At 36.7% G+C, this 121896-nt stretch overlaps 3 protein-coding genes and 1 long non-coding RNA gene across 6 annotated transcripts; 1 reads left to right on the forward strand and 3 right to left on the reverse strand.

The window, feature by feature from the left end:
* Positions 1-24069: 24069 nt before the first annotated feature.
* On the forward strand, positions 24070-31632 carry LOC140142729 (uncharacterized). The gene is made up of 3 exons (XR_011857571.1): positions 24070-24632; positions 26760-26942; positions 28683-31632. It is a non-coding gene; the product is annotated as an uncharacterized lncRNA (long non-coding RNA).
* Positions 31633-49873: 18241 nt separating this feature from the next.
* LOC140142992 (metaxin-2-like) lies at positions 49874-56070 on the reverse strand. The gene is made up of 5 exons (XM_072165020.1): positions 56065-56070; positions 54325-54417; positions 52203-52367; positions 50895-50971; positions 49874-50180 (listed from the first exon to the last, which is right to left on the reverse strand). The coding sequence occupies exons 1-5, from the start codon at positions 56068-56070 to the stop codon at positions 50018-50020; spliced, it is 504 nt and encodes a 167-aa protein (XP_072021121.1). The 3' UTR covers positions 49874-50017.
* A 1857-nt stretch (positions 56071-57927) lies between these two features.
* LOC140142091 (metaxin-2-like) lies at positions 57928-72856 on the reverse strand. Its single transcript, XM_072164049.1, has 8 exons — positions 72718-72856; positions 66562-66618; positions 64863-64982; positions 64270-64346; positions 62377-62469; positions 60255-60419; positions 58953-59029; positions 57928-58234 (listed from the first exon to the last, which is right to left on the reverse strand). The coding sequence occupies exons 1-8, from the start codon at positions 72758-72760 to the stop codon at positions 58072-58074; spliced, it is 795 nt and encodes a 264-aa protein (XP_072020150.1). The 5' UTR covers positions 72761-72856; the 3' UTR covers positions 57928-58071.
* Positions 72857-77874: 5018 nt separating this feature from the next.
* Positions 77875-119038, reverse strand: LOC140142090 (CTD small phosphatase-like protein 2-A). 3 transcript variants are annotated; one of them, XM_072164048.1, is made up of 12 exons: positions 118943-119038; positions 97402-97676; positions 96821-96950; positions 94315-94437; positions 92756-93022; positions 91195-91324; positions 90570-90681; positions 90115-90201; positions 88686-88828; positions 87011-87137; positions 85599-85694; positions 77875-84116 (listed from the first exon to the last, which is right to left on the reverse strand). In XM_072164048.1, the coding sequence occupies exons 2-12, from the start codon at positions 97633-97635 to the stop codon at positions 84051-84053; spliced, it is 1515 nt and encodes a 504-aa protein (XP_072020149.1). In that variant the 5' UTR covers positions 97636-97676; positions 118943-119038; the 3' UTR covers positions 77875-84050. The 3 variants fall into 3 exon arrangements, with proteins under 3 accessions (XP_072020149.1, XP_072020147.1, XP_072020148.1); XM_072164046.1 differs by having other exon boundaries at positions 94315-94440; XM_072164047.1 differs by lacking the exon at positions 118943-119038 and adding an exon at positions 118815-118932 and having other exon boundaries at positions 94315-94440.
* Between the last annotated feature and the right edge of the window lie 2858 nt (positions 119039-121896).

The following is a 121896-nucleotide window of genomic DNA, read 5'->3' on the forward strand; positions in this document are numbered from 1 at the left end:
GCAATAACAATATTGACTGCTATCTACTGCTGATAGCAATAACAACCCTGACTGCTATCTTCTGATGATAGCAATAATAACGCTGACTGCTATCTACTATAGCAATAATAACCCTGACTGCTATCTACTGATGATAGCAATAATAACCCTGACTGCTATCTACTGATGATAGCAATAATAACCCTGACTGCTATCTACTGATGATAGCAATAATAATAATACTGACTGCTATCAACTTCTATCTACTGATGATAGCAATAACAACCCTGACTGCTATCTACTGCTGATAGCAATAATAACCCTGACTGCTATCTACTGATGATAGCAATAATAACCCTGACTGCTATCTACTGATGATAGCAATAATAATAATACTGACTGCTATCAACTTCTATCTACTGATGATAGCAATAACAACCCTGACTGCTATCTACTGCTGATAGCAATAATAACCCTGACTGCTATCTACTGATGATAGCAATAATAACCCTGACTGCTATCTACTGATGATAGCAATAATAATAATACTGACTGCTATCAACTTCTATCTACTGATGATAGCAATAACAACCCTGACTGCTATCTACTGCTGATAGCAATAACAACCCTGACTGCTATCTACTGCTGATAGCAATAATAACCCTGACTGCTATCTACTGATGATAGTAATAATAATACTGACTGCTATCAACTCCTATCTACTGATGATAGCAATAACAACCCTGACTGCTATCTACTGCTGATAGCAATAATAACCCTGACTGCTATCTACTGATGATAGCAATAATAATACTGACTGCTATCTACTGCTGATAGCAATAATAACCCTGACTGCTATCTACTGATGATAGCAATAATAACGCTGACTGCTATCTGCTGCTGATAGCAATAATAAACCTGACTGCTATCTACTGCTGATAGCAATAATAAACCTGACTGCTATCTACTGATGATAGCAATAATAACGCTGACTGCTATCTACTGCTGATAGCAATAATAAATCTGACTGCTATCTACTGATGATAGCAATAATAACCTTGACTGCTATCTACTGATGATAGCAATAATAACGCTGACTGCTATCTACTGCTGATAGCAATAATAAATCTGACTGCTATCTACTGATGATAGCAATAATAACCTTGACTGCTATCTACTGATGATAGTAATAATAATACTGACTGCTATCAACTCCTATCTACTGATGATAGCAATAACAACCCTGACTGCTATCTACTGCTGATAGCAATAATAACCCTGACTGCTATCTACTGATGATAGCAATAATAATACTGACTGCTATCTACTGCTGATAGCAATAATAAACCTGACTGCTATCTACTGCTGATAGCAATAATAAACCTGACTGCTATCTACTGATGATAGCAATAATAACGCTGACTGCTATCTACTGCTGATAGCAATAATAAATCTGACTGCTATCTACTGATGATAGCAATAATAACCTTGACTGCTATCTACTGATGATAGCAATAATAATCCTGACTGCTATCTACTCTTCTTCTTCTTAGCGTGTCCACGTCACAAGATTAAATGTGTTTCAGCCAGTGCTGCACACATTTTTCAGCATTCTCATTGTAAACTGCTAAGTCAGCAGTTGTGCATGTTTGCTCCAGTTGAGGGCAACACAGTAAGTGATCCATTGTTTGTGGTTCTGTTCCACAATCGCAGGTTACATCTGTATTCTTTCGATATCCCCATTTGCTGAGGTTGACTTTACATCTTCCTACACCAGACCTTAACCTATTAAGGCATTTCCATTCAACCCAACTTGCATCTGCACCAGGTGGTAGTTCTTCGCCAACAGGAATATTCAAAATTGGTGGGTGATTTGTAGATCTCTCCTCCCATTTTGCTACTCTTTTACTGTTGGCTGATGTTTCAAGTGGAGCTACACTGTTCAGGAAGCTATCTCTGGACTTCAGACGACTTTCTGGGGGACATGCCCAAACAGGGATGTCTTACATCAGTGGCTTGGCGCTGGCGTTCTTTCATGCTTGCTACGTTACGTCTAACATCTGGTGGCGCTATACCTGCTAGAGTGTACAGGTTCTCAGTTGGTGTTGCTCGAAGACATCCTGTTATCAGGCGACAGCTAGCATTCAGGGCTGGATCCACCTTCTTTGCATGAGGTGATCTCTCCCATACAGAGCATGCATACTCTGCTGTTGAGTAGCATAGAGTCAAGGCCGTTGCCTTCAGAGTGTGAGCACTTGCACCCCAGCTTGTTCCGGTGAGCTTACTCAAGATGTTATTTCTTGCACTGACTTTCATCTTTGTCTTCTCAACATGATTCTTATAGGAGAGACACCTATCCAGAGTAACTCCAAGATAGACAGGGTGTTCACAGTGTTCAAGCGCTGTACCGGACCAGGTGACCTTGAGATGGCGCTTTGCTTCACGGTTGCGTAAATGGATGGCACACACCTGTGTCTTTGATGGGTTGGCTCGCACGTGGTTATCTTCATAGTATGGTGTGAGGTCGTCCAGAGCTTTAGAGAGGCGTTCTTCCACAACTGTGAAATCTGGATCTTGAGCTCCAATACCCAGATCGTCAGCATAGATGAATCGAACAGTGTTCTCACTTCTTGGTTGGTCGTTTGTGTAGATGTTGAAGAGGAGTGGTGCAAGTACACTTCCTGTGGAAGACCATTCTTGAGCCTACGCCATCTGCTCTTCTTGCTACCCAGCTCAACAAAGAATAATCTATCCTTAAGCATGCTTTCTATCAGTTCTGTAAACTGTATATCTTCAGTCAGCTCATGGATCTTGTGGAGGAGGCATCGATGGTTGACTGTATCGTAAGCTGCTGATAGATCGACGAACACAACCCCAGATACCATTCCTTTCTCGTAACCTTCTTCGATGTACTGGGTGAGGTTGAGAACCTGGCTAGTTGTTGACTTGCCAGGGCGGAAGCCGGCTTGCTCAGGGATGAGGCGTTCATCGATGACAGGTGCGACTCTGTTGAGTAATAGGCGTTCAAAGAGCTTATATGTATGACTCAGAAGTGATATTGGGCGATAGTTCTTTGGAATTGATGGATCTTTTCCAGGTTTCAGAAGTGCTGTCACATGAGCTTTCTTCCAGATATTAGGGAGCTTGTGTGTTGCCAGACATTGGTTGAAGAGATGTAGGAGCTACTTCCTTGCTTCATGTCCAAAGTTTTTGATCTGCTCAGTTGAGATATTGTCTAGACCTATCGCTTTTCCTGGTTTTAGAGTGGAGATTCCTGCTTCTAGCTCCTCCATGGTGAAAGGTTTTGTGAAACCATGGTCCTTGTTGTACTTTTTACGGTCGAGCTTGATCTTTTTCTGCTTTTTTCCACTTCTACCATTCAGGAGTAGTTGGTGTGCGACTTGGTTTGCTGTAACTTTGGAGTGTGGCGGAGCTGCTTTGGGATCACCTCTGAGTTTGCGGATAGTCGACCAAGCTTTCTTGCTATTCTTTGACATGTCTGTTGATTCTATCAAGGCATTCCAGGTCTTGCGGCGCTCTTGAGAGATACTTTCCATCACTTTCTTTCCTTTCAAAGTTGTTTCGTCAGAAAAGGGGTCTGTCTCAAACATGGTGACATATTCCTCATAAAGCTCAGAACTTTCCTTTGAGAGTCCAGGGATGTAATTTACTCTGCAACCTCGTGGGATGTATCTTCTAGCAGTCTTCCTAACTAGTTGAGTGAATTGGTCGTAGTTACCTGCTGTTGGCTCAATATGTTTCACCTTCAGATCTAGCTCGTCAGTAAAGCTCTGCCACTTGGCTTTCTTGTAGTTGAAGCGTCGAGTGAAAGGCACTGTTGTTGGTTTGACGACTGCATCTACTTTGATACCAATTGGACGGTGTTGACTTTGTGGGATGGAATCCATTACGAACTTCTGGCACATGCCTGCGATGTTGCTAGTCACTATGGCGAGGTCTGGATTGTATCCACGTTTCCAGCGTGCACTGTGGAATGAAGGAGGGAGCTTGGGGTCATGAATGAGACTGAGTTGGTTTGTGTCCATCCACATTTCTACCGCTTCTCCATCCTTGTTGGTTTCTCTATACCCCACAGGGTGCTGTGGCTATTAAGGTCACCAATGATGATTTGAGGCTTGTTGTGCACATTGGGAACAGGTTGGTGGAACTTGAAGACAACAGGTGGTGGTTTGTACACAGAGGTCACTACAACACTACTCATTTCCACGGTTAAGATCTCAATGTCTTCATCTGCAGAGAAGGACGTAGCTTCTATGATTGAACCAGCCTTGACAAATACAGCACTGCCATGCTGTCGATGAGGACGTTCGATGGCTAAATCCATGCCAGGTATGGTAGGACGGATGTTGTTACTTCCTCGATGTGTCTCTTGCAAACAGAGGACATCACACTGGAGATTGTTGCACATCTCGGCTAATAAGCTTTGCTTAGCAGTTGAGAAACCTTCGACATTGAATGATATGACTGTCAACGCAGGTCCTAGAAAGGGCCCTCGTTGTGGTAGTTGTCGAGGCATCGTTGTGATGTTTCTTCTATGTTACTTGTACGTGGTGGTGATAGGATTAGTTCAGCTGGTTAGAGCTTTATCCAGGGTCGCGTGTACATATGTACGGGCGCTCCTATCTACTGATGATAGCAATAACAACCCTGACTGCTATCTACTGCTGATAGCAATAATAACCCTGACTGCTATCTACTGATGATAGCAATAATAACTCTGACTGCTATCTACTGATGATAGCAATAATAACCCTGACTGCTATCTACTGATGATAGCAATAATAACACCGACTGCTTTCTACTGATGATAGCAATAATAACACTGACTGCTATCTACTGCTGATAGCAATAATAAACCTGACTGCTATCTACTGCTGATAGCAATAATAACCTTGACTGCTATCTACTGATGATAGCAATAATAATCCTGACTGATATCTACTGATGATAGCAATAATAACGCTGACTGCTATCTACTGCTGATATAGCAATAATAACCTTGACTGATATCTACTGATGATAGCAATAATAATCCTGACTGCTATCTACTGCTGATAGCAATAATAAACCTGACTGCTATCTACTGATGATAGCAATGATAACACTGACTGCTATCTACTGATGATAGCAATAATAAACCTGCTGACTGCTATCTACAGCTGATAGCAATAATAACCTTGACTGCTATCTACTGCTGATAGCAATAATAATCCTGACTGCTATCTACTGCTGATAGCAATAATAACTTGACTGATATCTACTGATGATAGCAATAATAACCCTGACTGCTATCTACTGATGATAGCAATAATAACCATGACTGCTATCTACTGATGATAGCAATAATAACCCTGACTGCTATCTACTGATGATAGCAATAATAACCCTGACTGCTATCTACTGATGATAGCAATAATAAACCTGCTGACTGCCATCTACTGATGATAGCAATAATAACGCTGACTGCTATCTACCGATGATAGCAATAATAATACTGACAGCTATCTACTGATGATAGCAATAACACCAGACTGGTGATAGCAATAATAACACTGACTGTCATCTACTGATAACAATAATAACCCTGACTGCTATCTACTAGTTCTACTGATAGCAATAATAATACTGACTGCTATCTACTGATGATAGCAATAAATAACATTGACTGCTATCTACTACTGATAGCAATAATAATCTTAATATTTATGATATTATTGGGCCTAATTGTCACAGCATACGAAAATGCCCTAAAAACGCATGTTTTTGGTCTTTTTTCCAAAAATTGACCAACTATTAAAATTTGATTTTCATTGCCAGTTAGAACTAAGTAAAGGATTAGGATGTGGCTATGTTTCATTTGGCAAAACAGGATAATATTGTTTTCATCCAAAAAATTAGTGCTGAAATACTACGTTTAAATTGTGTTCACACCATTTAAACAAAAAATCTCTCGGGGTTAAATTTCACTGAAATAATAAGACAAATATATAGCATTCTTCTGACACCAAAATTTCAATATTGATGAAGAAAAATGGGGATGGGGTGTGGCTGTCGATTGGGCCAAAGGCTTCAATGTATACCAAACACCAACAGGTCGCTACAGGTCTATAAATGGCCGCTATATCTTAATTTGGGCTTCATTTCCCACACTATTTATCATCGTACATGTACACCACCAAGATCATGTATTTTGTGAATAATGTATAAAGACAATTTCAGCACCCCTGCGTCGAGAAATCTGCCCCTGAACCACACTGTATACTACTTCTTATTATTAATATAGTTCATGCACTTAGCAATAATGACAATACTCTGATACGTCTAATGCACGAGCTCCGAGTTCAAGGCTATTATAATTATACGTTTGATACCATGACTACATAACATGGTCATGACAACATATATTTATAAATATTCCAGTGCCTTGCTTTCTGCAAGGTGTCTTGCCTTAATTAATCATCGCTTTATTGATTAATTGTGCGTAGCTTATATTCAACATGGTTTTACTCTACCCTGTACCTGCTCTACACGTATGGCCATAATACTTAATTAAATTAATTTGGAGCAGAATGAATAAGATCTTATATGTTTCACAGTGCAAATTAAATCATGGGAATAAACAATAAACATAAATGGCTTCTCAATTTCAAAATGTAAGATTGACATGAGAAACTCCGAGGTTTAAGCATCAGATAATGGATATACACATGCAAACTACGGTTGATATGTCTTCGCAATCGGATAACTCGGAGTCGAACAGCACATATCCATGGATGTTATTTGTACGAGAAGAAAGCTTAAAAGATCGAGCCAAAACTGTACATATGCGCAAGAAGTGGGACTCTATTGAAACTGACCTCCGCAAGAGCGAACGGCTATTCCAGCGTTGGAGCACTTGGGACAGTTGTGTAAGAGGCTGTTTTAGGATATTTGTAGCCACATGTCTAATAGCCTCTACGGCAATAGGTGTAGTCGCCGGAGCAACGGTCTCACCAACGCTTACTTTTGTTGCTGCTGGATTTGCCGCGATCGGTGCTCTTCAAGACCCACTGATGAAATTGTTTATTACTGATTTTACAACAAGGAAGCGAAAGAAGTACTATGATCAAAGTCGAATAAGGCGAAAGTATCTGGATCAGATGTTTATTAACTTCCTGGAGGCGGCGGAAGATCACACGATAGGTACGGATGAACTTAAACAATACGTTCAAATGGCCAAGGAGATGGACGAAGAGTTGATGAATTCAACAATGGAACAGCCGGATTTGTTTCAGTCGCAGGTTGCAAAATCTAAACCCATCCGTGTGAAAACGAAGCCGACCTCTGGTAATACTAATACTAGTCATGCTGATGACGAACGTAGGATAAAGCGAAAGCACATGGATCAGAAGTTTATCAAATTTTTGGAGGCGACGGAAGGTCAGATGATAGGTATGGATAAACTAAAACAATACGTAAACATGGCGTATGATATGGATGAGGAACAAATGCAATCAGAGGATGATTTAAGGAAGCCCCATCATGCACTGTAAAAGTGTTATCACTAGAGTTTCAACTGCCACTTTACTTTTCAAATCTCATTGAACTCTGTGCAAAAGATGTTGTTTTAGAATTGCCCGTGTGTCATTATTAGTTGGTCGATTTCAGATCTAAAGTGATGTATGCATGAAGGATAATCCACACCTTCTGTAGATAACATAAAATGTGAAATCGACCAACCTTTAGAAGGTGTTTTTGTTGTAAATATATCTGTCCAAATTCAAATTTAACCATGCACGTGTGTATGCAACGAGCGGGCAGTGGTGTCATGTTTACTCACACAGCTGTGCTAACCGCAAGACTTGCTGGGAAGTGCTTAAATCATCCTCTGAAATGCAATCTACAATGGAGCACCCGGAGCTCCTCACCCACATTCTTCAGTCGCAGTTTGCGAAATCTAAAACCAATGGTGTGAAATCTAGAAGTACCGTTGCAAACTCTGAAACCACCGGTCGGAAATCATCTGAAACCACGGATACGAAGTCTGAAACAACCCATGCGAAATCTAAAACCAGTCGCTCGAAATCTAAAACCACCCGTGCGAAATCCAATCAGGTTTATGGCTATTCTAGTGTGTCTAATGATTCAGACCACAAGCAAGGACCATGGACAGATGATACCGTAGTCGAAATCAGCTGATCACTCCCCTAATTCGACGTCGTAGTGCACGTTAAAATATAGCCGTTGCTAGGTCAACTGGTTCATGCTTTCCTTATTACGAACCACTGATCAAAATGATCACAACACAAAGTCTATGGCATATCAAAATTCGGAACAGGTGTATGAGCCCAGGCTTGAACCAGTAACCAATGGTAACGTGCACTACGACAGCGAATACATCCAGATTCATTATAACTGACAGATATTTCGACTGCTTAGTGCCAAAAGTGGGTAAGTGCAAATAGCTGCCCTGTGAACATCTGGCAATCTACACACGAATAGTGTACTCACTACATAATGTCAGTTACACATGGCAGCTATTTCACTTACCCAACGGTTGTTTGATAGCATGTAAAACTGAGTCATTTTAAAGAAAAGTTGAACAACGATGGCACTATTTATCTAAAATTATATTTGTATCTTTACAAGGGGTAGACACTTGTAAAATGATGTTAGAACATCAGCAAGCAGACGAACAAATGATAAGATAATTTTCAAAATAACTTTTTATCATAAAATGTAAGGTATAACCCATATTAATTGGCTAATTTAATTTTAAAATATATGTAAATAGCGCCCTCAATTTGCACACAAATGTACAATTTATATAATTGAAATTACCACAAAAAACGTTGGTACCGAATATTTTTCTAAGGCTTTTGACCTTATAAATTGACCATCCCAGCAAACAAAAACGTTTTTGACATCATTCGCAAAAGGTTATAAAAGATTGTCAGAAAACGATTAAATGTCGGGCTATAGGCCTATAAAGAGTATATTAAGGGTACAAAACGTTTTCATAACATTAAAAAACATATTTTTGACAGCAGCAAACACAAAATGTTTTACAGAAAACGTTTAAATGTCGAGTTATATAAATGGTATAAAAACGTTTTAATAACATTTCATAAACAGTTTTAAACTTGATACAAAACATTGTAAACAGAATGTTAATTTGGGGTTGAAAAAATATTTTGCCAAACTGTTTGCCCAAAATATTTGCAATAACGTTTAAATAGCGTTTTCTTGACCTTAATATAACTCGATATTTAAATTTTTATTAAAACGTTTTGAAAAAAAAAGAACATTTCTGTGTTTGTTGGGTGTAAATATTTTAACATAATGTTATTTAAGTGTTCACAAAATATTTGGCAAAATATGTTTGCAAAAATAATTTACAATAACATTTTGAAAATATTTTAAAAACATTGTTGTAGTGTGTTTTCAAACAAAACGTTTTAAAACATGACCTTTATATAACCCGACGTTTTTACCTTTTTTTATAACGTTTTTATGTTTGCTGGGATACATTGCGCAGATGGAAGTGTGATGATCAATTTTCTGGATATGCAGTTTGTCCGATATAATGAATCCTCACCTCACCTCACCTCACCAGGCTGTGTTCGACCATTGTTGGACGTAGCCCTCTTCATGATTCTTCCACTGTTCTCTGTCTCTTGCATTTCTTGTCCATGTAGGTCCCATGTAGGCAGTAATGTCATCACGCCACCTCCTCTTCTGTCTTCCTCTTGATCTTTTCCTGTTCTTGGTTGCCATTCTGTAAGCCGTTTAGTCCACCTGTTATCTTCCCTTCGTGCAAGGTGACCTGCCCATCTCCATTTCCTTCTTTGAGTTTCACCATAATGTCTTTGACTTGAGTTTGACGTCTTATTTCAGTGTTCTTAATTTTATCCCTTAAGGTAATGTGAAGCATCTTCCTTTCCATTGCTCTTTGGGCTGTTTGTAATTTCTGTTCCAGGTACTTGGTTGTTGTCCATGTTTCTGCCCCATATGTCATTGTTGGCAATACACACTGGTTGAACATTCTACTTCTCAGATACATTGGTAACTTTTTATCACATATAATGAATCCTGTCTGACCTCAAACATTTAAAATTATAGGAGAGTACCACAAGGTTGTACATTGGGTCCATTAGTATTCAAAGTAATAATAAATGCTGCTTTATCAGATGTAGGGTTAGTGGATTAAAGTACATCAGAAAATGCAACATGTGATTGGGCTGTTCAAGTTGAAATCCATACACCCCCTATGGAAGACATGACCTTAATCTCTCACACAGGGGGTGTAGATTTCAAACGGAGTCACTCTTTCAGGTATTAATCCCATTTGAAATACACACTACCTGTGTGGAAGGTCAAGGTCATGTCTTTCACAGCCCTGTATATGTGAACACTTTTTTTTGGAATGTTTACTGTAACAATTATTATCTCATGCAATTGGTCTAAGGGCCACGATATGAATAAAATACATGTAAATTGAATCGAGAAATGAATCTTTAGTGTCTACTGTTAGCATCAATGGTACATTGACTATCTACTGCTGATAACAAAACTAACTGCTTGTTATCTGCTCAAGTGCTCCGATAGCAATATTTATACACTGACTACTCTTTCATTTTCTAAGATTAAAAAGTTAATCTATTGAGGGACAAATACAAGCTCAGATTAATCTAAAAATATCTAATCGAATAAATAGATTATTAAGCTAATCTCAATGAGATTACCATTTGTAATCTTATAGATTGAAATAAACATCCATTAGATTGAATGTTTAATCTTAATTTGGATTAGTCTTGGATGGATTGCTGTCTGTTTTAATCCAAGATTAATCCAAGCTCAGATTTAAAAAGTCAATATTATAGTTTTGAATATGAACCTATATAAGATTAAGAAATCGAAATAAAATTCAAGATCAGTTAATTTTTAATCTATTAGATTTTTAATCTAAGCTTGGATTTGTCCCCAATCGTAATCTAATAGATTGACTTTTATATCTTAGGAATTTAGAGAGTGTGGAAGGATCGTAACATCAACCTGGAGACCAAGCTGAAGTTCTACAATGCTTGTGTACTTTCCACACTCCTCTATGCTGCTGAGTGCTGGACACTCACAGAGAGGGATGAGGCTAGACTGGATGCTTTTGACTGTCAACGCAAAATCCTTCGAGTGATATGGCCACAACATATACCTAATAGCCATATAAGATTAAGATCTAAGACCAAACAGCCCCAACTCACATCCGGAAATGCCGCCTACAGTTGTTTGGACATCTGCAGTGAATGGATAAAGACCGCATCCCCAAGAATCTCTATCTTTGGAAGCCAACCCATGGGAGACGCAAACCTCGTCGTCCAAAGACATCGTGGAGAGACGTCAGCCACAGAGACATCTCAAGGCTGGACCTAGGGTAGACTGTAATGAAGGCTGAGGTTGCAGCTATAGATCGTGGGACTTGGAAGCATCTCTTGAGCCAGGCAGCAGGTGCAGAAATGCATGACGCTGAATGGTAGGTAGGTAGATAGCTAGGTAGGTATGCTTAACGATAGGCACATCAAAAAAAGAAAGTCCCAATTTTGTTTGAGTCGATAGCAGTTAGTGTGATTTTGCAATCAGCATGAGATAGCACTCAGTGTATATTAAGGTTAGCAACTATCTTTAACTGTTGCGATTTGGTAGCTCACAGCATCTTGCGAATGGTAGTGAGCTTTGGCAAAAATTGCATTGATCATTTCATAGCGCGTGTGTAGAAGAATTCAAATATCACAGATATACTCTTATAGGTCATGTCGTTCTTGAGTTACGTTGTAAAGAGGGCTGAATCAACAACACTTTTGTCAAATCTACATAACTTTTTCACAACAATAACTCAAGCAAGTTTTCAAATATATGATTTGTAGAATGAACAAAACATCGAAGTGTTATTTTTCAATAATATATTGATTTTGATAATTAAAATTGATTCTGTTGGTTGCTCCGACCAAATAATCTACTATCAGAAAAAGTATCGGGCACAGGCCAGCCAGCCAAAAGAAGAACAAGCACCAGTTAGCACCCATACTATGTCAGCTTGACAAAGCAAGATGCTATGCCCATATGGGGATACGCCATCACCGTCAAAAGGGGATCTGTGTATAATATATGTACCCCAGATGACCAAACCAGTCTGTAGTAAGCAGACGTGACCCGGCTCCTCTAATCCTACCATGCAGCTGGAATCACTCCCGGGGGGCACTTCAACTTTGGAGGTGACGCGTATGTAGGGCTGTTAAGACCCCTTTTTCAGCATCGCTGTCACCCAAAGACCCCATATTTTTTACGAACACATGCTCGCTCCGCGCTCTGTCACCCGAAGACCCCCTATTTTTCCATTTGTTCTGTCACCCAAAGACCCTTACCAGTTCAATTTGAACAGCAACTTTCATTTATCACTGATTTTGTTACTTATTTTGAAAAAACAAAGAAATTTGAGGCCATTTAGAACTAAAAATTCAATTTTCGAGGTTTTTGTGCCGCTGTTTTGGTTCTCACCCAAAGATTCCATTTCAAAAAAAGGTCACGTTCTCACCCAATGACCCCATATTTTTTACATTTTGCTCTCACCGAATGCCAAATATCATGCTCTCACCCAATGACCCCATATTTTTTACATTTTGCTCTCACCGAATGCCCCTTAGTGCGAAAGTGCCAGCCCTACACCTATATCCATTTCAAATTGAAGTGCCCCCCCCGGAATCACTTAGTCTAGCTAACTGGAGTTGATATGAAGAAATGATAACAAGTAAAAGATGTGGCTAGCTGACATACTGATCTTGCTGAGGATACTGATCTACTTCTCTGAATATATTTGGATCACACTCACGACGATCCTGATTCTGCTGCCTCTGACGCTGCCCTGCTAACTGAATTTATCTCTTTTCTGTTGAAGCCTAGATCTCGCAACCAAGTTTGGAAAGAGTTTGTAACAAAACCACGGCAGCCGAGTTCGAAGGGGTAGCAAGAAGCCTTCCATTCTCCAACCTTGCATTCTGCTCTCAATTCTGAATACTTGGTCAATTTTCTCTCATGAGCTTCATCAATGTTGTCTCCCCATGGAACAGTCAGCTCTCCAATGATCACTTCCATTCCAGCCTCCGACCATATGACAATATCTGGATGCAATGCAGTGGTCAATATCTCTCCTGGAAATCCTCCTTTGCCATCCAGATCAGCCCTAATGCACCATTCATTTGTTGAAGAAAGGATGCTCGATCTTGAAGAACTGTATGACCTGGACTGAGAGCCCTCCTTCACAAATGATATGTAGCGCTTGATGTTGGTTGGAGCTTGTGAAACATATATTCTGATCAACTTTGCAGCTTTACTGCCTCCGCTATCACTTCAAAGACGTTGTAATGCCTCCAGGTGTACATACCGCTTGCAGGAGCAGGTGTACATACACTCTAAACAGCGTACAGGCTCCAAAAACTTTCGAAGAACTTGGTCTTCTATATTCCAGAAAGCGCGTTTTCAAGGAGTGTTCTGTCTCCCCCATGTAAGCTTCCTTACACTGACCGGATGTAGTTTGGCGTGGGTATGGGATATAGTACACAGAACCAGTAATGTCCTTGCCTGTCCTTTACAGAATGTGTCTAGTCTCAGCGTGCAGGTTGGCTTACAATACACACTAACTCCGTAAGTACCGAAAGTCCTCTTTAGAGCCTCAGAGGTTCCTTGAAGGAAGCATTATGACATTTTGAGGGGCGTGTATCTGTTGCCGAGGGCTGTTTGTGTGTTTTAGGCTGTGTTGCTTTTTCAATAGCCCACTTGGGTTAGCCACATATTTAGCGTCGGTGCTGTTTATGTTGGACTTCTCCGCTTCGAAGTCAAAATCTTCTGTGACTACCGTATCCTCCCTTTGATATAATGTCCGCATCACTACGAGCTTATGATCCACGGGATGATTAGATGCGGAGTTGAGATATTGGTCCGTGTGTGTTCTATTGTGATCGATTTAGACTTTGATGGATCTGTCTGGTTGGATAACTGACAGGGTGTCGAGCAATGAAATCAAGTGATTTTCTTCTACTTCAGTAGTGAATTTAATCCCCTGATCCAAGAAACTCAGATGGATTGTGAACTGGTACGAATAACACTTCTTGAGTATGTAATTAAATGAGTGTCACTTACATAACGATACCACTTTAAAGGGAGGTGGGCGCAGTTGAGATTGCTCGTTGTTCCAGGTGTTGTATGTAAATATTGCACAATATCGACGACAAGGGAAGGCCCATCGCTGTGCCATGCATTTGTTTAGTCTCCATTGTCATTGTACAAAAGATATTGCTTGAGGCAAACTTCACAAAGTCTAACAATCTGGTCAGGAGATAATTCTGATGATAATAAATTTCTTGTGATTTAATCACAAGTTTTAAACTTTAATTATTCAATATACCAACACAGATGAACTTTCATGAACCAAAACAGTTTTATTAATTAAGTATTGTAGTGTTCTGATGGTTACTAAACAAGCTGTGGTATAATGGTTTATTTTATGTTTTACTAAGTCGTGAGAGTTTGTGTAGAAATTGCTACAGTGTTGTAAGGAATTTAATTCCAGTTTCATGCTATAATAAATCCAACCGACCCTGTCTTCTACATAGAGATCGAAGACAACCACACAACTTACTTTTCTACTTACGTTATTTGTAGACACCCTGTACAATGTTAACATTGGTTAACAACAGTATTCCACTGGCTGCTATCTACTGATGATAGCTACACTGTCCTCATTAAAAACTGCTCACAGGCTGATACCAGTACCTTACACACTGACTGTTATCTACTAATGATAAGTATAATGTATTGTTCACACTGCTACGACTGATACAAATTACTGCTACCTTCGTGATCAGCCAAAACCTACTACAAACTTTTATACATTAATTAATTTTACAGTGAAAAGGTGTAACTCAGAATTTTGCTCATTTCAACACCAAATTCGATCGTCTGTATTGCCTCATTTTATGACATACAAATCATGTTTATTTGCATTATTATACGGTTCCCAGTAGGCCTGTATTTTTTATTTTAAGCGTACCATACTTAATTATCTCATTGAAGTGTCGGCAGGTTTCATTTTTTTTCGTCAAAGGAAGCGTATTCAAAAGTTAAAAGAAAGAGGTAATGCACCAAAAATGATAAGTGATTGCAATGGCGCGAAATCCAACTTGTGGGTCACAAATATGCTACCCCTCCTCACGCTTATTGTAAATGAGGTATAATAGTATACAATAGCATACAATTTGGTTTCTTTAACATGTTTAAGCTCTCTATAATAATAGGCCATTTATTATTCACGTAGTTGAAGACTGATACCAACATGATCATGGCAACATTGGCAGCTGATAATGTTTCCGTGGCATGAGCCTTCGGGGAGGTGCCTATTCAACATTATTTCCATTAATTATCGTGCTTGCGATTTGGGTTCGGTTTTCTGTTGATCGATTTTGTTTATAGCAATATTGAAACGTAATTCTATGTGGTTGTCATGAACAACATGATGTTGCCTAGATATAACTATACAGTGCGGTCCAAAAAGAACTTGACCAAATTTCAAAGATTAATTTCTTGGACTTCAGAATCGGTAATTGTAATATTGTCACGGAGGTATAAGTGCGTTAGTGTTATTATAGACCTGACGGGGAAGTCCTCTTTTGGTTAGACTATGCCATAGTCGAATTTTATTAAAAATATGTTATTATTAGTCATCATGAACCCATTTCGTTGAACTCAAAATTATACTGATGTTTATTAAAATTAAAATATTCAATAGTAAAATGGTCATAAAGAGTTTAAAATATCAGATAATTAGTGACAATAAAAGTAACTGAATGCAACATTATCTTGCATAATTATAATGGCTCACTTTAATACTGAACAATTCTGATTTTGGAATATACCAGTTTATTGATAGCGAACCCCGAAAATCCGACTATGGACTATTTTAAGCTGAACTTTACCTGGGACTTTGCTCTCTAAAAACACACAGTCAAGCATACTTGTTTATACCACAAGTATATGGTATAGTACAAGACGCGCTAGATGTTTGATGAGAGATTAACTTTCGCGTCAACACAAAAGCGCCGCAAATACCACAGATAGTTGTGTACGGTGTAGTTAATGGTAATGGCGCGGGCACGGAAGATTTAAACAATAGCGAGATATGGGCGACCAATCACAAGGCAGATCCATTTAAAGATGCATTACATCATGGCCAATTTTAGTTAGGCCAGAAATTGGCCTAACTCTCATAGAGTCCCGTGTTAAAAATCTTAACCGCAAGGCAAAGTCAGTAGTCCACTTGGGAAGCTAACAAACAGAGGGAGTGTGGTGACTGAAAAGATCAGATACAGATGTGAAAATCTATCAGTTGCACACAACTCAATATAAATCAGCGTTTTATGCTTAAATGTAATGGCCAGAGTATGCAAAATGGGCAAGTGGACTACGGAGAAGTCTATCTTTTGGTCTATACACCAGCGCGATCGCCTTTGAATTTAGGGTCTTGAGTTCGAGTCCCGGCAGGACCGGAGGTGGCTCGAGAAGGCGCAGGATACTTCCGTGAGCGGTTTGTGACAGAAATGGTGGCAGCGGTGGTCCTTGGTGGTGTTTCTTAACACCAGGCGGGTCCATCCATCGGAATGGGTTCGGCGTTCATTATAATGGCTGACAGTGAGTCCAGGAATTAAGGCGCGAGGACGGGCCATACGAGGAGAGGAAGCATTGTCACGGAGGTACAAGTGCGTTAGTGTTATTATACCTGACGGGGAAGTCCTCTTTTGGTCTAAACACTAGCGCGCTCGCCTTTGAACCCCAGGGTCTTGCGTTCGAGTCCTGGCAGGACCGGAAGTGGCTCGAGAAGGCGCAGGATACTTCCGTGAGCGGTTTGTGACAATATTGTTCGATATTCTAAATAATGATAATTTCTAAGAATATGTAGTGCAAAAATTAAAGAACTGGTGGTAATCGAAAAATCACATTGTGGACAAAGTGATTTTGGACCCTCCGACTTAAAAAAAAAAAATTCACCTTTGAAATTGGGTCAAGTTCATTTTGGACCACCCTGTAGTTGCTATAATGTTAATGTATTCCGCAAACCATGTAAGCTCGTAATTATGGTAAGGCAACTTGAACTTGACACGACCAAAACTGACGTCTAACTACACAATTTACTGCTCCAAACATAACGGACATCGTAAAAAATGTCGGATGACAATGGCATACATCCGTGGAAACTGATTATTAAAGGAAAACATGGAAGCGATCCAGCAAAAATTGAACATATGATCAAGAATTGGAATAGGATAGAATCCAACCTTAAACAGAGTGAGCGACTGTTCCGTAAGTGGAGTAAGTTGGATAGCTTCGCCAGAGGTTTTTTCCGGGTACTCGTAGCTTTTACTATGATATCTTCTGCGGTGGTAAGCGTAGTCGCTGGATTAAAGCTATTGCCATGGCTTTCCTATGTTTCTGCTGGCTTAGCCGCGCTTGGTGCATTACAAGAACCCTTGATTAAATTTATTGTGACTGATTTCAGCACCATGAAACGTAATAAGTACTCTGACCAGTGTCGAATAAGGCGAAAGTACTTGGATCAGATGTTTATCAAATTTCTGGAAGCGTCGGAAGATCACACAATAGGAACGGACGAACTTAAGGATTACGTTAACATTGCTTACGAGATGGACGAAGAACTGATGAAATCTACAATGGAACATCCGGATCTCATTACCCACAATCTTAAACTTAAAACTAACGAAAACACAGGTTCGAAACCCGGAACCACCCGTACAAAGCCTAACCCTAATGGTGCAAATGGTGGACGCCCCGATGAGAAGCCTAACCCTAATGGTGCAAATGGTGGACGCCCCGATGAGAAGCCTAACCCTAATGGTGCAAATGGTGAACGCCCCGATGAGAAGCCTAACCCTAATGGTGCAAATTCTGGACGCACCGATGAGAAACCGAAACCGACCTTCGGTAATGGACGAAATGACACAGAGCTAGAGCATAGGAGAAATGGGCGGGGATATGGGACCACCGTAGTCGACATTAACTGATAACTACGTATGAATGGGAAGCAGTTGGATGAGTTCATGATACCTAGACCCTGTGGCGTACATTTCTTTTTGACATTAGAGGGAGAAGGTTGGACAAACTGTCTTGAAGTATAGTGAATTTTTTTCTGTCGCCAAAAGTGTTAAAACACTTTTGGCGACAGAATAAGGTTATGGTATGAATCGTGCGCGAAACATTTCAGAAATAGACATATGGTGCAAAAATGGAACAAATTCACGAAAAGAACACATAAATTTGCACTTTTGGGGCTAAAATGGCTAAATATACTAAAATCAACTGATGGCGCCATCACTGCACTAATGTGCTCAATATTAGCATTTTAAGACTGTTGTACAGCGCTTATTATACATTAGCACTTAAAGAGAGACTGTGCTAGATCTTAAGAACGTTTTTAAAAAGGCATGTAAAATTTGATTGATGTGGAGGGCGATCGTTTTACATCCAAAGTTAAACAAGGTAGTTCATAATGATCTCAAAATTGCCAAGGTTTACCCCAATTTCAAGAGTGGGGATACATTCAGAATATAGGGCCATCTCCATTCTTCTGGTTTGTTCAAAGATTTTGGAACAGCTCTTTTATAAATATGTTACTGTTAATAAGATGTTATATATTGCTCAATCTGTTTTCAGAAAACACCACTCTACGTACGTGTACAGCTCTTAATAAAATAATTGGAAATAACAATGGAAATTATGTTGGTACTGTATTCGTTGATCTCAGCAAAGTATTTGACATGCTTCATCATTACGATGGCTTAGAGCCAGAACCATCTATGTCCATTTGCGTTCTCAATTATATGTTACTTAATTCGGCAACAAATGGACGGTTAATTATGCCCTCCATAATAAATGCAAGTGACTTTGGGGCATGGTCCCTTAAACAGCTAGTTAGACGCAAGTGACCATACATATACCCCAGAGTCACTTACATTTTCATATGGAGGGCAGAATTAACCGTCCATTTGTTACCGAATTAAGTAACATATAATTGAAAACGCAAATGGACATGGGTGGTTCTGGCTCTAAGTCCTCGAAATGATTCCTTGTGCACTAATTACACTCACTTCGTATCTCAGGAGTATGAAGTAGCTGGCTTGTTCAGTTCTTATCTTAAAAATCGAACACAGCATATATTGGTCAACGGCAAAATTAAATCCAAATTTAATAAGATCGGGAGTTCCACAAGGATCTATTCTTGGCCCTTTCCCTTTTCCTATTTTTTTAAAATGACATGCCAAATTATTTAAACAAGTTAATTCTTGATATGTAATTTACGTTTGTCATAAAGAAGTCACTACTATTGAAAATAAAATCAACAAGTAATATACCCATGATGATTATGTATGCCACAACAGAAATATCGATTATTTTTGCTGGTTGTATTCAAAATTAAGCAGTGAGCTTGATATTTTGACAGTCGGAGCACAGACTTATAGAAAAAGTAAGTGAAAATGATAAAATCTAAACGGAAATTCTGGCAGAAGTATAATAAATATAGACCGTACCCGTACGAAATACAGTTGGGAATAGTCTTTCATTAGCGAACTACATGTTAGTTTGAAAAGCTAAAAAACGCTCCCGGGCCAAGTTCAGGCCTATCAAAATTGAAACTCTTACACTAAAAGACACAATTACATGCATAGTTTTAACATCAGGGCTTCAAAAAAAGTATATATGCAAGCACCATGGTTTTGCTACAGAAAAAATACAATGTTTTTTTATTTGACCGAGCAGAATGAATTTTAAAGCACTAAAATTGTGTGAATATTTCATTTTATTTATTTGAATATATACGCTTTTATAACAGCCGCACACATCAAACAGACGGTGTGTTCACACTATTCCCCATTCCAGAAAAATACCGGTACAGAACTTTGATTAAAAAATATTATCCTGTTTTGCCAAATGAAACATAGCTAAATCCTAATGCTTTAGTTAGTCCTAACTGGCAATAAAAGTACAATTTTAATATTTTTGCAATTTGAGGGAAAATGGTCCAAAAATATGCCATTTTGCATGTATTGTAGTCACAAAATTGTAAGACTTGGTACAAGTCTAAGCGTTCAAAATCTGAAGTTTAAGGTAAGAGTTAGCTCATAATTTTAATACTTTATGTTATTTTTGCTGAATGGTGATGAAAAAGATTGGAAAATGGGTTTTCCAAAAATTAGAATGCATAACTTGAAATTAGTCTTTGTTCCAGTCTTTGAGCTTGATTATCACAGAATACAAAAAGGTCGAAAAACGCCTTTAAAATACATGTTTTTGGCCCTTATTTACAAAAATTGACCAAAAATTAAAATTTTACTTTCATTGCCAGTTAGGACTAACTAAAGGATTAGGATTTAGCTATGTTTCAGTTGGCAAAACAAGATAATATTTTTAAATCCCAAAAAATATTAGCAAGTAAATGAAAATATTTACACGAAATACCAAGACAATATTGTATACAAATTACAATATAATCATGATAATCAATAACCCCGTTAATAAAACAAGCGTTCTAGTTCACGTTATCGATGTCATGGTAACAATAATCATGATAATACATTGCCATGTTTGTAAACATACTTTTGTTTCTTTCAGCTTCATTACTTCTGCCTATCAACTCAAAATCACCTGCTCCCACAAAATGATTCGCCAGTGCACTGTGGAAGATACAGTCCATTAATTATGACAAAGTTCAATAGAAAACAAAAGATATTGTGGAGGAAATATTGATTTTTGAACACCAAAGCAAGGAGCCAACTTTAAGCAGTATACAGACTTTTTATTGTACGTACAATATTGTATGTACTTTATTTAATCTATTGCCATTCTATTTCCAGTAATGTTTAAGTTCTAACGAATGTTTGATGACGTAAAATCGATAATATATTTCTGCTAGATATTGTATGTAACATATTATCGATTTTTCGTCATCAAACATTCGTTAGAACTTAAACATTACTGGAAATAGAATGGCAATAGGTTAAATAACGTACATATTGTACATACAATATTGTACGTACAATACTCGGAGTCTGAAGCGCGCTTTATGCTCATTTTGTGAGAGCTGGTCATAGTGAGTTACGGCTTTCTGGTTCTGAACCCTCGATATATTGATTATTAAACTCGGCGGCATTGCATACATGGGTGGGGTGCGTATTCAACGCAATTTCTTTATACTGTGGCTAAAAGAAGAAAAGGTAAATCGCCCTTCATCAAAAGATTAAGGTTGATCCATCCATATTTTTCGATGGTTTAAAAAAGTGAAGAGCAAAAAAAAAAAAAAAAAAAAAAATCTACGCGCTAGCGACCTAACCAAATAAGTCATAGTCATGCATTCGTCCGTCCTTTTTTCTTTAAATTCTTTTTGTTGCCCCTTCTTCTTCCGCCGTACCTTTTTTTGTTGCCCCAGCTGTCACCCCGGGGGCTCTCGCCCCCAAAGCCCCCGGGAAAAAAATACTCGCAAGGCCCCGCCACTCCCAAAAATCCATTTTTTTCTGTAAAAAAAAAACGTTGAAAATCTACCGTGGTGAAGGAAAAGCTCACTAAAGTAAGCACATTATTAAGCATTTTTCAAGGAGATTCATAGAGGTCTTAATACTTAATTCCAGAAAAGATTTTGAACCGCGCAGCTCCGGCAAACCCATGAATTTTACCCAAACAAAGCGCTCAAAGACCCTGGATTTGGTATTTCAGCTAGCTTCAGCTCTAAAAGACCTCTAAATTATAAATCGCAAATTCCTTATATTTCTGGTTTAATGCAGGCGATTTCACCCAGAAAGCAAAGAAAACCCCTCGATTTTGACCGATCGCAGCTCCGAAAGACCCCTAAGCCCTCAGCTCCCAAAAACCACCATCTTAAAATAATTCCGAGGAGGGGCCGTACCCACTAAAAGATAATGTACCCCAGCACGGCCAGCAGGGTCCATCTCATAATAGACTATGCCATAGTCGAATTTTATTTAAAATATGTTATTATTAGTCATGATGAACCCATTTCGTTGAACTCAAAATTATACTGATGTTTATTCAAATTAAAGTATTCAATAGTAAAATGGTCATAAAGAGTTAAAAATATCAGACCGTGACAATAAAAGTAATTGAATTCAACATTATCTTGCATAATTATAACGGCTCACTTTTAATACTGAACAATTCTGATTTTGGAATCTACCCGTTTATTGATAGCGAACCCCGAAATATCACTTGGGAAGCTAACAAACAGAGGGGGTAGGGTGACTGATCAGATGTGAAAATCTATCAATTGTGCACACATTAATTAAATCAGAGTTTTAAGTGCGCTTCAGACTCCGTATTGTACGTACAATATTGTATGTACAATATTTTTCGTGACGTCAGAAAGTATTGCACGTACAATAAAAAGTATGTACCGGGAAAATATATATTTTGCCACAATCATTGGTTGCTTAATTGATACGGAGTTGCCAAATTTCTAAGAGTGGTAAATTTAGTGCAGTGTTCGTGCACGGAATGATGAACATCTTTTATGTCTTCTTGTATTCAACTGTACTTGAATTATTATATAATCAATGGGCACCTTTAAAGTTAATAATATTAATACTGATATTAATATAAAAAATATTAAAATTGTAATAATAATATAAATGGCACATTCAGTTCTTATTTATTTATTTATAGGTTCATTTATTAAGGCCTATTTGTTTATTTATTTATTTATTGATTGATTGATTACTGATTGATTAATTGATTTAGAGATTAATTTATATTTAGTCATATATAGATTTAGTCAGTTTCTTAAGTATTATTTATAGGCCTGTAGACCCGGATGCAACGCCTTCTATACTTTTTCATTAATTATAGGCCTATTAATAGTAATGCGTTGAGATTTTAAAAATAATATCCGCCTTATTTCTTTCTTTTTGAAATGATATACTCGTTACAAAACAAATCAGCATGGAAAACATTTTTTTTCGTCAGAGGCAGATATTTGGTCTAATCAGTTAAGCGTCCAAAACACCACAGTTAAGCGTCCAAAATTGTAAGTGGGCTTTCTTTTATTTTACCTCATTATTTCGTTAAAATTACTCGAAAACCCTCCTAAGAGTTGTTACTAATAAACATTTCATAATTTTGGGCAAAGAATAGCCAAATAGTTGACCGAAATCGTATATTTGCATCAATATTTGACTGAAATCGTATATTAGCATTACCGTCCCTTCGTGGCTTTATTGCAAGCCAAAGTGCTGCTAAATGTGAAACGCGATTACTTAAAATATTGAAAGAGTTTCAACTATACGAACATATTTCTGAAATATGTCTCTCTGATTGGTTGATTATCAAGAGGATTACGGCATCCTCAAAGCCTCCGGCTGTAATTCTCTATTCGATATCTATTATAGGACCGATCTTTTGAAATCCATACAACCGTGTCAAATGAAATAGTCTCGAATCATAATTTGTGCACGATACAACGTTGATAGGCCTACCGTACGTCAGATTTCGGAATTTTATTGAAAATAGGCATAAATTACATTGAACAGGTTGAATGCTGGCAAAAGTAGACAAAATAACTATGGGTCGAATTTACATGAATCAGTGTCCTGGGCCTGGGTAACATTTAGGACTCCTTCGCATTCTAAAACAATACTTCACCAAATGTCCTTGCTTTCATTTTCTCATTTAATTTTAATTTTAATTAATTTCTTTATCCACTGGCTCTGTGGTAAATCCGGTATTGCCAAATATTTCTCGTCCGTTATCCGTGTTAATCTATTTATTTATTAAAATGCACCATCTATTAAATTCCTGTAATACAATGTATAGGCCTAGTGTATTTGACAACAAAGTTGTTTTTATTTTTGATTGGAATTTGGGGTTCCAATTTACAAGTGGTCTGTTTTTACACGATTTCATATATAAAATATGTTTGGGCATGGCGGAATTAGTATATGATTAAAAATAGACATACTCTTAGGCCCCCTTTTGAGTTATGTGAGCAAAGGATTTCCTCGATCTGAGACTTGCTTTGAGAGCACTCAAATCGATGAAATGTCCCGTTTGAGAGTCTCTCAAATCCAGGAAAACCCTCATTTGAGAGTACTCACAGATCGAAGAATTGTCCAATATGAGAGCTCTCAAATCCATAAAATAGCTCGTTTGAGAGTACTCTCAGATCGAAGAATTCTGCCAAATGAGAGTGATAGCGCCCTCATCACCATATCCGGTGACAATTCATTATTCCTACGAGCTGCATGTAAACGACGGGACGATTTTCGTATTTTTAAAGTTCAAATTTAAAAAATATTATCATATCAATTTATAAATAATTATACCTCAAGTCGAAGTCAACAGGTAAAATTAAATTGTATCATGATCACGGACGGTGTAGTACGTCAAAAGGGAAGAAAAGGAATGCGGTTTCTTTATCGCAAGTTCCGTGTTTCAACAACCAAAGCAAAGGCGTCGTAAGCTTACTGAATGACATGAATGACTGACTCACGTCACTCTGCCGATGAGAACCAACGACCATGACGACGACGTACAATGTAAGTTCCAATATTTTTATGATCTAATTTATAATTATGCAAAGTGAATCCAAACAGTAAAGATGTTATCCCTTATCGAACAATTAAATATCAACTTCTTTAAATTTTACAAATTTTGTCAACTTCATTCAATTTAACACTTCATGAATCATGATCGATGCCTTTCAATCATTAAGGCCCTTCACAATTGATTCCGAGTTTACTGTTCAAGATTTTAAAAATAGGACGAGGTGACTTTTAATTATTAATTATCTATTATATTATTTTCTTTATACCACAACCAACTATCAAACCAGTTTGACGGGAGTCGGCATTTTATTTAATTATTGTATGTACATGAATGGTTACTTTTACACCTCCGCTTCCGCCTCCTTCTCCACCCTCTCAGGTGCAGTTATACTTTTTGTTTATTCATCATTAGGCCCTTCGCACTTGATTATTAGTTTCCTGTTTACCGCCCGCGCCGCGTCCAAATTGAAAATCTCAAAATAATTAATTATTTTATTTTTATTTCTATTTTCTCCTTTAAAATAACTTTCAACTACTTCTACTTGTCATTTTCTGACTTTAATAATATCAACTATAATGATGAATGAACAAAGAGTACAACTCCACCTTCACTTATAAAATCAAATATTGTTGTGAAATAATTAAATGCCCGCTCTAGTCAAAACAAGTCAATAGTTGCTTGTAATTGTTCAAACTAAATAAAGAAAATAAAAGATAATTAATAATTAAAAGTCACCTCGTCCCTTTTTCAAAATCTTAAACAGGAAACTAATAATCAAGTGCGAAGCGCCTTATTGTTGATATGATTCATCTTAGAAAGTACCAAGTAAAAGTCATTAAAAATTATTTAAAGGAGTATTTTGTGATCCTAGCATCCTCTTTTTATGACATTTTTCAGTACATATCCACGAAAAAAGCCTATTCCCAAAATTTCAGTTGATTCCGATTTTATGCGTTTATGAGTTACACTGCTCCATAGACAATTGCACCAGAACGAAATTCAAATTTCAAGATATCTAAAGTTGCAAAACGAATTAATCTGCAAGAAATATTTTGTACATAAACATGTAGCCAGAGGTTTCCACTTTCCAGTGATATAAAAATCTCAACTTTTTTTTGAGAAAAGTGGGGGATGAGGCTGTGGATCACGAAATGCCCCTTTAAGGAGAAAATCCAAAATAAAAATAAAATAATTAAATATTTTGCAATTTTCAATTTTGGATGCGGGCGGTTATAAACAGTAAACTAAGAATTTAGTGTGAAGGGCCTAATCATCATTGTATGGTATCATACTTATGATACTATGATGATTCTCCCTGGAAAACTGATCACTCGGTCGGGGTTGTTCTCCGTTCCATCCAGTCCACACAATACCCATAATTTTTCACTCACGTAGACCTGTCAAAAGGGATCCCCTCGCGAAATCGCTATAGGTTTGTAGGGCCTTTCAGTTCCAGCAGACCTTCCATTTGTAAGGAGCTCTATATGTAGCTCTGGAACTCCTCGGAGAGTTCCTCCTGAAAACTATCTATCAAGCTCCTCGTTTCTTGAAAATATCATGGTTTTTTTTTTTTATGCTGGACATTATAAATTGAGCTCCTAGTTTAAAGCTCCATAAAGTTGTTATAGCTGATTTAAAATAGAGCTTTACCAGTTTCCAGAAATTATTATTTGTCATTTACATTGAAGTATCAGTATCACACTACACAAAGAACCCTGACAAAGAACATGCGTGAGCTTTACTTCCTTTGGCTCTCGGTTTTATTCTGTGTACAAAAAAAAATTATTCAATTAAATGATGATTTCTTAACTGAAATTTGCCATTCTGAACTTGCTCTACATGTACATGTAGAAGTCAAGTCACAAATTTGCTCACCGATTAGGTTCACATTTGAGGCTAGAGAGTAGAGATCATTGCATTCAAAATTGAGTCGGATTCACTGAAGCATGACACCACTCACACCGCAGCCGATCGTGGCGGCAACAAGTGGGTGTTTGTTTAAATTAGTTTATTTATATTATTCATTGTTCAGTGGTGTTACACAGCAGTTTGCTTGGCAAGAAGTACTAATACCATAATACAGTACCAATTTATTCTCGTTATGTTGTCTTTTGCAGACTTGCTGGTCCAGTGATAAGTCCTTTTACCTTTATATGATGCGTCTACTGTGATCTACAGCAGCAGTCAAAACACTACTATGAAGGGCCTACTTATGTACACCTTCTCAGCACAGAAGGTTCTCTTCAAGAGTCCAACGTGAGGCAACCAAGGAGCTATATTTACATGTTTGTGTGACCATGGTAAATACATACCAGTATTTCTGTGGTTTTTTTTTTCAGTTTCTTCATTTATTATCCTGCCTGAATGACATTGTTAGATGTAAATCACCTTCCCATGTGTTGTATACAAGTCATTCCGACAGGATATAAAATATATCTTGTATCTTATAATAAAAGAAGTGGAAATACAAGTGTAATTATATTCAAAAAGGTTTGAAAATCACAGACAACTGATTATGTAGCAGGAAACACTTTGATTTTTAACAATGTTATGTTGCCCCATTAAAAATCAAGACAAATCACAAATGCGGTATGCCTCTAAAATTACAGTTCTACTGTATAATGTAGGCATCAAACTTACATGTACGAGGGGGTATCCAAAAGTTTTTGACATCACCCAGAAGAAAAAGAGCTATATTGATGAAATTTTGTCAGTGTAATCACTGGTCCTTATGTACATTATGGTCCAAAAATGGTCTCATTAGTATGTTTACTTTCTTTACAGGTGGCGCTAGATGGGAAGTAGGCGCATAACCTACAAGATGGTGAAAATTGAGGCATGCAGCACGATTCAGTTCCTGCATTTGACGGGTTAGGCCTACAATGCTCAGAAAATCTATGATGAAATGAAAGCTATCTACGGTGATGATTGCCCATCATATGGCACTGTTGCTTTTTGAAAAAGGAATTTCCAAACTGGCCACATGACCCTCACAGATAAGCCAAGAAGTGGACGTCCATCACTTACGGATGATGTGGTCACAGTGAAAAAACTCAAGAAAGTGGAGGATCTTATCATGAAAAGGTTGTGCGCCTACTTCCCATCTAGCGCCACCTGTAAAGAAAGTAAACATACTAATGAGACCATTTTTGGACCATAATGTACATAAGGACCAGTGATTACACTGGCAAAATTTCATCAATATAGCTCTTTTCCTTCTGGGCGATGTCAAAAACTTTTGGATACCCCCTCGTATATAATATTATCAGAACAGACATCAAATTTATAATCTGAAATATTCTGAACTGATAATGTAATAAACACTTTAAAAAATGTGTACATTTAATACATGTTAATGATTTCTAAAATACATTTTGTCATATTCAGTTTTTTAGTGGCTTCCAGCATGCAGGCTTTCTAGTTGACCTTTTCATTGTTTCTCAGCTGATCTATTTCTGAATTAAATTTGCTGAAAAGTTAAAATTGTAATTTTGCATGTACCATGTGTTTTGAGTAGGGCCAGTAAATAGGTGGAGATGTTACATGCGCGCGACATTTTAGGGTTCATCTTTTTAATTTTCTCAGTAAATATGCAGCCTATGTAGTTAAATTTGGTGTCAAATTAAAGCTTGTGATGAGACCAATACAGTAAACCTTCAAAAAGTTGTTACAAGTTAACATTTGAAAAAAAAACATCCACTGAATGAGTAATCCAGGCAAAAGAAGAAATAAAACAAACAAAACAAAAACTATCTATGTACGTGTCAAATCAGAAAGTGATCACTTAGACATGGACCAAACTGTGAATCAGGTGTCCTACTCTGCTCTTCCCTCTTCTCTCCTTTCCCTTTTCTTTGCCCACTCTATCCTTCCACTATACAAGTTAATATCATTTGCTCTGAAGTCTTAAAAGTCAATGTATTTAAAATATAATGTTGCAAGATAATAAAAAGAGATTTATTTAATTCATATAACCTGGTTTTGCAAAATATTTAGGCTACAAATGAATTAAAATGATTCCTTTTGTGTTTTTATGACAGAATGTGTCAAATATCAACGCTGCATTGAAGAGTGGCGAGCTGCCTCATCTTGTAATATTCAACGAAACCAACTACATTGTAGGAGATGGTGTGAACATACAGTGTACGGATAGCTCTGCAGGTGCCTTTCTCCAACTGATTGCCTTGTAAATGTAAAATTGCCTTGTAAATATCAAATTGATAATTTAAATCTAGTTAACTGGAAATCTAGACAAAAAATAGTAAGTCCAGTTGACTATATTTAAATTATCAATTTGATATCTTGTATTATGTGTTTCAATTTGAGTACCCGCAAATTTACTCTCAAGTATTAGGGCTTGTCCAAACACTTCTTACACCTGAGCTGTATGTAGGCAAGAGGTCTACCAAGTACGAGAAGTACCTGCAACCTGTTGTGTACTGCTGGGGACAGGGGAGTGATAACCCTCTGAAAAAATCAACATTGAACTTGAATAGCCTTGTGTGCATTTTTTGACTGAATTTTGACGTCATCATTGGTTTAACACGTAATCACAAAAATGTCTCAAATAATTCCAAAAGTGTATGTATGTTAACAAGCACTATTTTATCAGTCTAAATCTGTTGAGGTTTGACAGTGAATCTCATTGTAAGCAGTGTTGTTAATTTACTGGTAAATTAAAAAATGGCGTTAAATTACCGGTAAAAAATGGTAAAATAAGTAAATTAAGTAAATTATAAAAAAGTTGAAATGAACCAAAAAATCAAATTCTTTTCATATTAAGAGCTACATATATATACACTTGAACACAGTCATGTTTTGTTGAATATACCTTTCCAGATGAAAATCAGCTTCATAAATAAAGCTGAAGTTGTAAGAAGTGGCAATGGTAATTTTTTCATTCATTTTGAATCCAAAATTATTTATTTTCATGTGAAAATGTATACATTGCACTGGAAAATATATTTTGTGCATTTTTTTCTGTAACGGGGCCAATAGAGCTAAAAACGCACCTCGGCTCGGGCGCCCAACGTCCAGGCAGTGTTGCCGTCATATTGTTTATGCTATTGGCTGTTGCTGCATTAAATGACTGTCGGCCACCATCGTCTGGTTTCAACTTGCATATCTTATTTGGCTGATGTATACATGAACAACCTGAATGTTGTGTTATTTTGAATCTACTCAAATATGTCAGTACATTTCTGTGTGAATGTGGGTTAGCACTGTATTGCCCAGACATTTTTCATTTTTAAAAGGTTGAATATATCAACTAGAATTATACCTGATTAGATACAAAACTGCTAAATGAGGTGTGTGAATATCCAATACTCTGTATACACGAATATTTGTGTTACAGGGTGTGTTGGTGTTCGCGTGTGCTAGGGGGAGGGTGGTAAATTTTCACATGTCTGACTGGTAGAGGTCACTGAGCAGTCATGTGTACATCCATATCGGGAGGGTGCGCTTGTCAGCTGTTGCATGTGTCTCTTCTCATGTGTTGGCTGGGGTAGATGCCACCTCGTCCCAGGTGCGGTTCTCTTTGATTAGTCCCAGGCCACCTGGTTTGGGAATGTTCTCTGTATTCCTAGGCCATGTGGCTTGGGGATGGTTTGGAGTGGCCTCCGCACAACATGGGTCTAGTGTTTGTTCCTGACTGGAATGGGGGGGGGCACGTGTGGTGGCTGACGGGTGCATCCTTGTGATGCGGATGTACACATATCGTGTTTGAATAGTACAATATGTGACCCATTACATCGAAACAGACCACTTCGCGGCTAGCTTCATTGGCAGATAACAATGAAAGAAGATGGAAAAATATAAAGAAAATAAAAAGAATTCATAGCTTGTTTTGCCTCATAAAACATTTTTACTGTATCTGATTTCAACAAGGAAGGTGTCATTTTCAAGCTAAAAAGCAGCAGTTTATCCTAGTGTTTAAATCTCCATTTTCATTTCTGTCGCAAGGTGGTCTGTTTCGATGTGATGGGTCACATATATCTTATATGTAATTGCCCCAATGGGTTGGAGGAGTCACACCTCTTGGTGACAGTGTCTTGATGCTTCTGACTCTTCCAGGCTAGCCCATTGGGTCTATTTAATTTTTTTTTTTTTGTGTAAAATTGTATAATTACTTTGCTTTTTGATGTATTTTAGCTGAATTTGTAAAATAAAATAAAATAAAAAATAGTCATACTCCACTAACAGTTCACTTTCAAATTATATAAAATAAGTGCATGATTTCAACCATAGAACTTTTTCATGCAATTTGCCATTACAATGGTGCAAAAAGTAGAAATTCAAAAAAATTGAGGGCGTTGCTATAGAGCAAATCACACATGGCTTTAATATTAATGTCTTTAAAGCTGGAATACGCTGAGAATAAACCAGGAATAACATGCATGGTTCAAATATATGTTTAGGGCATATGATAAAAACACTATAGATGAACCAGGAAGATGCGAAAAGAAACATTACAACTGTCCAGGATAAGGGAATAATTAAATAATTATTTGGACTTTAAAATGTCAAAACATTGTGTGTTGTAATCTTTGAAGTTGGGCACACATACATGTACTGATTTAGGCTGTGTTAACCTTAAGAAATACTGGGTGGTATTTCTGAGAGGTAGACTTGCCAAAACATTATAAAAACTGTTTAGCAATAATCATTTATCACTCTGTAACATGTTTAGAAGGTAAACAATGTGTAAATTGCTAAACATTCGTGTTTAAATGTCATCCATCAATAAACATATTTATGTATTAAAATGTTTAATAAGTCATATAGAAAAAAATAATGTGTTCAAATAAGTGTTTAAGTCCTAAACATTTTTTTACAATGAATGTTGTTGACACTGAAATAGCTAAATTGAAGTGTTTAGAGTATATACCAATGTATGTACTTTGTACATGTGGTTATTTTAAACTGTATTTTAAACATTGTGTTTAGTATTGGTAAAGTAAATACCTTGCTGTGTTTAAAATTGTTACAGCCTGATAAACACTTGCATGTGTTTAATTAATAAATGCAATGTGTGTTTATATCAATAAACAAAGTGTTGACCACTTAAACAGAATGTTTGGTTTAGTGTCTATTTGTGTCTGAGTATGGTGTTTATTATATTAAACATGTTTAATCCTGCAACACTAAATGTGTTTATCCATTGCGCAGAGTGTGTAGGTTGTAAACACACCCCGGAGGAAATAAACACATTTGTGTTTAAAAGGTGTTACACCTACATATCTGGGGTGTTTAAATAAGTGTTTAAAACCTAAACGTTTGGATTTACATTGTAGGTGTGGTGTTTGCTAGAAGTATAGAAATATGATGTGCATGTATAAAAGGCTAAAAGCTATAGTTTAAAACGAAATCAATGCCCCTCTATATCTCGCACTATTGTCATTACTTTGTAAACATGTTTAAATGTGGAACATGTTTGAGTATGAGGGATAATTTTGATAGCCCTTCGAATGAATGAAGAAAGAAACAAACATGGTTTTCCTATTCATTCTGCCTTCAAACAGATAATTAGCCCGATTTTATATGAAAAGAAAGGAAGAAAAAACAAATGAAGGAAAGAAAATCAGTTCAAAGCTGTTTGATATATTGGCCTATTATACAAAAACATCCAAAATGCAAGCTAAAATAGACAAAGCAATGGTTTGTGGAATTAGATTGAAAGAAAGTCACTGAAAGAGAGAAAACAAAATAAGAAAGAAATATATTTTATTTTTAATTTTGATGCAGAAAGTCATCCCTTTACAAAGATCTTTAATAATTATCTATGAAATGGATACTAGGCACACGGCAAAAACCGACCCACTTTCTATGCTTCCAAATCTGGGTATTTGATATACCTAGATATGGAAGACCTACCAATATGTGCGCGCGTGAATAGGAAAAATAACGAGTATTTTTATTATGAAGCTTAAAATTAAACCAGGTAGTTTGTGGAAAAAATGCCGGAAATAATGTGTAAATTTAGATTTTAAAAGTCCCTAAATGGGCTGAAGAAAACTAAAAGTGGGGAAGGTTTTACTTTATAAAATAAGGAATTCGGGCAAAAGAAGAAAAGTATGGCAATACTTTATATTTTAGAAATACCGTATAGTTAATTTGTTCGTGTTTTTAACAGATTTTCATAATTTCATATCAAATAATTTCAACACATTTAAAAAAATGCCACTCATCCAAAACAGATTTAATTAAATTTATATTTCCTTAATCTGTGAGATGTGTTTGTGACAAGAGTTTACACAATAAAAGTCAAAACATTATTTCACTATAAATAAAAATATTCCAATATTAAAAGAAAGTCACTGAAAGAGAGAAAACAAATGAGAAAGAAATATATTTTATTTTCAATTTGAAAAGAAAGTCATCCCTTTACAAAGATCTTTTAAATTATCTAATAAATGGATGCTATTAATATACAGTCTACAGCCTGACCATGCACACGCATAAAAGCGACTCACTTCTATGCTTCCAAATCTGAGTATTTGATATACCCAGATATGGAAGACCTATGAGCACGCGTGAATAGGAAAAATAAGTTATTAGTATTATGAAGTTTAAATTAAACCAGGAGGTAAATAATATAAGTTAACTGCGTGGGCTTTTGCATTTGCCCACTTAGTAAATTATTTTGTTCAACCAGTAAATTCCACTTGTGCATTGCCCAAAAATGCCCTCCAGTAAATTATTTTGCCCACACCATATAATAATTATCATAAAACTAGTACCATGATGCATTTCTTTAAATCAACTTGCATTTTGAAAGTGATAAGGAATAATGAAAGTTTCAATAGAGATAGGAAATATATGATAATAATTATAATTCAGGGTTGGCCATATATTGCCAAATACTATAGTTAATTCATTAAACGAAGAGCTCTGTTGCAAAAGCCCTTACATCCACCGTTGGCTGAAATTAAGTTATTGGCATGACATTATATAGTGTGGGCAAAAATACACATTTTGGTGGTTGTTTGATCTTCATACCACCTTCCCTTCTGGTGATATCATATATTTCCCGTTTGGGAAATCCTTAGGGATTTCCGGAAATCTGTACTTAAAATGAATATAAAATTTTAGGAAAATAATTTTTGATGTATAATAGTAGCCTTGAATGTTCTTTAACTATTATAACCAAAAGGAACTGTTTTGGGGTCACTATGTTTGAAAAAAATCATTGTAATTAACCAAAGTTGTAGTTTCGGAAATGCTCAAACATGGCATTTTGCCGGAATTAATTAAAAATTCATAATTAAAAAGTAAATGAGATATTTCAATTTTTCTTTTTGATTTTGAAAGCATTATAGTCAAGTTACATAATGTAGTGCAAACAAATGGGCACAAATTTGATTGCAAAGATAACAAGAAATGTCTTTAAAAAAGACGGCGCAGTGAATGAAGAAAAAATGTTGGATTTCACATTCACTGAGAGGACCTTTGGCTTAAAAATGAGCTTTTAGAAACGACACTGTAAAAAGGAGAATGATGTTTGTTTCCTTTATTTTATTTTGTCTTAAAAACCCACAATGAGGGCACAAATTAATTTATATGCTGAGTACTTAGTTCATTTCTTGGTATACTTAATAACATATGATGACAAATGAAGAACATATTCTCAAGTTTGTACTTAACATAAATGAGTTAAAAAGTTGTATGCATTTGAGCCTTTAATAAGGCCTAGGAATGATTATAAACATAATACTGTGGTATGGGGTAATAGCAATTCCTCATTGATAGCATGGATAGTGTCTAAGTCTGATGACGAGTCTTCAGGTTCATATTGTGGTTTGGATATACCATTGACTGACATCGGGTATGGCCATTGTTTTCAATTTTGCGATGAATAGTTATATCATTTTATGAACCAATTACAGGTAGGCCTATTTCTGGAAAGCATTAAGAACAGAGATTAAACTGACCAAAATTCGAAATCAATATTCAGGGTGTACTAGACGATATACAGTGTGTAAAATGAACTTTTTAAGGAACATGTGGTATATTTTTCTTTTCAGGAATATTTTCTCAATCTGAGGACCACAAAATCAAACAGAGCTTGAATTGAAAAAGCCAACCAGAAATATACTTTATTTTGGGTGCGATGTTTGCTTCTATGTATACAGGGTGATCAAAATTTACTTCATTAACAGACCTAATTATTTATTCAAAAGGTTTAATTAGTGCTAATTAGCTGCTTAAACTGCTTTCAGTCATAAATACTCATTCCAAACCAGAGAATACAATATCTCTTTGTCACTTTTAGACTACACTTGCAATTCTGATACTAGTAATTGACTGTTTTACATAGACCCCTATGAGGGGTGTAAGTATTCATTTTGAAAATATCATTATCATTTCATTTGTTCAAGAAAAATGTCACGCCGTCAGTCTTTTGGGAGTCTCAACTTATAACCGCATGGTCCTTTACACTGCGCCATTAGGCCTATCAATTTAATACCCAGACCGAATAGGCTATTTAGTAATAAATAAAGCAACTTGAAACAAAATGATGGAGAAATTATCACTTTCGTAAAAACAAAATAGTATGGTCCACAACACAGAAGTCCTAAACAAACTGTAGGCCGAAACAACGGCCGAAAATTGCATAAAAATAGCTGACATGTACCGCAATATCAACAAGAAATGTCTTTAAAAAGACAACGCCATGGATGAAGATCATGTTTCATAATTTTGCATTGCAAGTACCGGTACTTGGAAAGCTAGTAAATTTGAATGTTTGGCACAACTAACCGGGTGCGAAATATTGGCATTTATTGGTAAATACCACCAATGACATACTAGGAAATACTCAAAATTTTCATGTCCAAAGCTGAATTGGAAAATGTGTGCTAAATAGGTCTACATTTAATTTATACTTGTAACAAACGGCTCAATTGAAATCACATCCTCTGAGTTTTACAACAATCCAACAATCTATATTCAGATAACCTTAAGGGATCTAAAATGAGCGTTTATTGTGTTTCGACAGTATTTTTTGTGGGACATGAGAGCACCTCAGACCTATCGAATTGTATTCTGAATACGAAGCATGTCTTTCTGATATCAAATAATTTTCATTTTTGAAAATTACAATATAATACAAATTTTATGACAAATTATAAAAATTTGATATTTTTCAAATGTTTGATATATAACAGTCCTCGAAGTAAATTATATAAATCTAATGATGTATTCTTAAAGTGTATGTAGCAGGAAGGAAAAGCCGACGATCAATTGAAAATTTTGACCTTTCATATTGAAGATATGGATTTTTTTCCAAAAAGACCTAATTTTTTTTGTGTGTTTTGGGGAAAAAAATCCATATCTTCAATACGAAAGGTCAAAATTTTCAATTGATCGTCGGATTTTCATCCCACCTACATACACTTTAAGTATAAATCATCAGATTTATAAAGTTTACTTCAAGTACTGTTAAATATCAAAAATATCAATTTTAATGATTTGCCATAAAATGTGTATTAAATTGCGAATTTCAAAAATCAAAATTATTTGATATCAGAATGACATTCTTCGTATTCAGAATGCAATTCGATATGTCTGATATGCTCTAATGTCCCAAAATAAATACTGTCCAAACGTTCATACCCCAGCCCTTAAGAATGTTTGCTGCTTAATTAAGAGATTTCATATCAACCACATTTCATGACAATCCAATTATCTAAATCAGTAACTGTTAACCTTGATATTGAAGCATGGTAATTAATTTTAGATTATATATTTATTCGCAATGTATAGTTTACTGGTAGTTACAATCACATCATAAGGCCACTAACAGTCAATTTTGAGTTTCCCGTCACATAATTTCTGAAAACAAGTGAGGTAACTTTTTCATTATTCATTATTTTTCTGCCTTTCGTTATATGACTAACACGAATGTAAAATGTGTTGTTATTTGCCACTCACTCACTTTGAAGATGGATGTTTAGCCCTAATGAGATTCAAAAGTATATTAAAATAGTCACAATAATGAATTCAAATGAGGGTCAGAAAATGAAGTGAGGGCGGTGACGGGAAACTCAAAATCGACTTTCATTGGCCTAATCAAAAAGACTGATTACTCAATCCCAGGGATTCCCAAAGCCACTATCTACCCCAATTACTGGTACCCCCCTCGACGACTAGTGTCACTCCCCACATCAATTAGTGTTGGTAGTAGTGCACTATTTATACCCAGCTCTGGTCAGATCAGGGAATGGTCAGATAATGCTCATTATTATTGTTTAATTAGTGGTCACACTTTACTTGTCAATGCTTGTTGACAGCTTATCAGTAGTCAGATCAGCAGGGGTGCAATTGTATCCTTTTCATAGAGCAAAATTGTTCAAAATGTTCTAAAACCTTATTTGTGAACGGATTTTAATCGTTAACAAAGCAAAATGTATGTTTAATATATTAATTATTTCATTAATAGCAATTTCATAAGTTTCCATCCATAAATAACCACAGAGCATTATCTGTTTACAAAATAAGTGTTTATTTTCAATTAGCCATCTTATCAGTAAAACTGATAGGAGGCCAAATTATAGTCAAATCAATTAGCCATCTTATCAGTAAAACTGATAGGAGGCCAAATTATAGTCAAAAAACAGATTCTTTGTCTGGTAGTCCCGGCAACCCAGTCTATATGTGGCTCAGTTGTAAACATACACAACACAAACCGACTGTGAAGGAGCCTATATGCACGTAAACAACTTTCTAGTACATGTATAATAGAATCCGTTTTTGAGTATAATAAAGAAAGTCATGCATTGGCAACATGAATGAAATGCCTATTGCTAACTTGGTAAAATGCATACTCCTAGCCCAATCTTGTACATCATAGCACCCAGTTTGGGTTTGTAGTTTCGAAATGTTGCAATTAAACATTAGTTCTTTCAAATATGAAACGCTAAAACACAAATCTAGAACAAACAATCATTATATTTAGAAAGATATAGCAAACTTTCCATGATAGAGATTGGACCCAAGACCAAGTACACCCAAATTAGGTGACAATTCGGAATTAAGCCATGGCTGGAAAAACTGCATTTGGTACATTTTACAGGTTCACTTTACCATGCTTACAGCACGGTGTGTCAATTGCGGGAAAATCCGTCAAGGTGTCCCGAAGAATAATCATTTACAGTTGAGTCACGGTCACCGGCCATCTCGTTTGCATATCCATATTAAACTACAGCGCCTCTATTAAATGACGTGCATGCACTGTTACTGTGCGACTGAACAACCTTTGTTTATTACTTTAGACAGATCAGCACGCTGTGATTGGATGTACTATGTAAATAAGTAAGTTGTTGTTGTAATGGTAACACACCATACTTTGGTAACACGAAACTTCACCCATCCCATCCACATGTAATGACACGTGATACAGTTTTTGAAAGCTAACTCCCCAGGCTAAATCCATATTCCTCCGCCGGCAAAAATATAGCCCATGATAAAATTAGTCATAGTTATAATTATTTTCTTCAAATGTGGTTGTCGGGTTCAGTATACCACAATTAATACAACAATAAAACAATTCCCACCAGATAATTACTTGATATGTAGGCCTATACTTTCTCAATCTAAACCTGAGGTATAATATGGTTTCAGATCTAAACCAAAATCAGTACCACTGACGTCATCTCTGTCTACCAACCAAGTTATCAAAATTTGTCTATGGCATATGCAAGGTATTCTACCGGGGCAATACACTAGGATAAATTATTACTTGTGCTGTGATAGTTGCCATCTGCGACGTGATTGGAAATTATGCACATTTACAAAAACATAGGCCTACGTTTAAACTGCTAAAATACATCACGCATTTTGACTATAAACTCATCTATACCATTTTACTAGAAATGTACTATCTCCAAGGACGCTACGACCAACTCAACGAACTCATGCATATGCAAACGAGCCCAACTGACCCTATGCTAAATCAGGGGTGTGAGAGTAGAAATTGACAGGACGCATGCTCAGCTAATGCTTGTAGCTAATATTCCTCATGCAAGGAGCCCAGGTTGAGTGTGTTGTTGAAAATCATTGCATTAAAAAACACTTCTTTCAATGAAATCGCATATAAAATCAATGGATACACAACCAAAATTCTACAAAAGTCAATCTTTATATTAATAAAGCTATCGATGTGTACGAAAAACTTCAGTGGTACAAAATGCCTTTCACATTCGAAAATTTCAGTATAGTAACACCCAGCCAATTCAGAATTAATGCAGCACTGCTGCAAAAAAACGATCCACTAGCCACTTCTATGCTTCCAAATCTGGGTATTTGATATACCCAGATATGGAAGACCTTAGATGTGCGCGCGTGAGCAGGAAAAATAACGAGTTATATAAATATATGAAGTTTAAAATGAAATGTATATAGGCCTATATATCGCTAAACACATTATTGCAATCAATTTTTAAACATGTTTGAATGCTGAACATGTTTGAGTATATTGAGGGATAGTGTTTAGAAAAAAAAGGAAAAAAAACACGCTAAAAAAGACAAACAATGTTTTGTTAAAAAATGTGGAATAAAATTAAAAGAAAGTCACCGAAAGACAAAATGAAAGAGAGAAAGAAATATATTTTATGTTTTAATTTGAAAAAGAAAGTCATCTTACTTTATCTAAGAAATGGATGCTATTACTGTCTACAGCCCCGGGGGGGCACTTCAATATGAAATGGATATAGGTGTAGGGCTGGCACTTTCGCACTAAGGGGCATTCGGTGAGAGCAAAATGTAAAAAATATGGGGTCATTGGGTGAGAGCATGATTTTTGGCATTCGGTGAGAGCAAAATGTAAAAAATATGGGGTCATTGGGTGAGAACATGACCTTTTTTTTTTTTTTTTTCTTTGGGTGAGAGCCGAAACAGCGCCACAAAAACCTCGAAAATCGAATTTCTAGTTCTAAATGGCTTCAAATTTCATTGTGTTTTCAAAATAAGTAACAAAATCAGTGAAAAATGAAAGTCTCATGTATTAGGAGCAAGTTTGCCTAAAAATGGTGTCGGGGAGGGCACTAGTAATATGAGGTCTCATACGGTGGGGTAAACGGGCCAAAAACAAAAAACACACACACAAAAAACAGGGGGTCTTTAGGGGTGCGCATAATGCTCCAATCCTGGACATGAAGCATAAAACCTGACGTGGGAGACTCTGACTTTACCTAGACTGCATGAACCTCATCTACGCCATTAATGGACATGCATAATTATACTGACTTAATTATCATGGTAATTGTCGGAAAGGTCCAAGTCGATTTGCTTCTTTGTTTTTGCTTTGTCTTTTGAAAACCATACGGTAACATGACAGTAAAGGCAACTAGGCCTACAAGCGTTGCGCCAGATGTAGGCCTATATTTATTTTGGTACTGAATCATACGTAGGCCTAGTGGTAGATGAAATGAATTAAAGTTTTAACTTCAACACTACACTTATTTTCGCCACGGGAACGTTTTCACTAGTCCGACTATAGCGTCTTCAGCAGATGGTGATGATGTGATGATCTCAGTTGATTATCAAGATATATCATCACAGCATCACCATCTGCTGAAGACGCTAGTGTCATGAGCTAGGTGAGCGAAAAATAGTGTAGTGTTGAAGTTAAAACTTTAATTCATAACAATATGGACTAAAATATTTGCAATTTGTCATTGCAATGAGTGTTTTAATTTAATTGTCAGGTGGTGCAATATTTTCTCAGGCTTTTGCTTTTAGTCATTGTACCTCCTCCATCTTGTTTTTATCCTTAAGTCGTTGGTGTTATTATTATGTTTGTGATTTTTGATGGAAATAAATTGAATATGAATATGAATATGAATATGACATTCTGAAAAAGAAAGAAACGAGTACAGAAACAAATAAAGAGATCCGATATTCCTTGTGTCTATTCAATTTAGTGCAAAGAGAAAAATATCTAGCTCATTTGACAAAGATTGTTTGCTCGTCCATCATGTCCATTTTGTTTTCTCAAAAGTGACCAGTATACCAACTTGATTCGATCTGCAAACTACATGCGAATTCCAAAACGACTGCAACGGAAGTCTATGAACAAATTAGGCAACTCTAGTCTTTGTCAAAGACCTCGCGATCCTAGGGGGGGCGAGCGCCGAAGGCGCGACAGAGCGGCGAAGCCGCGACAGCGAGCGCTAGCCCAGGTAGCCAAAGCCTTGTTGAAAGGCTAAGGCAACTCGGTATTAAGGACAGAGGCACGATCTGATGCATTATTTTGTTTGTATAAACTCCTTTCTTCAATTTCTCAAATTCAGAATTCAAATATTTCGAGGTCTATTTTCATCAAGAGTGGAATGACGAAAGACCGAAAAACCACATACGAATTCCAAAACGACTGCAACGGAAGTCTATGAAAAAAATAGTGATAAAATTATTGATGATCTGAACTTGAAGCCGTGCATCGTTTTGTTTTGTTTTTTGTTTGTTTGTTTTTTGCACGCTATTATATGCCTATACAATGCTTCCAACACATGATTCAATGTTTGAAATTAGATGCAAATAAATTCTTAATGCCTATTTAATATTTATGCTATATAATAGCTTTAAAAATATCATTATTTTTTAATAAATGCGGCACGCCGTCAATGATATCAGTATTGAATTTTTTTTTATTTTACGTGGTATCATCGGGGGTATCATTTTTATGATATAGCCTATATTATCGTAAACACAAGGAAAGCTTGGTCAAATCACACGTGCGAAATTTTAAACGACTACAACAGAAGTCTTATTGAACAAAAGAACAAATTTTAAAGTTGAACTGAAAAATGTTCTGAAAACTTTGCACCTAATTATTTAGTTGAAATTTAATGTTTTATATAGTCGCGATATGCTTTAATTCGCCACTTGCACGGTTCCGCCATTATGCACTATATGCGGGGAGAGCCTCGAACTGGCAGCATCCATGAAAGGAAGAATTACGTAACCTTACACAGAATGTTATGACTGGTTCAATTCCCATTCATGTATGCTGCCAGTTCGAGGCTCTCCCCGCACATAGTGCATAATGGCGGAACCGTGCAAGTGGCGAATACAGACCATTGATGGGGCCATATCCGGGAGCAACGATCCGTTCGTGTACTTCCTTCTCTAAAATCAATAACCCATTGAATCTGCGATACTCTCATATCGATGATTTAGCCCATTTGAGAGACTCTCAAATCGATGATTTAGCCCATTTGAGAGACTCTCAGATCGACGTTTTAGCGCATCTGAGAGACTCTCAAATCAATGATTTGGCCTATTTGTGTGCTCTCCTTTTTACTCTCAGATCGTGGAATTCTACCTCGTTAGCTACCTGCCCTTTTTTAATGTTTGTACATTATTAATATTAATATTAATGTACAAAATGCAAACGAATGTGTATATATTTGATTGTTTTGTAAACATTAAATTTGATGTTTACTCACAATTATGTCTGGAAAGTCAGGGATAAAACTAAGGAGTATCGGTATTTAGTTTCCTGGGAAAGTGGATCAGATGAGCAGTGAGTAAAAACATTCCCTCTAAATGTTTATTTTATTTTTATTTTTTAATGAATTTATTAGGCCTACTGGTAAAGTGCAGAAAAACCTCAACACCGCACTCTAGGATTTTTCATCAGCAGCAGTAGAAATTTCTCTTGCATAGATTTTCGGGTGACCTCGCTTGGATTTAGCAAACAATGAACCGTCAGGGTTTTATATTATATAGCGCGTTATTTAATCTGATTCAACTCGTCGTGGCACGTATATTTATTGGACGTGCAATAGTTTTTGACGTCACGAAAAATATTGTACATACAATATTGTACGTACAATATGGAGTCTGAAGCGCACCTTAAGCTTAAATACAATATCCAGAGTATGCACAATGGGCAAGTGGACTACGGGGTAGTCTAATCTCATAAATGCCTGCCGTGTCCAAAATACATGTGTCGTGTCGAAGTAATCATAAATTTTCATGGAGAAAGTGGGGATAAGGTTATTGATCGGCTAGACCATTCCAGGTTAGGGTTATGCCGGGGCGGGGTGCCGCCGACAAGGGGAGGGGGGGGGGGTAACCGGGTGTGTTACCCCGGGGTCCGTAAAAAGTGAAGAAAACATACTTTACTATGGGGAAGTAAAGGCAAAGAAAAGGGACCTCAGGGGCCCGTAAAAGGTGAAGTAAAGATACCTTAAGGTTACACAAAGAAACGTATAAAAAACGTATAAAAGACGTATAAAATTGTTCTCTAAAACAGTTTTCTCAGTAATCAAATATCGCAGCAAGTGAAATGTTGGTGCATTGGATGTAGCTTAACATTTTTCTTGTGTGTTTATAAACATTTTTAGAATAAATTTGAAAATCCTTCGTTTAAAGCCATTTTTCGCACCATGTTCACAAGCTTAAAAACATGTTCCATGACTGAACAGTTTCATCTGTAGGATTGGTTTGGTTATCAAAGTAAATTTAGGTAGACAAATCCAGTAAATTACTCACGTCTTTAGCTTTCGCCATCTCGGATGATGGCTTTCTCAAAAGTGACCTGGCCCACTGCTTCTCCCGCGGAAAGCGGCTGCAGCCCCACTCCCAGAGCGCGACGGCGCAAGCAGTGAGTCACACACGTGATCTAGAGTGCATGAGCCCACGTCCCGGCCCACGGCGGCGGCCCCCTTTCTCCTGATCCATATGGCCTCCCTGACTTTTCCTTTGAACTGATTCGCTTCCTTGTCAAGTATTGTAGCTCCCTCCCAATCTATAACATGGTTGTCGGACCATGTCGCTGCCGAGTGGGGCTGCAGCCGCTTTCCGCGGGAGAAGCAGTGGGCCAGGTCACTTTTGAGAAAGCCATCATCCGAGATGGCGAAAGCTAAAGACGTGAGTAATTTACTGGATTTGTTTACCTAAATTTACTTTGATGTTCCATGACGTTTTTTTTCAAATTTGCGCCCTGTATAAAACCACGCCGACTGATTGTTTTCTTCTTTTTTATAATATTTCTTTGAATTACTTGCAATACAAAAGTAACAAAATAACAGTATTGTACTACAAATCGATTAAAGAAATAATGTTGCCATGGGGAAGAACCAAATACAGTACCGATTAAATTTTAAAAGCCCGTTTTTGGGGAACATTTTCGAGAATCTTGCCTGAGAAAAAACTGTTTTATGAAAGTATCGATATCTTGATTACGGGACGTTAATTTAGACATCTAAATACCTACATTATTTCTCAACATTCTGCCAATGATATGTTGTTTTTGCAATAGACCTGTTCTATAAAGCAGTTTCAGGAAATTATGTCAGTGCTTGTTTTCATCCTTGTAAATATGTCTATAACTTAAGCTGCTATAAATAGCTCCAGAACTATTAACCATATTTACAATATTTTTAAATAGAAAGACAGTCAAAGCTATAAATGTGTTTGTAACGGCTGTGTTAATTTTTGTGAAGTCTTTAGTTGAAACCACATCATGTGATTCTCTTTTAACCAATCAGAAGAATATACAGAAACCACATCATGTGATTCTCTTTTAACCAATCAGAAGATACAGAAACCATATCATATGATTCTCTTTTAACCAATCAGAAGATACAGAAACCATATCATGTGATTCTCTTTTAACCAATCAGAAGATACAGAAACCATATCATGTGATTCTCTTTTAACCAATCAGAAGATACAGAAACCATATCATATGATTCTCTTTTAACCAATCAGAAGATACAGAAACCATATCATGTGATTCTCTTTTAACCAATCAGAAGATACAGAAACCATATCATGTGATTCTCTTTTAACCAATCAAAAGATACAGAAACCATATCATGTGATTCTCTTTTAACCAATCAGAAGAATATACAGAAACCATATCATGTGATTCTCTTTTAACCAATCAGAAGATACAGAAACCATATCATGTGATTCTCTTTTAACCAATCAGAAGATTCAGAAACCATATCATGTGATTCTCTTTTAACCAATCAGAAGATACAGAAACCATATCATGTGATTCTCTTTTAACCAATCAGAAGATACAGAAACCATATCATGTGATTCTCTTTTAACCAATCAGAAGAATATACAGAAACCATATCATGTGATTCTCTTTTAACCCATCAGAATATACAGAAACCATATCATGTGATTCTCTTTTAACCAATCAGAAGATACAGAAACCATATCATGTGATTCTCTTTTAACCAATCAGAAGATACAGAAACCATATCATGTGATTCTCTTTTAACCAATCAGAAGAATATACAGAAACCATATCATGTGATTCTCTTTTAACCAATCAGAAGATACAGAAACCATATCATGTGATTCTCTTTTAACCAATCAGAAGATACAGAAACCATATCATGTGATTCTCTTTTAACCCATCAGAAGATACAGAAACCATATCATGTGATTCTCTTTAACCAATCACAAGATACAGAAACCATATCATGTGATTCTCTTTTAACCAATTAGAAGAATATACAGAAACCATATCATGTGATTCTCTTTTAACCAATCACAAGATACAGAAACCATATCATGTGATTCTCTTTTAACCAATCAGAAGAATATACAGAAACCATATCATGTGATTCTCTTTTAACCAATCAGAAGATACAGAAACCATATCATGTGATTCTCTTTTAACCAATCACAAGATACAGAAACCATATCATGTGATTCTCTTTTAACCAATCAGAAGAATATACAGAAACCATATCATGTGATTCTCTTTTAACCAATCAGAAGAATATACAGAAACCATATCATGTGATTCTCTTTTAACCAATCAGAAGATACAGAAACCATATCATGTGATTCTCTTTTAACCAATCAGAAGATACAGAAACCATATCATGTGATTCTCTTTTAACCAATCAGAAGATACAGAAACCATATCATGTGATTCTCTTTTAACCAATCAGAAGAATATACAGAAACCATATCATGTGATTCTCTTTTAACCAATCACAAGATACAGAAACCATATCATGTGATTCTCTTTTAACCAATCAGAAGAATATACAGAAACCATATCATGTGATTCTCTTTTAACCAATCACAAGATACAGAAACCATATCATGTGATTCTCTTTTAACCAATCAGAAGAATATACAGAAACCATATCATGTGATTCTCTTTTAACCAATCACAAGATACAGAAACCATATCATGTGATTCTCTTTTAACCAATCAGAAGAATATACAGAAACCATATCATGTGATTCTCTTCTAACCAATCAGAAGATACAGAAACCATATCATGTGATTCTCTTTTAACCAATCAGAAGAAGATACAGAAACCATATCATGTGATTCTCTTTTAACCAATCAGAAGATACAGAAACCATATCATGTGATTCTCTTTTAACCAATCAGAAGATTCAGAAACCATATCATGTGATTCTCTTTTAACCAATCAGAAGATACAGAAACCATATCATGTGATTCTCTTTTAACCAATCAGAAGATACAGAAACCATATCATGTGATTCTCTTTTAACCAATCACAAGATACAGAAACCATATCATGTGATTCTCTTTTAACCAATTAGAAGAATATACAGAAACCATATCATGTGATTCTCTTTTAACCAATCACAAGATACAGAAACCATATCATGTGATTCTCTTTTAACCAATCAGAAGAATATACAGAAACCATATCATGTGATTCTCTTTTAACCAATCAGAAGATACAGAAACCATATCATGTGATTCTCTTTTAACCCATCAGAAGATTCAGAAACCATATCATGTGATTCTCTTTTAACCAATCAGAAGATACAGAAACCATATCATGTGATTCTCTTTTAACCAATTAGAAGAATATACAGAAACCATATCATGTGATTCTCTTTTAACCAATCACAAGATACAGAAACCATATCATGTGATTCTCTTTTAACCAATCAGAAGAATATACAGAAACCATATCATGTGATTCTCTTTTAACCAATCAGAAGATACAGAAACCATATCATGTGATTCTCTTTTAACCAATCAGAAGATACAGAAACCATATCATGTGATTCTCTTTTAACCAATCAGAAGATACAGAAACCATATCATGTGATTCTCTTTTAACCAATCACAAGATACAGAAACCATATCATGTGATTCTCTTTTAACCAATCAGAAGATACAGAAACCATATCATGTGATTCTCTTTTAACCAATCACAAGATACAGAAACCATATCATGTGATTCTCTTTTAACCAATCAGAAGAATATACAGAAACCATATCATGTGATTCTCTTTTAACCAATCAGAAGATACAGAAACCATATCATGTGATTCTCTTTTAACCAATCAGAAGATTCAGAAACCATATCATGTGATTCTCTTTTAACCAATCAGAAGATACAGAAACCATATCATGTGATTCTCTTTTAACCAATCAGAAGATACAGAAACCATATCATGTGATTCTCTTTTAACCAATCAGAATATACAGAAACCATATCATGTGATTCTCTTTTAACCAATCACAAGATACAGAAACCATATCATGTGATTCTCTTTTAACCAATCAGAAGAATATACAGAAACCATATCATGTGATTCTCTTTTAACCAATCAGAAGATACAGAAACCATATCATGTGATTCTCTTTTAACCAATCAGAAGATTCAGAAACCATATCATGTGATTCTCTTTTAACCAATCAGAAGATACAGAAACCACATCATGTGATTCTCTTTTAACCAATCAGAAGATACAGAAACCATATCATGTGATTCTCTTAACCAATCAGAAGATACAGAATCTATGTATTCATAAACAGATAGATGTAAATATTGCCGCACTTTTTCCTATTCTTATTAGTTTTTTTTAATAATAGATGAAACCATTCCATATCACATGATTCACTTTTAGCCTATCACAGGACACAAAATCTCTTATATATGGGATTCATTTCAAGAATATAATGGGCTGTGAGCCCAGATATCCAGGGTCTTCTTCATATTGGGCTATTCCATTGAAAATCTACACTCCCCCTGTGGAATATTTAGGAAATATCTTCCACAGGGGAGTATGAATTTCAAATGGAATGAGCACATACACAGTTACTTTTGAAACTCATTCTCCCTCAGAGGAAATTCAGGTTGCATCTTTCTCAGAGGGTGTATGAAATTCAAATGGAGCTGCCTAATGTACTTGTTCCATTTGAAATTCATACTCCCCCTGTGGAAGATGTTTCCAAAATTTTCCACAGGGGTAGTGTAGATTTTAAATGGAATAGCCCATTGTTGTTGATACTCTGACGGACACTTGTGCATTTTAAGTTTCCATATTATTATTATTATTATTATTATAAATAGATATTGTTTTTAATAAATAAATGAGTAACAACTGACAGCCATATTAAACTCCTTTGTTGCCTATTTATTTTCCCTCAAACAAATCAAACCTCAAGTACATCAATTTGAATGAAAATAAAAACACACCACAATTACATTTTTAAATAGTTAAGATGTGGATGTACTCCCTATTCCAGAAAAATACAGCACTAATTTTTTGGGATAAAAAAAATATTATCCTGTTTTGCCAAATGAAACATAGCTAAATCTTAATCCTTTAGTTAGTCCTAACTGGCAATAAAAGTAAAATTTTAATATTTGGCCAATTTTGTGAAATAAGGGCCAAAAACATGCGTTTTTAGGTTGTTTTTCATATGCTGTGACAATCAAACTCAAAGACTTGTACTAAGACTAATTTAAGTTTATGCATTCTAGTTTTTGGAAAAGACATGTTTCATTTTTATAACCCATTATTTAATTATAGTAACACAAAAAGTGGGAATTAGAGCAAAATTGCGGCATCTACTCAAGATTTTGAATGCTTAGACTTGTTCCAAGTCTTTGATTTTTGGGACTAGATTGTCAGAAAACATGACAAAAATGCATGTTTTTGGCTCTTTTTTCAAGAAATTGGCCAAATATTAAAATTTTACTTTTATTGCCAGTTAGGACTAACTAAAGGATTAGGATTTAGCTATGTTTTATTTTGCAGAACTTGATCATATTTTTTTAATCCCAAAAAATTAGTGCTGTATTTATCTGGAATGGGGAGTAGTGTGAAAGATGTCACAATGGACTTGACATTGCTTTCATGGCTGAATAAATTATGAAAACAGTACTTGGCACACCCCAACGAGTACTAAGAGTACAAACCATAATAACATTGGGATTTGAAGGGGTCTGTAAAGTGTGTGAATGCGTAAATACACATGTTTTGTGCGTTAAAGTAAACCCTGGTATTTGGTTTTCCACAGAATGCACTCAAGGCAATCGCTGTCATGCAAGTGCGACATGGATGATGGGCGCATTTGAGAGACCAAGACGCATCAGATGAGACGCAAAATTGTTTTCGTCACATCTTCCAGCATCATCGGCAAGGACCCGAATACCCCCCCCCCAATTTTCTCCCCATAGCTGACATTGCTATTGTATGTGGCGGCATAGGGAGTCCCGTTCTCCTTCTCTAATTCTGTCGTTCAGATGTAAAAAGCAATATATCCATTTTAATCGATTTGAGATATAGGCAAAATATAACTGATGAGTCAAATATATAAGGAGCACAAATAAGAAAGGATGTGCTGTTTTTGATCAAATTGTCAAAGTATTCATTGGATTTTTTAAAGCAGGGTATCAATTTAGGGCAGATGTTGGTGCATTAAGGTTGGTTTTGGGATTTTCTCCAAAAATGAGCATTTTGGCCCAAATTGGACCTCACAGATGAATTCATCGAGTCATTTCCATTCTAAAATGTATACTTTTATATTCTTTAGACTAATAATTTAGCAGTTATGAGGCCCGAAAGTTTTCATAATTCCAGGGTTCAGACCAACCTTAAGGCATCTGAGCTCTTCCATTGTTCTATTTCACAGGCTGTTATGGTGAGTAAGCACATAAACATTGTGCCTTGACTGTAAAAATAAATCGCATAGCTCATTTTCTAAAAAAAAAAACACATTTCAAGAAATCACAAAAAAGAATATATTGATACCCATTTGTCAACACAACACCCAATTTGCCATGACATACTTCACATTGCCAATAAACATAATTGTTGACTCTTGGAAGAAAGATGTTCAAATCCTACAAAGAAGCTGTCCACTGCACCACACACACTGTGTCTGGCTAATAAAAGCATGAATATTCAAAATCCTAGCTCATCCATCTGTGAAGTATCAAAATTGACCACACAATCACATTTACGGCCACTCTGATGATAATACAAACTCTGACCATTCAGGCAAATGTGGTCATTCTTTTTAATGCAGTGTTTACTTCTTAAATCCTATGTAGTTCTATACTCATGCATATCAATCAATAAAATAATCTCATATAATGTGTAAAGCATCTCATCTTTCTCCTCCTTCAGTAAAATAGCGTTCAGTAATTCTTTCACAGAAGCGGACAAGATTTGGATAGCGTTGAACATCTTCTGCCAGTTGCACACTTGTGAATTTTGTTGTGAGTAGTGAGTTGAGATGACCATATACTAATGCATCCAATTCTGTTGGTCTGCAAGGAAAACAAAACGAGATTTAATGATAAGAAATAAGTTCAGCAGACAAGCAAGCTGGGTTTTCAATTTGCTGTAGAAGTGACGGATTTCTACCATAGCAATAGATGAAAACAATTTTAAATATATCACCCTGCACTATAATGTTCACTCGGTACCTATGCATTAAACCATAAATGTCAAAGAACAGAGATAAAGACCTGTATCATAATTCTATAGAATATACATATTATGCTGATCACTCACACCTGTTCAAGTGCAATCTGCTTATAGTGCAGGGCGATCTATTCAAAATTGTATTCATCTATTGCTATGGTAGATAATCCGATTATTATGTCACTTCTATGGCAAATTATGTTTGCTTGTGTGGCATGGAGGGCCAAACAAATGTCAAAGATCTGTGTATGTGTTTCAGGCCAAATACAGTTGGTTTTGGTATGTTTACTGTACATCTCAGAGCTGCTCAATGGCCAACCACCATTCAGGTCCCAAAAAGGTGGTATAAACGAGAGTCATTCAAAAGTTCTACCTGTTGGGTCATAACTTTTGTTTTGTTAGCGGGAACTACTTTGCATACATATATTTCGTAATGTCACCTACAGGTGATAAAAAAAAGATATCAAGACCATTTTCAGATTTTTGTTGCATTAGGTTTTTAACTTGGGAATGGCTTTGACACAAACTATTAAATTAAGATGGCTTAATCCTCTCACCTGTCTAAAAAGAAGTAGTATTGTTCTCCTAGCTTGTCAGACAAGGCTTTGCAGCATAAGTTAACTTCAGCATGAACCTGAAAGCAAACACAAGATTTTACAATTACAAGTTTTGATCAACACATTTGGCTCCAGGGAGGCGATTTCTTAAATTTGAATTATTCTTGCCATTTGTCACTCATCTCAATTTTAGGATAGAGCTTATCTACCATTATGTTGAAAAGTGCCCCTGAAAATAATACAAATTCTTCAATTTGGTTGCACCTTTGCCTTCCAGTCAAAACCGTTCCAGAAAGCTCTAATTGATATTTTATAAATAAAATGTTATACATAAAATATCACAAAATTATTCCAATTTTAGCCCACAGGGTAGCTTTAGCTTCACAAAAATTATCTCACTTGTCTTCTGCCCTCCCCCCCCCCCAATCTTACTCAGTCCCTTGACTTTTTTATCTTCCCCAAAAGCTGAAGATTTGAGATGAAACCAAGATGGCACATAAAATCCAATGTTTATCTCAATGAAATATGGGTCTTAAGATTCCACACCACCAAATAGAAATATGGTCGAGCACAATCTCCATTATTGCTGGTTTTGCTTTTAGGGAATCACAAGTAAAATGAGCAGAAATTTGCATGATTGAGGCTTTGGATTGGTCATGATTAGCAGTGCCCAATTCTGATGGATCAAGCAATCATAATACTAATCATGGCGTGTCCGTCCGTCCGTCCCTCTGTCCACACGCTATCGCGTGACTTCGCTAACGCTGCTTTCGCGGTGTGTATCGCATGCACGCTTCTCGCGTAGTCTTGGAGTATACCGACGGGCGCAGTCACGAGCATCGGAAAGCATTAGTGTGGTTAATCGTGCAGGTGCATCTCATCGGATTCCAAAACGGCACAGGTGCAGAGGCCTATTAGTAGTTTAAAAGGTCAGGGCAAGTAGGCCTATATGGGTAACGGGTGTTGGGTGTTGTAGAGATAGTCACAAAAACCACCCAACCCGAGAACCGCGAAATCTTATATTTAATAAGTTTAGTACCGCTTTTTCTCCATTTCTGTCTAGAAACTCTATCATAATATTCCAAGTATAGAGAGTATGCGAGTCACAGACATCATTGACTTCCAGGTCCAGTTGTAAAAATAATGATGCTCAACCAATTATTTTCCCTAGTCCCAGAGCCCAGGGAGGGGCCAATTTTAACTATCACAGCTGCTGCTAAGAACCACATTTTTCCCAAGATGAGTTTGTACACATCTCTATTATAGGACCGGCATTTGGTAGCATAACCTTACAACCATCAACCTTACCTGCTCTACTGTTTTATCCGACCATTCTTGAACCTTCAAATACCGTTTCATTTCCCTCTGTTTCATCCAGGGTAAGAGATGTTGTAGTGGCCACGGATAGGGCGAGCCATAACGAGGTTTGGTTATGGCCTCCGATGAATGTTTGTCTTGCCATGTGACATACAACTAAATAATTAATGTTAAAAAAGTTTTATTTCTCTTTTTATTCCACAATCATTTCAAAATTACTCTGCACATACAAAAACATTATAATTATTTAAAACAAATATCCAGCATTCATAATCCTGGACTTGACTTGTTTCGGATGGTGCAGGATTTCCAAATTAAGGATATTTTTTCTGACAAATTATGATTTGTATTGAAAAAGTGACTTTACCCCTTTAGGCTACTAACAGTCAATTTTGAGTTTCCCATCACATAATTTCTGAAAACAAGTGAGGTAACTTTTTCATTATTCATTACTTTTCTGCCTTTCATTATATCGTTATGAATACGGCAGACGGTCGAATCCAGATTCGTTTTTGGTAAATTTATTTTACTGAATGCATTACATTTGAATTAGAGAACAAGGGATCAATGCTGTACATGATAGAGGGCAGCATATCAATTTTTTAACGGAGACCAGATGATAACGGCATAATAAGTAATCAAAAGAGGGCGGCATACAGGGTTAGTTGACGGTGCAATACAGTACGGTCACCGACGGCAACCGTTAAAAAATCGATATGCTGCCCTCTATAGGTATAGCATTGATCCCTTGTTCTCGAATTCAAATGTAATGCATGTAAAATGAATTTACCAAAAGCGAATCCGGATTCGACCGTCTACCGTATTCATAACGATATGACCAACAAGCATGTACATGTAAAATGTGTTGTTATTTGCCGCTCACTCACTTGAAGATGGATGTTTATCCCAAATGAGATTCAAAAGTATATTAAAAAGAGTCTTCAAGGTTGACAGCAAAATGTATGTTTTGATTTTGATTTTTCCACAAAAATTAAATGGATATTCATCATTTTTTTGCAAATATAACCAGTTTTTATCTGTATTTTTTGGAAAATCACAATAATGAATTCAAGTGAGGGTCAGAAAATGATGTGAGGGGGGGGGGTGACGGAAACTCAAAATCGACTTTCATTGGCCTTAATTTCAGGGTTCGAAAGATAAAAAACTTTGGATAAAAATGACTGTTTTTTTAAGGCAGATTTAACATTTTGTATTTAGAAAATTGAAGCTTTTGTGAGTGTTGGGCATATGTGATGTGATCAAGTAAAATGAGTCGGATGTCGGGAATATTGTTTTGTGACATAGCCAATAGCATTCACAATCAACATCCTTTGTATTTTATTGTTCTGAGCAACACTAAAATGGCCATATCTCTGGAACCATAAGTCTAATTATGATGGGGGTTTCACCAAAATAAAGCTCTGAAAATGGCCCATGTAATGAAATTGAAAACTGAATTTTGATTTTGATCGACATCAGACTCATTTTGCTTGATCGCATCACATATGTTGATGTTGCACTGCATTTTGTTGTTGTATTATGCTTACTCAATGGACTTTGCAATTACCATGTGTGTATAACCAGAAATGATTACGCCCACGATGGCGAGGTGCTAACCCTGAAAATGCTCTCATTATTCATTTATCATAACCATGTTATTATAATCATGTTATAATCGGGAACTTACGACACGATTACGAAAAAAATACTAGTGTGGGGTGGGTCTAAGGAACAGCAATTCATGTTCGTAGCTCAAATAATAGTCCTGATTAGAAGTGTTACATAATGGTGATCAACTGAAATTTAAGGTTATAATTAAGAACATCATAAACAGATCATTATTGGCGTAACCCGACCGACCCTAAAAATAGGCCCGACCCTAGACTTTTTTTCTTATATTTTTGCCAAAAAAATGTAAAAAAAATTGAAATTAAATTTTTTTTAAAAGTTCCAATATACAGCTTAAAATGTGTGTTTAAAAAAAAAAGGCCGACCGACCTACCTAATTTTTTTTTTTTTTTATGTTACACCAATCAAACAATTTTTTTAGGTCTAATGAATGTAATCAAAATATGGAATGGACAAACTTACTTGGTGAACATATAATACTAACCTCTGCTAGCTTCAGTCTGTTGATGGTAAGGGCCATGTAGGCTTTTAACTCAGACTTCTGAGGACCACTCAAATCTTCTGATAGAGATAAACCCTGTCACATAGAGATAAAATTAAACTGTTAGTCATTTGAGTTCTTTTCTAACACACCCTTCTTGAATTAAACATCAGAAATAAAAATAAGAGTAATCTTAGAGCTAAAAACATATCTCAACTTAAGCCTGAAAAATATTAATGTTTTGGTACTCGTCCTCTGGAATTGATCAGATTTTTTGAAAAATTTAAGACTTTCGAATGTTTTTTTCCAAGTCTATTTGAAAAAGAAAAGAGCCACCTTCTCTCCTAAAGCACTGTTGAAAAAGCCTGAAAGCACTTAACAATGCTAATTTTACACTGAAGGGGAAACTAGAGCGGTTCTCGGCTTTCGCGGTTCTCAGCATTCGCGGTTCTCGGTGGGTGCCTTGCGTCGAATGGGATGCCTCCACCATGGAGCGATTTAAATGTGTACAAATCTTATAACGCTAAAAGTCAACTAAGTGGTAAACAAACAAACATAAAAAATATGGGCAAAAATAAGAGTCACATAAATGAGGTTGAAATAGTGTATAGGGAATTATACGACAGTCTTTACTAATTTGACTTCAGATGACCCCTAGGTGACCCCAGCTGACCCAAAATGACCTTCCAAAATTCAGCCCTCAATGTTGATGGTACCCACCAAGTTTCATGCCCATACGAAGAAGATACAGAAACCATATCATGTGATTCTCTTTTAACCAATCAGAAGATACAGAAACCATATCATGTGATTCTCTTTTAACCAATCAGAATATACAGAAACCATATCATGTGATTCTCTTTTAACCAATCACAAGATACAGAAACCATATCATGTGATTCTCTTTTAACCAATCAGAAGAATATACAGAAACCATATCATGTGATTCTCTTTTAACCAATCAGAAGATACAGAAACCATATCATGTGATTCTCTTTTAACCAATCAGAAGATTCAGAAACCATATCATGTGATTCTCTTTTAACCAATCAGAAGATACAGAAACCACATCATGTGATTCTCTTTTAACCAATCAGAAGATACAGAAACCATATCATGTGATTCTCTTAACCAATCAGAAGATACAGAATCTATGTATTCATAAACAGATAGATGTAAATATTGCCGCACTTTTTCCTATTCTTATTAGTTTTTTTTAATAATAGATGAAACCATTCCATATCACATGATTCACTTTTAGCCTATCACAGGACACAAAATCTCTTATATATGGGATTCATTTCAAGAATATAATGGGCTGTGAGCCCAGATATCCAGGGTCTTCTTCATATTGGGCTATTCCATTGAAAATCTACACTCCCCCTGTGGAATATTTAGGAAATATCTTCCACAGGGGAGTATGAATTTCAAATGGAATGAGCACATACGCAGTTACTTTTGAAACTCATTCTCCCTCAGAGGAAATTCAGGTTGCATCTTTCTCAGAGGGTGTATGAAATTCAAATGGAGCTGCCTGATGTACTTGTTCCATTTGAAATTCATACTCCCCCTGTGGAAGATGTTTCCAAAATTTTCCACAGGGGTAGTGTAGATTTTAAATGGAATAGCCCATTGTTGTTGATACTCTGACGGACACTTGTGCATTTTAAGTTTCCATATTATTATTATTATTATTATTATAAATAGATATCGTTTTTAATAAATAAATGAGTAACAACTGACAGCCATATTAAACTCCTTTGTTGCCTATTTATTTTCCCTCAAACAAATCAAACCTCAAGTACATCAATTTGAATGAAAAATAAAAACACACCACAATTACATTTTTAAATAGTTAAGATGTGGATGTACTCCCTATTCCAGAAAAATACAGCACTAATTTTTTGGGATAAAAAAAATATTATCCTGTTTTGCCAAATGAAACATAGCTAAATCTTAATCCTTTAGTTAGTCCTAACTGGCAATAAAAGTAAAATTTTAATATTTGGCCAATTTTTGGAAATAAGGGCCAAAAACATGCGTTTTTAGGTTGTTTTTCATATGCTGTGACAATCAAACTCAAAGACTTGTACTAAGACTAATTTAAGTTTATGCATTCTAGTTTTTGGAAAAGACATGTTTCATTTTTATAACCCATTATTTAATTATAGTAACACAAAAAAGTGGGAATTAGAGCAAAATTGCGGCATCTACTCAAGATTTTGAATGCTTAGACTTGTTCCAAGTCTTTGATTTTTGGGACTAGATTGTCAGAAAACATGACAAAAATGCATGTTTTTGGCTCTTTTTTTTAGAAATTGGCCAAATATTAAAATTTTACTTTTATTGCCAGTTAGGACTAACTAAAGGATTAGGATTTAGCTATGTTTTATTTTGCAGAACTTGATCATATTTTTTAATCCCAAAAAATTAGTGCTGTATTTATCTGGAATGGGGAGTAGTGTGAAAGATGTCACAATGGACTTGACATTGCTTTCATGGCTGAATAAATTATGAAAACAGTACTTGGCACACCCCAACGAGCAGTACTAAGAGTACAAACCATAATAACATTGGGATTTGAAGGGGTCTGTAAAGTGTGTGAATGCGTAAATACACATGTTTTGTGCGTTAAAGTAAACCCTGGTATTTGGTTTTCCACAGAATGCACTCAAGGCAATCGCTGTCATGCAAGTGCGACATGGATGATGGGCGCATTTGAGAGACCAAGACGCATCAGATGAGGCGAAAATTGTTTTCGTCACATCTTCCAGCATCATCGGCAAGGACCCGAATACCCCCCAATTTTCTCCCCATAGCTGACATTGCTATTGTATGTGGCGGCATAGGGAGTCCCGGTTCTCCTTCTCTAATTCTGTCGTTCAGATGTAAAAAGCAATATATCCATTTTAATCGATTTGAGATATAGGCAAAATATAACTGATGAGTCAAATATATAAGGAGCACAAATAAGAAAGGATGTGCTGTTTTTGATCAAATTGTCAAAGTATTCATTGGATTTTTTAAAGCAGGGTATCAATTTAGGGCAGATGTTGGTGCATTAAGGTTGGTTTTGGGATTTTCTCCAAAAATGAGCATTTTGGCCCAAATTGGACCTCACAGATGAATTCATCGAGTCATTTCCATTCTAAAATGTATACTTTTATATTCTTTAGACTAATAATTTAGCAGTTATGAGGCCCGAAAGTTTTCATAATTCCAGGGTTCAGACCAACCTTAAGGCATCTGAGCTCTTCCATTGTTCTATTTCACAGGCTGTTATGGTGAGTAAGCACATAAACATTGTGCCTTGACTGTAAAATAAATCGCATAGCTCATTTTCTAAAAAAAAAAACACATTTCAAGAAATCACAAAAAAGAATATATTGATACCCATTTGTCAACACAACACCCAATTTGCCATGACATACTTCACATTGCCAATAAACATAATTGTTGACTCTTGGAAGAAAGATGTTCAAATCCTCGAAGAAGCTGTCCACTGCACCACACACACTGTGTCTGGCTAATAAAAGCATGAATATTCAAAATCCTAGCTCATCCATCTGTGAAGTATCAAAATTAACCACACAATCACATTTACGGCCACTCTGATGATAATACAAACTCTGACCATTCAGGCAAATGTGGTCATTCTTTTTAATGCAGTGTTTACTTCTTAAATCCTATGTAGTTCTATACTCATGCATATCAATCAATAAAATAATCTCATATAATGTGTAAAGCATCTCATCTTTCTCCTCCTTCAGTAAAATAGCGTTCAGTAATTCTTTCACAGAAGCGGACAAGATTTGGATAGCGTTGAACATCTTCTGCCAGTTGCACACTTGTGAATTTTGTTTTGAGTAGTGAGTTGAGATGACCATATACTAATGCATCCAATTCTGTTGGTCTGCAAGGAAAACAAAACGAGATTTAATGATAAGAAATAAGTTCAGCAGACAAGCAAGCTGGGTTTTCAATTTGCTGTAGAAGTGACGGACTTCTACCATAGCAATAGATGAAAACAATTTTAAATATATCACCCTGCACTATAATGTTCACTCGGTACCTATGCATTAAACCATAAATGTCAAAGAACAGAGATAAAGACCTGTATCATAATTCTATAGAATATACATATTATGCTGATCACTCACACCTGTTCAAGTGCAATCTGCTTATAGTGCAGGGCGATCTATTCAAAAATTGTATTCATCTATTGCTATGGTAGATAATCCGATTATTATGTCACTTCTATGGCAAATTATGTTTGCTTGTGTGGCATGGAGGGCCAAACAAATGTCAAAGATCTGTGTATGTGTTTCAGGCCAAATACAGTTGGTTTTGGTATGTTTACTGTACATCTCAGAGCTGCTCAATGGCCAACCACCATTCAGGTCCCAAAAAGGTGGTATAAACGAGAGTCATTCAAAAAGTTCTACCTGTTGGGTCATAACTTTTGTTTTGTTAGCGGGAACTACTTTGCATACATATATTTACGTAATGTCACCTACAGGTGATAAAAAAAAGATATCAAGACCATTTTCAGATTTTTTGTTGCATTAGGTTTTTAACTTGGGAATGGCTTTGACACAAACTATTAAATTAAGATGGCTTAATCCTCTCACCTGTCTAAAAAGAAGTAGTATTGTTCTCCTAGCTTGTCAGACAAGGCTTTGCAGCATAAGTTAACTTCAGCATGAACCTGAAAGCAAACACAAGATTTTACAATTACAAGTTTTGATCAACACATTTGGCTCCAGGGAGGCGATTTCTTAAATTTGAATTATTCTTGCCATTTGTCACTCATCTCAATTTTAGGATAGAGCTTATCTACCATTATGTTGAAAAGTGCCCCTGAAAATAATACAAATTCTTCAATTTGGTTGCACCTTTGCCTTCCAGTCAAAACCGTTCCAGAAAGCTCTAATTGATATTTTATAAATAAAATGTTATACATAAAATATCACAAAATTATTCCAATTTTAGCCCACAGGGTAGCTTTAGCTTCACAAAATTATCTCACTTGTCTTCTGCCCTCCCCCCAATCTTACTCAGTCCCTTGACTTTTTTATCTTCCCCAAAAGCTGAAGATTTGAGATGAAACCAAGATGGCACATAAAATCCAATGTTTATCTCAATGAAATATGGGTCTTAAGATTCCACACCACCAAATAGAAATATGGTCGAGCACAATCTCCATTATTGCTGGTTTTGCTTTTAGGGAATCACAAGTAAAATGAGCAGAAATTTGCATGATTGAGGCTTTGGATTGGTCATGATTAGCAGTGCCCAATTCTGATGGATCAAGCAATCATAATACTAATCATGGCGTGTCCGTCCGTCCGTCCCTCTGTCCACACGCTATCGCGTGACTCGCTAACGCGTGCTCGCGGTGTGTATCGCATGCACGCTATCGCGTAGTCTTGTGGAGTATACCGGCGGCGCAGTCACGAGCATCGGAAAGCATTAGTGTGGTTAATCGTGCAGGTGCATCTCATCGGATTCCAAAAGCGGCACAGGTGCAGAGGCCTATTAGTAGTTTAAAAGGTCAGGGCAAGTAGGCCTATATGGGTAACAGGTGTTGGGTGTTGTAGAGATAGTCACAAAAACCACCCAACCCGAGAACCGCGAAATCTTATATTTAATAAGTTTAGTACCGCTTTTTCTCCATTTCTGTCTAGAAACTCTATCATAATATTCCAAGTATAGAGAGTATGCGAGTCACAGACATCATTGACTTCCAGGTCCAGTTGTAAAAATAATGATGCTCAACCAATTATTTTTCCCTAGTCCCAGAGCCCAGGGAGGGGCCAATTTTAACTATCACAGCTGCTGCTAAGAACCACATTTTTCCCAAGATGAGTTTGTACACATCTCTATTATAGGACCGGCATTTGGTAGCATAACCTTACAACCATCAACCTTACCTGCTCTACTGTTTTATCCGACCATTCTTGAACCTTCAAATACCGTTTCATTTCCCTCTGTTTCATCCAGGGTAAGAGATGTTGTAGTGGCCACGGATAGGGCGAGCCATAACGAGGTTTGGTTATGGCCTCCGATGAATGTTTGTCTTGCCATGTGACATACAACTAAATAATTAATGTTAAAAAAAAGTTTTTATTTCTCTTTTTATTCCACAATCATTTCAAAATTACTCTGCACATACAAAAAACATTATAATTATTTAAAACAAATATCCAGCATTCATAATCCTGGACTTGACTTGTTTCGGATGGTGCAGGATTTCCAAATTAAGGATATTTTTTCTGACAAATTATGATTTGTATTGAAAAAGTGACTTTACCCCCTTTAGGCTACTAACAGTCAATTTTGAGTTTCCCATCACATAATTTCTGAAAACAAGTGAGGTAACTTTTTCATTATTCATTACTTTTCTGCCTTTCATTATATCGTTATGAATACGGCAGACGGCCGAATCCAGATTCGTTTTTTGGTAAATTTATTTTACGAATGCATTACATTTGAATTAGAGAACAAGGGATCAATGCTGTACATGATAGAGGGCAGCATATCAATTTTTTTAACGGAGACCAGATGATAACGGCATAATAAGTAATCAAAAGAGGGCGGCATACAGGGTTAGTTGATGGTGCAATACAGTACGGTCACCGGCGGCAACCGTTAAAAAATCGATATGCTGCCCTCTATAGGTATAGCATTGATCCCTTGTTCTCGAATTCAAATGTAATGCATGTGTAAAATGAATTTACCAAAAGCCGAATCCGGATTCGGCCGTCTGCCGTATTCATAACGATATGACCAACAAGCATGTACATGTAAAATGTGTTGTTATTTGCCGCTCACTCACTTGAAGATGGATGTTTATCCCAAATGAGATTCAAAAGTATATCAAAAAGAGTCTGAAAGGTTGACAGCAAAATGTATGTTTTGATTTTGATTTTTCACAAAAATTAAATGGATATTCATCATTTTTTTTGGAAATATAACCAGTTTTTATCAGTATTTTTTTTTTTTTCACAATAATGAATTCAAGTGAGGGTCAGAAAATGATGTGAGGGGGGTGACGGGAAACTCAAAATCGACTTTCATTGGCCTTAATTTCAGGGTTCGAAAGATAAAAAACTTTGGATAAAAATGACTGTTTTTTTTAGGCAGATTTAACATTTTGTATTTAGAAAATTGAAGCTTTTGTGAGTGTTGGGCATATGTGATGTGATCAAGTAAAATGAGTCGGATGTCGGGAATATTGTTTTGTGACATAGCCAATAGCATTCACAATCAACATCCTTTGTATTTTATTGTTCTGAGCAACACTAAAATGGCCATATCTCTGGAACCATAAGTCTAATTATGATGGGGGTTTCACCAAAATAAAGCTCTGAAAATGGCCCATGTAATGAAATTGAAAACTGAATTTTGATTTTGATCGACATCAGACTCATTTTGCTTGATCGCATCACATATGTTGATGTTGCACTGCATTTTGTTGTTGTATTATGCTTACTCAATGGACTTTGCAATTACCATGTGTGTATAACCAGAAATGATTACGCCACGATGGCGAGGTGCTAACCCTGAAAATGCTCTCATTATTCATTTATCATAACCATGTTATTATAATCATGTTATAATCGGGAACTTACGACACGATTACGAAAAAAATACTAGTGTGGGGTGGGTCTAAGGAACAGCAATTCATGTTCGTAGCTCAAATAATAGTCCTGATTAGAAGTGTTACATAATGGTGATCAACTGAAATTTAAGGTTATAATTAAGAACATCATAAACAGATCATTATTGGCGTAACCCGACCGACCCTAAAAATAGGCCCGACCCTAGACTTTTTTTCTTTTTTTTTGCCAAAAAAATGTAAAAAAAAATTGAAATTAAATTTTTTTAAAAGTTCCAATATACAGCTTAAAATGTGTGTTTAAAAAAAAAAGGCCGACCGACCTACCCTAATTTTTTTTTATGTTACACCAATCAAACAATTTTTTTTAGGTCTAATGAATGTAATCAAAATATGGAATGGACAAACTTACTTGGTGAACATATAATACTAACCTCTGCTAGCTTCAGTCTGTTGATGGTAAGGGCCATGTAGGCTTTTAACTCAGACTTCTGAGGACCACTCAAATCTTCTGATAGAGATAAACCCTGTCACATAGAGATAAAATTAAACTGTTAGTCATTTGAGTTCTTTTCTAACACACCCTTCTTGAATTAAACATCAGAAATAAAAATAAGAGTAATCTTAGAGCTAAAAACATATCTCAACTTAAGCCTGAAAATATTAATGTTTTGGTACTGGTCCTCTGGAATTGATCAGATTTTTTGAAAAATTTAAGACTTTCGAATGTTTTTTTCCAAGTCTATTTGAAAAAGAAAAGAGCCACCTTCTCTCCTAAAGCACTGTTGAAAAAGCCTGAAAGCACTTAACAATGCTAATTTTACACTGAAGGGGAAACTAGAGCGGTTCTCGGCTTTCGCGGTTCTCAGCATTCGCGGTTCTCGGTGGGTGCCGTGCGTCGAATGGGATGCCTCCACCATGGAGCGATTTAAATGTGTACAAATCTTATAACGCTAAAAGTCAACTAAGTGGTAAACAAACAAACAAAAAAATATGGGCAAAAATAAGAGTCACATAAATGAGGTTGAAATAGTGTATAGGGAATTATACAACAGTCTTTACTAATTTGACTTCAGATGACCCCTAGGTGACCCCAGCTGACCCAAAATGACCTTCCAAAAATTCAGCCCTCAATGTTGATGGTACCCACCAAGTTTCATGCCCATACGACAGTTTTTACTAATTTGACTTCAGATGACCCCTGGGTGACCCCAGATGACCCCAAAATAACCTTCCAAAAATTGGCTCCAAATGTTGACTATACACCAATCCGACTAGGCCATTCCTGCGGTGTCCCCGACGTAAAACTGCGGTGCCCCAAGGTCGGGGGTTCAATCAATTACTTGTTAGTGTGCTATACAGAATTGTACACAACAGTAATTTTCAATACACGACCATGAATTGATTGAACAAATTAAATCTCCCGCACTGGTACAATTGTGGTTCCGTCAATAGAGGGCCAAATACAGTAAACGCTTCTCGGATTGGTGTATACCCAGCAAGTGTCATGCCCATACGACAGTTTTTACTAATTTGACCTCAGATGACCCCTGGGTGACCCCAGATGACCCCAAAATAACCTTCCAAAAATTTGGCTCCAAATGTTGACTATACCCACCAAGTGTCATGCCCATACGACAGTTTTTACTAATTTGACCTCAGATGACCCCTGGGTGACCCCAGATGACCCCAAAATAACCTTCCAAAAATTTGGCTCCAAATGTTGACTATACCCACCAAGTGTCATGCCCATAGGATTTGAACTGTTCATATGAGACCAAATTTACAAGTTGACCTCAAATGACCTTTGACCTCAGTATGAGACATTCAACCCCACCCAAAAAAAAGTATCCAGGGTTTCTGACCATGACCCACCTATCCTGAAAATCTGAAGTCAATCTGCCCATCCATGCCTGAGATACAGCATCCGGACGGACGGAAGCATGGAAGGACGGACAGTGCAAAAACAGTATGCCACGCAACAGTATGCCTCGCGGTGGAGGCATAAAAACCAATTTATAATAAAACCTCACTCTCTCATCAATTCATGAAAATTCTCTAGACAAGGACCAAAACATTAACTTTATATGGTCTAAAGATCGCATTACATAGCTTTAAAATTTGTATTTTGGGGCATTGCTTTTTTTTTTCCCAAGAAATAAAAGAAATTTGGCTGCCAAACATAAAAAAACCCAAAACATGGCTAAAAAAAATGCAATAAAAAATAAAAAATAAATTTCAAATTACCTAAATTTACAACAAAAACAGGACAAAACTAAAACTGCATGCTGCTTTGGGTTTGATTCATTTACTAATAATAAACATACCTTTATTCCAATGAATTCCACAATTGAATCAAATTCAGAGACTATCTGTGGGCCACACTTTATAAATGGTAAACCACCTGGAAAGAAATATATATGATAACGTCATCAATGTGGTGGCATCCTGTACTTTTTACTTAATTTTCTTACTGTCTTCCTTTGTTTTTTGTTTTTGGCAGTTTCAAACTCTCATGCGTCGGAACATGTATGCTGATTCATTCACGGGTTTCTTGCAATCTATTTTGGTTAGTGTTTCTGTTTGAATCTTATATAAGTGCAGGCAGGTATATGACATGTTTGAATATTGTTTCGATTGCACTGCTTTTGAGCACCCTGCATCTCAGTTAGGCAACATAACTCATCATTACAGGTTTGCTTAACCCCATGAGAACTACCTGCCTATTGGTCAAAAAGAAGTTTCCATTATCAATTGGACCAATCAGCAACACTGTTAGAATAATTTCACCACACAAAAAATTGGGGTGAATATTTGCAAAGCTCCATTCTGATTGGTGATTAAAGTGAAGATACCACATAATTGACCAATCAGAGGCAATGTTAGATTGGCAGGTAGTGCTCAGTGGTGATTGGCTTACCAGATGGAGACATCTGTTCCGCATTGGGCCTCAGTTTCTTTGTGAACTGGATACCACACATATGTAAGAATGTCTTCACTGCCAGGCACTGTGCAAAGTCTGGCAACAGAATCTGATCCACTGTAAGGAGATTAGGAGAAAATTAAAGATACATTTGTATCAAAATAGGTGATGGGGCATGGTCCGATCAATTCAAATGAAAAATATCTCAGGCGTGTAATTTTACTGGGGTAATGAGAAAATATGAGCTTTCTTCTGATACCAAAATATCAGTTTTGATGATAAACGGGGGATGAGGCTGTCAATCATGCAGGTCATAACCCCTTTAACAGTGTTGGAAATACATTTAAGGAATGACCTCAAAGCCAAATGCCTATAAAAAATCACTGTAGGCCCGCAGATACACTACCCAGCAGGCCCGGGAATTTTTGATAACAAAGTTAGCACAACAAACTTGTATTTCACTTCAACATAAATCTTTCCAAATACAGCTTCCATCCTTATTATGCCATTACCAGGGTTCGATTTAACTTGTGTCGAGGAGCAAAATGCTCCCCATTTTGGACAACCTGCTACACAAATTTCATCACCTAAATAATGTTTTCGCTAAAAAATTGCTTTGCACATTTTTCAAATTAAATCGAATCCTGGCCATTACCATTTGTTAATCTCTGAGTAAGACGTCTTAAAATAATGCACTGTTTGAAACATGTATACCATTTTCACCCTCATGTTGCAGTGACGTCAGTGCATGTTTCAATGGACACAGCCTCAAATCACTAGCATTCGCTCAAAGCACTGGTGTACTAGTACACACATACCTAGATGCCGCATACATGTAGGTGCGCGAGCGAAACAGCTGCTTCTACGCATTGATGGCACTGCCACATCAGGGTGAAAATGGTATGCAATGACAGAAGCAATGTGTATACATGTATCATTTATGTATTGAAATTTTAGTTTGGCCCATACAAATTGATGAGGGTCCATAAATGGTAGCAATCGAATCATAGTCATACGTATACCACTTTAACAGTTTTTATCCGTAGAACTTTAGCCCTACAATGTATGGACACAAACAGCCCTTGAACATTTAGGCTTATTTTCAACACTGTATGTTTTAAATATTATGAATGTATAAAGATTGGTTGTAGAATAAGGGTCAGTATCACCCAAAAGAAGTTGTGTTTATCAATAAAAACTTTTGCAGCAACTTCACTATACCTCAAGTCTCTAGAAATCCTAATCTCACCCAGAGAAGATTTCCCTACCTAACCTTACCACAAAATACTTATTAACCCCATGAGAAATACCTGCCGATTGGCCAAAAAGTAATTTTCATTATCAACTGGCCCAATCAGCAACATTGTTATAATAATTACCCACACAAAAAAATGGGGGTGAATTATCTGCAAAGCTCCATTCTGATTGGTGATTGAAGTAAAAATATCATGTAATTGACCAATCAGAGGCAATGTTAGATCGACAGGGTGGCAGGTAGTGCTCCAGGGTTAAAGTATTTAAAAAAAAGCTATTGCACATTTGAAACAGATAAAATGTAGAAACAAGATTCCAAGCTCTGGATTTTAATATTTAGAAATATTTGGAATATTTTATTCCAAATTAAATCTTGACATTTGCAAAAGAAATGTTGCAGGTTTTTTGATACTACATATCATAGACAGTCAAACATTCCTACCTTCATACGGCTGGTAAACATCAACACGCTCAGGCACTGCATTGCCATTACCTCCACCTGTAGTCCACAAATTTGATGCAAAACAAAACAAACTTAAATTAATTACGGTACATGCTATTTTGGGAGCCTATAACTTTATTTAGAAGCAAGATATGGATTTGATTTTAGTAAATTTGAAATCTACACCCAAAAAAAGTCAAGCATTTGAATGTTCTAGGGGGTGTAGTTTGGGTGAAATGGCCCCTTGAAGTTCTTGACTTTTGCGCAACGTCACACTTTTCATGCTAACCCCCCTGTGAAAACGAGAGGTTCAAATTTTCAGGTTTTTCATTTCTCATTGATATCTATCAATTCCCAAACTAAGAAAAAAAATCCATGATGTATGTTATTTCAACAACATGGCCTCATTCTTTCTCTGTAGAGTTTTTTGAAAATGTAAAAATGGTTGATGGGGATGTGCAGCCACATTGAACCCCATTATGATTTCTGACCCAATGACCCCCTTTTTACTGAACTCCCTCTCACCCAATGACCCTTTTTTGTTTCCTGTCACAAAGACCCCCTTTTTTAAAGAATTTTGGACAAATTTCTGATATTCTCTCACCAAATTACCCAGTTTTTTTCATTATTTTTACATAAATTCTGACCCCCAGTTTTTCCCAGTCTCATGAAAAGATCCCCTTTTAGGGAAGATTTTCCCAGTCTCAAGGAAAGACCCAATTTTTGGATTCCTCACCGAAAAGACCCTCTTGTTGGGTCTTCTCATAGCACCCAGTAAACAGTGCCGATCACGACAGGTGTATGGCGCCCGAAAAAGTTGCTCAAATGACACATTGGTGAATTGTTAGCATGGTTAATCTCTTTAAAAAAATTTGGTAACATTAAACATCCCTGTCACTTCCAAAGTCAAGTGCCCCCCCCCCCACCCCCGGGAGAGTGAATCCCCTGACGCTCTATGCAGAAATGGTCCTGCCCCCCCTGATCAAACTCCTTGGATGTTATTACATTCTACAGGATTTTATGGGTAGACAACTTTGCACAGTTGTATCGCGCCCATCTTGAACATAGAGGGTTGAGTACGGTACAGGTATCAGAACCGGGGATGGTCCCCCTTCTCTTTTCGAATAGTTTTGACACTTTAATGTGCACAGGGGTGACTCGTCCTGTACACGGGACCAACGGCTTCACGTGACTTCTGAACCATGAGACGTCGCGCATACACTGCCTTTACATGCATGTGCAAAACAATGTATGGGGCGAGAAGAAATTCTACAATGGCATGGCAGTCAATGCATTTTAAGGCGCGCGAGTGCGATCGCCCGCATAGAGCCCACCTTAAATCACTTTACCGAGTGCGATTTATAGCGCACCTTGTCACCTGAAGGAGTTTCCAAAGTTGCTGCGGTTCCCGAAAGTGATTTCCATAAAATAAATCGATATCATGGCCTTTACAAAAGTGACGACCCAAACAATATCTTTTCTACTCGCTGATTGACCGTTTTCGACAATTTAATATTAGCTGACCTTTCTTGTGAGGTCACGCTACCGAAATATGATACGTGCTGTTCATGTCACAAAAAAGCTGTGACATGCCATTGCCCACCGTAATAAATGACTAAAATGAGGTAATGTTTATGCATTCAACTGAACTGTATAATTATTTAGAAGCTGAACAAGGCTGATTTAATATTTTGACATGACCTACGTATACACACGTGCGATCTGTACAGCGGTGAGTGTAGCGCTATGATAAAATTGTACCGAGGTTTGCCGATAGAAATATCAGTTTATACTACTCATCATGGATTCATGGCGGACAAAAAGAACAAATGGGTCCAGTATAAGACATGGAAAACCTACAAGCTTAATGATGTAATGGGGTTTGAAAAAAACCGAAGCAGACGGGACGATATTCGTGTCGAAAGTTTGGTGTTTGAGTTGTTTGAGTAAGCCCATCCCACGAACGAACTACCCCCATTCACGCTGTATGAAGTTAGAAAAGAAGGAGCCAGTTAGCACGCCAGGCACCACTAAGCATGCAAAGTGCATAGCATCGGACTTTTGGTGATCCCCGCTATCTTTTTTTACCGTGTCAGACAGGAGCACGCTGCTCATTAAATGTTCATGAACCCAACACGTCACAAACACGTGGTCTTATTCGGCCGATCAGAATCGTTGCAATTAACCTAGGCCTGCTAAGAATACGCGATTTTCCAAAAACACAAAAATCCGCGATTTCCGCCAAAAACGCATAGGCCTAACATCAACATTTTTTTTTTTTTTTAGATTTTTTCAAAAATGTCAAAAAACACAATTTGAGCCAAAATACGCAAATTGCGGCGCAAATAACGCAATTGCGTATTCTTAGCAGCCCTACAATTAACCCGACATGGTTTTATGAATGAATTTTTGACCTTACTGGGCTCAGATATATACATATTCATATATATTCAAGATGGCTGCTGGGTCCTGGCAAAGACGGAATGAAAATCAATGGTTCCGTTCGGAAAATATTGCCGTTTGAAAATTTACTTTTTCTGGCGTCAAGCGAGCAAAAATTTCGATGACTGAAGATACTCAAATTTCATTTATCTGTAATTTTGGTTATAATTTTTGTTGGACATGGTATATTTTTTTCTGACTTTGCTGGAAGCTTTAATATTTCAAGTGGTTGTGGTGGATTTTACTGCGGAGGATCCAGTTTTTCAACGGAGACGGACAATACGCACGAGGTGTTTCTTACCAAATTTGACAAGAATTTCACCGATCCTACGCACACGATTCGTCAGTTCTGTGCATGTGATGTCATGCAGTGGGTGCGTGGGGCAGTGCTAGGAAATTTGCATAATTTTAACTTGGTAAGAAGTTTGATTGCCCACCTATACATTGTAGTCTCACATTCAACACCCATTCTTCTTATCTGAATATCAAGTGCAATAATTCAAATAGCCCACCTAAACTTCTTACCGAGTGCAAATGATAGCACACCTAAAATCCTTACCGAGTGCAATTAACAGCACACCTGTAGAGTCGCCTGACTATTTCCAGGAGTGCGATTTATAGCACGCCTGCTTTTTTCAAAATTCATTGACTGCAATGGTGTACGTGTCACTGAACGCATTGCAGGATTTCCGACCTTAACATTGTGGTTACTTTAGCTTCGAATTTGCACAGGATACATTCGATGCTAGAGTGCATTGCTATCATTTTTCGGTCGGACAGCGGTGCATTTGTTTGCACCGGTGGTTATTTATTCTGTTTTCATGTTGAAATTTGGATGAAAGCTATTTCAATGAGTCAACTGTATCTTTTGAGCAAGATTTGCCTATTTTGGACAGTCTGAAATTTTGCCAAAGTTTAATTTTAGCAACATTTTTGATGCAATCGCCTGTTGTGATCAGCTGTGTTTACTTCTGAACTTCTTCTTCTTTTTTTTATGTCGGGCATATCTAGGCATTAACAGCTGGAATCTAGGAGATAATGCTGACGAAACTTCGGAGCTCTTCGGCCAGGCACAAGTGACCTGCTGAACGAAGGGAGAAACCATAGATAGCTGGTCGGGGTATTTCGGGGAATTGAACCCGGGGCCGGGACCTCTCACACCAACGGCAAAGACCTTAACCAGTGTGCCACGCTGCTTCTATTGCTTTACACAGTCACAGTGTCATGCTTCAGCGAAGCCGACTAGATTTTTAATGCAATGGTAGCCTAGAATGTGAAGCTATCGGTGAGCAAATTCTTGGCTAGACTTCTCGAGCAACATTGTGGGAGAGGAAGAAAATTTTCACCTACTCAAGGCTTGAACCCTCGGCGATCATATTCTCCCGGACAGCAGCGCAACGCCTTATTAAAGGGGCTGTGCAATAATTATGAGCCCTGGGGGAGGGTAAAATTGGGGAGGGGTGGGTAAAGCTGGGGAGTGGGGAAAAATTTTTTTGACGAGTCGAAAAGGGGGGGCCAAGCAATTTTGGCAAGGCGAAAGGGGTACCTTTTAAATAAAACGCTCTAAAAAGGCTTGGTTGAAAACAGTACGGAAACGCTTTAAAAAATATGCACATTTTCCTGCTGTGCTCGCAACATGGATTGTACATACCATTTTAAGGTTTGTAAATTGGGATCCCAAAAATTTGGCATGTGCAAGTGGGGGGGGGGGGAGAATTTTTGGCAGGCCGAGAACCAGACGTGGTCTAATTCTGCGTAAAACCGGGCCACGTTATAGATCTGCTGCGCATTAAAATTGCATTTGTGACGTGTCATGTCAAAAGGAGACACTTTTGGGCAGGTTATCAATTTTGAGGTTTTTACATAAAATATAGAGATATTTTGCTCCACAACGCCGTTTTCCCCAATGAAATCAGACATTCCTAAGCGAAGATATTGAGTTAAGTAAGTTATGGTATTATAAAATTGGAAATTGAGATATCGGCCTTTAAAATATTATTGACAATGTTGAGAGTAGGAATTACCTTGAAACATGTCTCAAAAAATACAAGATGCCATTTATATTCCGGTCTGAAACTATCAGACAATATTTTTAACATTAATAACATCACAAATTCGCAACAAACTCAAATTGTGAAAAAAGTCACCCCAGGCAGATTTTTGGCTATTTCTCCATTTACGATCCTGCCCAAAAGTGTCTCCTTTTGACATGACACGTCACATTTGCTTCGTAATTTCATTTGTGTCCATGCTAATTATGTTTACACAACATGAACTCACATGTTTTCAAGCAAATTCGCTGATAAAAGGTGATCAAAAGCGATCGGAATGTTACCAAAGTACAGATCGCATTCAGCTTACTTCATATGAGATGATCTTTGGAAAAATACGGCATAATTTATCATGGACGGTGCTTGCGGAATGCCATGTGCACAGTAAAATACTAAAACGTTGCGGCAATTCATGATTGACAACTAAAAATCGGCATGTCGTTCGTATCCTCCGCTGTCAATTTCTTATCCACTCACTAGTCCTCACAAAAGCTTTGTGTTGATTACGTAATGTGTGGAGGCAAATTGCAATAAGTACAATGAAAATGGAAATAATGAGTAGGGCGGGCTCCGGGGCAGGCAGGTTTCTTCTTCGTCTTACGTAACAGTATAGTCAGGCGGCGGATGACATGATCGAGCCGGCAACTCTTGAAACCGCCCGGCCGTATGGCATTTTCCATATACTCGGTTAGTTTTGTGGGGTTCATTATCGAACCCCAACGGTTTTAGCTTGTATTATTTATCAACATAGGCCTATTTGTTTGTGATATTTCAAGCGTTTTAAAATTTCAAAATAATCCCATTCAATTACACGGTTGACGATGAAAATTTACTGAATTTAGGGAATGCACGTCATACACCACCTGAGTATTCTGTCGGTCCGTGTCACGTCACTTCCGGTTGATGATGTTCGAGTGAAAACAAGTCCGTGATTCGATTTTTGTTGATGATTTTTGTCATTGGTGTAATGTAAATTTCGATCGCAAAATAGTCAGTGGAATCAAACAACCGTTTCTAAGTCTTGGAGTGAAAGAAACTTACTTGATTTACCGTTTATATACTGACAAACTTAAAATTAAATTCCATGGTCGAAAGTGTCGTTTTTCCGAAATTGAATGTCACTCCAGCAACATCGCTATGTAGCCTCCTTCACAGCCGGTTTCTGTTGTACACAACAAACCGTGAGCCACATGCAGCTTGGGCCCGAGACTAGAGATAGCCCGGATGTCCGACCGACAGAATAGTATATTAGTTTGTTCTCCAAAAAAAACCCGGAAGCGCTACATATGGCGCTCTAGCTGAAATACAGCAAGATAATGTAAGATAGTAAATGTAAACCTGTATTTTAGCTAGAGTATCTCGAGCTACCGAGAACTATGATAAGCCTGAGACTATAATATTTCATGATTTACAGTAATTTCTTGGCCATAAGCCCATGCGCGTTGCGTCCATGTAGCGTACTAAGCGTGTACGCAATGTAAGGCGCATGTATGCTTTCTTCTGTACCACGCTATATTCGCGTGTGTTTATCGCGGAGCCACTAGCGTTTATAGTGTTCCAGTTTGGCCAAGAAATTACTGTAAATATTATAGTATGTATACCTGAAACGGTTCCGAATTCGGCAACTTATTCAAGAAAGCTTAAAAGTCAGCTACCAACATACCTCTGTGTATTTCAGCAGCCTGTGCAACCAGCGGTGAAGTCATTCTTAACTTCAATATATGTCGATCAAAAATCTAAAGATTTGTTTTAAATTATTATTTTTCTACACCTTTTTCGGCCAACACAACAACACTGAACACACTTCACAGTCACAGATTCAGTTCAGTGACAGATTGACCTGATGTATGGCAAGCAGATTAGCAGATTGACCCGATGTATGGCAAGCGGATTGCACCATAGACAATAAAATTGTGGCATGTGCAAGGGGGCAAAGATTTATAATTACCGTAACCATTCGGGTATAAGCCCACCCCCCCTAGTTGGCAGATTTCACTTCATAAATGGGGGTGAGCTAGTAAGAGCCTATCGGTACAAAACGTTGTTTTAAAACAATGGGGTCATTGGGTACAAAAAAAAAAACTCGGGGGGGAGGGCTGGGGTCATTGGGTATATTTTGAAAAAAAAGGGAGTAATTGGGTAAAAAAAAAATTTAAGAGGTCCTCGGGTAGAAAATTTTGAAGAAATAAAAAAAACAAAAAATTCTATTTTTTGTTCCAAATTTCCAGTACAAATTTGCTGAAATTAAAGTTTAACACAGTGCAACAAGTTAACCTTTGCATCGGGGCCTGAGATTGGAATTCCAGTTTTCTTTCTCACGAAGTAAGGGCTGAGAGTAAAATTGTACAATAACGGTTTGGGAGTGGCCTTCTCTCTTTTCTCTTTTTCCTAGCTATTTTCTTCCATTTCTTGCTTTGTTTATCAAAGCTATCTAGGCCAGCATGCATATATTAGCTTACACTGGCTATCCAGGCTTGTGCATTTGTATGAGCTTGGAACGGTCCATGGTTTTCCATGGATTAGCATGTGTTCCTCACGGACCAACCTGGGTAAACAAACAAACAAACTCAATTTACCCTTGCTGAGAAATGGGCCAATCCATGTTATTGTTTACCGGGTCAGATGTCAATCATTGTCATGCAAATAAATTTGTATTGTTTGGCTCGACCCGGGAACCAATGGGATATGCCGCCTTCGCGGGTTCCGGGTGTGATTAGGTGGCGATTTATTCACTGTTGGTCTTGTGGACACGACAACAACAACAAAAATCTTCCCACCCACCGCGCCCTGTGTGGACATGTGAGAAGGAAGTAAAATATAATTATCCCGGATAATTATGTGTGACAGTAATGAGATAATGACCTGTATAAATACAGATATATTTTATATACTACATGGTAGTGTGTTAAATAATAGCTAATTAAAGCATTTAACTGTCTAAGTTTAAAAGAAAAATCAAGAATTATGGTCCCTGTAGATAAGGAGGGAGGAATAAAGAGTTGACGCCGATCATTAAAATTACATGTGACTTGCAATTAATTTCCCTTTCTCAGATCTTCAAAGATACAATGTACACTGTTTAATTAGATCATGTGTTCAATGATGTTGCTACATAAAATTTATATAATTGTTCTGTATCAACCTTTTTAGGATGATAGTTCAAGAGGGAAAGTAAGTCGTCAAAACTATATATATGTACAGGAATTGACAATCGTATTGTTACATGCAGGCACAGGTGTCATCAAAAACAGTAAAGTAGTCTTTTATAAGGTCAAAGACTTCACAGAGTAAGCAAAAGAAAATAATGCTGGGTTTTGAATTATCTTTTCTGTATTTATTTATTATGATATATGTATATGTCATAGAATGCTAACATTAAGACTTGATCCTTTGAACTTCAGGTAGATCACCTGTTGAAGAGTCTCAGGAATTCCACTTGGGAGCGTGGGATCTGTATGCACCAGTACCGTAATTTATTGTTGAGTTTCCAGCCATGATATTTGATGAATGATCCACGGGTTCGGGGTCAAACGCTCAGAATTTAAGCTTCGGGTGGAGGCTACCCGAGTGCAAGTTTGGATCACATTTGGTTTAGCCATGATATTTGATTTAATGATCCACGGGTTCAGGGTCAAACGCTCAGAATTTAAGCCTCGGGTGGCGGCCACCCGAGTGCAAGTTTGGATCACATTTGGTTTTGCTAAAACGAGATTTTCTGCGCCTTTGGTCGTTGTTTCGCTAGAGTCTTGGGTTGGGTATAATTAAGCTCGATTAGAGAATCTCCTATTATATATTTGGCTATAGTACGGCTGAGAATTTGTTTGTTTGTTTATTTGTTGTAGGTACTGGTGCGGGTCTTAAACAAAAGTCAATAAATGGTTGTCGTGTCCGATTGCTAACATGCATGCAAATTTTGCGTCCGAGTGTTTTTCAATTTCTCTGTCTTAGGGTAAAAGATAATTAGAAAGTTTCTGCATTATGTTGTGCCATTTTGATGATACATTTCTAGAAAAAAAGGGGTAATTGCATAATTGGGTAGCACCTAAAAAGAGGGTCATCGGGTATGTTTTTTGTCGTAAAATCATGAAATTCTGAGACAAATTTGGAAGAAAAGTTACTTTATTCGATACTCTCATTGTTTTAATAATTGATATTTGTACTTCAATTGTGCTGTGTACTTTTAAACACTCGAAAATGACATCTTAATTCAAAATTTTGTTTAAAAAAATATATAAAAAAACCCTCATTCCGCATTCGTTTTTGAAACTGCCATGGGCTTTGACACATAGCATTATTTTTTCTTTTAGCCTAATAAAGTTATATACTTTTTTATGTATAGGACAGTAGACTAGTACTCATATGCCTCTTGTGTGTCATGTTTTGTGTTGCACATATTTTTCATTTTACTTGCTCTGCTTACTATTGTTCTTGACTTGAGCAACCAGCCATTGAAGTACTAAGGGGCTGTGCAATAATTATGCGCCCTGTGGGTAGGGTAAAATGGGGGGGCTTTGAAAAGCTGTCGGAAACACTTAAAGGAGTGTTTAGTGATCCTAGCATCCTCTTTTTATGACATTTTTCAGTACATATCCACGAAAAAGCCTATTCCCAAAATTTCAGTTGATTCCGATTTTGCGTTTTGCGAGTTATGCATGATTATGTGTATTACACTGCTCCATAGACAATACGTTGTAATCGAAATTCAAATTTCACGATATCTTTGCAAAACGAATTAATCTGCAAGAAATATTTTGTACATAAACATTATGTAGCCAGAGGTTTCCAGTGATATAAAAATCTCAACTTTTTTTGAGAAAAGTGGGGGATGAGGCTGTGGATCACGAAATGCCCCTTAAAGATCAACTGAAATTTAGGAAACAAGTTCTTTTCATATGTATCTATTGAAATATATGATGTAATCAAGCAAAATCAGTCGGAAGTAGGAAATATTGCTTTTGAGTATAGCCAAACTTCATTTTGTTTCCTCTTTAACTGCCCACATCTTTTTTAACTGGTTGTCCAAATTCAATGGGGTTTTTTCTGCAAAATGTAGCTTTGCAAATGCTGTTTACAATTCTATAAAAGACTGCAAATTGAACTTCAGACCGATTTTTTATCACACCATATATATCCTAAAAGGAGGATGCTAGATTTGCAAAATGCAACAAACACTCCAAAAGTTTTTAAAAAATCAATGCTAAAGAGATTGTTTAGGTGTGATCCGACAATTGTACGAACATTGTGGTTTTTTATTCATTAATCCCTTTATTTCAGTCAGTGGACAGATAACAACTAATACAATATGCCAACAGAGTACATAACTGAAAATCAAATCTTGAGCTTTTTAACATTTTGAAAAATGATGTTTCTTTAGAATAAATAAATTTGAATTAAGAAGTGATTTTTAATGTTATTGTGAAATAGGTTCGCTTATAATATAGAGAAAATCTGTGTTTTTGTTAATTGGGGTTTGAACACAAGCATAAAACATGTCACTAGTACAGTACCACCTAAACATATGTTTAATTTGTACACATTTACTCTATTAAACAACCGGGGCACTGCATTTTCTGAAAAGGGGGGCATTTATTAGAAGCGAATTTTCAATGAACTTGCGGAATTAGCAAAATACGACTATACTGTGTCTCATCTCAAGTTGAGAGTAACGCCATGTACGACTTTGTAGCGGCAGACTCAAATCGGTGCGTTTATGTTGCCAGCATATGGACAAATTGCCCTTCTACACGTATATATACGCCCCATGGAATTAGGATATGAAGCGCAATTTGAATCTGTCACTACGAAAACCAACATTATGTAACTCCAACTTGAGACGAGACGAGACGAGACGGACCCGTTTGAAATCTGACGTGGCGGTGACCATACAGGGACCTCATATTATCGGAAAATACTACGAAATTAGACCTGTAAGTGCATTTTTATGCAAGAATGCGATTTATTTAGCTGAATATATGAACATTCTAGTATGTGGCGATGAATTGGTTAGAATAGGATTTTACCATGCATTTTTGTGATCATGACATGCCAGTTTTAAGCTTACTTACAATGCTCACATACTATGGCATGGAAATATCTGCATTTTGGTTCCTTTTTCTTTGCAAAATGATGGGTCATTTAAAGAGGAAGGTGTTAATTGATATTGTAATGTTATTGCATCATTTAGCACCCTGTCAAATAACCTTGTCACTGATTAATTTGATAACCAGACAGGTTTGGTTCACCTCTGGCAGGGCTACCTCTTTAATAGAAGGGGAGCATTTAATAGAGTAAATAGGGTGTACGGTGTGACATACAAATATGTATATTTTCTGTTGCACAATCCGATTGGGTGTTTTATTACTAGGAACTGCCGTTAATTCCCAAGGTGGTGACGCAATACCGTGCCCACTGGAGCACGCACTGACATCACTAGAGGACAATAATATGTGAACAAAATATACCAGATTCTCTTCAAAATTTTTTCGAATATGTCACTGCAAAATCTAACATGGTTACTCTGAACTTGAAGACTACGAAACAGACTATACAAGCTGTATCAAATGATTGTTACCTACCAGTGTTGACGTCGATTGAACAAGCCTGCTTTTTCCAAAGTATGCAACATTAGACGCTCTTGAAAGGAACATAATTGGTAGTTATATGACCATTTCTAAAATTCATCTATAAATTTGGTTTATCTAATGTTGCATTTTGATGGTCAATCTTGTCCACAAATCACTGGAAACTGATAGGTGCCAATCATTTTGATACAGCTTGTTAAATAAGGTACGGCAGGGTGCATCCCTAAGAGAAATAGTCATTCCATCAGCGTGACTCATTTAATTATCAGCATAACTGTTTTCATTATCGGCTGAACTCGTTTCAACAATAACATGGTCTAAGTCGTACAACGGAACTACACTGTAGTGTAAGGGTAGATATACTGAAATTATTTTAAATTTAAATTATAAGCAGCATTTGATGTAAAATATTATAACAACAAAATAAAATATAATAATACTTTTGATCCTGTACATACAGGTTTATAAGATGGGACCACGGACTACTACAGATAAACCACTGACAGTCAAAGTCTCAGCATCACCTGATAATAAGGACCGATCGTTCAATGCAGTGCGACAGACGCAACTGCTGCGCACACTACTGCATATTTTTACGGTCTTTTGCGTAAATGCTAAAAGACATTTAATGCTGTAACATATATACCAGAAAGTGTGCAATACTGGCACGCCAGTACCACACGCACAATTGGTCCTCATGAATGCGAGAGTCGCAGCATACAAAGCTGGTGTGATTGTTACACATGCACAATTGGTCCTCATGAATATGTGAGAATCACAGCATACAAAGCACTGGGATTTTGATGGCTGGTCTGCAGCTGGGATTTTGACTGTTGATGGCTAGTTTGTAGTAATCTATGGCTGGGACAGACTAGTGTTTCCATTTTAACTTTTCTCAATAAAAACAAATGTTCTCCGAATTTAACAATCTGTACTCGGTGTTTAACCCCCTGAGCCCCTGCCAATCTAACATCGCTTCTGATTGGTCAATTACATGATATCTTCACTTTAATCACCAATCAAAATGGAGCTTTGCAAAGAATTCACCCCATTTTTTTGCATGGTGAAAATATTCTAACAATGTTACTGATTGGCCCAATTGATAATGAAAACTTCTTTTTGACCAATAGGCAGGTAGTTCTCACGGGGTTAACACTGTCTTGGCTGAACAAAAATCAAAATGAGTGAATTCATGGGTTTTATTGCAGGCTTTTGAAGTCTCATAAAAGTGTATTTCCAAACATATACACGAATATTACAATTAATCGAAACACATTTCACCCCCAAAAAAAGTAATATACTTTGAAATAGCAGCACGTAAGGCCAAATGTTTGTTGAAAAGAAAATACAATGTTTATGCAAAATAATAACAAAAATTGCTTCAAATACATGGTTGCAGTATTACTCCTTAAAGCTAAGTAGAAAAAAAATACACATTAAAAAAAATACATAATTTCATGAAGGTATTTAATGCGTCCTGCGAAAATTCTGTTTATACACAAATTCATTTGCTTGAATTAATTAGGGACCTTTTTAAAATTAAAACTGTTTTTTTAAATGTTTTTAATTGACATGCTAAAAAATAAGGTTGCCGTTTTACTGTATTAGTTGCTGGGTGTGGGACTACCTCGTGATATCGCCAAGATTAATATGTAATTTGTGCCATCTCTGTCAAGTGACTTTTTCTACGGATTTGAACTTTTCTCACCACAAGATGGTTTTTGTTTTATTTTGGGAGGCACCTTACAAAATCAAATTTTAAAACAAATTTCTCTTTCAAAATTCTTCACAGAAGGCAAATAGCCACATTGTTCTCCGAGAAAAAGTTAATTGATTCCCGCACGAGTGCATCCAAGTTGTATCTACAAAATAACTGGTTTGTACTAATATTTTTTACTTGGTTATCCAGTGCTGTTCGTAGATAGCGTTGGTTGTTTTCTATAAGCTAACACTGGAGTAGAAATGCCCAAACTAGTATGCTATGCTATGCACTGCCTGAATATATGTGACATATGTTTATATGCTTTGTAACACTTTACCAGGATTTGTAACACTTTACCAGCAACTTTATTTTGGGTTTACGCAATTCAAATCCCGGGGGAGACACTTAATACAAATAACGGGTATGCTCCCCTGGAGAGCCCAGTTTTTGGACCACAGTTTATCCATGAGATTATCAACTAGAAAGCCAAGAAAGACTCTTGATTTTGACTGTTCACAGCTCTGAAAAGATCTTGCAGGTATGCCAACAGCGCCAAAGACCCTTCACCCCTCGAATTCCAGGGGAACATACCCACCAAAAAAATGATGTGCCCCCAAGTTTCAAATGCTCTATGAACAATGGCTACCCAGCCACAGCACTTTACAGCACTGTTTTGCACCTCTGTATATAATAAGCTATTTTTTGCTGATAAAACATGTGTTGATATTGAATAACCACTCACGATCCATTAGTGATATTTAAAACAAATCAGAGAAACATGTGGAGGTATATTGTGTCGTCATCAAAACAACAAAAAACAACACAAGACAAATACAACCCAGAAAATACTAATTTCAAAATTCTAAAATTTGTGTACTTAACATAATACAAGGATTCACTGTGCTGTTGACAGTTGACATACTTTAAAAATTCACACAAAATTTACACTTAACATTTCGCTTCGGGACACCCTGAAAAAAGCGTTTATATATACTATGAGCCCGCACTGTTCTCAACTCCAGTGTCACCAATTCAAAAGCCTGCATTTGTTAGTTCACTACAAACAAACAACACACTTGTGTATGGTGTTATTCTCCATCTCACTTACAAGTTCCAATGCTATAAGGTGCAAATACAGGCTGCTGAACAAAGCACCTGGGAGGTGAGAGTAGCATAAGAGCTTCTAGTTGTATTTATATAGACTATGCTTTTTTTTAGTTTACACATAAAAAGTTCTACAATATATCGTATCTTTCTCTCCTTTACACTTTACACAGATTGTGAAATCACCAAGCCTACAAAGTTCCTTAACACTCTCCTACCTCAGGCACAGTTACACATCCATACATACTCGGTAGCACATTTTCCATTTGATCTAACCTGGTGGGTATGATGCTAATTCCCCTAAAAATCAAACAACATTTTGTATGTATAGATTGAACTTTGCCTGTAATCATGAGAATGTCAGATTTGTGGCATTTTTTGTTTTGGAATAGAAATACATTTACATGCACTCTGATGTACATAATGCTCCTATTTACAGCACAATGAAAAAAATGCACAAACTAAGTGAGAATAAAGCTGTACGATTATTATATCGTCGTCTACAAAAATACCCTCTATTGTTACTTTGTATAGCCTAGCTAATCTACGAGCAGGTAAAAAGTAAAAACAAACGAAAAAAAAGTGGTGTGATCACCAATGATACTCCCATCGGCATCCTCTCATTTGCATAGTTCCATAAGTATTCAATATTGTATCAAATACATGTAGATGAAATGACCCCTACAGAGCCCGGTCCAAAATTATTTGTTACTCTGAATGACCTCTGACCCCCTACGGAGCTTGTAACTAGAAAAGACTTTAACACAACATTTGGAAACACTCTTCCCTTCTTTTTGATTTACCGGTAGTTAAAATTTGACAGTTGTGAACTTGTTATGGAAAATGAGAATGGGAATATCACCAGCGAAACAGGTAACAATACTTCTTCAGTCATTTTACAAACAATGTACATACCATTTTACAGAGAAAAAAACTTATGCATTGTTACAAATACATCGTTAATTATATTTATCTTGACCTTGAACTTTGACCAAAAGTTCAAGGTTCAAAGTTCATTTGTCCAAGGTACAATTTCAGACAGTTAAACCATCATATGTCCCAATCATAATAGTGCACTTTAAAAAGTGACAAGTTTTCAAGCTTTTAAAGCTTTTCTTCCATGATAGATAAATATTTTAAGTCAAAGACAGAAAATGATGACAATTTTAACGAATTTCTCAAATGTATTTTCTTGATTCTTTTTGTGGCCATTAATGTTGGCATTTTTTAAAATATAATACTGAGTTTAAATTAACAATTGTGTAAACAAAAATGTTATATAACACTTCAAATATTCTCTTTATATTTAACGCAAACTTGTCACTTCTGTACACACATATTCATAACCCCTTGCCCTGAGTGATTATTATCTAGCTATAAAAGGTCAAAGGTCACATACAGATGATTTGGGCAAGAACCACTGCAACTTCTAGGAACCAATCTCAATCTCTTAACAATTAAGCTATTATAAGATCATACACTTTCAAGCGCGTTCATTTTATTTAACTTATTTTCATTTGCCTTGGGGATCATGTCAGTTTTATGGTGATCGAAATCCTCAAAATGAATTACTATGAGGTATTTCTAACACTTCCTTTTTCATGAAACATGAAATTTCCTGCAAACTTTGATCTTTATTGGATAAATCTCTCTCTTAACCCCCTGAGCACTACTGCCTTCTAACAACAACTTTGATTGGCTGATGACAAGAGATATTCAGTTGAATAGCCAATAAGAATACAGTTTGAAAATATTTCACCCCATTCTTTTAAAATTGCATTATTGTTACAAGATCACTGATTGGTTCAATAAATGAAACAACATCCATTCTGACCAATCAGCAGGTAGGTTCTTCCCCAACACCATCTCTATCTAACCCCGACTGATGCAGTGCATACAGATAGTATCATTAATAAAAGGTTTCCACAATCTGCATAAAGCCACGATTAAAAAACGTTTTTAATTGTTCCTACGGAAAAAATGATGGTTTTGTCTGATTCACTTCAAATTCTTAAAAATGCCAATATTTACAATACCTTCCCTTTCAAAGCAGTTTGAACTCTGGTTAATAAGCCAAGTAATCATTATAATACATATTGCAGACATATAAAAGAAAAAAAAATATATCTTTCGTATTAAAAACACCCCAGAAAACAAGACATCCTCATTCTCAGTTTTTAAAAAGTACCAAAAATGTTATTTTTACATTATTCCGTAAAGACATCAAATATGACGTTTTTTATAATGCGTATAGATTTCCATTTCAAAATTGTTTCAAAAAATGAGTTTGTTCAAAAAATTTCATCGACATAGCGATTCTTTAAGTTTCCAACAGATGATTTAAAATTGTGGTTGGCTTAATTAAAGGGCCGATTTTTTAATTGGGGATATTCAAGTCTGTTTTAACCGATGATTAACGTTTTTTTTGTGCGATCACTACCACCTAACTTCCACCAGGAATCGTTTAAGCTGCTTTGAATAATTGACGGTGTTAGTTTGGACTCTAAAACATGGATACACTAAAAATAAAAACAACCACCTATAGGCCACACTTTTTATTATTAAAAATCTTATTTACACTAAAAATACTTCCAATGGAAAGTTTACGACACTTTGAGCATTGACCTCTGACCTCTGTCTAGGCTAGGTTAACAATGGAACTTTGCCTGCGGTATGAGTTCAGTCAAGCTTAAAAGTGTGACTTAGTGTTGCTCATCTTCAAGTTGCCTGCAGTGCCACCAACCTTAATTTGTTATTAACCTCTTTTAAGAATGCCTCGCAGGACATATCACACTTTGACTATTACTAAAATCACACCTAAAAAAACACTAAAAATTGTCGTATCAAACAAATACATTTACTTTTAGCCCAAATTTAAAAACAAGACATTTACTCATAAAATAGGCTTTTTCACCCCACATAAAATTGATTATGTTTGATACTAAAATGCATACTTATTTCATTTTACCATTTTTTATTGTGTGAGGAAAGAATATTTCAGAAAATTTGGTAGTAATTGGCCCACATTTGTGGCAGCCTGAAGTGAGCACCACAAGTCCCCATTTTTTTAAAACGTTTTGTCTCAGGTTTCCGTTTCTTTTTCACATAAAACTGATATCAATACACACCTTTAACGATTCACTTTATTCCACAAAATTACATACATATTCTCTCAAATCGCCATCAATATCAACAAAGCAATTTTGTAATATAATTTGGCCCCTTCAGCAATGTTTAACAAAAGTCACAACAATCGGATACCTGAAACAAAATTTTTTTTATGTGTGGCCTTGGTCATTACAGATAAAGGCTCACCTCATCCTGCAAGGCAAAGCTCAATTCCAGTGTACCAAACAACCACACAAGATTAAACTTTGCCTCCAGGTCATGAGGTCTACAACTATATTGCCACCACCTAAGGAGCAGTTCATCCCAACAGCATAGTTATCCACAGCGCACTGAACTGTGCCATAAGATGAGAATGAACATCCATTTCATTAAAAGTCAGCAGAGTATGCTTATAAACTTATGACACTATATATAGGAATACAGTTCTGTACACACCAGACTTGAGAACAGTCTACAAATACAAAGCTACAGTATAGAAAGCTAGTCTGGGGGCAAGAGCTCATACAGACGAAACTTTTCTCGTACATGCGGCCTCACATCTTCATCCTGAAAGGAAAAGGTCAAAAAGGTTAAAGGTTAATATCAACATAACTATAATACTATCTGATGAATCCTTAAGTTGCTTACAAAATACTTTTTCTCGGTTTTACATTTTGTGATTCACTGTGCATACACTTGTCTGCGATTGGGCCATCGGATGTTACCTAATTTGGGACCAGTCAACATTGCTCAGCCAATATTGGCAATGGTTTGACAGAACGCATACATCTGACACGGACCATAGACAAAAAGCTACTTGAAAAAGATTACTGAACACTGCCACATTCATTTCATATTACAGTTTGCTTAACTCTGAGGTGTAGTGATTTCAGAGTATTTGGAATAAGACCCGATCCAGACAAAGTAGAGATAAATGTGCATCAGTCACACATTATGCTTTGCCCAACTTCATGTACGCCATTCTATATCAATCTAGATGTTACATGAGTCTTGCCTATTATAAGCTTAAGATTGAAAGTAGAGACATTGCTTTTTACACGTATGTAGCAGTCTCTCTCACAAATGTGTTATGATCAGATAGCCCTATTGCATTGGGTGTGATATATCACACAGAAGCAGATTGCGTATAACACACTGGCATCAAACCTTGATGATTTCATAACTGTCATGTACCTCAGAAATCACAGACAAGATACAGGGTCTCCCCACCCCTTATACTCAAAGCAATGTGCTATTCCAGTTGAAATCCATACACCCCTTATAGATGACATAACCTTAATCTTCCACTCAAGGTATATAGATTTCAAATGGAATCCCCCAGTCAGGTAACGCCATTTGAAATTCATACTCTGTGTGTGGGATATTAAGCTTGTCTCTTCCATAGGCCTTAGTGGGTGTATATAGATTTCAACTGAAATAGCTCAATAAGTTATAGAAGTTATAGTATAAAGCCCAACATATTATAATAAATGGTGTCACAAAAGAGATGCCTATCTATCTTATGGTCTAGGAGAAGTATGATTGCAGGTCAGAATATCAGTTTTTGTTATTAATTATGAGAATCCTACTTTTCTTTGGTTCACCCCAAGTTCGGTAGTGATATCAATTCCTTTCTCAGTTGCGCTGCAACCTTGCAGACATACCGCCCTCATATGCGTGTGTGCAGCTCTGCATAATTAACTTTACACGAGCGACTCCATTCTGTGCTCAGCGAAATATGCACTTACGTCACTACCGAACTTAAGGCGAACCAATGTATATACCGTAAAACTTGGCAAGCATATGTACTTACTATCGAGCGCTTTTGGAAACATAAAATTGTACCAAAGTCCGGCGCTTTACCAACTGAGCTACTGAGGATTGAGACAAAAATTTGCAGGTTTATTTGTTCGTATATAACTATGTGTATCAATGATTTACTCACAACCCTTTACACTTCTGTGGATGGGGCTCATCATGTTTGCATCTTTTAAAAGTGCTCGATAGTAAGCACATATAGCTTTTGAGTTTTTATAGTATGTGACTTACCATACTGACAAGACTCTCTAAGAATGGCACAAGTTTCAATAACTCTGTATCATTATCATCTGCAAACCAACTCTCGATGGGGATACCGTTGTTTAACTGGAAAAGAAAAACCAGGGATTCAGTCAGTACGGACAGACAATATGAAAACACCAGAGATATCAGAACAAGAGATGAGATATGTAAAAATACGTTTGTTACGTTTTGGAGCAAAACATCTTCGCATTTAACCTTGTATCACACAGTTATGCATCAAGCCAAATTGTCAGTCATGTCACATACAGACCTAAATAAAATCGTTTCACATACAGAGCTGTAACTTTAATACCATGTTACACAATTATGTTACTCAAAAGATTGACATGTAGAATTCACCAAAATTAAAGCTTTCAAGTGTCTTCTTCATATAAATGCCATTTGAGGAAAATTAATTTAGCAATAAATAAGTTTGAGGCTAAACCTAAAACCAGTACTGTATAGATGTGAATGTGAAAGAGTTTTGTTCATTTTCGTATTGAACAGTATGTGATGTGTCCGTCGAAATGTAAGAGTACGCGGTTGTCTTTGATCTTTCGCATGTGGAACAGGAAATCAGGTTTGGCTGTGTTATTCAGGGCACACATTTGTGATCACTGTGCGTACCGGAACTCCATTCAATTTGGGAAAATGCAAGCAAGATCAGATGTGCGTAAGTATGGAATTTAAGGTCTGTGGTCTTCCTGTGTATTTCAATTTGAAACACGGCATGCATACGTGTCCAGATTTTCTAGAAAATTTGTCCTTTTTGTCCAACTATGTAGTTATTGTAAGAGTTTCCGTCAATAACTTTTTTTCTCCCCGTCGGTAAAGACTCCCAAAATTTAGTTCTTGCAAACACGAAAAATTCAAAATCTCCCAATATGAAATGAATTAGCCCTATATACATTTTTATTTATTTTAATATTTGTCTAAAAAGTTTCTATGTGTTAGCATTGTACCACATCTACTGATCACTTGGTGGTCTTGTTATGGCAGCGCCCATGATAGGTCATGTGGGCATTAAAATTAAATGCCTTTTATTAAATAGCCTAAGATAGCTGGTTACTGCTGATCTGAAATGATTGGCTTAGGAATGAAATAAAAAAAAAACCTTGTTCTACGGGCATGGCCGACCCAGAATTCGCGTTTGAATTTTTTTAAAACATTTTGGTAAAATCATGTAAATCAGCTGTTTTTGGGCCAAATGTTATTAATTTTGGCTACAGGTGTTTAGAAAATATGTTTGCAAAAAATCTTTTTTCAGATTTTGGTGAAATTTTGGTAATTTAGCCTCCAGAAAAAAAACCTGCCAGACCGACCAACCCTATACTTGAAAGGTCTGTCCGCCCCTAGAACAGGGTCTTTGTTTCTTCGCCTTATCACAGTATCTTACTTACCTGGTAACCGAATGCCTGTGGTGAGTTGTCAATTATGACGGTCCGCCTCAAGTCTCTACCTAAGATGTTGAGATCCTTGATGTAGTTGCCTTGTACACAGATACAATGCTCACGAAATAATCTATGCCTGTCATAAGGAAAAAAAATAAAACATCATTATATAATCTTTAAAATTTTATCTAGATATTTCTTCCGTAAATCATACATAAAATAATAAAAATAAATGTTGGTATTTATACAGCACCTTTCACATGTGAACATGTACCAAAGCGCTTTACATTTATTCCGCCGTCATTAGAATATGTCAGCTGCCATACAATGCCCAAGGCATGCTCATACCTTTAGGCGGCGCTCAATGGACAGTATTCATAACAGCTCCCCATTTCACATCTGGGTGGAGAGGAGTAATCGAGACAAAGTGCCTTACTCAAGGGCACAACACGATGGCGTCGCCGGGCTCGAACCAGCAACCTTCCGATTATGAGTCGTAGCCCGTTCCGCTCGGCCACCGCAAGGGCATTTGATTATCCAATTTAGAGTGTTCCAACACATGCAAACTTAGGCAGGCAAAACAATTGTTAGGCCCTCAAGTGGGACAAATGGGACGGTTTGGTCGGTCGGGTAATTTTTTTTCCTTTTATTTTTTTAAAACCTTCAGTTTTTAAAAATACCCAAAAATATTAAATAATGTTTCTTCCATTGGGGACAATTTTGTCAATTTTGACTACTGGATATTTGTTGGATAATCAATTTAAGATTAGTCTTTCAATAAAATATTAATTTCAAGTGAAAAACATTTAATTTTTGAACATATCTGTAAAATTGTCATTAAAAAAAACAAAATATTTTTGGGCCTTATGCAAATGTACACATTTGGCCTAACTGGAGTGGATATTAATTCACGATGTTAAGGGCCGGCAATTACAAGCTGATCAAACTATATGGACCTATTTACTAAGGTCATGTTCACATATGAATTATTTACCCGGGACCCGAGTTAATCCGGGTTGTACCCGGGTCCCGGGTTCAAAATTTTCTGTTCACACTACAGCTACTCTCATGAAAAAAAAATGACCCGGGTTGATTATTTTACCTAAGCCTACTGATGATGCATGCGTATACATATTCTGTCATTGACTATTACCGGTATATATAACAGGCTCCCGGCCTAATTATGATAATTTTTTAAAATTTTATTATCTAATTCCACCTTATGTAATTTATCTAGTTGCTTCTTGTAGCTGTTTTGGGTTAAAAACTCACAAAAATAATTGTTACTTCTTGATTCGATAATACTAGTAATTTGTTTGCATAAAAATAACTTTCTTATCTCAGGAATAGATATTTATTGATTTTATTGCCAACGAACCAAATCATTCTTTTCCCAGTGCAAACAGAAACAATAGAAATGGGGTGATAATGGTTGCGTTTACTTCTAGTAATGCAGGTCAAACAGTGAATTTCTGTTCACACTACAATTGACCCGGTCATACCGGGTTTGACCCGGTTTTAACCTACTCTTTCCTAGGTTGAAAAAAATTGACCCGGGTCTATTGTTTTGAGGTTTTTCCTGTTCACACTTATAACCAATCTGGGTCTAACCGGGTTGTACCCGGACCCAGGGCAAAACAGGCATAGTGTGAACACGCCCTAAATATGATGCGGGTCAACTCACCTAACTAATTTCTTGTGGGGATCAAGTAAGTTCAGTAGTTTATCTGCGTAGACTTTCTTTGATGCCGTGAATAGGATGATTTCAAATAACTTTGACATCCTCTCAAGAAACTCCTTGAAGAAAGGTCTTGTCCTCACATACACCTGAAAAGTGATAATAACAAAAACAAAATAATTAGTGTTTCTACTTTGGTATCCTCTCAAGAAACGTCTTGTTCTCACACACACCTGAAAAGTGACAGTAACAAAAACAAAATATAAGTGTGTTTCTACTTTAGCATCCTCTCAAGAAACTCTTTAAAGAAACATCTTGTCCTCACATACAACTGAAAAGTGACAGTAACAAACAAAAATACAAACATGTTTCTACTTACAATATACATTTTAAGTAGAAACATGCTTGAAATGTGTAAAATTAAAATTATGCAAATCATTTCTTACAGACTTATTGGTGTGGTAGTGTTTATACGGTTATCATACAATACTGTAATGTTCCTATTTTCTTCTAGCAGTAGTTGGCTTTGCTTGTTTGTTTTCCCATAGAATTTGTATTTCTTGGACACAATTGTCTTCTACCACATTTCATGTGATTTCTTAAAAGAATGACATGGCATAACAGAGCATGGGGCTGGTAAAACAAAGAAACATCTGATATTGCATATATGTGACCTGCAAAAGAGCGCAAAGTCCCAAGGAGAATTTTGAGACGTTCCAATTGTTGAGTTGCTGTTCTTTGTTTGAAGACATCTGTATTGGCAGTGGTATGTCCTTTGTGAATGGGGACAGAATCGAATACCGATTGCAGCATATTATGGGCCCATTCACAAAGGACATTCCACTACCAATACAAGTGTCTATAAACAATGAACAGCAACTCAGCAATTGGAACGCCTTGGAAGTTCCCATCTTGTGACTTTACGCTCATTTAATGGGAGCAAGTCATATATGACAAGTAACTGAATACCGTATTTCCTCAAATAGTCGCCCCCTTCAATTAAACGCACCCCACCACCTTTTTTAACCAAGATGTTTAAAAAATGCTGATATTTTCATGCTATCTTGAGTAGTAAGTTCACCAAGGTGCACACATGTTCTCTAATGGTGTCGGTAATTTGCAAAAATCTGGTCGTAAACCCGGAAGTGAACCGGAAGTCATTGTTTCCATTACTAAGTCCATAGTTCGCCATTTCAGTGTGAGCTTTAAGCTTACCTAATGATTTTAACGGGAATTATCGTTCCTAAAATGACCTCTAATAAACGCCCCCTGGGGCGACTATTCGGGGAAATAAGGGTGGTGATTCTGAACCCATCAATTCTGCTTTCTTGACATCTATTCCATATTTATGTGACATCTTAACTTCAAAGGAATGACACATGATCAAAGAACAGGCAAACATACAGACAAACAGACACAACAACTTTTATCTTACCTGATAGGTGACGTCTTGAAAGAGGACAGGGAAGGACATGGTACAATTCTCCATCTCCTGTAAGCTGCAGTGTACTAATGTTTCGTCCTAAATACAGAAAATAAACACACACAAATGTACCACAATTAATTCAATTAAGCTTAAAGGGGCTAAACTGATTTTACACAGAACAACATGCATTGAATGATTTTACATTCTTGAACATATTTTCTTTAGAGTGTATCTCACATTTATTTTAACTGCATATTTGGATTCCTGTAATAAAAAGCTTTCCAAAAGTGTATACTTTTCTTTTCTTAGAGTGTATATATTCTCAAGATACATCAAATTAATGCCAAAACACACATTGTGACTGAAAATCTTGGTATTCACATCATGTGCTACTCAAGAGATATGCGAAGTTTAAACAGAGGCAAATTCTAGCGAGAATGAAGACAAAATCACACATCACTTACCAAATCTAACACCAATGAATATTTGGGAACCCGCCTTGTCTTCAGCGGTAGAGCTGGCTGTCTGTTTTTCTGTTCCTCAGTTAACGGGGGCAACTGCTTGATAAAATAATACCTGGAAATATGCAACGAGATAAAAAGAAGTGAGAAAATTAAGAAATATCAGTGCAACTTGAAATCGTACTTGAAGGTAATGAAACAAATAGGTAATGATTAATATGCGGATCCTGGGTATAGATGAGTTGACCTCAATGTTTATCAACAAAGGCAAGGGACTGGTATATCGATATGCTTGAGTGAACCCCATGTAACCACTACATGGTTGAATAGCCTTATTGTAATGTGGCAGGAGTTTTAAAAACACGAGCCCTGAGCATAATATGATGCGGTAGGCAAAAAACAATGGAAATTGTGATGATGCGTGCGCATACTGCCAGGCACTGACGTCAGAAGTCAACTCATATATAAATAGATATTATTTTGACTAAAATTATTGTAGATTTTGAAAATTTACAAGCATACATTTTGATTCAGGTAAATCTATTTACATGAATCTGACAACATTTGATTCATGTCCGCACCCCCTTTTTTAACATGATGCATTTTACAAGTGCCGCAGATAACTTACGGATCAAACGTTTCCCAGTCGTCCTCTAGTCCATACTCGGGATCCATGCTCTCATCTTCCACATATGTGTTACATGCTGACATTGCACATGAGACTAGCTCATTATGATTGGAGTCTGTTTGCATGCAATCTGACAGAGAAAGAAAGAGTGGTAAGAAATATTAAACATTCATACAAGGACAGAGCTGCTAAAATGCATTATTTACCAACCCTCTGGACGGCTCGAGGGCACTCACATAAATGGTCTGTATGCATGCATGACTAAAAAAACAAGGACAAGGGGGTGTTTTTTAGGCAAGGCAAGTTACGCGAGCGACGTATTTAGGGTCTAAAACACTGATTTTCAAGAATAAGGGTAATTTTCTAAAACTGAACAACTTGTTTAGGGTACCATTTCAAATTTTTGGTAAATTACGAGTCCAAAAAGGGTACATTTTTTCATTTTTACTAGCCAAAAAACTCATTAGGGGGTAAATTTTATATTAAATTATCTTATTAAAGGCCTAAATTTGCTGGTAGGGTAAAACTCGTTTAGGGGGTGTTTAAAGAAAATTTGGTCATGCATGCATACACTATCATACTTGAATGGCCCCCCTGGGCTGCACGGATTCTAAAAATTGTGCAGCATTTTCAACAAGAATATCAATTTTTAGTCTAAAAGTGATTGCAGATATATTGATCAGAAGTCTCTATCATAGCCTAGCATCAAAATGCAACCAGTAAATAGCTTCCAAGGCAACTTTTCTAGCAAGTCGCTAGTCTTCGGTAGCTGTTGCACAAATGTTACGATGCCAAGTTCCTTTTGCACTGACAATGAGTGGCTGACAATGCACTTGTCCTAATTATCCTGTAAAAAGAATCAGTTGAAGTTAACAGGTTTGCCAATTTGTAGCTACTGATTTTCCAGAGCAAAAACCATCAAACATATTTGATTTTATTTTGCACCCAAAAATACGACACATTTTGGGGACAACTGAAATGTTTCAAGGACAAGAAGAATCTATCAACCTCCATTTTTTCCTTACTTCGGACACTGGTCCAAATGGGCATTACACTTAGATCCACAATATTCTCATTCATGACACAATTCATCATCCCAAATACATTTGTACAATCACTGAATGACCTTCAAAAATGTGGGTACAAAAACTCATACTCGGCAACTTGAGGTCAAATTTTGCACACTAATTGTTGATTTGAGGTTATTGAACTATGCCATTGGGATGACGCCACGCCATTGTGGTCCATAGTATACAAATATTGACTGCTATGAGGGGCATGGTTAAGATTATAGGCCCAAGGTGATCTCAAAACCATGCTATGACCAGAGGCGCAAAACCATATCCCGAATATAGCAGTCAATATTTGTTTTATATACCGAATGGATACGTGGATGCTGCGATTGCGCAGTTTGATCGTGACGCACGTGTCCGGTCCATAGTTCATTTCCATGGACCGGTCCATAGTTCATTTTGCGGGCATAGTTAATTCAATGACTGCACTTTCAACCAATCAGATGACAGGAATCTATATATGAGGTATATAATGTTAGTTAGCTCACCTTTTCTTTGTAAACAATCTTCATCATCTTCCTCCTCCTCTTCTTCTTCTGTTGTGATTTCATTAATCGGAGTTGCTGTTGACGGAAGCTCTGTTGCCAGCGTTGTCGTCGTCGTACATAGCACCGTTGTTGTCCTCTGTATCGTCTCCGTTGTTGACATCACTGGCGCTTTTTCATCTTGATGACATGCAAGTTCTCCTGCAGCGGATTCTAAATCTAACTCACTAGCTCCTTCCGGTAAATTCTCTTTATTTTCAGTTGTTAGCCCTGCAAGAGGAAAAGTTTAAATCAGTTTAAGATACTTGTCACGTTTTGTAATTGTATCACCAATATCTCAAGCTTTCTAATAGATAACCCACAGGTTCCAATACTTTGTATAAATTCCATTACTTCTTGAGATGTTTCCACAAACTTGTGGGCGACCCAATCTTCCTTTTTAGCCGGAAAAAAAATGTTTAGAACCAAAATAGAAAAAATTTGCAACCTTTTGCGCACATAAAAAAAAAATTCTAAGAAGTAAAAATAAAGCAATAATTGACCTCTACATTGTCCTTTTTATCCGGAAAAACACAGTGTTTTGGACCAAAATGGGAAAAAAATGCGAACTGTCGCGCGTTTCAAAACAAAATATGCTCGCGACCTCACCCTTACAGCTTCTGCAGCCGCTGGATACTGCTGAGCGGAAGGATGGCAACGCTCGCCTAGCATCATTCATACTGGGGAGGGATTTGATCACTCGCCAAGCATCCTAGTGATTAACTGCTGCTGCTGCTGCGTTGCCATAGTCCTCATAGAACCGTCGGCATTCTCTTGCATGCTTTCTCTCTTGCCGCGGCCATTCCACCATTAGTCCACATTCTGATGTTATCAATCCATCCTGTTTTCCTTCGACCTGGCCTGGCTTTTCCTTCTCCTTCTATCATTATCTGAACAATGCTATCTGGACGCCGCTTCCAATGACCATACAGGGATATCTTTCTTTTCTTCAGCTGACTGAGCAGACCTTGTTTCATTGCATTGGTTTTCCTATCTTTCCAACTGACCTGAAGCATTCTGCGCCATACCCACAGCTCAAACGACTCTATCTTCTTGATATCGTGTTGTTTTAGGGTCCAACTTTCTGCACCATACAGGGCTATACTCCAGACAAGGGATCTCACCAGTTGTTTCTTCAGCTTCAGACTGATCGCTTTAGCCTTCCATAATCCTATTAATTGGCTGGAGGCATCTCTGGCAATTGCTAGTCGAGCATTGATCTCCGGTGTAGAGTCTGCATCACACCCTACCATTGAGCCAAGGTATTTGAACCTTTCAAACTGCTTGATTGGCTTTTCACCCAAGGAGATTGTCTCTTTACTACCATGGGTCATAACATGGGTTTTGGCTGCGTTAATATGGAGACCAAAGGTGTGACTGCACCTCTCCAACTCGACTGCTTGCTTCTCAAGTTCTGCCTTTGTGCATGCTATGATTAAGTTTAACTACTCGCCTTTAAAATCTAGATGGCAAGATCTGATCACAACCTTTTCACTAAGACCCATCCCTGCCCATTTACGTACCATTCCTAGCAAAGAAATTATACATAGGTGAGAATAGTGTTCCCAGCAGCGTGGTCCTGGCCGGAGTCTCCGGTGGCTCCTCCGCTGTGGCTGACTTGACCGCTACTGCATTCTTAGGTGTTACTGCTGAAAAAGCAAACAAGACACAAAATACAGTGGTCAGTAATACCAACACCCAAGTTGCTAATGAATTACTGTCAGGAAATTATCGCCAGGGTTTAATTGTTGCACTTTTTGCAGTCGCACAGGCAGACGCAAATTTTGAACCCAATGAAAATATTTATTCACATAGTACTTCATGTGAATATATTTGGAAATGCGAATTAAACACACGCTAACTGTCCAGAATTGATAAAATCATGAAAAAATATCCCACAATACAGTACTCTTATTCAAAAAACATAATAAAAATTTTCATTCTTGATCATTTCTGGGGGGGGGGGCAATTTTCTACTCCCCCAAGCTACGCCACTGATAAAACATACCTTTCAAAAATCTGATGCTTACTGTAAAATAGTCTGAGGATTAGAGTTTGATTATCCTAGCATTAACATACGGAAGAAGAAGAAAATGGTGATATTTATTCCATTCATATCCTGCACAACTTCCTTTTGCATCCCACTTCCTGAGCCACAATGTCAAATTACAATAACGTAGCACTGAATAAGCTCTCTATATAAATGAAGTGACTTAATACCAGCTTGAGGTTGCATCATTTACATTGCCATCACATATACCCATGACCAAAATGGTTGCATCCACGTTTCCATGGTTACCAGTTTACAAGTTTGTGCTAGTTCAGTGTTCTATGAGATTTTGGATTATGTTGCTTCATTGGTTCCAGGTCTCATTAACCCTAACACTGGACCCTGCTTTTTGGGATCGGAAGTCAAAGAAGATCCGAAAAAGTCAAGGAGAAGAAGAATTTTTGACTTGGCACCCCCGGATTCGAACCTATGACCCTCGCATGCCAACCGAGCGACCACGGACCGGTAGCTACGGGTTATTGCTGCCCGCCAGCAATTCCGTGCTCATATAACACTTCGCTGATTGCGTCATCGAGACCCTGGGATTCATGCATGCGCATAATTTTTCATTGTAAGATTTTGTAAGATTTTTGGGTGTTAGGGTTAACATAGGCTCTAATCTGGAAAAATACATCTTAGTTAACCCTAACACTGGACCCTGCTTTTTGGGATCGGAAGTCAAAGAAGATCCGAAAAAGTCAAGGAGAAGAAGAATTTTTGACTTGGCACCCCGGATTCGAACCTATGACCCCTCGCATGCCAACCGAACGACCACGGACCGGTAGCTACACGGGTTATTGCTGCCCGGCCAGCAATTCCGTGCTCATATAACACTTCGGCTGATTGCGTCATCGCAGACCCTGGGATTCATGCATGCGCATAATTTTTCATCGTAAGATTTTGTAAGATTTTTGGGTGTTAGGGTTAACAATTAAATTCATGAGTAAAATTGACGCACCTAGCTACTTTTATAATCAGGTCTACAAGAATAATGTAAAATGATCAATGATCTGCACGGACAAAGTTTCAGTAATTAGTGATTTAGACATCAAGATGATCATGACTTGATTTGTTCAAATTTTTGAATATATGAAGCCAGATCAATTACTTAGGGGATATGATTTTCTTCAGAAGGGGATTGGGGTCCAAAATATAAAGGGCGGTAATAAAAAATTTATGACCAAAATGTAGGAGTCACAAGATGATCACAGATAGTGTGTTTATTTTATTCAAAAAGACTGATTTCAGCCTGTTTAAGGGGCTAGGTGAATCGGTGTGGGGGGGGGGGGGCATAAAACTTTTGTTGCCGAAATAGGGTAGTCGCAATTTTATTGACGCCAACTTTTTGTAAATTTGGGACCCACCCTTCCGAAGAAAATGACAGCCCCCTAATGAACCACCCAGCCGAAGGGGAAGCACCCAGGTACTAGTATTTTGTAGTATCAGATCCATTATGTTGTTCAAGTGTGTACGTTTAAGATTAGCAAACACGTTGAATTACATTTGTCTAAAGCAATCATATCTTCAGCCTAAAATTTTATTGAGGTTATATGAGAAAAAACATGGAGCTTTCATCACATTGATAGCATTGAGCAGTCAAGTTAGCTCAATCGTTAAAGCGTTCGACTATGGTGTGAGATGTTGCGGGTTCGAACCCTGGCGGTGCCTGCCTAGTATGCTCTTGAGGAAAATTGAGTTAGCTTAAAATTCCCCTGGACAAGGAACTTACTGCTAATTGTCTTGTTGTAATCCATACAAAACTCCGGAGCTGATCCTGGTTGCAATGGCTATTTGTGGAATGTCTAGGGTGTGCGCTCTTGTAGCAGCAATGATTTGTTGTTAAATGGGAATGATGTGGGTCAGCGACAACCTGTAAAGTGTGCTGAGGCTTGTGGATCAACGTCTAGGTGTTGTGCCTTTGCGTAGCACGCTACAAATCACTGTGTTGGTTTTTTTGTTGAGAATTCTTGCATGCTCACCTGTATTGTTGTTATTGCATTCCTCAGTGCATTTCTTCTTAGACCATGCTCCCGTTACCGGTGTGGATGTGATTAAATTAGTATCTTCATCTACCACTCCTCTCTTCCTCTTTCGTGTTATCTCTGAATTCTGTGGGGCAAATAAAATCATTAAATAAAATAATGAGTCAGTTCGTACTTTTTAGAGACAGAATAACATTAATGTGGATATATTTTGGCGTTTTCTTACATTTGCTGGAGGACACTTATAAAAATTTTCAAGAGTCTGATTTTTACACGATTGTAATTTACTTGTACTTGATTGAGCTAACATGCCCTGCAAAAAATCAAGGCTTTACATGCTGTATATGTGACCAAATCTGCCCTTTTGGGGGTCGCGAGACTCGTGACCTACAGTTTGGAAACCGCTGGGTTAAGGTGAAGGTTAGGGTTAGGGATATAAAAATGCTTGTGATGCTTACATTAAGGTAAGAACCAAACTTGAGGTGAACCAAAAAGTGTAGCTCTATTCGCATGTTACTTATCACTATATGAAAAGCAATGAAATCATGACACTCAAACAAACAAATAAACAATCTTACCACTGGCGTCTTGGCTTCAGCACCCGTATATTCCGTTCCGTTAACCATACAACCTGTTTCTTTCTCCACACCTTTCTTTATAATCGGCGCAACACATTGTATAGTTGACGACGCTGTCGGTTCTTCTGATGGCCCGGTCGTGGCGTCTTTGTTCTGCGAAGGTGCGGTGGTGGCTGCTACAGCGGCTGTACTCTGACTACTTGATTTGGCCATCCTCCGCCGCCTCCTGGCCATTCTGTGGCCGCTGCGGTTTTGACGAACTAAACTTTACTAATCTGTAAATGAAAACATATAAAAGTGGTAGTTTGTAATTTTTTATACTAGTACCGGTATCCTTAACATTTATATTTTGCATACATTGTATGTATATATATTTTTCATATGGAGGCAAATGCCATCAGGGATTAGGACTTTTTAAGGACACATGCAAAGCTGGAAAATTTTAACTTCCCAGGAACTGGAATATAATAAAGAGCATTCTGCGAGTAGAATTTCATTTCAATTTGTTACAATGTGACATGTACATGTATTTTATTTATTTTCAAGCCTTATATTTCCTGCCGAACAAGATTTCCCGGAAATGTTCTCAAATTCTCAATTTTTTTCCAGGCCTGAGGGAGAGCAAGTGTAACTGGTCTCCGGTAGCTAGCTACAAAGTAAATTTAACCTCAAGTTCCATCTGTTAGAGCCAAACTCCTCTTGGTGAATCGCTTGCATTTTGGTTCCTATACATTTGACATGGTTATTCAGTATTCACATACAAAAACCTTTGAGAGAATCGACTCACATATTTTCACCAAAATTCTAACCCTGAAACGTAAACAAGGGAAGAGCCTTACGCTACGCATCTAACACGCATCTTACATAATATTCAATCATAATATAAACTACGCACAAGATCAAGTTAATTATGCTAACTCATAATTCTTAACATATCAATATACAGGGGAAAGAAGAATCACACATCGCACACTAGCACAATTGACATATTATTTCTATATTCAACATGCAATTACAATGGAAACATGAACAGATAAATCACAGAAAAAAAAACTCTGGACACATCTGCCTGTGCGGGGACTTGGAACCCCAGACCTTTCGCCCATTGGGCAAAAGCTTTAGCACTGAACTACAAACTGCCCCTGATAAACAGGGCTCTAGTATGAAATTGCCTGGTAGGCTTAAAATAAACTCCTGTTTACTCTCTTTTCAAAAGATATTCATCAGTCCTGTTCATGATAGAATTGTACTTTTAAGTTCATACGACCTATGAAGGCTATTTTTAGCTGCCAGAATAATAAGTCTGCTGATGGGAGTAATTTGTCCAAGTATTATTTTCATGTAGATTCCAAGATCATGGGAGGGTTATAAAAAGACAATGTAGAGCTGGCAGTCACACTCCCATAAAAATATTTGTCCCATTACAATGTACCTTTGCTTTTAAAATTCAAAAAAATTTCATAAATCAAATGCATGTGTAGGACAAATTACAAAATATTCAGACCGTGCAGTGAACATTTCGTACCATACAAATAATCACTTGTAATACAGTACCACAGGTAAAAGGCATTCAGCCTTGACCTTCAACGACCTTTGCAGTTGACATCCAGAAAGCAAAAACAAAGTTTCCAGTTCACCTATTTCTACTACTACTATACACACACAAATAAATAGGACTAGGTCTAGTCCTTGGCAACTACAATGTAGTACAGTGTAGAATACAATGCATAGCAAATAGCATCTGATATTAGTCACAGTAAACCAACATAGTTCTACTTCCAGGCCTGGTCAATTAATATTTAAACTATCCTTATACCTGGACGCTCCTGTAAAAGGATTGAAAACATCCCCGATTTGAAGACATCCCATTTTCACATTTTGCATAAGACACTTTTTGTTATGTATGCTGAACAAAATAAATGCATGCCCACTAATGTGACATCGACAAATTCCTAGCAGACAGACGCCATCTTGGATAATCCTGGAAACCTACGAACAATTCTGAGTTTCTGATAGAATTTAGAATCTGTGTGACATTGAATCAGTATGTTGAATTGCAATTCATCTTTCTTTCACTTTGTACACCTTTATTGCACTCACACCATACTCACATTGTGTCTGACAACATGCAAAATCAGTGGAGCAAAGTCAATTACCAATTTCTCATTCACATGTTTCCATGGCAACAGGTTGCAAATACTTTCACTTTTGTAACTGAACCGAAGATTCTGGTAATATTTTTATGTTGCAATGAACATTAAAATTGAACAGATTTCAGCAGGGCTCAAAATTGCAAAGTAAGTCAGTGAAACAATCCTTTCTGAAAAGAATTTCGTCAACAGTAGTACATTGTAATAAAAAATAAGTTAAATAGGATGACCAGCAAATTGCAAGCTACAGCCCGCTTTAAAGCAATCTTATCTCTCTCACTGACTTTATCCCATACAGGGACCACAACCTATCACCCAAATCTCCCTGCCCCATCTCCATAATAATTTGGGCTTATATATAATTTACTTCAGATCATCTCCCTCAATTAATGCTTACACGTGCCCGACCAAATTTTCCTCAAAACATAACTAAATGATACTTCCGCTCACGAGCACACTCATCATAAACGCCCACAACATTCAGGGTAGTGTGAATATATAGCACACTTAATGCCCTGAACAATTTTTGCACCGTACCATAAACTACAAATATCATTCCCTTTACGTTGCCAATTTAAGTCAAGTCCTCAAATGGCTTGCCCCCAACGAAACATGTACATTCAATGACGAAACCTTTCTCACAACATTTGCTCACCTAGTTATTTACTCACATTCACAAGCTCCTAGTCATACTGTCGAACTGAGTATAAACACTTTAATAATCTCCAAGTCTAATTAAAAGAAATAAATTCTAAAGTTTTATGTACAAGCTTTCCAATTTGTACAGAACCCATCATTTGACAATATTTATTTAATTTCAGTGGATGTGGACCTAAGTTACAGCAAGCTAATGTTCAAGCACAACTGTGGAAGGAAATTAAATCAACTATCATAAAAAAAAGCCCAACAGTTCATACCGTCGCTAAAACATTTTAAATCATCATTGAACAATCAGTACATCAACAGAATACAGACATTTCTGCGGTAATCGGCATTGTGTGTACAACAACAACAACATCAATGAATAAGACCAAGATGGGGGCCCCCATCACCGGCCATGATTTTAGTAAGTACATTGCCTACATCAATGCTCATCAAAACAGGTTCAACAACTAGTCTACGTATGGTAACCTTTTAAACCTTTCCGATATCCTGTGTATATTTCCTGCTCAAATTAAACAACATTGCGCGAGAGCAAAACTTCCACATCAATCTCACCCCTGACGTCCCAGTTCAATGGATCACTTGATGGAATTATTCAGAAAGTAAGTTGCCCCCTGTTGATTTGAGTGATTACTGGAAAGTGTTACAAGTTGGGGTTTCTTTACAACATACAATGTTATGCAAAGAGGTGATGTAATTATGCGGTGTGTCTATTTTTAAATGTGAATTCATGTTTTGACTGGAAATTATGGCTTAAAATATACCGAGATGCGGGTATCATAAAACTAAATGTGAAGATTTGTGTCTGTTATATGCATTCTCATACACCTACTATTAATTGATAAAATACAATTTAATTTTGAAGCAAGAGTGACTGTTTATATTTTTCAACTACTATTAAAAAATGAAAATAATATAATAATAAAATTAATGATAACTTCATTTATTGAAATAAAAGAAATTGTGCACATTTGTAAGGTTGTTAAGTTATTAAGGGTATTGTTGGTCGAAGCGGCCAACATTTTTTTAAATTTTCATTTATTAAAAAACAATACTTTGATGTTTTGCAAAAGTTCATTCTATGTGTATAAATCATATACTTTGAAAACTTGCTTGATTTATTGTTGTAATGTTAATGAGTTATGTACGTTTTACAAAAGTGTTGTTTCAGCCCCCTTTACAACATAACTCACGAACCACAGGACCTACAAAAGTATATTTGTGATGTTTGAATTCTTCTACACACTCACCATGAAATGATCAATGGAAATTTTGCCAAAGCTCACTAACATTCGTAAGATGCTGTGAACTACCAAATCGCAACAGTTCAAAATACTTTGCTAACCTTAAAGGTTACCTTTCCCCTTCTTCACATGTGTAGCCCTATTCACATTCAATGGGTGTGCAGCAATTACCAATGTTTATTGTATCAAATTATGAATGATATATTTGTATGTACTCAAACTTCTCTACCCCGACAAGTGACAGCTTGTAATGCTAGTAGTAAAACCAACTGATAACAGGCCTTGATCACACAATTCATACCAATGTCATCTTTACGCACCGTAATTTTTATCATTTTAAAATGTAACATGAAAGCCAACCAATTAGGTCTAAAAGCTTAAAAATCATTTTCTCCCAAGGTACGAACAAAATTCCTGAGTAGAATCATATGATACAAAGTTTAAAAGTTGATACTAAAGTGCTAGATACGTTTATAAATATAAAATAATCTGAAAATTATAGACAGTAAAATAATTCATCTCTTTACAGCCTTTACCTTGACAGCAAACAGACTCCAAACAGAAAAGTTGTACTTTGATCTTAATACTGATTATTTACCAAATACTGTTTGCTGAGGATCCATTGACAGAACTGAAAGAGTGTCCCAGCAACAACTTTTATCATCATCTGTTTGAACTTAAATCATGTCCATGCTTGTTAGTTTCAATCGTGATTGCATGATGCAAAAAATATGAAAATGTACTAAATGTAGGCCATATACTGCGTCTTGAAGATGGCGAGCCTGTGAAAGAATATGCGCTTTATATTCCACCACATGGGAAGAGGAAACCGGAATGACGCAAGACACTGTACTTACAGTATGTCCAGCACCTCCTGGGAGATACTGAAGGGATGCTGCAGCCAAACAAAATTGTTTCGCTTGCCCAAGATCGCATTAGTTGGAGAAAGCTTGTAGTCGCCTGCTCCGCAGCCGACTGATGATGATGATGTAGGCCTATTTATTTTGATACAAGCCTTTTAAAACTAAAAGCATGGTAATTATCGATGGTATCGAAATAGCAATTAGGCCTAAATAAATTGTTTGATTGGTGTAACCCGACCGACCCTAAAAATAGGCCCGACCCTAGACTTTATATTTTTTCAAAAAAATGTAAAAAATTGAAATTTAAGAATTTTTTTTTTTTAAAGTTCTGTTTATGCAATTGATTGCAATTTACAGCTTAAAATGTGTGTTAAAAAAATAAATTTAAAAAAAATTGCCGACCGTCCTACCCTAATTTTATGTTACGCCAATCAAACAATTTTTTTAGGCCTTATGCTAATCTAAGCACCGGGAGAAAAAAACGCCAACATTTGCAAAAATTGGGTATCGCAAATTTTAAGTTTGCCGTGAAATTTTTGATTTTTTCCAAAATATCCATTTTTTAAGTACCGGTATTCATTTTCCAAAAAAACAAAAAAGTTTTCACTAAAATTGAAAGCAATCATAGCAATCTGCAATACAATCCATGCAGAAAATTAACCAATGCAACACACCAGGGAAATATTTCCGAGAAAAAACAAAATATATTTTAAAAATTTAAAAACTGCAATTTTGAACTTTTTGCACGCATATAATGGACAAATTGTGGATCCCTGCCACGCGAAATTTGTTCTAAAAAATCACACATTTCCCCGGTGCTTAGAAAAAATGCTAATCTTACAGCCTCCCCTTGAACAAACTGGGACAGATGGGGGCTTACTCCATATACCTTGCACCCTCTAGACCCCCGTTAAAAGCTCTTATTCCGTTCTGGAGACCCCCAACAATTTTGTTTTTCATTTCAGAGGACCCCCCCATTTGAAGTTCCCAGATTTATAAGCCTGTAAAGTGTGCTGAGGCTTGTGGATCAACATAGGCATTGTGTCTGTGACTGTGCTTTTTTAAAAGCCTTTTGGTTAAATTGTCCCCAAAATACGCTAAATTTGCTTCAAATCTGAGCTTCGAGCACTTAAATCGGTGATTAGTTGTTTGATTATCAAAAACTTCCTTCACCCAATGGAATTTGGGGAGCTGCACAGATAATTGGTGGACGTTACAATCTAAATGCGGATAGGTGTGCGCCGTTCGCAGCAACTGGCCTAGTTGATGCGATCTGATTGTGATGATTCACCATTGCAGCAAAATTACAGCGCTTTGAGTCCTCTAAGATCTGGAGAAAGGCGCTTTATAAATCCAAAATTTATTTATTATTTTTGAAACCTGGGTTGCACTTACCTACAATGTAGATAAAAATATTATTTGAGTATCCCCCAGAATGTTTACTCATTCAATTTTTAATACTCAACATGACACTTTCCCCTTCACCATGACCAGGCCACGCCACAATTATTTTGCAATAAATTACTATCATCCCAATGTCAATCAATCACCCATAAATAAGTAATTGTCATACATTACAAACCTGTGCCTGTATCATGTACATGAGCTGTGATCATATGATATCTTAATTAATCATTGTTCACTCCATCGAGTACATTTTTACGAAGTATGTTATCGTTATTCACATAATGTAAAAAAAAATCCCTTGATACGGATGAAATGCAAATTAGCAATCCTTCCACCCCCATATTGAGATTGTAGATGATTTATTATCATTAATTATTACTATTATATATTATTACGGTATTATAATTAATATTATTTATGTGGTTTTTTTTATATTATCATATTATTATTATTATATTGTTTATATTATTATTATTGAATATTATCATCATTGTTGTTATTATTATTAGTAGTATTATTCTTATTATTGTTGTTATTATTATATTATCTCATCATCAAATTATTAGATAAACATCAATTCTGGGGAAATGTTGCTGCCCTTCAGTGGTTAATTAATCTACATAGTTGTATACATGTCAATAAATGTAATAAAAGCAATAATAATAAAAACTATCACATTTTATACTTGGTTTTAAATAAAACAAATGTACCATACACATGTGCATACTGTGTGTGAATTCTGTTTAAATCGATGCTACAATGTTGTAAAATGTATTTCACTTTGACCTTTGACCATCACATACATGTATGATGTAAAATGTATCAAATAATAATATTATTCAAGTGAATTTTCACTGTCTGAACGAGTGAACGTTTCCCAAACAAGCAGCTTGAATATCATCCCAGTACAATACAAGATATTGTATTCATCAATTCCTTTACACATTTACAAGTGAAGTACTACTAGTAGTACTATTATAATCCGAGATATAATAATGCTATCAGTTTTTAATTTAATCTGTATTAATGAAACTTGACCCGAGATGGGACTACGCACGATAATTCCACGATTCGTTTCACAGAAGCACTCAGTCAGTAGCAGCATTACATCACTAACTCGCTCTATCTACCAACAACACAAAATATAATAATGCATAAATTAACCAATCCCTCAGTCTAGTTCCTAGTCTCACTGCAAATGTACATCAGACCAATTTAGCACCACCCACACTTGAACAAGCAGTGATCATGTACCATGCAACTAATTAATGAAATGAATAAAAATTCCAATTTAATAGTAGAGTTAATCAATAATCACGTTTCCGCTCGTATCGATGGCAATCAGTAAAAAGTGACCTCTAGTGCAAGGTGCTGTGTTGTTCTGGTAACCCCTTCACAACCCAACAAAATACACACACGCACACATGCACCACAGATACACTCATTGAGCAATGACATGACATCCTATCCCACCCGCCAATACACAACACGGTTTGGCTGCTACATGTATGTACGCGGCACAGGACCATCCACAGTATTTCATATTTACAGCAGCAGTACAAGCTTGGACTTGCTATGGTGCAGTGGGGGAATACCCACAGCTTCTGATCTGCTGATGAGCTAACACACAGGCACATAACATACAGTGACTGCACACTTCCCCGTTATAAAGCGATATCCTATTGGGAAGACATAATCTAGAACACAGGGGACAACCATTTGAGTCCCTCCTCCCGTATTGCACAAACATTTGAATCTTTTTCCGAGTTGATTAGTAGATCATGTGACTGAAAAATACAGGAAGTGTGTAACAAATGGGAAAAATAATGCTATCTGATTTCATGATTCAAGTTTGCACATCGCCCACAAATGTACTTGTGGAATAAGAGGCACATACTCTATTTAAAGCACGCTATTTTCGCAGCACACAATTTTTGAAATTTAAAAACAAAACAAAAAAACATAATTTTGCAATAGTTTAAACAAAATTACTGTAAAGAACTGTACGGTACGTATTCTAACAGCTTTTCAATTCAGTGAATCCATATCGCTCGCAAAATTCATGAAATTTTTATGCATGTTGATGATGTGAACATTTCACCCTTTTCCAGTATGGCACACAAATATATATTAAGCCAGCATACTTTAATTACTATTGCTGGGAGGAAATCAATAAATTGTACATTTATTTTTGTTTAATAGTTAGGATCTAAATTACTATGGTAAGGTACTACTAGTAGTAGTTCTTTACAAATTATGTTTAGTTTTTATTAAAAAAATTGATCCAAATCTGAAGGTCACAAAATAGTTTTAAAAATTGTTTCAAAAAATCTGTTTGACCGACCGACCGACCCTACCTTAAAGGGGATCAATGGAAAAAAAAACCCAATTTTTTTCTTGGCCTAACCAGAAGGGAGTCACGGGGACTGTCTTCTGGAATTTGCCTGAGAGCATTAAATAGCTCTTCTGGAGCCTACAAGAAGAGCTGTTTAGAGCATAAACAATAGAATATAAGGAGAGAATAGTCAACTAAGGAGTACTAAAATCACTCTCCTATCAGATTTAAGGAGAGCAGTAGAGAGTTCTTGCAATCACTCTGTCCAGGAAGGAATGGCCTCTCTTAAAAATACTTTCGGTCTGAATCAGCTCAGGATAGCAAAAATGAAAGTTTCTTGGCACTTTTCGCATGCTCTTTTCCCTCAATTTAGGACTAAAATTAGCAAATTCACAGCAACTGTACTTAGTCTTATTGAACTCCTCAGAACGCCAAGGCTTCTTACGTGCCCGAGAACAAAAATATAATTTCACATTGAGAAACAAAAAGTAGTCATGTCATATTAACGCTTACCAAGCTTGTTTTTTGTTCCTTATGAACAACATTTCCTGAAATGAAATCAACTTGTGGTGTCATGGTACACTGACCCTTTTCATTTTAATTCTTGCACAAATGCAACACAGTACATGCAGGGTTGCCAAAAGATTTCAGCCCGAATCGCGGGTCAAATAATCGAAAAGTCGCCCAATTTTTCTCTTTACCATTGGTTTCTATGGGACATGAAACTATTGGAAGTCGCGGGAGCCAATGTTGGAAAGTCGCCCAATTTTTTTCTTAACCAATGGTTTCTATGGGACAGGAAATTGTCAAAAGTTGCGGGAAAAAATCTTCAAAAGTCACCCAATTGGGCTAACAAATCACGGGTTTGACAACCCTGAGTACATGCACCAATGTACATGCACAATGACTTGATCCACTACTTCATGGTTGAACTTGATGAGTGTGTATATAGGTTAAGGTCAGCTGAGGTCAGGTTTGTTGTTGCTAGTGTAACATGCCAATCATCACATCACCTGTCTCACAGGGTTGCCAAAAGGAGCCTTAATTACACCAATTGGGCTACTACATGTACAAACTTAACACTGGGCACATTCTTGTTTTCAGCATTTACCAGGCACTCACAACCCGAGTCACCAACAACAAGCACTGACTGCTAATTTCACTTTCGAACAATTGACAGAGTGAATAGGTAGACCTAAAGAAAAGGATTGGAATGAATCGGATTCAAAGTTCGATCACAGTTTCTCATAGAATAAGTGAAAGTGAGAGGGAAATATCTATCAGAAGTCGTCGGTTGCATTCCAGTTGTAGGCCTATAACTTTTTGGTCAATTTTTTGAAAATTGGCACACATATTTTTAATGATGTTCTCTTTCATTTTGCCCAAGTCTCAGCAGTCAAAATTAGCTAATTAATTAATTAATAATTAATTAAATTTGGCATATCATACCGGAGCGATCTTACCTTTCCGATTTTGATTAAGATACTTCCCCGGGATACTTCTTGCATTTTAAACACTGGTTGCGATGCAAGTAGCATCTTAATCAAAATCGGAAAATCAGAAACGTTAAGATCATCTGGTGTACAGAGAACGGAGTCTAGTCCAAAACAGAAATGGTTTGTTGACTCCTAATTGAATGTCTGAAGCGATCTTACCTTTTCCCCCATTATTACCTTATTTTCCATCTAGTGGTGTACCGACAAAATGCCACTTTTTACACATTTTATTATTTTAAAAACGAACTAAGAAATATCGGCAATGTGACAATTATCGCACCCTTACAAACACACGTATGAAGGTGCAGTGTGTTACCTGTAAAAAATTCCACCCAATAACCTTCCCATAATTTTTTCAATGAACAAGTGACCGAAATGCCAAAATTCCCAATTTTGCATCACTATCGCCATCGTGTGATTTTCCAAGCTTAAAAACTGGCATTAGTGCTGGCTGTCTCTAATTGCATGTTGTACACTTCCATCCAATTCAATGCCAAATTATGGTAGAATTTCACAAGTGAATGTAATTTTGTAGTATTTGTGGGCGCCGCCAACCTACATGTAGACCTATATTGGATTTAAAACTGGAAACAAACCGGATGTGACTAATAGTTCACGATTTTCATCCTAACTTCACTGAAAATTTACTTTAAACACTCCACTTTCGAATATTTTACACCGGGGGCACTCAACACAAATGACCATACGGGTATGCTCCCGGAAAGACCCCCTTTTGGATTTCGCAGCTCGAAAGACCCCTATATTTGACCAAAATAAAGCTCCGAAAGACCCTTGATTTTGATAATTTTAGCTCTGAAAGGGTTTTTCAGGCGATTTTCAACCAGAAAGCCAAGAAAGACCCTTGATTTGGACTGTTCGCAGCTCCAAAGTCCCCATTTTACTTGTTCGCAGCTCCAAAAGACCCCCTTTTATCGGTACGCCGTCAGCTCCCAAAGACCCACCACCTCAAAATTCCGGGGGAGCATACCCATCAAAATTTTTCAAGTGCCCCCCGGATTTTACACACACCTAGGAATAGGATGTTTATTTATAATACAGACAATATGCCATAGATGGTAAATAAAATACATTCCCTCCACTTTTGTTGCACTTGTACATAGTATTTGCCCCATCACAGACCAATACATCCATATGACCCTGTCCTCATAAAACAAACACACATTCATGATTCTACATGTATGGCTCATTCAGCACCTCATCAATCTATGACTATCAATCAGCAATGTTATGGTATCATTAATGTTATCAATCAAGATTTTCAACACCAGCCCACAGTACATGTATGCCTGACCCATATTTACTGACTATGGTCTAGCCTGAAGGTATACTGTAAACCATGAAATGTCCGCATGCACAAAATTTTCATGAATTTTGAGAAACAGTTAATTCACAAATCACAAAATTTTTAGGCAAACAAGTATTTTTCCTCCCTAAGTCCTTTTAAAAGGAAATGTACAACTCTGCAAAAATGTCAAGTTGCAGAAACATGGGGTTCTCTCCAAAATGTGAAATTTAAATGCTGTGAAAAATATTACGCTTTACAGGGTATCAAATACATTATTTGAAAACAACAAACCACAGCTAAACCAAAATAAACAACAATCAACAAAACCATTACAACCCAAACAAATCTGACAATCAAAAGTGTAAGGCCCCTGACAATACTATCAAAATTTAAACAAACCATGACAATGTTGTATTTGTGCTAAATGTCAGGTATTTTCACACTGAGTTCAAAACCATATTATAAACACAGCATGGAGTGTCATTAGTGTCCATCAACATGAAATTAATTGTACTGAGTGACCACATCTAAAGTGTATGAATAAATCTATTTTTATCCACAAGGGCTTCCCCACAAAGCCATGATAACCATGGATAGCCCTAGCTATATCACAACACACAAATATTTTGTTATGATCAGAAAGATACTCAATCTCTTGATAAGCACCGGTAAAATGCACGACTTTTGAGAGCAATTTTCGCACGGCAGTTTTGGAAAATTCGCATTTGTACGATTTGACCGTAAACATTCCCAAAATGTGCGCATTTCCTCAAAAAGTTCCAAAATTGCAGTTTTTAAATTTTTCAGATATTTTTTCTCGTTGTTTTTCTTGAAAAAATATTTTCCCCGGCATGTTGCATTGGTGAATTTTCTGCATGGATTGTATTGCAGATCGCTGTGATTTCTTTCAATTTTAGTGAAAACTTAGTTTTTTTTGGAAAATGAATACTTTTTGGAAAATTCTTAAAATTCTCGGCAGAACTCAAATTGTGATTATACCCAAAATTTGCGAAGTTTTTTTGCGCATCACAAATTCTCCCGGTGCTTAATCTTTGATCACATCAAAGAATTTACAAATCTGTACGAAATAGCGAGAAAAAAACAAACTGGTGAGACTCAAAACCATTTGAAATCCAAGGTTTTAAACTAAATTTGTAGTCATAACTAAATTTGTAAAATACCGGTACTAAATTTGTAAATTTAATTGTGAAATGTTCAAAACCTAAATACATGTAATAATCTTACTTATTTATAAATATTTATATTATTATTATTATTACCGCAATCTTTCAAATTATAATTTTTTTCTGCTATAGATGTTACCTGTTGATGAATCAAATGTATCCAATATCATCCACACGCCAATAACTTGACAGGCACAAAAAAAGACGATCAATTTAACTTGTCTAGAGCATGGAAGATTATCACTCAGGGTTGGCTGTGCATTCATGTGAACATAATATTTACTTATGTCTGGTAGTACTAGTATTGCTTGTCAAAAATAGAAATTACAGCATAATAATACTCAGTACCCAGAACATAGAGTAGCCAAACGGCGAGTACTTAAAATTTAGAGTTTACTTGAAACAATGTAGTTCATTTTGGTTCAAAATATAGGACGGGAGCTATATTGTAAACAGGGCTGTCAACTCTCATGCATTGGCCGTGAGTCTCACGCATTGGGTCACTTTCTCACGCCAAGGTACATGTAGTATAATCTCACGCCTAAAAGTAAATGCCACGCAAAAAGCCGGAAATTGAGTAAAATATCACGCATCGCCATGAATCAATTGTTGTTCCTACCCCCCCCCTTTTCACATTCTTGAGCGCCGTGGCTCAAATAATCATGGGTCAAAATGAACACTGTAGTCGGCAAATCCCGGTACGCCTCTGTCTCACGCCAAGCAATTCCAAAAAGTTGACAGCCCTGATTGTAAATTTTATGTAAACCATAACTTGAGGGACTTGTACATGTAGCTGTAGCTGGGCTTATTTTCATTCTTTTAAATTTTTCACCAAAGGATCCTTTATTACAATACTGGACTATCAATTTGAAGCTACTAGTACTACCTCTTTTAAAAGAATCAACTTAAAAATTCAACTGAACCTTGTTCGTGAATATATACCTGCCCGGGTAAGTGAATTTAATTCCTTTAGGATACAACAATATAACCTACATGTAGTACCGTACTTGACTTTAAAATAATTTTGACTCTTTCTTTAAAAACTCAACTAAAGCTCACCAAACTTGGCCCCTTATTCCAAACAAAAAAGCAAACATACAAATCTGACTCATGACCTTGAAACTATACATCGGTGCAACTGAAATAGCTATACATAATACAATGTAGCTCTACCGTCACAGAGTGTAAAATTATGCAGCCTGTACGTTCAGTCAGTTAGCCAGCCAGTCACTTTATATTGCTCGCTCCAACTAACTCCAGCATGTGTGCCTGCTCGAGATAGCCTGGCTGAGTGTTGCATTGGTAAACCGTGCATGTACAGTGTATATAACAACAATATCGCAGGCAGCATTATCATGCTTAGCTTTGACGATAAATGCAACACCAACTTCTTCCCACTCACTTTACAGCATAGAAAGCTTCAATACAGACTAGCACTACTGACATATTCACAGACATAATGTTCAGAGCCCACCCACAGGTTTTCAGTATTAGTACAAGTCCTTGCTGCTATTTTTATATCAAGTACTAGAAAAAAAAAAAATCAAAGAGTTTTACTGATGAGTTTACACAGCAAGAAAATAAATTTATAATTAATGTGTTGTCTTTGATTCGAATCCTATTAAAATCAAGACTTATTTTCAAAGTAGGAAAACCCAAACCGTACAGTTAGCCTCGATACACCAGTTATTAAACAAGTCTATGTCATCAGCAGTCAAGTTCTACAGATTTTATGCATACAAATTATTTTACAAAGCGATTTTCGAGTATTTACTGAGTTTGCGGGTAACTAAGAGAAGAGAAGTTCAAAGCTACGTACGCAAATAATTTAACATCTTTCTAAAATGTCTTTAAAGGGGCTATGAGAAAGATTTCTCAGGAAAAACAAATAAGAAAATTTTCTTTTTATTTTGATTGATCAGATCTCTCAGAATGCCTACTGAGCAGTAATTTAGCCGACAAAATCTATCAAATTTAAAATAAAACACACGTTGCGAGGGCCGTCTTTAAAACTTCCCCTACAGAACTGTGTGGGGGAAATAATGTCTGGATCCGCACATTAATTACAAAATAATACAATTCTGCATGATATGCTGATTTGCCTGGCAAAAAAGTGGGAAAGTAGTACACAATCTACCTACCATACTGCAAAAAAATCTATATCCAAATACTCCCATCATGCACTGGGACTTTACACATATTCTGCACAATGTAAACACCCCCTGCACCTGATGGTCACTTGAATCAAGTTGCATTATGGGATATCAGTTCAGTGAGTTCACCCAATATCATGTCTAGCCACAAACATGCCCTCACAAATTTTTACTACTGGATTAGATCCACATATAAAAGTGGAAAATTTCCTGATATTTATGCTGGTATGATAAGCCATTTCAGATGATGGACATATAATAATCCATTAAAAAAAATAATAACCAAAATCGAAAGCACAATTTTTCCGAAATGATAAAATCTCACAATGCCTATGGTGGAAAGTGAAAAATGGCATAAAATTATAACTGAACCTATTTCAAAAGTGTGAATACCATATTTTCTTGAATAGTCGTCCCCGGAGGAGTTGCATTTTCCAAAAGGGGACGGGGCATTTATTAAAAGGTCATTTTTAGAACGATAATTTAAAAAAATCATTAAGCTAGGTATAGTAGGTAAGCTTAAAACTCACTCTGAAATGCACACTATGAACTTACATGTACAATGTAGGCAGGCCTTGAAATAGCCAGAATTTCTGAGGGTCATTTGGGCCCTCAATCTTAAATGTTTGAGGGCCCTCACAAATATTTTGCGGGCCATTTGGGCCCGCCAGATGTATCTTTTGCAGGCCCTCGCTAATTTCGAGGCCTGCATGTAGGAATGATGACAGCATTTTTGAAACATCTTGGTTGAAAAAAAGTGGAAATTTTGCAGCTTATTATACATTGTATATATGATGAAGTTGATTTACATTACTGTAAACAAAACAAAACAAACAATTCTCCCCAGGATCAGTATTCATGTGATTCCATGCTTTGCCTTTTCTATAGTGGGGTACCAATTATACGTAAAATGCAAACCATCAATTACAAGGTAAAGTGACCAACTGTGCCAACATTCAATAAGCAAATCAAACATGTCTGACTGTCAGCCCTGTCTTATTGGGCTATTCCATTTAAAATGCACACTACCCCTGTGGAAGATTTAGCTAAAGTCTTCTGCAGAGGGAGTATGCGTTTCAAATAGAATAGACATTTGAGTAACTTCCATTTGAAATACTCACTCCAGCTGTGGAAGATATAGATAAAGCCATAATACTGGGGAGTATGGGTTTCAAAATGATTACCCCTGACCAATTACATTTGAAAAACATACTCCCTCTGTGGAAGATATTTCCAAAATCTTCCACATATATGGGGAGTGTGAATTTTAACTGGAATAGCCCATTGCACAGGTAAATTCCTACATACAGTGTAAGCCAATACAACATTGAATTACAAGCATTCCTGGCGCCGTTACTCTTTTAGCATGCTTAGTGGGGCACCAATTAAGACTATCTGCTCATGTTCTAAGAAAATAAAATACTGTGAAGTATGCCAACATCAAAAGTCAAGTGGAAATAGTCCTAATAAATAGATGTAGCCTAAAATTTCTTTTTAGGCGACGAAAAAAGAAAACCCTGTTCTACGGGCCCGACCGACTCAGATTTTGAACAAATTGGGAAAAAAATTTTCCTATACAAATGAATACCGACCCAAATTTCGACAATTTCAGGAACAATTTTTTTTTTGTATTTTCCCAAATTGCAAATATTTACAGATTTTGGTGATTTTTTGAGTCATTTCAAAAAAAAAAAAAAAAAAAAAAAGCCCGACCGACCCTACTTGAAAGGTCCGTCCAGGCGACGGTGGACGATTTTATTCGATGTGGTAACAGCCAAAAGCGTAAACAAAACAGACAATATGACGGCAACACTGCCTGCACGTTGGACGCAATTATTTTTTTCCCGAGCCAAGATGCGTTTTTAGCTCTATTGGCCCCATTACAGAAAAAAAATGCACAAAATATATTTCCCAGTGCAATGTATACATTTTCACAAGTGGAAATTTTGCAGCTTATTATACATTGTATATATGATGAAGTTGATTTACATTACTGTAAACAAAACAATTCTCCCCAGGATCAGTATTCATGTGATTCCATGCTTTGCCTTTTCTATAGTGGGGTACCAATTATACGTAAAATACAAACCATCAATTACAAGGTAAAGTGACCAACTGTGCCAACATTCAATAAGCAAATCAAACATGTCTGACTGTCAGCCCTGTCTTATTGGGCTATTCCATTTAAAATGCACACTACCCCTGTGGAAGATTTAGCTAAAGTCTTCTGCAGAGGGAGTAGGCCTATACATTTCAAATAGAATAGACATTTGAGTAACTTCCATTTGAAATACTCACTCCAGCTGTGGAAGATATAGATAAAGCCATAATACTGGGGAGTATGGGTTTCAAAATGATTACCCCTGACCAATTACATTTGAAAAACATACTCCCTCTGTGGAAGATATTTCCAAAATCTTCCACATATATGGGGAGTGTGAATTTTAACTGGAATAGCCCATTGCACAGGTAAATTCCTACATACAGTGTAAGCCAATACAACATTGAATTACAATCATACCTGGCTCCGTTACTCTTTTAGCATGCTTAGTGGGGCACCAATTAAGACTATCTGCTCATGTTCTAAGAAAATAAAATACTGTGAAGTATGCCAACATCAAAAGTCAAGTGGAAATAGTCCTAATAAATAGATGTAGCCTAAAATTTCTTTTTAGGCGACGAAAAAAGAAAACCCTGTTCTACGGGCCCGACCGACTCAGATTTTGAACAAATTGGGAAAAAAATTTTCCTATACAAATGAATACCGACCCAAATTTCGACAATTTCAGGAACAATTTTTTTTTGTATTTTCCCAAATTGCAAATATTTACAGATTTTGGTGATTTTTTGAGTCATTTCAAAAAAAAAAAAAAAAAAAAAAAAAGCCCGACCGACCCTACTTGAAAGGTCCGTCCAGGCGACGGTGGGCGATTTTATTCGATGTGGTAACAGCCAAAAGCGTAAACAAAACAGACAATATGACGGCAACACTGCCTGCACGTTGGGCGCTTAATTATTTTTTCCCGAGCCAAGATGCGTTTTTAGCTCTATTGGCCCCATTACAGAAAAAAAATGCACAAAATATATTTCCCAGTGCAATGTATACATTTTCACATGAAAATAAATAATTTTAGATTCATTTCAAAGAAAAAGAAGAAGAAAAAATTTTTCAACCATTGCGGAAGTGGGAATCGATCTCGGGACCCTCTGCGTGGGAGGCGAGACTCTTAACCATTACACCACATGGTCGCATTGTTTACACATGGGGGAATTTTCAGTATATATCGTAACATATCGTGCGTTATTCATACAAAAAATTCAAATAAACAGTAGGCCTACTTACAACGAGGTTCACTGGCGAACCTCGACGGATTTAGACTGATAAAATAGTGCTTGATAACATGCATGTATCCACTTTTGGAATTATTTGAGACATTTTTTGTGTTAACGTGTAAAACCAATGACGACATCAAAATTCAGTCAATCTTGGCCGGCCCCCCTGGGTCCGTCCGCCCGTAGAACAGGTTTTCTTTTTTTCGTCGCCTTACCGGTAATTCATTTCTTTCTGATTAATGATTAACCAAGAAATAAATGACTTGACAATGAAATTACAAACATTACAACTTCATTTGGCTGGTAAACAAGGCCTGCTGGATGTATCTTTTGCAGGCCCTCACTGATTTTCAAGGGCCCACCTTATTTCGAATTTCAATTGTCAATCAAAATAGATTCATCATTTTAAACATGTGAATGTTGGAAAAACATTTGATATTTTTCAATACATTTTTTAAAAACATTCCAAACCTTAATACTGCCCTCTATTGACTCAATTTAACAATTGCATTGCATGAACAGACTGTGATAATTCAATATTATTTTCCAACATCAACAATGTCTAGCATGTTGAATGTCTCCATTCACAAAAATGTCAAAACTGTAAGTATTAGAATACGAACAATCCGGTAAAAATATGATACACTTTCCGTATTTAGTGTGCAAAATAATTTCAAATTGTTTTAAAAGGGTCCATCCTTTATCAACCATTGTTGGGTTACTCCTTGCTAACACACGAAATTAGGGTTAGGGTTAGTTTAGGGTTAGGATTAGGGTTAGGATTAGCTTACACAAAATGATTACATGAAGGATCGACCCATTGTTGACTTGTTTTGGTCCTCCACTAGTTTAGGTCTTTGGGAGCTGATGGCATCTATTACACGGGGTCTTACGGAACTGGTAACGATCGTGCGGTCACTATTGCAAGTTGAGTGGCCCCACCGGGGTCAAAGTCACTATACAAGAACCTCAAATCAGCAGAAACAAACCACTGTAAGCATGTGCACACCTTTCCTGACCACTTGATTCAGCCAGGCGCAGGAAACATTGGTCAGTCAAATGAGTCAATGCAGTATTTCAAAGACTTATTCTAATTCTTCCATTGTTCACCCTGAAGGGGAAGGAACAATTTGGGGATAAATTTTGTATTTTGAAAATAAAAATGAAGATAAAAAATGTTAATGTTAATGGCAAGGGGGTATCAGGCAAATCCAAAGATTCACAAATTCATGTATAATTGATGTACCGTCAACAGGGGTGAGATTGATCAAATTGGGCCTTTTTATGTTTGTAACTCTGGCACATATAATTTTTTGGTGGATTATATTAATTGTTTATAACAAATAGGGTCCCCACTTTATATCAATATATAATGTATGATGGTAGGAATTATGTTTGTATAATTTTTTTTTATCAAAGAGTGATCAATCTCACCCCAATATATGGGGTGAGATTGATCACTCATTGTTGACTGTATAAAGTATGTAGGGGGGGGGGGCCTATATGATCAATGTCACTACTGCTATGGGGTTAGATTGATCAAAATTTGGCGTTTTTAAAAATTCTGAAACATTTTCAAATCAAAATCTTTTATGTTGATATACCAAATCTGGTACGAAAATGTTCTACCAGGTTTTTTTTGTGCTTGTTGTTAAGCCTATTGAACAGTGTTCCATATGGTATTCCATAAGTTCTCACCCAGGTGATTAATCCGCATGATCAATCTCACCCAGGTGATCAATCTCACCCCTGTTGACGGTATTGTTAGGCCGTATAAAATTAATATTTTGGTTCTCGTCCAGAGGATTTTCATGAATTGATGAGGGAGGGAGGTGTTTTGTTTTTGGTTTTTTTCAGTGTAAAATCAGCATTGTCTGTAGTTTTCGGTCTTTTCCAACAGTGCTCGAGGAAGCGATGAGGCACTTTTTTTTTTTTTCAAATGTGAGATTCTGAGGTATAAACCCCCTAGAGTACCACAAAAAGACTTGGAAGTGGTCCTTATTCTCTAATAAACTTATTTATATGTATGAAAAATTCATAAATCATTCCAAAGTCTAAAATAATTGAAAAATCTAAAAAAAAAAAAAAAATCTGACAAATCCCAGAAATTGAGGAGGGAGGGGCGAGAACCAAAACATTAATTTTATACTGACCTTACATAGCCTATAGCGGTAAATACGACTTGTACGTACTTAGGCCATGGAAATGGAAGTTTTGGATTTGTGTCCGAAGCTATCTAAATTTTCATTTATTGCGTAAATAAATGTTCACAAGGTTCACTTGAAGCAGCATGTCAAATTCTGGAACTCGACACCTTTGTTTCAGACTCAGAGCGTGCCCTTGTTTAATTGTGGAAATAATGATTTTTTTTTTCTTCAATATATTTAAATGAAAATTTCATGCGGTAGTTTCTATAACTTTTAATTCCCATGGTCAATAGGTTAGGGTAGTTTTGCCAAGACTTCAAGTTAGGGATTTTGTGCTTTCTCCTTCATTCTTGAAAAAACTTTTCCTTTTATTTTTAAAATTTTGGTCCATTTCTAAATTCTGCATGTCTGTGGGATTCAGGATGGGAATGAGGAATGATGATATGTGGCCAACCAGTGTGAGGGAATAATTAAATTTTTCTGGAAGAAATTGAAGAATAGACACCCCTGACTGATGTGACGTGCACTGATGTTCATTCACTTTTCACTGGGCATGCTGGGTGCGGAATCTTCAAATATCGCTGTTCAAGTTCAAGTACATGAGTAGGAACCTAAAAAACGGCTTCATAAACACAGCCACATCATCATGATCATGGCATCTACATGTAGGGCTACTCAACTCAACACAATCTTCCAAGGCAAGGATGAGGCTAGTCCCGAGTCAATGAACATGATCATGATGAAAATGCATGAATGAGGGAAGAGTCAGATAAATTACCATGATTACTGAATACTAAAAACAATTTATAAATCAAACAAATGTGGTTTTTAATTCACTAAACTGAGTGATAGTAACTCCAAGGTCATGAAGGTCTTGTGCATGCAAAACACAACCAAAGCATCAACACAACGTAATGATGTGTTGTACTATATTTATAGGAAGTATATCAGCTATATCAGTACAACACATGTACACTCCACACACAGTATACAGCTCAACACAGGTGAACGATATCCCTGCAATCACACGCATTACTATACGTACCATACGCAAAACAGCATTCACACACTCATCAAATCAGTAAGCGAACATAAATTAGGTTAACATTGAGAGAGAAAACTAGGCGATCACCTTGATAGTCATAGCCAGACGATAACATCAAACATATTTGGTGACAATTGTCATTCCCGCAAACAAGCTAAATCGATGTTTATCCCTCGCTGACTACCGAAATTTAATGAATGAAAATTTACACTCACCACGAAGACTCAGGCATCCATTTCCCGCGGCATCATATACAAGCACATAAAATACCCGTATGTTGCACGCTGCGCATGCGTAAATCAATCAGCAAGCTTGTTTACATTTTGACCAAAACAGCAATATGTCACAACTCCCACGATATCACGAGGGCTAAATGCGTTGATCTTTATGAATGGCAAACTGCGAACGTAGTATTTGGATAGGATGTTGAGGTGGGCGTGGACGTCAAAACATTACTGGCAAAAAGGAACTGTGCACAGGATTTTTTCAGAATTTTGTGTGAAAATAAAATTATGTTAATATAATGAGAAAATTACAAAATCAGTCTGATTTTGTAATAACTGAAAGACAATAATTAATAATTGTATACCATTTATACCCAGCAACCAAAATGTTTGAAATGATGTTTTCATGTTTATTCAGAGACTAGAGAAGATGTAAATTTTACATTTAAATATCAGCTTATGTTGTCATCACTAGACTAAATTTAATAGTACCGGCTAAATTTTCATTTTGTTTATGCTGGTTGGCAAGTCCTCACCCGGCTGATTAATATTAAATGATTTATTTATTTATGTCATCCATTTCCACATTGTTCCGTTTTTAGCAAAACAAATTGTGGCAGTACTCCATTTTTGAAAGTTAAAACAAATATCCAAAAATCTCATTTATTTGATTAAGGAATTCAATATGTTACCTCTAGGCTCTGACCCAATTTAGTTGAACATTGCATAATTTTTGGAAAAAAAAATTAAAGTAGGATTTTATATAACAGATTATAATTACCAACTTTTGATTCCTATAACCCTCGAAGTAGACTTTATTCGTTTCTGAATAGGTAAGTGCTTGTGTGAGTGCGTAGAATACATTTACAAAAATAAATAAATAAATAAATAAATAAATAAATAAATTTAGGAAAAATAAATCCTGTTGGAATTAGTTCAATTGAAATATTGGTTAATTATATTCCTTTATATTCTTTATTCGCGTCGTATGACAATATATTTCCTTTTTTTTTTTTTTGGGTTGAGTAAACTTATTTTTGCGCAAAAAATAATTCTTGTGACGGTACTGGTAATATTCAACACGTTCCCTTCTCGGAGAAATTGTTAGTAGTTTTCGGTCTTTTCCAACAGTGCTCGAGGAAAGGAGGAGACCTTTTTTATGTAAGATTATGAGGGACAAACCCCCTAGAGTACACAAAAAATCTAAAAAGAGACCGTTAATTCCAACTTATTCCAAACTTATATAGCTCATTAAAAGCGATAATATGTGATTACTGTAGCATTTAGACTTGATTACTATTTAAATGTAAGTTTTCACTGATCTCATTGTTCTCTTTTAATTTCGAGCCGGCCAAGCAAATGAGGTAAAACGAAGAAAATTGCTATTTCATTCTAGAACCTGCAATGGGTGTATTAGCTTGCCGATATCATGTATTACTATTATTATTTAACGGAGCTTCACGCAGCTGGGACGTATAAATAAAACGTATAGACGAATAGCGATATGCAGGCAGTTTATTATACTTTATAGGTAAGGTCACTGATTCAGTGATACCCATTCACGACAGTGCACATGCTCAGTCGATTGGTGCATGGTGATCTCGGAATAAAACCATTGATCATCATTGAATTTAATTAAATAAATGCAAAATACCCAGACATTCGTGAGACTACAGAAACGAGTAGTTACTTCACATGAAGCAAAACTGGGTCATTTTAAAGAAAACTTGAACAATGATGGCGCTATTTATCTAAAATCTTGTTTGCATCGTTACAAGGGGTTAATGATATTAGAACATCATCAGACTAACAAATGAGGAAATTTTCAAAAACTTTTTATCATGAAATGTAAGGTAGAACTCATATTATTTGGATATTTAAATTTAAAATATATGTTAATAGCGCCCTCAATTTGCACAGAACTGCACAGTTTATAGAATTAAAATTACCACAAAAAAGCAGAAAAGATGAATAATTTGATATATATAGAAACGAAAATCTATTTGTGTACAATGCAGTTTATTAGTGTGATAGCTGTTGATATTATTCAGGTCTAGAATTGAACATTATAATTTGTTAGAAATATTAATAAATGAACAGATCAAACAACAATTGTGAGTTAGAATGAAGATTGGCGCGTATGAAATGCTTATGATATTTCCATACTGGAATGCTGCATTGTGACATGTGTCACATGGCATTTAAAAAGAGCAATATTGACAAAGGTGAAGCCCACTCCACTCCTATTTAGATTCACCCAGGCCTTCACCCAGGTCCTGACCACATGGATTACAAGAAGGCTCAGTGCAGTGATGAATGCCTTCAGGTTGGTGGATGAAGTTCCTTAGCCCATCACTCTGCAATCCAGGAGGAGTGACTGGAAGAAGGAGGTGAGTCCAGCGGCCATAGGGCTAGCAGTATGTCTCGTTTTTGGCAGGTTTACATGGTCCAGTAACCATAGATGACTGACATATGCTAACAAAGGAAACAGTCACTGCAATCAAAATATAATCTGTGTACAGACAGATAACTGTGTGGGTATCATTATAATAGAGGCGTGTCCAAAAATAAGTTAACACCCCTTCAAATATGAAGACATACTGCAAACCTTATGAGACATGCGGCTTGCGTTGTAAAGTGTTTTCTAAAGACGCTGCTGGACTACAAGGACGGCGGTGAGGGCATAAGGCTATCATCTGGTCACGCTTCTGGGCTAGCTTCAGTGTCGTCATATCATCAGTCGGCTGCGGAGCAGGCGACTACAAGCTTTCTCCAACTAATGCGATCTTGGGCAAGCGAAACAATTTTGTTTGGCTGCAGCATCCCTTCAGTATCTCCCAGGAGGTGCTGGACATACTGTAAGTACAGTGTGCGCAGCCGTCCCGGTTTCCTCTTCCCATGTGGTGGAATATAAAGCGCATATTCTTTCACAAGCTCGCGTGATC

This window comes from Amphiura filiformis, chromosome 20 (genome assembly GCF_039555335.1).
Source record: "Amphiura filiformis chromosome 20, Afil_fr2py, whole genome shotgun sequence".
NCBI classification, from domain to species: Eukaryota; Metazoa; Echinodermata; class Ophiuroidea; order Amphilepidida; family Amphiuridae; genus Amphiura; species Amphiura filiformis.

Bases quoted from the DNA above. Each gene is read 5' to 3' on its own strand.
- LOC140142992 (XM_072165020.1), bottom strand. The intron at 52,368-54,324 runs GTTAGTATTATA...TTAATTATTTAG, and splicing joins ACAGACTGAAGCTAGCAGAG to TTGTATGTCACATGGCAAGA. The intron at 50,181-50,894 runs GTGAGAGGATTA...TTTTCCTTGCAG, and splicing joins TACTACTTCTTTTTAGACAG to ACCAACAGAATTGGATGCAT.
- LOC140142091 (XM_072164049.1), bottom strand. From the start codon at position 72,760: ATGACTTCACCGCTGGTTGCACAGGCTGCTGAAATACACAGAG. The intron at 60,420-62,376 runs GTTAGTATTATA...TTAATTATTTAG, and splicing joins ACAGACTGAAGCTAGCAGAG to TTGTATGTCACATGGCAAGA. The intron at 59,030-60,254 runs GTAAGGTTGATG...GTTTGCTTTCAG, and splicing joins CGGATAAAACAGTAGAGCAG to GTTCATGCTGAAGTTAACTT.
- LOC140142090 (XM_072164046.1), bottom strand. From the start codon at position 97,635: ATGGCCAGGAGGCGGCGGAGGATGGCCAAATCAAGTAGTCAGAGTACA. The intron at 88,829-90,114 runs GTAAGATAAAAG...ATCACTTTTCAG, and splicing joins TTCAAGACGTCACCTATCAG to GTGTATGTGAGGACAAGACC. The intron at 85,695-87,010 runs GTAAGTAAGATA...TTTCTTTTCCAG, and splicing joins CACAGGCATTCGGTTACCAG to TTAAACAACGGTATCCCCAT.